Raw genomic sequence first — 144,179 nt, forward strand, 5'->3', positions numbered from 1 at the left:
TTGGTGGAGGGGTGTTCTGGCCATCTTTGGAGGAGGTCCTCAGCTGGTGGTACTTGGGGATTCCCACCAGCCACAGCAAGGGTCAGCAAGTACTTCAGCACTGTAGAAATAAAACCAGAAATAAATTTCTTTTTCTTTTGAACACAATACAAAGATATCTGCTATATACATTTCCCAAGGCAATAAATTCCTTTTTTACCTTTGTTGTCTGGAGATTAATTTTTCTATCAAGTTGGTCACAGTTTTCCCGTCTTCTGCAAATTCTTCTGTTGTTGTCCATTGGTTCCTCCTGCCATGGTCCAGCATTTCTTCCTCTCTCTTCCCTGCCTCCCAATGTATAACAATCTTCCTCCCTTCTGTCCTGAATCAATCTACCCTCTTTTTCCTCTCCCCACTCCTGCACATCATTTTTTCCTCTCTCCTCCACTTTCATATGCAACATGTCTTCCTCTCTCTCTCTGTCCAGCATCTCTCTTTCTCTCATTCCCTCCCTTGCTGCAAAGAGAGCTGGGAAAGAGAGAGAGGGATCCAGAGTGCATCTCTCTCATCCCTTCTACTGCCACATCCAACATTTTTCCTTCTCTCATCCCCCGGACCATGTGCAGCATCTTTTGTCCCTGCCCAACAGCCCCATGCCCAACATTTCTCCTTCTATCACCCCTCTCCAGCACCATGCCACATCTCTCCCTCCATTCCCTCAAACCCCGTGCTGCTCCTTCTGACCCTGGGCAAGTCACTTAATCCTCTACTGCCCCAGGTACATTAGATAGACTGTGAGTCCACTGGGACAGATAGGGAAAATGCTTGAGTATCTGATTTGTAACCCGTTCTGAGCTCCTTTGTGAGGATGAGCTGAAAAAAATAAAGGGGGGTAGAGCTTTGACACGGTGTCCTGTGCCACAGTGAAAAGGTTCACACACTACCTGTACAATGGTAGGATGGTAGTGCTTATGGTCTCTTTCCTGCCCCCAGGTGGCACAACAGCCACATGGATGTAGTGAGATCTTCTCTCCCTCCCAGCTGGAAATAAAACCTGCACAGCAGGCTGCCAGGGCCTCAGAGGACCCTCCTCTCAGAAAAAGTTCCCCTAATAATAAAAATAAAACCCAAACAAACCAAGGTACCCAAACATCTTCCCTACCAATCTTTCTCGACTGATATTTAGAACAAAACTCAAATGCCTTAGGTTCCTTCCCATCTAACTGCCCCTCCTGAACTCACCCAAACTCCCCCCCCCTCAGATAATGCCAGAAGGCAATACAGGCTTAGCATCCTTCCAGCATTGTTTAATGCTAGATATATATTTTAATAAATGAATGCTCATTAAATAAGACACTTTGGATTTGAATCAGACAATCATAGCTGACTTTATAATCCCTCAAACAGAAGGAATATATATGAGTATCTGAAAAAGCTAGAACACCCAAATGGGGTACGTAAGTAATACAGCTTTTTTCTAGTCCATAACACCTTTCTAAGCAGAACACACCTGATTTGTTTATATTAGAGAATGACACGGGGACAAATTTTTCCCCGTCCCTGCGAGTTTTTTTTTCATCTCCCTGCCCCATCCTGTCCTCATCTGTACAAGCCACAAACACTTTAAAATCATAAGTGTCCGATGCTTGTGCGGTTAAGGCAGAGCTTGTAGGAATGGGGCAGGAACATGGACTGTGACAAAACTCACGGGGACGGGACGGGGGAAATTGAGTTCCTGCAGAGACGGGGGACAAATTTGTCTCCGTGACATACTCTAGTTTATATTAGTACACCAGAATTGGTTTACACAAATTTCAATTCCAATGAAAAAAGAAAGAAAAAAAAAAAAAATCTACTTGGACTAGAGGCTTGATTTTCATGTGAAGTGAAGACAGTCCCATTCACTGTTCAGAATACACATTAAAAAACAAAAAAAACCCCACAGTCATTCTACAGTACAATCAAAATACTAGGGCGAGTGGTGGTTTTCTGTTGAGCACTGTTGACGTTTCAGTTCATCTGTTCATCATACAGATTCTTTGATGACCATAGCTAACCGTTGCAAACCCTATTACATAAAAATAGAACCAAAAAGAAAGTCATTAGGGAGAGCGACATTCAGCATTAAAGAACAGGCGTGAAAATTTCTCATCTAGTAACAACATTCCCTTCTTTACTCTTTTAGTGCTATCATCCAATCAAATTTAGGTAAAACACAGCAATGACATTGTTATGGTCACAGCGGCAGATCAGAGGTCAAATCTGTTTTAAAAACATTAGACCAATGATCTGTGCCATTAGAAAGCCGCCAATCATTGGATTGAAAGAGAAATAAAAGTGTTACACCGAAGACTGTTATATATTTTAAAGTGTTTTTTTTTGGTGGGCTTTTTCAATTACAGATTCTTTAGGGACAGCTGTTGGCAAATTCTATGGTCCACCTAAAGTTAGGCGCACCTGGCCAATGTAGATACCTAATTTAATTGATTAATAGGTTTAATCCGCACTTAACATCTCATAACTGGTGTTAATTGGATTTAATTGAAAGTTAAGACACCAAATTCGAAAAACACGATTCTATAAAAAGTACCTAGTCCATCTAAAAGTGGATGTGGTTAGGGGGTGGATCATGAGCTTGTTTTCAAGTTAGGCGCCTCTTTGGGAATTAGATGCCGGGATTTAGGCATAAACCCCCCCCCCCATTTTTAGGTGCACTTTACAGAATTGGGCCCTGGGTTGACACCGATCACTCTGATTTGATTATTCGATGGTGTACACTGGAGTAGAGAATGACCACGGGGACAAATCTGTCCCTGTCCCTGCAGGAACTCAATTTTCCTGTCCCGTCCCCGCAAGTTTTTGTCACAGTCCCTGTCCCATTCCTGCAAGCTCTGCCTTAACTACACAAGCCTCGGACACTTATGATTATAAAGTATTTGAGGCTTGTGCAGATGAGGACGGAGCTTAGGCATTGGTGGAATGAGGCATTATGACATCACAATCTGAGCTCTAGAATATTGCTACTTATGATTTTAAAGTGTTTGAGGCTTGTTCAGATCAGGACGGAGCTTAGGCATTGGTGGAATGAGGCATTATGACATCACAATCTGAGCTCTAGAATGTTGGCTACTTATGATTTTAAAGTGTTTGAGGCTTGTGCAGATCAGGACAGAGCTTGCAGGAATGGGGCAGGGACAGGAAAAGAACTCGCCTTGATGGGACAGGAAAATGAGTTCCTGCGGGAATGGGGAAAAATTTGTTTCCTTGTCATTCTCTACACTGGAGTTAAATAAGAGCGCAGCTACTGAGTTTATATCATTGATCACTTTAAAGCAGCTAATGGTTGGACAGACTGCCATTTAAGGCCGTCACACTGATGGTCTTCCCTTTATTTATTTAATGGGATGGGATTTACCAAAAGCAGTTTACAATACACGGAATAGTAATCAGGTACTTTTTAGTATTTTCCCTATCTGTCCCAGCAGGCTCACAACCAAACTTTGGTACCTGGGGCAATGGAGGGATTAAATGATTTGCCAAGAGTCAAAAGGGGCAGGCTGGGATCAAATGCAACCCCAGGGTGCTGAGATAGTAGTTCTAACCACCATTTGAAGCAGAAGCAGTGTGCCGCAGTGGTTAAAGCTACAGCGTCAGCACCCTGAGGTTGTGGGTTCAAACCCACGCTTGCTCCTTGTGACCCTGGGCAAGTCACTTAATCCCCCCATTGCTCCAGGTACATTAGATAGATTGTGAGCCCACCAGGACAGACAGGGAAAAATTCATGTAACCTGTTCTGTGCTCCCCTGGGAAAATGGTAAAGAAAATTGAATACATACATTGAAAGTTTATTGATTGTGGTGCCTTTTATGATACAGGATTCATTTTTTTGGATTGAATACAGGATTGGTACTTCCAATAACATCTCTCAAAGACAGCCCCAGTAGCCTGCCCTGGCCTGGTTGCATTCCTCAATATGCAATAACTTCCTTTATCATAACCACAGTTCAAATAGCAAAGGGAAAATTTGCCTACTTCACTTGTGATTACACAACCCTGGAATCCCTGGAGGCAAAGACTTAAGACTTCTTATCACACAGGAATGCAAGGATCTGAGCTAGGGCCATCCTCTTCCCTGAATTCCCCTGCCAGAACTCTTTGGGAGAATATGCAAGCTCAGGCTCCTCCTGGAGACCTCTTCTCTTGGGGCTTCTCTGACCCACTTTGTTCCAGGGCATTTAACTACTTCCTGGCCTGAGCCTCACCCCTCTGACATGGCAGATTAGTGCCACCTGCCATAAGGTGGCTAAACTGCAACCTCAGTGAGGCAGTGCTCCCAAGCACACCTGCTGCTAAACCACTCATGTTAGTGTATACCAGGGGTGCCCACACTTTTTGGGCTTGCGAGCTACTTTTAAAATGACCAAGTCAAAATGATCTACCAACAATAAAAATGCTAAACATATATATATTTATATATATATATATATATATATATACATATATATATATATATATATATATATATATATACATACACACACACACCGAGTGTACTTTGTATTTATGTTCAAATATTTTTTTATTATACAGCCCCCCTCCCCCGAAGGCCTGACCCCCCCTGAAGGTCTGCACATTCCCCCTCAAAGGTTGACTCCCCCCCTGAAAACCTGCACTACCCCTTGAAGGACTGCACTCCCCCCCCCCGAAGGCCTACCCTCCCCACATCCATTTACCTAATTCCAGCAGGGAGCAGTCTGCAGAGAGGATCACTGGTACTTTAGCGATCCTTGCAGGTTGCCATAGGCCTCAGGAGCTGTCTTCCCTCTGCCCCAAGCCTGTCTCTGACTTAGAGGAGGGGCAGGACCATGGCAGAGGGAAGACAGCTCCTGAGGCCTATGGCAACCTGTAAGAATTGCTAAAGTACCACCTGCCACCGGCCGTCTCCCATTCGTCCCCTTTGGAGATCCCAACAGGAATAAGGAAGTTAAATTAATAGAATACTTAGGCACAGAAAAACAAAGAAATACTTCCAAGAACTGCCCCATAAGAACTGCCTGTCACAATGCTCATTAGTGAAACTGAATAAAAGACAAGTACAATGGATTTAGAAGGGGGACGATCCGCCCGGGTGCACGGCTTGGAGGGGTGCACAGCCGGCCAGGTCCGGGTCATCCTGCCTTTCTTTTCCCCCGGTCCGCGCTCGGGGCTTGCGCCTGCCTGGTCCCGCGCCGACGCTCGAATGGTGCCGTCAACTCCCGCGAGTCTCGCGATAACCAACAGCACCATTTGGGCAGCGGGTGCGATCCCCGTGCGCAGACCGGTGGAAAGGAAGGGCAGGAGGACCCGGACGGCTTTGCATCCCTCCAAGCCGTGCACCCGGGGCGGGGGCGGACCGCCCCACCTCGGTACGCCACTGATTGGGAGGCCGATTTTGGGGTTTTTAAAATTGTATATCGGGCAGCATTAGGCCTCGCTCTTACCTCATTCATTACAGGCGCTTCTATTTCTTGTGATGCGCTGAGCTCCGTCCCCCACCGCCCTTCACCCCGCCCTTCCAGCACTCTGATTGGCCAGCGTTCTTTAAGAGGCGGGCCAGTCAGGAGGGGAAAAAAAGAGAAGGGAAGAAGGGAACCTGCTGTGCGATCGACTGGGGTCGCCTGAGCGAACGACCTGTCGATCGTGATCGACGCGTTGGGCACCCCTGGTGTATACTATTTTTGTTCCTATGGGAAGTTTTTGAATCTATATAACTTCACGTAGTATTCTGTCACATGTTCGTTCCTCCCTAATCTACGTAAATAGTGTCCTGACAACTGAATTTTGTACAACCTGCAAAGCACTTAATGTCAATGCAGGTAAGCCCAAAAGAACCAAACAACAGTAGTCAAAACACGACAAAACCACGGTTTGCAAAATGATCTTAAAAGTGCTGCCCCTCAAATACGGCCTAAGTTCACTCAAGAGGTGCAATTTAAAAAACATATTTTGTATCATTGCCTTTACACGGCTTCTAAATGTCAAACAAGAATCCATCAGGACACCCAAATATTTGCCCTCTACTGGGATCCTTATGGATGTATCTAGGAGCTGAACTGAATCTGAAATGTCACTCCCTTTTGTCCTTCGAAAGCACATAACTTTCGTTTTCTGAATGTTCAATTTTAATCGATCACCATCCATTGATTGTCATGATGTCATGACAACGGGGAGGCTATCATGCACACTTTGCGGACTCCTCCCACTGCACAGAGCAGAGCTACTATTGGCTCTTTTAAAAGATTCAGAGTTTGTTCAACCTGAGAACTGTGTAGAGAAAGCCAGAAAGCAGTTGGAGTGAGAAAGGGAAGGGAGCAGTTTGGAGGAGGGAGAAACAGCCTCTTTCTCTCTGCTTAATAGTTTTGTGGGAGCCAGCAGAACATTTTTCTAAGCAACTGGTTACCTCTAAACATATAACTCTGGGGACCAGTGTCCCAGAATCCTGAATATACTGGTAAAAGGGGAATTTCTAGTTGTCCTATTTGCTCTCTTTTTATCTGAAAGTGTTCTTCTGGCCTGCCTCCTGTGCACATAATCAGCCATAAGGTACCATAGGAGGCCAGGGTTTACATAATATTAATAAATGCTTATTTTCCCTTTAGGAAGTTCTCATGTAGGCTGATCACCTACTCAAAGCCTCTTAGTGCTAGATCTAAAACTGAAGGTGGACAAAAATTTTGTACAATCCCTCCAGTCAGCTTCAATCTCTTCTATAGTATAAGCAAATATGACGCAGATCAAATCTGAAAAACAAACTAATCCAACATCCAGTTATACAATATTGCTGGTTGCATATATCCACTATTGCTAAACCCCCTAAACACAGACACTCAAAATGCTGAACTTATGGCAGATGCAAGAGGGAAAAGGCCTCGGAAGCCATAGAACAAAGATTTGCACCGGAGATATGGAGGGGAGCTTAGATCACTCACTGTCTCCCTCCCCATGCTTCTATCATCAGCCAGAAAGCAATTTCGTTTTTACTCCAGTTCCTCTTTATATTTAGCAGATCAAATCTGTACATTTATGTGGCTCTGAAATTTGCAGATCTGATACTTAAGTTATTTTTAATACAGGAGCATGCTCATAACCCAAAATGCTCGTTTATCAAAGCGAGTTTCCCCATAGGTTCCCACCCTCCACTCCTCCCCCTCCGAGGCCAACAGCACTGCTCCCCCCCCCATGAGAACCGGCATTGCTCCCCCCGAAGGCCCCCCCGCAAGCCGGTACCCTCCCCCCCGTGATCCGGCACCCCCCCGCCGCGACCTGAGGTCCCCCCAACCCATCCGTCGAACGTGAACTCTCACGTCGAACATGAACTCTCAGGCCTTGAGCATGCGCACATGCTCAAGGCCCAGCACAGGAAGCAGATCTTCGGGCACCGGCACCAGCACAGGACATGCTAGTGCCGGTGCGGAGGCTACATCAAAGTAAGAAGAGGGTTCGGGTGGGTTGGGGGGACCTCAGGTCGCGACGTGGGGGGGTGCCCGATGGTGGCGGGGGGTGCCGGATGGCGGTGGGGGGTACCAGATCGCAGGGGGGAGGGTGCCGGTTCGCGGCAAAACACTCGCAAACCGGTGCACTCGTAAACCGAGGTACCACTGTATAGTTAATGCTTCAGATTTTAGGTTTAACTGATCAAACACTCAAGTGCAAAAAACTTACCTCCTCCCTTTTACTAAGCCATGGTAGAGATTTCTACTGTGGCCTGGAGCGCTAAATGCTCCAATACTCATAGAATTCTTGTAAGCGTCAGAGCAGCATCGGAGGATTTAGCGCCCTGGGCCAATAAAAGAGGGCCTTAAATAGGTATTTCTTGGATCAGTGGTTCCCAACCCTGTCCTAGAGGACCACCAGCCAGTCAGGTTTTCAGGATAGCCCTAATGAATATGCATGGAGCAGATTTGCATGCCTTTCACCTCCATTATATGCAAATCTCTCTCATGCATATTCATTAGGGTTATGCCAAAAACCTGACTGGCTGGTGGTCCTCCAGGACAGGGTTGGGAAACATTGTCTTGGATAACCACTTCCCCTAGTTCACTTTGGGCTATCACTAAGCAAACCAATCATGTACCGATCGGTTTGCGACCCAGACCTGATTCACTAACCTCGTGGCCGGTCCGATTCTGATCCACACATGCAAATGAGGGTAAACAGCATGCAAAGTAGGAAGAACGCGACTCACTAAACTTTTCCAGGAACACTGACTGGGAAGGCTGATCCAAAAAGAAGCGACTGGTGGGGACCAGTTGCTCAGGTCCTTTCCGACTGCCCTGCTCTTTGCTGCCATGCTTTCTGCCCCGACTTTCCAGCTCTGCTCAGCCCCGACTTGCCTGCCCTTCCCTGAAGTGCGAGCCCGTGGTTTTAACCCATGGGTTTAAAGCAGGTTAAAACTACGGGCTCGCGCAGTGTACAAAAAGTAAAAAAGCAGCTCTGTAAGCATGTGAGGCCATCTACAGACAAAGAAGATGGTCTGCGCATGTTTCAGGATCGCTCATTAGCGATCCATGTGGTCGGTGGGGGGTGTTCCTCCAATCACCCCCCATTTGCATGCTGGCCTTTAACGAATTCGTCGGCCTGCCTGCAATCGCCCATGGATCGGACACGAAAAGGAAGGTTAGTGAATCTAGGCCTTTCCCTTGTCTCCCTTGCCTCTTTCATGCTAATGATTCCTAAGTGACAAAAATGTACATATTTAATTCTATGGTAAAGGTAACTCAGCATTAGTACCTGTGGTATGAAAACACCAATAAACACTGTTTATTTTGTACCCTCAAAGAGCTCCTAATTAGCTGGAAAATACACACTCAAGGGGAACGTTATCAGACTGGGCTGCAATAAGTTGGGTTATTTTACCACTGATTGTTTGATCCATTATGTGAAACTACTCCAGAGTTAAATATGCATACAGGAAACCCTGCATTGAAGCTGATTTTACAATTCTACGCTATTCTTGTACATTTCTTCATATTATTAATGCTTCGTAAGCCAAATTCAGTGTATAATGTTATTGCTGGAAGCGTAAATAAAATTATTACAACATGAATTATAAATCAGACATAACGACAGGAAGGTGTTTAGTACTCACCTGATCAATTTGCTCTGGAGAGGGAACAGAGAAAGAGGCTCTTATGTAAGGGGAGGGTTCTGAACTTTCAATGTTAAATGCTTTTCCAGGGACAAATAGCACCTAAAGAGAAAGATGGCTTTCATGTTAGATCATGTTGTTGTTTTTTTTTTTTTATTGGCAGGAGAACAAGTAAAGCAAAGAGGCACCTTCAAGATTTAGAAGAAATAGATTCTACCAACAAAAGAGAGAATTTACTCAAAGAGTGGACACATTCCTGGACGTTTTGTCAACACAGGCAAGTCAAGGCAATCATTTCCAATGAAAAAAAATAACTTTTTTAGTGCCAGCAAACTGGCTACTCAGTGTTTCCTGATTTTCCCTGAATTACCACTCAGAGAGCTGTTGGGTAATGAGAAATAAGTTGGACTCAATGGCCTTAAGGTTCTCTTTCAACCTGCACCACTGTGGGGTAAATATTCAGCCCACAGTGGTCAGCAATTTTTAAGCCACTGCCGATTGTTGCGGGATGAATTAAGCCCAGATATTCAATGCCAGGCCAAAATTTAACTGGTCAGTATTCAGACTGGTGCCCAGTTAACTTGACAGATACTCAGAGTTAGGGTAGTCTTTTTGCTGTCTGACCTTTATCCTCTTACTTAACCTATTAGTGACCTTTATTCCTCTTACTTAACCCATTAGTGCCCTAGCAGTAACTGGACAGTCAGAGGCAATAATCAACGGTATTACCCACTTAAATGCTGCTGGATATATTGGCCTGCTCAGTGGAGTTTAACTGGGTAGAAACTTCTCCTGTCCGGTTAAACCCTTGTGAATAATTGAGGACATAAGCACTTTGTAATATCTGATTTTAAACATACCAGCACGGAAAACTGGCACTATAAATCTATTGCTGTATTAAAGTTCTTCCTTAAAGTGGAATTCATCAAGCAGCATTAGTGCATTAATGGAATTAGTGCGCACTACTGAGGAATTCTATAAACGGTTGCCTATATTAGGCACCGCTAGGCACCCTAATTGCAGCCACCTAGCGATGTCTAATTTCAGGATCTGACTTCAATTTTTATTTTTTAATTAGCTTAATTGGCATGGTAATTGACCATGCCAGTTTTCAGCCAATCAAAAATAAACATTAATCAATCCATTTAGGAGTTCGGGCACCATATCTTTAGGACATCTAGCGATGTCTAAGTTGAGGCAACCTTCTATGCCTAAGGATGCTTATGTTTAAAAGTAGGCGTGGTTATGGACGGAGAATAGGCATGGTTGACTTAGGCATCCAACATAGGTACCACCTAATGGAGCGGCGCTTATGTCTAGGATGCCTAGCTATGCCTATGTCCACTTAGGTGCTGCTAGGCATGATTCTATAAACGGAGCCATTTTTGGGATCGACAACCGTGTCAAGTGGCGCCTACAATATAGGCACCACTTGGCACCATTTATAGAATCTGGCCCTAAGGCCTTGAGGAACAAAGTCTATAAACGGCGCCATTAGTTAGGTGGCGGTAGATCCCCTACCACCACCTTACTTAGTTGTTTTAATTGAGTCAATCGGCACAGTACTTGACTGTGCTGATCAAAAAAACAATTACAAGGAAATAAAGAACAAATATTTTCTTATTTGTTCTCCCAATTGTGGACTATATATCAAGTTGAATTTTGTTTGTTCTAATTCAGTGGAATTGATTGATTGTACTATTTCTAATTTTCTTTTCAAAGTTAATTCTTTGTGTGTAACTAATTGATAATCAATAAAAAACAAAACAAAACAAAAAAACCCAATTACAAGGTCATTAAAAAAAGTGAAGGCGCCCTTAGGCGCCTCCAAAAATGGCACTTTTGTCCTGACTAAAGAGGTGCCTATGGCCACAGTAGGTGCGGTTAACACCGGAAGTGGCCTTAGGCATCCTCAGGCATTTCTTTAAACGTGATTCTTGTGGAAGGTAGGCACCAGAAATGTAGGGTTTTCTTCGCCTAAAGGTAGGTGCCTATATCGGAGCCTAACAGTACCTAATTGACAAAGAGGCGCCTAACTTGATAACATGCCTGCGATCCACTCCCTAACCATATCCACTTTTAGTGTAGGGCTTTGGGCTAAGCGCCTTTTTATAGAATCGATTTATTAAAATTAAGTGCCTAATTTTTAATTAAGTCCAATTAAAGCCAACTATGAGGTGTTGAGTGCCAATATTAGCACCGATGAAGCCTATTGATCGATTAAGATAGGTGCTGATGTTGGCACCTAACTTTAGGCGGACGTTATAGAATCAGGGCCTAAATTGCCAAGAAGCCCATTTTATACCTAGCATTTCGCTAGCATTAGCATTTCGCGCATGCTGATTTCATTAACATACATTACAGCTCTAATACTGTTTGATGAACTCCCTCCTCAGTGGCTAAAATGTTATGATATGTCAGACTTTACTATAGCCTTCGTTAGATCCAAAGGGGTTTACATCAAGCAATAAATACAATAATCAAATACACCAAAAGGAGAAGATTCTTCACTGCAGTAATCCATTCTATGATGCAACTGAGGTAAAATACTGCAAAATCAAACATCTTAAAATTCATTCCCAGATATATTGAAAGGTGGAGACACTGAGAAGAGCTCTGTATTAAGGCTTTTAGGTTCCCTGTGGTGCTTCTGTGCTATGGAGAAACAAAGCCAAAATCAGAGGTCCTCCTCAGGGGCCTTCAGTTCTTGGCTTTGCTCTGTGCTTGCTGAAGGATGACCTTACTGTGGGGATTAGAGAAGGAACAGCCTCTCTAGCTGAGGTGGAAACTACATGGAGTACCTGACTGCACTAGGCTGCTGGTGCCTGTGTAGGAAATTTAGCAAATGGGGCTTCTGATTTTCCCTGAGTCTCATGATTTGAGCTGTGCTGATGGAAAATTGCACCAGGAGATCCCAGGGTTGAGGGCTGGCTTTCTAAACATGGAGATACTTGTAGAACCAAGAGGGAGGTTGAACTCAACTGTCCTGATGACATCTGTGGAACTGGCATGGGGGTAATCTGGAATGATGAACCTAATCTTTCTGCATCTTGAATGGCTCCAACATCTTGGGTGTTACTGCCAAAACTCTTTATTGTGCCTATAGATTCCATCTGGACATTTGAATGAACTTTTGTTGTATTACATTTTTGCTTTTTGCCAAATGTAAGATTAGGTTCTAACCTGGATAATTGTCTTTCTGTTATTATTATTATTATTATTATGTTCTTGTATACCGCCATACCCAGTGAGTTCTAGGCGGTTCACATCAATTAATTAGGATCCGATCTGCACACGGATTTACAACATTTTGTCAGAATTACAAGCAACGAGGAAGGAAATGTTGGTACATTTTAGCAGAATTTTATCCGAGTTACAGGCAGCGACAGGTTGGATTGGCCGGGAAGAGGGAGGGAGAGAGAAGCACGGGGGGGGGGGGGAGGGCGGGAGTTGGCTTATTGCAGGGGAGTGAGGGTTAAGGGTCCTGTTCGCGGAATAGGTATGTTTTGAGGAGTTTTCTAAAGTTTGAGGTAGGTAGAGGCCTCGAGAATCTCCTCCAGAGGCCTCGAGAATCTCCTCCAGAGTCTGTACATATGGTGATCAATCTGTTCCCGCGAACTGGACTTGCAGAAGTGAGAACACTTATAGCTTTGAGCATCTCCCACATAGAGGCAGAGCACAGTGCCTCCACCAGTTACATTCCAAAGCAATTGAGCTCAACTGGAACTGAATACAAAGAAGGAGGGGCACAGGGAAATTCCCTGCATACAGTACACAATTCTGTTCTGCTCTGTAACTTAGAAAAGAAGAACTAGAACAAGAATGCATAGTAATTTAAAACAACTATAGAGAAACAACCCGCTGTGTGCAACTGATACTAACATTAAGGGAGCCAGAGGCTGAGGAATACACAAGATCTCTTTGTGATTAGAAGTATGACTGACAGGATAAGAAGTCCAAGCCTAGAATCTAGAAATATCTGAGGCAGAAAAGCAGGTAAAATAGAATATACTGAGGGTGGGCTGTACAGACTGTGGAGGAGATTAACAGAAAGATTATTCAGTTAAGAACTGGAAGCCTAGCTGTCAGCATTTTCTATTGGCCTAACCAATGTCAGCAAAGGCCTATGGGAAATTATATTAAACAGATCTGATCCGGGGCATGTCAGATCTGCACAGAATCCACATAAATTAAGAACCCAGCCAGACTGGATTGTTTATCAAGAAGTTATGCTACTTGAATGGGACAAAGAAGCCAGACAGACTAATTCCATCTATCATTCCTTTGTCACACCTTCCTTATCAATTAAGCTTACCATTGTTTCAAACAGTTAACAAATTATGAACAGAAAGATATTGGAAAATACAATAGATTCTATTTTAAGAATAAGATTCCATCCTATAAAAGCCTCTTCTCTTGACCCCCCCTCTCTGGATGCTCTGAACCCTCTTGTTTTCTTTTTCCAGTCCCCTTCTTTCTATCTTCAGCTTTCCACACATAAACACAAAAATTTTCCCTCTCTCTTTCTTGTTCTGGATTCTGGCTTATTTCCCTCTCTGGCTTCCTCCTCTCTTGCCGAATTCTCTCTTTGCCTCTCTTGCTGAATTCTCTCTTTGCTTCTTTCTCCCTTTCTGCCTATTCATACCAATATACCCATTATTCAGGCCTATGACACACACACATTTATGCAGATAAACCACAGTCTCTCTCTGTTCTAGAAAAGCCATATGTTTTCCTCCACACACACAGAAACAGCTCTCTTACAAAATATCTTTCTATACATTAGTAACCAAGCATTTATATTATATATCTTTCTTCTAAGTATTTCATCTCTGTTATATTAAGCCTATTTCTACACAATATATTTTATGAAATCACTCTTGGCTGTCATTGTCATTGATTTCACTTCCCACTGATCCTCTAAGGGTATTGGACCCAGGACCTCTGCTGTACTATTGGGCCATATCCTTACAAGAACCTAATCTTACATTCTGTTATATCCAGTCCAGTTTCTTCAACACTGGATCCTGCTTGTCTGAGCCTGTAGATTGATAAGCAGGCAGACGAACCTCCTGGTTGACATGTAATTCGGACATCACCTTCGGAAGGAAGGAGAGGACAGCATGAAGGGTGACACTCTTATCCGTAATTCTAAGGAAGGGCTCTCTACAGGAAAGAGCCTGCAGTTCCAAGATTTGCCTCAGATCCGAAACACCTCTGCATGGTTCGCTTGCAGAAGAAAAGCTGGAGGAGGCACTGTGCTCTGTCTCTATGTGGGAGATGCTCAAAGCTATGTGTTCTCACTTCTGCAAGTCCAGTTTGCGGGAACGGATTGATCATCATACGTACGGACTCCGGAGGAGATGTAACAGAATCTCTTTTATTGATGAAACCACAAATGTAATCAAATGAGCTACAGCTCAGAAGCTGCATGTAATTCTCTCTCCTTTATTATGTTATGCACTGTATTTAGGGAGGAGGACGTGATGGAGGGAAAAGGAAAGATCGGTAGGGGAGTTTTGGAGGGGGTTCTCTACCCTATAATTCCCTATTAAGGACCAGTTATCTTTTTGTAATCCACCCTCTTTAACTTTTTTGTAATCTGCCTTGAACCACAAGGTAATGGCGGAATAGAAATCCCTAATATAATGTAATATTTGGTTTGGGATGGGGTAAGTCCATAGGATGATTGGGTATAGTGGGAGGTCTCATTATTTATTTAAGTATTATATTACATTAGTGACTTTTATTCCGCCATTACCTTGCGGTTCAAGGCAGATTACATAAGAGGTTATCTGGACATTTCCAGAAGTGTTACAGAGTAGAGCTGGTTACTTCAGGGGATTGAAATGCTTCCTGCGGTGTTAGTTTGTCTTGATGGATTTCTTGAATAGCAGGGTTTTTATTTCTTTTCTATTTCTTTTTTGTTTTTGGGTTGAGGGTGGGATAAGGGAGGGGAAGGATTAATTTAGCTATATTAGTACCATATATACTTGAATATAAGTTGAGACCCCCATTTTCCCCCCCAAAATGAGGAAAAATGGTTGACTCGAATATAAGTTGGGTGGCTTAATATTCAAGTGCCCTGCCAGGCTCTGCACCCAGCCCCCTCCCTGCCAGGCACTGCACCTAGCCCCCTTCCCTCCCTCTCTCCCCTGTCAGGCACTGCACCCAGCCCCCCTCTCTCCCGGGCTCTGCACCCTGCACCCCTCCCTGCCCCATCCATCAGGCTTGGCTAATGCTGAAAGTGGCGTTAGGTTCCATAAAGCACTTCTGTAAGCGTAATTTATGTCAAAGGCAGGTGCCAGAAATGTAGGCCTTGAAAACCCTGACCTACATTTCTGGCACCCACCTTTCCCAAAAGGCACGATTTTATAAACGACACTATTACATGACTGACATATGGTCAGCGGCTGCATTTAAGGCAGACGGCACCGTTATAGAATCTGGGCCTTTGAGTCTCTTTTTAAATGTTTGAAAAGAGGGTTCTAAACGTAACTGAAGTGGTAAATTCCAAAGTGTGGGTCTGAAAACACCAAAACTGAATCACGAATGGTATCAAGAAAAATGTAATGAAAGGAGGGTACAACTTTATAATTTTGTTGCGTATAGCGCTATGTATGCCTTTCAGTGCTATATAAGTGATAAATATTAGTAGTAGTAGTAGAGCATAGTGTTCTGGGAGCAGCATATGGTTATATGAAATGGGAAAGATAAGTGGGCAAACTGGTGTAATGATTGGTGTGCACCGGTAATAATATTTTGAATGTAATCCTGCGAGTGATCGTGAGCCAATGTTTTTGTTTTTTTTTTTTTTTGCAGTAGTGTTAAATGGTCCCACATCTTGACTCCATGAATAATCTTGACAATGGTATTCTAGATAAGTTGCAAATGCTGTATATCCAAGTGAGTTACAGTAATCCAAATGTGTAAGAACCAGAGTGGACTAGAGTTTTTAGACAGCATAATTTCGAGGCAAAATACATTTCCACAAACTGAATTATTTTTCCTCACAAATGTACAAATTGAATTTTTTTTCCTGACAAATTAAGATATAATGTTACCTCTTTCTTGAAGGCCTTTTCCATGATCAGCTGATGTGTATCACTAATTCCATGAATTTTAATCCATAAAAACATTCCAGCATTAGGGCAGTGCCAGTCTGCCAAACCTAAGGGTCAGATAACAGGGAATAAGCAGCAGAAACCAAAGGACAGTATTTACTATTGATTTAGACAAAGGAAAGTAGAAAGATGACCCTGAGAAGTACATAGGTAGGGGCATTTTGAAAGAATGTCCAAGTCAGAATTAGAGACATCCTGCTCATAACATCCCTAAAATTCCCTTCATCTCATAGCCTTTTTCAAACTGGAAAAATGTCAAGATTTTCTGATTGAAAATATATGAGAAGGCTGTTCTTGAACTGAAAATATCCAAAATGAGCAGCCATTTTCCATACTGAAGCATCCAAAATATGACCCCCCCCAAAAAAAAAATAAAAGCAAGCACAAATATGTCTGACTCGCATCAGTTGTATAAAAATGGCCACATATTTACAGAAGGGCATATCACCAGCACTTGGGCACCCTTGTCAGCTCTATGGCTGACATAAGCACAAATAATCAGGTGCATTTATGCATACATACTTTCTTTTATAGAATACTAGTGTAAATGGTTAGGTGCCTGCCTTTCTTTAAATAACAGGCACCTATCAGCACTATTCCCTCTAAGCCAGTGGTCTCAAACTTGAGGCCCAGGGGCTACATGCAGCCTGTCAAGTACTATTTTGAGATCCTTGGTATGTTTATCATAATCACAAAAGTAAAATAAAACAGTTTCTTAATCATACTGTATGTCTCTTTAGCTATAAATTACAATATTATTATTAAGACTTAGCCAAAAGGAAAGATTTATAAACTATAAAGAGTTTTACCTCATGCAAAATTGCCATCCATAATAATAAAAGGCTAAGCGCGCATGCGCTTTTCAAAAATCGTGATTCCTGGTGGCGTGAGGTGTGCTTCTGTGTCACACCTCACGGCGCCTGCGCTAGCTGGAGGTGCGTGTTCCGGAGACTCCTCCCTCCCACTGCCGCTGCTCTTCAAAGCTGCCTGCTGAGGTTCGCCTTCTCGATGCAGATAAAAAAGGAAATCCAGGTAGGACGGAGGCTGCGATCGGCAGCGACTGCTGCTACTCCTCCAGCCGCCTAGCTCCTCTCCGCCGGACGGCAGCCCCCTCCACCCCGTCCTGATCACGAGGGAGACTGTGCAAGGGGAAGGGGAAAGGGAGGAAGTGTCTCTAGCACCCGTTAATGTAACGGGCTTAAAGAGCTAGTTTCTTTAATAAGACATTAACTATTTTTTCTGAAGCCCTCCAAATCCAAAATGTGGCCCTGCAAAGGGTTTGAGTTTGAGACCACTACTCTAAGCTGAGTGGGAGTCCTCCACCTAAAGCCCTGCCAGCGTGGGGCACTGTTTCTTTATCACATTTTTAATAGTGAGGGACAAGTAAGCTCTGCAGGACTCCAAGGAACCTGCCTGTTCCTAGGAACTGAAAACACAATATTGAAGCACCCCCCCCCCTCCATTGGCAGCAATGCAGTTGGAGGACTCCCTTTCAACTTAGATGGAATAGTGCCTATCAGGTGCCCTTTGGGTGCACTGATGAGCATTAGAGAGGTAATTCTATACCTTTCATTAGAATAATATTAGGCCAATAAAAGGAAAACTGTGAATATGTATATTATACATCTTTTTCATCTACACTGGATCAGAATACACTTTAGAACTTCTTGCATTTAGGCCCTGATTCTCGTAGGGACGCCAAAACTTAGGTGGTGGTAGGCGTCCTACGCAACCTAACTTAATTGGTTTAATAGGTGATAAACGACAATGTAATTGACTGTGTTGTTTAAAACCAATATAAAAAAATGCAGGCACTTGCAGAAAAGGCCACTGGTGTCCCATCCACAGAGGCACCTATCAGCACCTGTGGTCAAAGTTGGTGTGGCTTATGCCAGAAGTGACCTTAGGTGCCGATAGGAGCCCCTGTGGATGTGATTCTCATGTAAAATAGGTGCCAGAAATGTAGGCCAGTAAAACCGTGGTCTATATTTTCAGCATCTACTTTACACGTGGCCGCGATTCTGCAATCAGCGCCGGTACATGATTAACATGGTTCAGGAGGCGCCGGCCGATACTGGCGCCAGTTGTAGAATCCGGTCCCTACAGCCCATGTCTATTGATACTGATTCAAGGCGGGTTATGTGAAGAAAAAAATAAAATAATTTATATATGACACTTTAAACTGCCTAACCAACATTGATAAAATGCCAGCTATCACAAAAAGATAAGAGCCACTACTGGAGGAAACATATTTTGCCTCTAAAATAATAATAAAAAAAAAACCTGACCATAAATCCACTTCCTTAAATTTTAGTTCCTCAATTAAAATTTAGGCTTTGGCCATAAAAGGTTTTGATTCCAGCCATAACTAGTAAGCACCCTGTCACATCAGTTTAGTTGTCAGAAGAACTAAGGCCCTTTTTTAACTAAGATGCGCTAACCAATTAGCGCGCGCTAAACGCTAACACGTGCATATTAGTCTATGGATGCGTTAGCATTTAGTATGCGCTAATCAGTTAGTGCACCTTAGTAAAATTATTTTTGTCTAGAAAAGTATAACTTTTACACTTTATATTTGGGAGCATATTTCACAATTTAGGTACTATTCCCCTCAAAGAGCTCTTCTATGTTATTGCCAATCTCTGTTCCTTGGTGTTTTGGGGCTTTTTTTTTTTTTTTTTTTTTAATTGTATTTTAAAGTTGTTCAGTTACAAAAGATAGCAGTACAAGAGAAAAGAGACAACAAGCTGAAAACAACTCTCAACCATCAAGAACAAAATGATAAGAGTCTACCGCGTGGTTTCTTCGCGGAGACAACAAGAACCCAACAATGGCAACAATGACAAACCAGAGTCCATCCCCCCTCCCCAGCACTCCAGTGTCAAAAATTCAAAAGAGCACTTCGAGCTCCATGGGACGAGCTGTCCCACACCGGGAGCCCAAATAGCCCTGAATTTTCTCCAACGACCAGGGCCACACTGTAAATAGTTCATTTCTTCACATGGTAATGTTAGGCACCTCAGCCTGCCACCAAAGCAAAAGAATACATTTCCTGGCCAACAAGGAAGCTTTCTTCAATAACAAGGAATTACCCTTAGATAGTTCCTTGTTGTTGTTTTTTTAATCAAAATGTCATTTTCTGAATATACTGTGCAAGCTCATGAGTACACCATAAAGAACTTGCTCATGTACATGGGTCATTCCCCTAGATGGCCCTATGCATTGCAATTACAAGTTTAAATCTCCCTCTTAACTGAGAACTAGCAAAGCATCATTAGAACAGTGTAGTTCTGTTCCATCTTCTACACAGTAACATAGTAAATGACGGCAGATAAAGACTCGAATGGCCCATCCAGTCTGCCCAACCATACATGCTCCATAAATTAATCATTTAATTTAAATGGTCCTTAGACATTTCTGGGCCAGAAACCCAGAGCCCTGCTCGGCAGTGTGCTTAGGTTCTATTTACTGGAGTCTCTGTCAAAGCCCTCCCCAGCCCATCCTCAACTGAATGTCCATATATGGGACACAGACCATGCAAGCCTGCCCAGTACTGGCCTTAGTTCCTTCAATGTATACCCACTATTTTCTGATTAGAGATCCTCTGTGTTCATCCCATGCTTGTTTGAACTCTGTCACTGTTTTCTTCTCCACTACCTCCCTTGGAAGCGCATTCCACGCATCAACCACCCTCTTCGTAAAGAAGAATTTCCTAACATTACTCTTGAGTCTACCACAACTCAACCTCAAATTATGACCTCTGGTTTTACCATTTTCCTTTCTCTGGAATAGATTTCTGACAGCATGTGTTTGATTCGCAATGATTCAAAACAGCAAAATAAATTGACCCTATTTACTCCACAAAAAACCACAAACAGAAAAAACAAAAAACTTGTGGAGAATTGATGTCCAAGTTGATGGCTTTATTAAAACAAATAAGTAATCCACATAAATACATCTAGGGTCGGAACCTCTAGAAATATTTGGACCCAACACAGTCCGTGTTTTGACAAAATTGTCTTCTTCAGGGGTCCTTACTGGTCCTAAAAATGAACTTGTTGATAATACAATAGTTTCTGCGCGAGTCTGACACGCTCAAACCAGCAGAAAATCATGTTCCAAGCTTAACAGACTTAAAGTTTCCTTCTGGAAGATGGAGCTAGGGCCAATGTTGTTGCTACCCAATTCAGTTTGGTAACTGGAGAGACAGGAAGGACTAGCCCAGACTGAGTGACATGAGTTCTCCTGATTTAAGTGCTCTAGAAATGTGGCCACAATGCCTCAATTAATATTAATCTTAATAAGAAACCTAAAGAAAGCATAATACAAACAAACCATCCTGAAGATACATACTCAAGTATGCTCAAAAACACTAAGGCAGAAGCACTTACTGAGTAACTAATCTATAGTCGATTGCACAGGTTGCTTCCTGTATATATATAAGCATATAAATGCCATTTTTTTTCTCATAAAGGGGCTCTCATAGGTATAAAATGGGCTCTTTAGCGTTTAGCGCACACTAATTCCATTAGCGCATGCTAACCATTAGTACAAAGGCCTTTACTGGGACAACTGACCTGTTAGCCACTTTTCTGCTGAAGCGAGCATTGCATTGCGCTGTTTCCTGTAAAACTCAGCCACACTACAAATCAAAAAAAAGTCTGAATTAGAAAGCCATTACCCAAACAAGCTGTGAGATATAAGAGCAACTTGGTCTTTTTGCTAAGGCGTACTAATGGATTTAGTCTGTGTTAATTGCTAAGAAGCCATAGGTATGCACGCTAATTGTTAGTATGCACTAAATCCATTAGCACATGTTAATAAAAGGATACCCTTACACAATATACCTGAGGTTAGAGTCAGTAAATGAAGCCTACACATAGTGTCCTGTATCTCGATACCTAAGTGTAAATTCTGTAATAGCAGCCAACTGCAGGCATGCTCATTTACTCCAGCGAAAGGCTGGTGGAAATGCTTGCACCTACCCACTGGCATTTAGGTGCATAGGGAGGGGAAGAGTGGCCTAATGGTTATAGCTTCTGCCTCAGCACCCTGAGGTTGCGAGTTCAATCCCAGCCTGCTCGCTGTGATTCTGGGCAAGTCATTTTACCCTCCACTGCCCCAGGTACGGCAGTTATATTGTGAGCCTGCTCTGAAAGATTGGGAAAATACTTAAGAGTACCTGATTACTATTCAATGTATTGTAAACTGCTTTAAGTGGATCTCTTCATGAAAAGGTGGTTAATAAATCCAGCTAAAAAGAACACAAGAGTTAGGGCTAGATATGATAGAGACGTTTAAATACCTATGTAATGTAAATGTGCAAGAGTCAAGTGTCTTTCATTTGAAAGGAAGCTCTGAAATGAGGGGGCATAGGATGAAGTTAAGAGGTGACAGACTCCGGAGTAATCTAAGGAAATACTTTTTTACAGAAAAGGTGGTAGATGCATAGAACAGTCTCCCGGAAGAGGTGGTGGAGACAGTGACTGGGTCTGAATTCAAGAGGGCTTGGGATAGGCACTTGGGATCTCTCAGAGAAAGAAGAGGTAATGGTTTTTGTGGATGGGCAGATTGGATGGGCCATTTGGCCTTTATCTGCCATCATGTTTTTATGTTATAATACAAGTTGTAAGAGCCTTACTCCAAATGAGAGGGGTCAAAAAAATCTTAAAACTCCAAAATGAGACCTGCTCTCTTCTTCTTCAGGCACCTGTAGGGTTAAGGGCCAACTAGATTTATTACCAAAACTCACACTGAAATATTATATACAGGGTGTTAAATCAGTAAATGGGAACTCAGATAAAGAGTTTTTCTCGAGTTCACCAGGGTTCAATACCGCCAGTAGCACAAATGTGCCCAGCAGACGTTACCCACTCACCGCGGAAAACCAGCTTTTGAATTTATGCTGCATTGGGAGATGCCCCTGAGGTTGTCCCTGATAAGGTTACGAAACGGGGCTCAGTAGGGCACTCCGTATGAACAATAGCTGTCTACAGAACAAGATAAGTTCCTGCTTTTAGTAGCTTTTAATGCTTCATAAATTGATAAGGTTAAGCAAATGTATTACACAGACACCAGGGTTTTTGGGCTAACTAGTTAGGCATGGTAATAAACACAATTTAAAAGAAAAAAGAAAACACACAAAACTTTTGTATCACAAATTATATATTATAGATTTAGATTGGCCCACAGGGTGTTCAAAGTGATATGAGTGGGTAACGTTTTCTGGGCACATTTGTGCTACTGGCGGTATTGAACCCTGGTGAACTCGAGAAAAACTGTCCTGGTGAATTCTTTTCCTGTCCCTGCCCCATTCCTGCAAGCTCTGCCCTCATCTGCACAAGCCTCAAGCACTATAAAATCATAAGTGTTCGAGGCTTGTACAGTTAAGGCAGAGCTAATAAGAATGGGACGACAACGATAAAACTCACGGGGACAGGGATAGGAAAACTGAATTCCTGCGGGGACGGGGAAAAATTTGTAAGGAAGTTCTTCTTCACCAAGAGAGTGGTAGAAAACTGGAGCACTCTTCTGGAGGCTGTTATAGGGGAAAACATCCTCCAGGGATGCAAGACAAAGTTAGACAAGTTCCTGCTGAATAGGAACGTATGCTGATAGGGCTAGTTTCAGTTAGGGCACTGGTCTTTCACCAGAGGGCCGTCGCGTGAGCAGACTGCTGGGCACGATCAGGATAGGCCCAGTAGGCACGTGCCTAGGGCCCGAAATGGTATGGGGGGCCCGCTGAAGGAAGGCAAACAGACCACTCAAAAGTTTTTTCCAAACAGGGACCCCTCCAGCATTATTTTTTTTCAAAACGGGCCCCCCCCCCCCCCGGCATCGATCGGCAATGCGCCCCCTCGGGCAAGTCAGATCGGCAATGGTGATGATCGCACGGTGCGGGCGAGGCCTCTCCGTGCTCATTGCAGTTGTGGTGGCTGCAACTTGGTGAATGCTGATGGCTGCAAGACGGGCTGGGGGAGAGCTCCACACCTGGACAGGCTGTGGTGGTAGGTGGCGATATGTCTCAGGCAGCTGCTTGTAGGCAGCAGGGGTATCTGGCTGGCTCCTTCGCGTCTCCTGCTTCTTCCTGTCAGTCTTCTTCTTTTCACGCTCTCCACGTGCTCAGCGCTCCCTAACACCGGTCGCCAACTGCGCTTACGAGCAACGGCGCCGACGTCACTCCCGCAGCTCCTCTTTAACCCGGTTGGATGGGCGGAAGAAGCGGCAGAGGAGGCAAGCAAAGAAGAGCTGGGGGATGGGCTCCCATCTCAGAACAACAGAGGGTAGGCAGAAGGGCCGACTCGACCACTGGAGTCAGCGGCCAGACGGCTACCAAACAAACTGAGCCAGACCAAATCAAAAAAAAAAAAAAACAGAAGAAAAAAAATAACATAAAATAGTAAAAATAGAATAAAAGTAGGCTAAAAATAATAAGAGAAAGCAAAACAAAAATAACAAATGTTTTCTCGTTTTCTTTAACTGTGCACTTTTTACAGCCGGCATAGCAAGCTGGTATTTTAATTATGCACAGCATTTTTACACAGCTGGTTAAATATATGTCGTTTTGACTGTATTTTAAATATGCAGCTCTGACTTTTTTAAAATAGATTTTCACAGATCTGGTTTCCATACTATCATTAGATTATTGTCTCAAGCACTCAGTGCCCTTGGGTTTTTAATTATGCGCAGCACTCTTATGCAGTTGTTTAAATATATGTATGTTGGGGTTTTTTTATTTGCACAAAGCAGAGTTAGTTCAAACCCCCCTGTAATCCATATGGATAGCAAATTTATTTACGTTTTGTGCAACTTCATAAGACTTTCTCTGTGGCTTATTTGCAACCTCAATTCTTATTATATTTCACTGATGTTACCCACATTTTTAGGGTTCTTGTTCACACTGTATGACAGCTAGTTTTTGCTGCAATATTTATTATGTTTTCTAGCTGGTAGGTCAGGTCCTTTGGTTTTGCTTACTGCATACTTCGCAGGTGCTGTGTTGGCACATACTATCTGGTTCCTTATATATATTTTTTGCTTTTTTAACATCTGAGTGAGTAACAGTTCTGTGTCAATATATAGTATATAGTTTGCATATATTTTCAGCAGCTAATGTCCATACATATTTAAATCTTTATGTCTGTCCCCATACGCCTTTTGATGAAGACCACACACCATTTTAGTAGCCTTCCTCAGGATCGACTCCATCTTTTTTGTTCAGAGATGCTAGAGGCTTGCATTGAACTAAAACTGTTCACTGGCACTGGTATGGTAATCTTTCTTGTTTGATTTGAATTTTATAATAAAAGAAAAACAAGTGGAAATAAAGAAGTAAATTAGAAAACAGGTAAATAAATGGGGCAGGGCAGGGGTGGGCGGGGCAGGGCATGGCTAGGGGGCCCAGTGTACTTGTGTGCCTAGGGGCCCTTGAAGAATTAATCCTGCCCTGGGCATGATGGACCACTGGTCTGACCCAGCGGTGGCAATTCTTATGTTCTTATGTCTAGTTGTCTTTGGGCAGGAGAAATTTCCAGTCACACCTTCCCTGGCTGGTGCCATCTCCAAAACGACACCTTGTGCTACTGCCACTAGAATACATGTTTGAATCAGGTGGCTTGCAAGCAACATTATTTTTTACCAAAGTAGCCAGAAACTTGAGAGACTGTTGTACCACAGGTTGCTGACTCCCGTGATAAAGTTTAAAAAAAAAAAAGCTCACCTCCAAATGCACTTTGATAACTTCTGCTTCTGAGTTCTGAGCTCTGGGACAGCAGTTCTGTCCTGGCGCTGTGATGATAAGAACATAAGAATAGCCTTACTGGGTCAGACCAATGGTCCATCAAGCCCAGTAGCCCATTCTCACGGTGGCCAATCCAGGTCACTAGTACCTGGCCAAAACCCAAGGTGTAGTAACATTACATGCTACTATTACAGGGCAAGCAGTGGCTTCCCCATGTCTTTCTCAATAACAGAATATGGACTTTTCCTCCAGGAACTTGTCCAAACCTTTCTTAAAACCAGCTAAGAACATAAGAATAGCCTTACTGGTTCAGACCAATGGTCCATCAAGCCCAGTAGCCCGTTCTCACGGTGGCCAATCCAGGTCACTAGTACCTGGCCAAAACCCAAGGTGTAGTAACATTACATGCTACTATTACAGGGCAAGCAGTGGCTTCCCCATGTCTTTCTCAATAACAGAATATGGACTTTTCCTCCAGGAACTTGTCCAAACCTTTCTTAAAACCAGCTAAGAACATAAGAATTGCCGCTGCTGGGTCAGACCAGTGGTCCATCGTGCCCAGCAGTCCGCTCATGCGGTGGCCCTCTGGTCAAAGACCAGCACCCTAACCGAGACTAGCCCTACCAGCGCCCGTTCTTGTTCAGCAGGAACTTGTCTAACTTTGTCTTGAATCCCTGGAGGGTGTTTTTCCCTATAACAGTAGAAAGCATTCCAGCTTTCTATCCGCTCTTACCACATCCTCTGGCAATGCATTCCAGAGCTTAACTATTCTCTGAGTGAAAAAAATTTCCTCCTATTGGTTTTAAAAGTATTTCCCTGTAACTTGATCTAGTGTCCCCTAGTCTTTGTAATTTTTGATGGCGTGAAAAATCGATCCACCTGTACCCGTTCTACTCCATTAAGGATTTTGTAAACTTCAATCATATCTCCCCTCAGCCTTCTATTTTCCAAGCTGAAGAGCCCTAAACGTTTTAGTCTTTCCTCATATGAGAGGAGTTCTATCCCCTTTACCATCTTGGTCGCTCTTCTTTGAACCTTTTCTAGCGCAACTATATCTTTCTTGAGATAAGGAGACCAGATTGGAATGCAATACTCCAGGTGAGGTCGCACCATGGAGCGATACAGGGGCATTATGACATTTTTAGTTTTGATGTCACCTACTAGTGTGCTTTTTGGACTCCTGCTGTCTTCAGAAAACATGTGTTACTTGGAAGCAACATCGCTTTACCTGAGCTGTAGCACCATCCATGAATGCTTACCAACAACCTCTAATTAAACCTACATGCTAGGAAGGGGAGGTGCATGACATGGAGAGGGTGAGCATGTGCTGGGATGCTAATATAGGGGAAAATAGATAACTTATTTATTCATTCAATTTTCTATACTGTTTTCCTAGAGGAGCTCAGAATGCTTTACATGAATTTATTCAGGTACTCCAGCATTTTTCCATCTGTCCCGGTGGGCTCACAATCTATCTAATGTACCTGGGGCAATGGGGGGATTAAGTGACTTGCCCAGGATCACGAGGAGCAGCGTGGGTTTGAACCCACAACCTCAGGGTGCTGAAGCTGTAGCTTTAACCACTGCACCACGAAGCTGAAATGTTATTTCATGGCTGGATACTAATGGCCTGGTGAAATAGTGGGGCCTGCGACTATCTATGTTTCTGGCTAAGTAGGAGGGAATGGTGGCAGTTAAGAATCAGTAGTCAGTAGCCTTTTATACAGGCAGCAAACTTTTTTCTGGTATAACACATTAACACAAGCTCAGTACCTGTCTACGTGCTTCAGGAAACCTCTCTCTCCCCACTGATGAAGGAGCTCTGATAGCATTACCTGAAAGAAAGAAAATACGCAATTACAACCCAAACAGTGGGCAATTTTCAGAGTCATTTAGCTGATGCATAATGATTTACCCATGTTAACTGACATGTCTAAAGTTTTCCTCCTCCTCCAAGCTGAAAGAGGCATTTCTGGGATGTTTACATGGGGGGGGGGATGATGGAAACAGCCCTATTTACATGGAATTTTAAAGATATATATATGCTGTCCTACTTTTTCTTCTATGCCCATATATACTCTGCTTTTTAAAGAGTATGGATTCAATATTCAAAGTGCAAAGATTTCACGGGGGCTTAGTGGGTTGCATGATTTGGGCAAGACCCGGATGAGGCAAAAAGCTACACGTGTACTCCCAGCCTTAAAAAGCGAATGCATATCTATGGGTGAAAATACCGTGTCGGGTTTTACACCAGCACAGACAGTTTCTAAAAGTTGCTTGATTATAATCATGAGACATGCTTGTTTTCTGACCAAGTCTTGAACTTGCCTGTGAGAAAGTGCTAGTATGCATTGTTGAGGTCTGTATGTGTAGAACGATTCGGTCAATAAGAGGCTCGGGACCCGTTAAAAAGCCTATTCTCAACCTAGAAGAGAGAAATGTAAACTGCAGGCTGGACAAGTTTCACATGACTATAGCAGTCTTTTGGGGATCAGCACTAAAACCCAGTAAGCTGCTCGCTATATGCAAGACAGAGCCCTGTAACTCTGCAGTTCAAAGACATTTCTATTGCCATTCACACTGGGTACAGGAAAGTTTCTCTGCATAAACAAAAATATGGTAATACCCAAAAATTGTTTTATAGCGAAACTACATTTATTCTAGGGGCTACAGACTACTTCAAAGGGGTGTCCACCTTACAACGGGGTCCTTTTTATTAAGGCGTGCTAACTGATTTAGCGCACACTAAATGCTAAGTTGCCCATCCTATATAATAAAACCCTAAGCACGCATGCGCACTTAGGGTTTCGTGATCCCTGCTGCCGTGATTTCTGGTCAGTGGCCAAATTCTATTTTAGAACATGGCGGCAGGGAACACTCCAGCGACTCCCCTCCTCCCGCCCTCACTCACTAACCACTGCTGCTTGAGGAAGCGCAGGCAAGCTCCCTTCCCTGCCGGGATGAGCCGGGACCCCTGAGAGACATGCGCAGAGAGCCCGGGGCCAGTGTGGGACTAGCGATCACCCCCTGCCACCCCATGCTCTTACCTAACCCGCCCCGAGCTGAGCATGTCCGAAGTGCACAGCAGCGGCGCCAGCGTGAGCATCCTAAGGAGAAGATAGACCTCCAGATCCGAGCAGGACTTCCAGTCCCAGGTATGGCCCCCCATCCGCTCCGTGGCTGTTCCTCACTCACCAACCGCTGCCAACGCCGCTTCTCTTCAAAGGAGCCTGGTGAGGATCGCGGCTGGCTGTAGCAAACTTCGCAGGCCGCTCAGCACTTCGGTAGCATGTTTCCTCTGACGTACGCGATCGCGTCAGAGGGAATGTGCTATCGAGGTGCAGAGCGGCCTGCGAGGTTCGCTACAGCCAGCCGTGATCCTCACCAGGCCACTTTAAAGAAGAGGAGGGCAAACGGCCATGCTGGACAGGGGGAGCAGGTAAGGAGTGCTGCTGGACCGGGGGAGCAGGGAAGAGGGACAGGGGGAGCAATAAGGAGTGCTGCTGGACAGGGGGTGCAGGGAAGAGGTGCTGCTGGACAGGGGAAGCAGGGAAGAGGGACAGGGGGAGCAGGTAAGGAGTGCTGCTGGACCGGGGGAGTAGGGAAGAGGGACAGGGGGAGCAAGTAAGAAGTGCTGCTGGACCGGGGGAGCAGGGAAGAGGGACAGGGGGAGCAATAAGGAGGGCTGCTGGACAGGGGGTGCAGAGAAGAGGTGCTGCTGGACAGGGGGAGCAGGGAAGAGGGACAGGGGAGCAGGTAAGGAGTGCTGCTGGACAGGGGGAGCAGGGAAGAGGGACAGGGGGAGCAGGAAAGAGGTGCTCTGTGGGACAGGGGGAGCAGGGAAGAGGTGCTGCTGGACAGGGGGGGAGCAGTGAAGGGCTGTTGCTGGACAGGGGGAGCAGGCAAAGGGTGGTGGTGGACAGTGGAGGAAAGACAGACAGAAAGAAAGAAAGACAGACAGAAAGTGGCCAAGGAGAGAGAGAGAGAAAGAAAGAAAGATAGACACACACATCTATTCTAGCACCCATTAATGGGCTTAAAGACTAGTAGAATATAAATTGATTAGCGCACACTAAATTGGTTAGCATGCCTTAGTAAAAGGACCACAATGTTAGTTAAAAATCCAAAGCCAGAATGGTAGGCTTTAAAGTTCTCCTAATGAATGGTCAGATAGAGAAGAAGTCCCAGAGGGCACAACAGTGAAAAGGGGAAGAAGGCTTGGCACCCCAATAGAGGCTGCATGAAATTCCCAGCTAACAGAGCACCCTAAAGTATAGTAGCCAATGAACACGTAGAACAAATTATTTGGGGTTTATATCTATATTATTTTAATGTTGTACTTAGTCAGCCATTCTGCTCTAATCTTTGAGTTTTCCCAGGCTCCTTAGAAGTTTGTTCCATCTTTGTGAGCGTTCTGGTTACCTTCCCTAAAAAATGTTTGCTTGGTGTTTTTTTTAATTAGCATTGACAGGCATCCCTCAGGGATCACCACTCTCCCCCAATCCTGTTCAACATCCTCATATCATCACTTGGCATTGAATTAGAACAAGAAGGATTCCACAAGTTTATATATGCAGATGATATTACAGTATTAGTTCCTATTCTTTCTTACTGTTAATTGTATCAGAGATTGAAAAATACACTACATTGATAGTAGCATGGATGGTGAGATTTCAACTGAAATTGAATAAGGATAAAACAAAATTTACCCCTTTTACAAAAGTGCAGAACGGTTTTTAGCACAGGTCATAGTGGTAACTGCTCCTATGCTCATAGGAATTCTACGAGCATCAGAGCTGTCATCGCTGCTGCCGGTGCTAAAAATCGCGGTACGCTTTTGTAAAAGGGGAGTTATTTTGGTCGATGCTTCTGGCAATCAAAGTCAGCGGGGTTCATTAGTTATAAATAATCTCTCATACTTTAGAACCGTCTCTAAAAATTTTGGGTATTACGCGGTTAGATCATAAATTAACAATAGAATTGCATCGAAATCATCCTGTAAAGAGTTGTGTTTGGACAATGTGCTGATTTATTTATTTCTCTGAAAATGCCCCTAATAGTCAACTAAAATTAATGCTTCCTTCTTCTAAGAGTATTAGATTTAAGAAAGTTTTTTAAAATGACCTTTTCTTATTGCGCAGTCAAACTATGGAATCTTCTTCCTATACAAATATACTGTATAATTATATTCAATTTCGAAAAGCAATCAACACCATTTTATTTCAAAATATCTCCTGTCCACTTAATTTTACCTACAATACGACTATTATTTGGTGATAATGTACCTCCCCCCATTTTATGAAGCTGCATTAGGATTTTTTTATCAATGGCGAGGGTGGTAAAAGCTCTGACACTCATAAGATATTAGTTCAGAAATAAACCTTCCCTTTTATTAAACTGCGATAGTGGTTATTAGCGCAGGAAGCCGCGCTGAATGCTCCATGTTACTCCCGATGCTCAAAGGAACTCTATCCCCCCCTTTTACAAAGGTGCGCTAAACAGGCGCCAAATGCTAATGCGTGCATGTTATCCTATGGACGCGTTAGTGCTTAGTACACACTAAACATGCGCTAAAACACTTAGCGCACCTTTGTAAAAGGAGCCCTATGAGTGTCGGGAGAAGTGCGGAGCATTCAGTGCGGTTATTGCGGTTTAGTAAAAGGGTGGGGGAGGGAAGTAAAATCACACAGAAGTTAAAAAGTTTGCATTCCTAATTTAATGCAGAATTTTTTTATGTTCAAAAGTTTTTTTTTAAAATTAAGTTTTAGATAAGTACAATAACAAGAAAATGTTACAACAATTATGAATTCCATGCAGATTTTAATCTGGTCTTATTATACTGAGTACATAGGGAACACAATGAGCAAGAAGTTTTTAATTACACAAGTGAAGACATTTTTTTACAACAGAAAAGATAACTATATTGAATAGATATATTTTTAGATTATTGGTGCTATTGTAATTGTATTTTGCTTTGGGCTGAACTTATTTTAAAGGAAGGATATGACATGACAGGAAAATTAGACAACTTGGAACTTTTCAACTAAAGCAAGACTTTCTGTCAGAGCTGAAACATTATGAGCTGTTACATCTCTCACATCTTCTCTAGAGTTCAGCTTTGTAGATATTTCTATTTATCCCTCAGAATGACCGGTCCAAGATGTCTTGGATAACAAAAAAATAAAACAAAACAAAAAAGTTCCACGAGAACTTCAGAACACCTGTCTATTAGATAGTTATCATCATAGGAGCTAACTTTTCAAAATTATTGGGGTGCTAAACCCAATGGAAATTACCTCTTCCTGGACAGAGTTTGGAAAGAGCTTGCTCAGCATTGGGGGTGCTAAAGTACCCACAGAGCTGGCTCCTATGCTTATCATTATCAAATGCATGACATTGCTGAATGCTAAAATTTGTGCTCAGATTGTGTATGACTCTTGGTCATCTAAGGAGAACTCCTTAGAAAATCAAATATTGGCCAATTATTGCTAGTTAAGGGCCGGTGGATCAATTATGGGTACATGTCCATATTTCAGCAAACAACTTTGGGTGCCATATATAGAATCTTGGTGTTTATCTATAATAATAAAACGCTAAGCGCGCATGCGCACTCACGCCGCGTGTTCCGTTTTCCATGCGCTGTAGTCTCCCGCAGGCAGGAGTGCGCATGCGCGCTTAGGGTTCTGTTCCGTGCTGTTCTTCGGTCTGCCCTGCTCCTTGCCTTGCCTTAGTGTATTTTTAAGTTGAAAGACGTGGCAGCGGCTCCTCTCACGATCCCCACCTGTGTCGGAAGTCCGATGCAGTCGGGGATCTTGAGAGGAGCCACCGCTACATCTTTCAACTTAAAAATACACTAAGGCAAGGCGAGCAGGGAACAGGGAGTACTTCTGCCCTTACAAAGGTCCCACACACTACTCCAACAAGCGAAAAGTGAATCGCGGACCCAAACAGCTCTGGCAGCTGAACTGAATCGCGATCCCACACAGTACTTCCACCCTTACAAAGGTCCTTTTTGTGATGCCTCCCGGTTGACAACAAAAAAGGCGGAGCAAGGAGACCACGATCACTGTAAGTGAAAACCAAGCGCAAGTTCGGGGCATTAGCGAGCAGGGTTGCCATGGAAACCCAGCCGGCACAACAGAAATGATGCAGTCGCAAGGGTCAGTGAAAGGGGAGCAGGATCGACATGCACAGCCACTTGCAGCAGGGGCTTAGAGGGCAAGAGAGATGAAGTTGTACAGACTGAGGAAGGGAATGTTCAGAGAAATAATAACTGAGACTGAAGAAGGAATAAAAAAAAAAAAAAAAGGAAGAGACACCTACAGGGAAACACAGGATCAGGAGCATACAGAGAAAACAGGAGAGATCAGAAACATATAGAGAAAGGAAAGCAGAGACCCCTGCAAGAAGAGAAAAAGAGCAAAGAGACTGGGAATGAGAAAGAGAGCTGTTGCAGGGAGAAAAAGCGAGGCAGTAATGTTACAACTGGAGAGGGCAGAGTGAGGAAGAAAGCAGAGACAGCGCTGCACAGGGAAATGGAGGGGGACAGAGACAGACATATATTCTAGCACCCGTTAATGTAACGAGCTTAACGACTAGTGTATGTATATTACCACAAACACAGGAAAATGACTTTATAAAATGACCTCCTGTATAGCATTAATGCTAATGCATACATAGGTTTACATGAAGGAGGGAGGTAACAGTGATATACAAATGCACTTTAAAATGGTCTAAATCAGGGGTGCCCACACTTTTTTGGCTTGCGAGCTACTTTTAAAATGACCAAGTCAAAATGATCTACCAACAATAAAAATACTAAACATATACTGTGGTGCGCTAGCCGATTTAGCGTGCGCCCATTGTATTCTATGGACACGTTAGCATTTAGTGCACGCTAAATCAGCTAGCGCGCCTTAGTAAAAGACCCCCATATTTATTTATATATATATATCGAGTGCACCTCTTCTGTCCTCCAGACCTCGCTCCATTCTCCAACCAACATCTTTCTGTCCTTCCAGCTTTTCTTTCTCTCTCCTCCACCCCTATTGGCAACATGTCTCCCTCCTCTGTTCTGATCTTGCAACTCTTTGTTCTTCCTCAGGGTCTCTCCCCTTCTGTCTCTTCTGTCCCATAGTCCAACATCTGCTCCCTCTCTTCTGCCTCCCCTTTGTTTCAGGTTTCTCCCTCTCTAGCTTCCTTCTGCTAACATTTTGAGTCCTCCCACCTTTGGTCCAGGTCTTTGTGTCTCTCACTCTCTTTGTCTTCCCCCTCCCCAGGGCCTGGCATCTCTCTCTCCTCGGTTCAGAGTGTTTCAACCTCTCTAAGCCCTCTAGTAGTCCAGGTCTGCCTTATCTGCCTTGTCTTCCCACTCCCTTTTTGTTCAAGGCTGCTTTCCTGCCCCTCCTCAAGGTCCTTTTGTCTCTTCTCTCTCCCCCCCCCTCCCCAATCCAGCGTCTCTAAGGCAATCTCCCTCCTGCCAGAGCCCTCGCAATGGGCCCAATTTTACCCCGACGTGTGGGACCTTATCTCCGCTGCTTCCCTCAGACTGGATCATCGAGCTGCTTCCTTAGACTGGTTCCCTCACCTCCGTTCTTCCCTCTGGGCCTACCACAGTTAAAAGTTCATTACGGCAGCCTGCAGAGCGAGCGCAGCATGCTGCCATCAGCTTTTGTAGCACGTTCCCTCTGCCATGGTTCCGCACCTCCTCTGACGTTGGGGGCGGGACCGCGGCAGAGGGAACATACTACAGAGGCTGACGGCAATCTGCTACGTTCGCTCTGCAGGATGCCATAATTCCACTACTTTAAAGGTGAGACAGTGACCGGGGGAATGCTAGGGAGAACATTGGCTCTGCGAGCTACCGGCATTGCCTTTGCGATCGACCGGTAGATCGCGATCGACGTTTTGGGCACCCCTGATCTAAATAATCTGAATGCAGTCATACAAAAATAACGTGATCATCTTAAGCAGAAGGTGGTAGTCAGTGCTTTGTGCTTTTTCCTCAGAGGAAACTGGTATCCAATTGAGCTGAACACAAGTTATCTCTTTTCTGATTTTTGATCCCTCCCTCCAATCTATAGCGAAGATAATGTCACAAATCACTTTACACATGTAAAGCACATGGAAAATAGCTCTTATAAAACTGTACATATGTATATACACATACAAGTATGCATGTGGACAAGAGCTTTTGGCTTTGAAGTCATTTCTGCCCCGCTGTAACAGCAACAAGCTTCTCGATACAATAATTTTGGCTGTGATGGATTTCCTAGCATGACTAAAGTTATTGCTGAGTGACCCACCCCCTGCCGCACCCGTAGTAGCTATCTTCACCTGGAAACCCCACCATACCTCTTAGCAAAGTTGGCTCTGGCAGTTCTAGGGGACTGTCAGGGGGGTCCTTCAATGAGAAAAGAAATGCAGGCTGCTTTAGGAGGTGCCTGTGAGGGAGGACAGAACAGGCTTCCTGAAGAACTGTCCTCCCTCACTGACACCATCTGAAGCTACCCACATTGTTTTTTTCTCATTGAAGGATCCCTTAGAGCCGCCGGGGCCATGCAGGGCAGGCAGCCATTGTTAAGAGGTATGGTGGGGGTTGTGGATGGTTTAGCAATAATTTTGATTGCACTGGGAAATCCAGCATGACCAAAATTATTGCATCAAGGAGGTCGTTGCTGTTACAGGTTTTGCTTAGACTTGCACATAATGCATGTGTAGGCATTCCCAGAGGTGGGTGGATTTGGTGTGGAGTTGCAACATGCACACAACTGCCTCAAAGTAAGTGTAACTTTGTATGAGAGCAACTGTGCGCTATTGGGATTATGGTAGGAAGATTATCTTGGTTTTGAAAATCTTTGTGGGGGCCCTGTGGTAAAAAAAAAAAAAAAAAAATTGCTGCCAGAGAGGACAGTTTTCAAAGACATTTCTATACATACAGTAGAAGGAAGCATTCCTGAGTGTGGGTGGGACAAAGAGCACAATTATAGACATGTGTTTCCATTTCCAAAAGTGTGCGTGTAAATTTTTACAGACAAACAACGCACCAGAAACAGCAGGAACAGATTTCAGTACTCCTCCTAAGCTGCCCCAGAGTAAATGGTAAAAATGGAATTAGCAGAAAATGTGACCAGTACTGTGACTATCTTACCCGGAAGAGAGAACTTTAGACATTGAGTCTGTCCTGATAACTCGACCATCAACATCCATTGACAAGAAGCTTGGGGTCCAAGGCTTAAACAATAAAAACATTGAAGCATTTTGAAATTGTTAGTGGCAGAGTATCAGTGTCAGTGTTTCCATTCAAAGTCTAAGAATAAAAAGAGGAAAATTAAATTATGGTTTAGGAAACATAATATCTATACCAGACAAATGTAATTTCTAACTGGCTCCATCTGATATAGAGAGATATTTTGGCATCTCAAATGCGAAGCAACAGATTAAAAAGCTAGGTTTTTAAATGCATTCTACTTTAAATTTAATTTTTTTTCTTATCTTATTTTCCTTGCCAACGGTTTTTGACATGCAAGCTGGGCCACTGCTCTGAGGTTATGATTTAACTGTAAAATGTCTGCTGAAGAAATAAACCTGCCCACCAAGAAGATGGTTTTACAACGAGCTGCAAAAGTTGTGTCCACTTTTATCCACTTAGAGAAAAATTTAGTATATGGTGTCCAAAATTAGGTTCTGGGAAGATCCATGGTACGAAGTCTGACAATTAAGTTTGCGACCTCATCCTAGAAAAAGCGCTACATACCTCATTGCTGAATATCACTATGGTCACCTTCAACGTACTCCCCTTTGGAAGCTAAGCACCGATGCCAGCACCTAGTCTACCCTTCAAAGCAATTTTGCGGTGTCAGGTCAAAAGCGCGCCGGGACAAAGGCGCGCCCAGACAATTGAGCGCAGCGTGGAGGTGCGCGCCGCTCAAAATTACTGTTTTTAGGGCTCTGACGGGGGGGGCATGGGGGGGAACACCCCACTTTACTTAATGGACATCGCGCCGCGTTGTGGGGGGTTTGGGGGTTGTAACCCCCCACATTTTACTGAAAACTTCACTTTTTCCCTGTTTTTAGGGAAAAAGTTAAGTTTACAGTAAAATGTGGAGCGTTACAACCCCCCAAACTTCCCATAACGCCGGCGCGATGTCTATTAAGTAAAGTGGGGGGGGGGGTTCCCCAACAAAACCCCCCGTCGGAACCCCTAAAAACAGTACTTTTGAGTGGTGCGCGCCTCCGCGCTGCGCTCAATTGTCTGGGCGCGCCTTTGTCTTTCGCGCCGTTGTCTATGAACCCAATTTTGCTATAACATCACACATAAATTCTGGCCATGCTCCGTCCCACCCATGGTCACGCCCCCTTTTGAGTTACTCGCTGTAAAATTTAAGCGCGCATTTTATAGAAGAGAGTGCAGGGCAAATCCATGTGTAAACCCAAATGAGTGCCAATTAACACTAATTGCGATGGTTAATTGCTCATTAACTAATTTCATCTGCATGCAGATCTGTGAACTATGCTCAAATTTAGGCAATCTATAGAGAAACCGGGGTTGGAGATGTTCCTACCAGCAAGGTTAAGTTTAGGGAAGCAAGAATATGCAAAAGCTTTGATCTTTTAAAACAACACATTGTACATTACTCTACATGGAAAATACAAAACGCAAAGACAGTGGCTGCAAATTGCTAAAGGTACAGTACTTTTATCCCGAGACAGTTTCTCACAGGAAAGGATGCTTATTCCGTCCCTCTGAAGTACAACTAATCATTTCTACAGCGCTACGAGGCCTACACAGCTCTGTACACATTATTTGCAGGTACTCTCTATCTCTAATGGGCTGACAATCTATGTTTTTTTTGTACCTGGGGCAATGGAGAGTTTGGTGACTTGCCCAGGGTTTGCAAGGAGCTACAGTGGAAATTGAACCCAGTTCCCCAGGGTCACAGTTTGCTGCAGTAACCATTAGGCTATATGCAAGTATATAGAAAAATGTCCCCACTTATGCAATGTACATCAGCTAAATAACATGTCATCCTTGAAGTGGGACACTTCACCAAAAGAAGCGTCAGCTACAAGCAGACAGAAGCTTACCTTTTGAAACTGGAGAAAATAATAGGGATCATCTTCAATGATGAGCAAATCATAATCTCTTGCAATCTGAAAAGGAAGCCATAGCAAAATCCTGGCAATGTTAAGCGTATCTTGGAAAATTGGTTTTCATGATTTTCTCCTCTTTCTTGTTTGTACATAGGAGGAATACTTGTGACCTGTATTGGTCACTGTCGCAGACAAGATGTTGTGCACGAGGGACCCTAGTTGGACTCAGAATGACTTTTCTTATGTTTTTACACCTTTTCATAATTTAGAGCTATTAAGCTGTAATTAGAAAAAGGAATGTGGTTGAAATAGAGGGTCATATGGCCTATTTTATTACACAACAAAAGAAACAAGAAGACCTCAAAATCCACAGAAGAATCAATCCAACAAAAGAAAACAAAAACCTGTGGATGCTGATGTTCTGAAAATGATTTATTATATGTCCTTTCACAATAAAACCATAACATAAAAATACATATGAAAAAGTCCAACTGGACCCTACATGGTCTGTGTTTTGGCGAACACGTCTTCCTCAGGGGTCCAATTGATGTCAAATGCACAAATAGAGAAATGGACTAAAAACAGTGTATTTGTGTTTAAGCATGTGGTAGGAACTGACTGGAGACAAGCACAAATGGCACAAAAAAATTGCTATGGAAGGAAGACCACTTATAAAAGCTAAGTACCCTTAAGAATGAAAAATGCTATAAGGGATGTTAAATAAAAAGAGAATTATAATTAAAAGTTTTACATCAAATAAATTTTGTGAGCCACTCCAGTGAGGAGGTAGTACATAAAGCCTGGGGCAATGAAAACTTTTTGAGGCCAGGTGCTACTTCTGAGGAGCTGGGGATTATACACTATATGTGAGGTATTGGGAACTTATATTGATTGTGGTGTAAGTTTGAAGAGAATTTTGCCTTTAGTGCATGGCCATTAAAACAGATTAGCGTGCTAAGGGCTTATCTACTAAGCATGCACTAAGGTGCAATTCTATAAACGGCAATCCCAGTTTTAGTCAACGGTAGGTGTCCTACCGCTGTCTAACCAGCCAATTGGGTCACACTTTTTTTTTTTTTTTTTAAAACCTACCTGAGGCAGGCAGCCTACACTGTAGGTTTTTTTCGCAGGTCTAGGGAGACGCATAAGAACACCTAAGCTTGCCCAAGGCTGGGTATGGTTTCACCTAGAAGTGGTCTTGAGAGAGTTTAAATGGCTCTAGGCGTCTCCCTAGAGCCACAACATATGTCTGAAATGTAGGCCATTAAACTGCTGGCCTACATTTCAAATAGACATGTCCGCTGAGCTAATCACAGCACGGAAATCTGCCTGCTGTGATCAGCTGAGTGGCTGCAGCAGGGAACCCCTGAACCCCCCACTACAAGTTGGCTGGCAGGAGGAATACCCACTCCCTTCTGCTGCCACCCCCAAACCCCACTCAACACTGTCCATGGCAGAAGGGATGCCCAATTCCTCCTGCTGCCATCCCCGAACTCCACCCAACACTGTCTGCAGCAGGAGGGATGCCAAATTCCTCCTGCTGTCAACCCAAAACCCCCACCTGATACTGTCCGTGGCAGGAGGGATGCCCAATTTCTCTTGCTGCCACCCCCGAACCCCTATTCCAAGAAGGATGCCCAATTCCTCCTGCCACCAACCCCAAACCCCTGAACTGATCCCCCCCAACCGCAATAGGAAGGAGGGATGCCCACTCCTTCCTGCCAGCAGGCCCCCCAAATCCATGGCCCCCCAATCTACAACCACCTCAAACTTGAATCCCCCACCCCGGCACCCCAACCCCCCGACTAACTCCCCAAACCTTTTGTAGTACGGTGGGACAGAGGGATGCCTACCCTGCGACCGCCAGGCCCACCTCTTCACAATGGTGGGCCTTCCCCTTCCCAGTCCATCCTGGGATGCACTGGGGAGGAGCCTAAGGCCATAATTGGCCCAGGCGTCTAAGCCCCTTCGCATGTGCCCATCACTATCACTAGCGAAGGGCACATGCAAATTTAGTGAATCATTGCAGCTGTCAACCGACCTCATTTGCATGCCTGAATTTTTGAGAATATCTCGGGTTTTTTTTAGATTTGCTACCTTAAGAACAACTGAAGTGTAAGTTTGCTTATTTCTTTGTTTGAATTTTGATATTAAAGAAACTTGTTCAAGGAACCACGGAGTCCAGGCTGGTAATATTACTGGTTACAGATTTAATGAGTTTATCTATCTGGGATCTTAATTTTTTGGGGGGACTGTAATAATTTAAATTGAAAAAATAAAACTATATATGCTGTAGATTGTGCATAATTTAAAGCTCTTTAAACCATGCTGATTACTTTTATATTTTGGAGACATCTCTGGAAAGAAAATTATATAAAGTTACTTTAAAGATGTGGCACTGCCCACTTTGAATGATAATAGCTTATGAAGCCTTACCAGGCAGCTTTTAAGATGAGCTGTAAAAATCATTATTTGAGCCAGTGAAAAATGAACTTACTTGCTGAGCTGAAACAAAGTTTCTTAAAATTTTTAATGGAACTTTCTTCACTCTCAGACCACCTTTCCTAAGAACATAAGAACAGCCATACTGGGTGAAACCAATGGTCCATCTAGTCCAATCTCTTGTTTCCAACATTGGCCAATCCAGGTCACAGTACCTGGCAGAAACCCAAATAGTAGCAACATTCTGGGTTACCGATCCAGTGCAAGTAATGGCTTCCCCTATGTCTGTCTCAATAGCAGACTATGGACTTTTCCTCCAGGAATGTGTCCAAATCTTCCTTAACCTTTTCCTATCGTAATAAATTTTACACTACGCTGGTTTCAATCGTAATTATTTTAGCAAAGTTTTGTATTATTCACCGTTATCATTTACGGCTATTGTAAACATAATGTAAATAAGTCATAAGTCTGTAAATTCAAATATTTTGTGTTCCTGGCTCTTTATTAGTCCATACAGACTGTTTATCCACGATGGCAATGACATTTTTGGAATGTCCCGTCATCGGGGACACACGATAGGAAGAGGTTAAACTTAGCTACGCTTACCACTGTAATCATCTCCTTTGGCAACGAGTTCCAGAGCTAAACTATTCTTTGAATAAAAAAAAATATTTCCTCCTATTTGTTTTAAAAGTATTCCTATGTAATTTCATCATGTGTCCCCTAGTTTTTCTACTTTTGGAAAGAGTGAAAAATTGATACACTCCTACCCATTCTACACCACTCGAAATTTTGTAGATCTCAATCATATCCCCCTTAATCATCTCTTTTCCAGGCTGAAAAGCCCCATCCTCTTTAGGCTTTCCTCATACGAGAGGAGTTCATTCCCTTTATCATTTTGGTTGCTCTTCTTGGGACCTTTTTTAATTCCACTACACTTCCCCCTCAGTATTCGTGGGGGCTAGGGGCAGAGCCGGCCTGCGAATATTGAAAAAAACGTAAATAACTTTTAGGACTGACTCTGACCCACCCCCGCCTCCCTCCTGCCTCCCGGACCTCTCCACACCTTACCTGGTGGTCTAGCGGTGAAGTGGGGCAGGAGTGATCGTCCTACACTCCTGCCCTGTGCAGAGCTGTCAACAAAAATGGCTGCCGTGAGTTCCCGCTGTAGTCTCGTGAGTCCGTGGGAACTCACAGCAGTCATTTTTGTGGACAGCTATGCATGGGGCAGGAGCATAGGACGATCGCTCCTGTCCCACTTCACCGCTAGACCACCAGGTAAGGTGTGGGGAGGTCTGGGAGGCAGGAGGGAGACGGGGGTGGTTCCGGGTTTAGAAATTTGTGACTAACCAAAGTCACGAGTCCTAAACCCACGAATCGGGAGGAAGAAGTGTAAATCTTTTTGGAGACATAGCAACCAAAACTGTGTGCAATATTCAAGGTGAGGACACACCATGGAATGATACAGAGGCATAATTCTCAGTCTTATTTACCATCCATTTGCTAATAATTCCTAGCATCCTATTTGCTTTTTTTGGCACAGTGATACACTGGGCAGATGATTTCAGTGTAGTATTTATAATGATACCCAGATCTTTTTCTTGGGTGCCAACTCCTAAGGCAGATCCTAACATCTGGTAAGTATGATTTGGATTATTCTTCCCAATGTGCATCACTTTGCATTTGTCCACATTCTTCATCTTCCATTTGGATGCCCAGTCTTCCAATTTCCTAAGGTCTTCCAGCAATTTTTACAGTCGTAATGCGTCCCCACTTATGCAATGTACATCAGCTAAATAACATGTCATGCTTGAAGTGGGACACTTCACCAAAAGAAGTGTCAGCTACAAGCAGACAGAATAGTTTTGCGTCATCTGCAAATTTAATCACCTCACTTGTTCCAATTTATAAATATGTTACATAGCACCAGTCTCAATACAGAACCCATGCTGATTCTGTCCCATTAAACCATGTTTTTTTACTGTTCCATAATTTTATTTTTTATAATTGTTTCCACTATTTTGCTTGATACCGAGGTCAGGCTTACTAGTCTATAATTTCCCAGATCTCCCCTGGAACCCGTTTTAAAAATCGGCGAAACACTGGTCACCCTCCAATCTTTAAGTACTACGAACGATTTTTGCAAAAGGTTATAGATCACTAACAGCAAAATGTGCCCCATTTCCTGGAATTTTTTAAGAATAATTGTTGTGCTGTTCATTTCCTTCCTAAGGTTTCCTGTTTTCGTCTCTCTGTGTATCTTTGTCAGTTGGTTATATTAGCATCTTAATTTTATAACTGTAAACTGCTCTGATGCTCTAGCGGTTTGCCAAATAAAAAATTACTCCCTTAACACGCTACTAGTACTAATTATTTCTATAGTGCTACTAGATTTAAGCAGCACAGTAACTATTATTTGCCCGTTTGTGTGCCTACAACATAAAGCCCCCCTATGTAGAATTATCCCCATTATATACCTGTACACGAGCCATTTTTTAACTCACCATTCACATGTGGATTTCATTTCTGTAAATGCCAGAATTTCCATGTGGAATCTGCAAATAAGGTTTCTAAAATAAGTCCCGTAGCTAACCAGCAGGTGGCAACATAACACTGGCTGTCAGAACTGAAGATATTATATTCCTGCTGTTCTAGGGCAATTACGGTACATTACACTGCATAGGTTAAAAGTTAGTTTCAGTTGTTGATGTGATGATCTCAGAGCAAGGAACTGTTCCACTGTTCACCAGGGGTGAAAACAGTTGTAGAGATGTAACAGTGACTTGGTTAGTACATCTTAAGAAATAGGAGAAATAGAAATGTACAGTTTGTGTAGCCAAATGATTGGAGACGAAATATCTTTTATATGAGGAAAGGCTAAAGAGGTTAGGACTCTTTAGATTAGAAAAGAGACAAATAAGGGGAGATATGATAGAAGACTACAAAATCCTAAGTGGAATGGAAGGGCAACATGGTAACTTAGTAAATATTAGTAGAAAAAGGCCTGAACGGTCCACCCAGTTAATCCAACAAGATGGCTAGAGTTGAATCTGGCACGCTACCCAGGTTCCACTTCTTCACAATTAAATGCTGGTATATTTAATTTCTATCTCTCCATGCCAATTTTGGGGCACAGCCCATAGAAATTTGTCTGGCACTGGTTCTACTTCTCGACTACTAGAGTTACTGTCGAAGCCCACTCCAACCTTGATCTTGATTTGTTTTTTGCAATTTAAGGGACCCAGACCATAGAAATCAAAGCTCACTCCATTTATGAGGTCATTTAAATTTTGCTTTAATTGCATTTCATCCTTTTTGTATATAGCGATCCTCTGTGTTTATCCCACGCCTTCTTAAATTTCATCACCATTTCTGTTGTCACAATCTCCCACGAGAAGGCATTCTTGGCATCCAAGTTTACAAGTTTATTGACTTTCTTTACCACTTTCTCACTTAAAAAAGGAATATAAGTGGTATATAGTGCTCTGAACAACCCTTCTCCCTAGCCTTGCTCTTCAAAGGAACTGGCAAAAACAAACTCCTTTCAGAAGGAGACAACTCAAGGGTGTAATCAGGGTTTGCCAGGGTTTTAAATCCGGGGTAACTCCTCTAGATTCCTCACAGTAGGTAACATAGAATCTTGATACTTTTGGGGCTTCTGCCAAGTACTTATGACCTGGAAAGGTCACTATTAGAAAAAGGATACTGGGCTAGACTTTTAGGGGCAAATTCTGTAAAGGGCATCTGAAAGTTAGGCATTATTTAGACGTAAAGCAGGAAAATGTTGAGCATGATTCTATAATGCATAGACGTACTATTAGAGAATCACGCTCAGCGCCGCTCAGTGACTCTAGATCAGGGATCTCAAAGTCCCTCCTCGAGGGCCGCAATCCAGTCAGGGTTTCCGGATTTCCCCAATGAATATGCATGAGATCTATGTGCATGCATGGCTTTCAATGCATATTCATTGGGGAAATCCTGAAAACCCGACTGGATTGCGGCCCTCAAGGAGGGACTTTGAGATCCCTGCTCTAACATAAGCATTGCCTCTGCTGGGTCAGACCAGGGGTCCATCGTGCCCGGCAGTCCGCTCCCGCGGCGGTCCCCCAAGTCCATGACCTGAAAGTGTTCCCTACCTAACCTAAAATATCCATACCCTATTCGCTCAATGTCCTGTAAGGTAAACCTCTATCTGTACCCTGTTATCCCCTTCACTTCCAGGAAGTCATCCAGTCCCTTTTTGAACCCCAGAATTGTACTCTGTCTTATCACCTCTCCGGGAAGCGCGTTCCAGGTGTCCACCACCCTCTGAGTGAAGAAGAACTTCCTTGTATTCGTTATGAATCTGTCTCCTCTCAGTTTTTCTGAATGACCTCTTGTTTTAGTTGTCCCTGCTAGTCTAAAGAATCTGTCCCTCTCCACCTTCTCTATGCCTTCATGATTTTATAAGTCTCTATCATGTCCCCTCTCAGTCTCCTCTTCTCCAGGGTAAAGAGCCCCAGCCTGTCTAACAGTTCGGCATATGAAAGGTTCTCCATACCCTTTATCATCCTTGTTGCTCTCCTCTGGACCCTCTCGAGTATTGCCATGTCCTTCTTGAGGTATGGCGACCAGTATTGGACGCAGTATTCCAGATGTGGGCGCACTATTGCTCGATACAGTGGCAAGATAACTTCCTTTGTTCTGGTAGTGATACCTTTTTTGATAATGCCCAACATTCTGCTCGCTTTTTTTGAGGCCGCTGCACATTGCGCCGCCGGCTTCATTGTGTTATCCACCAATACCCCCAGATCTTTTTCTTGGCTGCCTTCCCCGAGTACCCTCCCTCCCATCTAGATGCATCTAAATAGTTAGAGGTCCTTTAGAGAATTGCCTTTTAGGTGTCACATAGATGTCTTCACAATGTCTATAACGTTATCGTGCCTCATTATTATGATGCCATTAGAATGGCAATTTTATGTTGTTTTTCATTAAAATTGTATGCCATGAAATGCTGGAACCACGATTATATTTTATTTATTTATCTTTTAATCCTTTTTTAAAAAAAATTATTTTGCTTCTATCATAGGGAGCAGAGTGGGATTTGAACCAACAACGTCGGGATGCTAAGCCTGTAGCTAATAATAATACTAATAAAAGTTTATTTATATCCTGCAGTACCTTGCAGTTCAAAGCAGTTTACATCAAGAGAAGCTGTCAAACACAGCGAAAATACATACATAAACACATGCTTGAAATACATCACTTTTTTCACTTTTGAGAGGCTTCACTTTTGGCAGCATTTCTCAGCGTATCCAACACACAGGCACTTGTTGTTATCTTCATTTTTTGCGGTATATTTTATACCTTATTTACCATGGACCCCTGACGAAGGCGTGTTGTCCTAAACACGGACCGTGTTGGGTCTCTTGGTTGGTAAAAAGGTTTTTATATTACTGCATTTTAACCTTGGTACAATAAATTTTTGCAGTTTTTGTTTGGTTTTCCTGTTTTGGTGGTTTTTCTGCAGATTTGGTTGGATTTCTTCTTTTTTTGTTGCTCTTTGAAATACATCACTAAGATAATTTAAACAAATTTATCATATATGTAAGTTTTCAGATATCTTCTAAGGGCTCCTTTTATCAAGCCGCGCTAGCGGGGTTAACGTGCGCGCTGGCCAAAAACTACCTGCTCAAGAGGAGAGGGTAGCGGCTATCGCGGCCGGCGGTTTAACACGCGCTATTACGTTCGTTAAACCACTAGCGCAGCTTGATAAAAGGAGTCCTAAATGTTTGATATGTAGAAGAATTTAGAAGCAATTCACTTATAGATTTATCCCAAATGCCAGCTGACAGGAATCTTTTATAAATATATCCTTTCAACCTAGGAAATGAGAATAAAGAAGCTCTACTGCGCCTCACACTAGGATATTAAACCGCATGTCAATTCCAAAACTAGGGGGTCCTTTTACTAAGGCATGCTAGTGCATCTTAGCGCGCGCTAAATGCTAACACGAGGATATAATGGAAGCATTGCCATGCGTTAGCATTTAGCATTCGCTAATATTTAGCATAGAAACATAGAAAGATGATGGCAGAAAAGGGCTACAGCTCATCAAGTCTGCCCACTCTACTGACCCACCCCATTACGTCTGAGTGCTGATGACTTAGTTCCTTAGCTTGACCCTCGTAGGGATCCCACGTGGATGTCCCATCTATTCTTAAAGTCGAGCACGCTGGTGGCCTTGATCACCTGCACCGGAAGTTTGTTCCAATGATCCACCACCCTTTCTGTGAAGAAGTACTTCCTGGTGTCACCACTAAATTTCCCTCCTCTGAGTTTAAGCGGGTGCCCCCTTGTGACCGAGGGTCCCTTGGGAACGAATATGTCGTTTTCCACCTCGACATGACCCGTGACGTATTTAAATGTCTCAATCATGTCACCCCTTTCCCTGCGCTCCTCTAGAGTATAGAGCTGCAATTTGCCCAGTCTTTCTTCTTATGAGAGTCCCTTGAGTCCGGAGACCATTCTAGTGGCCATCCGCTGGACCGACTCGGCTCGAAGCACATCTTTACAGTAATGTGGCCTCCAGAATTGCACACAGTATTCCAGATGAGGTCTCACCATGGTTCTGTAAAGTGGCATTATGACTTCAGGTTTGCGGCTGACGAAGCTTCTCTTGATACATCCCATCATTTGCCTCGCCTTGGATGAGGCCTTCTCTACTTGTTTGGCCTAGCGCGCCTTAGTAAAAGAGCCCCTAGGTTTTTTGTCTTTATTTGGTCGCTAGTTAGGTGTCACTTAGGCTTGCTATCGGCGTCCGCATATAGGTGAACAGGGCTTTATTTTTTTGGGTATAGAGTACTCCAGGTTGATATTAAGATCAAAAGATAAACATATCCAGATTGATATTAAGGTCATAATATGAGTATGTTTAATAATGCATCACTTAAACAAAGCACATGAAAAAATATATATATTGCATACTAAACCTTCTATTTTGTGGGGAAAGAGGACTCCTCTTTGCTAATAATAGAAAGAGATATATAATAATGCATAGTAACATAACATAATAGATGATGGCACATAAAGACCCAAATGGTCCATCTAGTCTGCCCAATCTAGATGGACCAATCTAGTCTGATGCAATCTAAAAATTTGGTGTTGTTTTTTCTTAGCTATTTCTGGGCAAGAATCCAAAGCTCTGCCCAGTACTATTCTTAGGTTCCAACTACTGAAGTCTCCATCATAGCTCACTTCAGTCCATTCTCACCCTCCCAGCCATTGAAGCCCTCCCCATACTCAAGCAAAGCACATGAAAAAAATATATATATATATTGCATAGTAAACCTCATTTCCAAAAGGTTAAAAACATAATTTATTTATTTAATTTTTCTATACCATTCTTCCAGGGGAGCTCAAAACGGTTTACATGAATTTATTCAGGTACTCAAGCATTTTTCCCTGTCTGTCCCGGTACAATCTATCTAATGTACCTGGGGCAATGGGAAGATTAAGTGACTTGCCCAGGGTCACAAGTAGCAGCGTAGGTTTGAACCCACAGCCTCAGGGTGTAGCTTTAATCACTGCATCACACACACCCCTCACTACTCACCTAGATGCACCAAAAAAACAGAAGGTTTAGTTTGCAACATATATATGTTTTTCATGTGCTTTGCTTAAGTAATGCATTATTAAACATATTTTGACCTTAATATCAACCTGGAAAAATCTCTGAATTTCTAAACCATCTGAACAGCCACTTTAACATAAAATTCACCATGGAGACAGAGACCTTTCTGGATGTAATGATCAGAAAGCAGTCAGATGGAAGCCTGGGACACACGGTATATAGCAAACCCACCCATACTAACTGTTATCTACATGCAGAGTCCCATCACCACCCTCCACAAAAAGAGGGGTTCTACGCACACTAGTGAACAGAGCACTAAGGCCCTCTTTTACTAAGGTGTGCTAACCAATTAGCGCGCGCTAATCGAATTAGCACATGCTAAACGCTAACGCATGCATGTCAATCTATGGACGTGTTAGAATTTAGCACGCGCTAATCGGTTAGCGCACTTTTGTAAAAGAGGGGGTAAGAGTTTGTGACACAGGCAACCTTCAGAAAGAAAAGGACACCTTCCAGGACACATTTCTTGCTAATGGCTACAGCAGAAAGGCAATCTTTTTAGCCCTAAGACTTATGAACAGCCTGACCCAGAAAATCAGCAACATTCATCGACTATTAGAGGACAATTCTGCGATAGAACAGAAAATGGTAGTGCTTCCCTTTGTCCAAGAAGTAAAAGATCGCATCGGGAAACCACTAAAGAAAAAAAAAATCATAACAGTCTACAGTGCAGAGAAATTTGCATCTACACTCAAATATGTGAAAAACCGGTTGCCTCTGTGCCAAACCCCTGGGATGAACGAAATCCCATGCAGCTGCGGCCAATCCTATATTGCTGAAACTGGACTATAGAGGAAAGGCTGAAAGAGCACAGAAAACAGAAAAATCAGCTATAGACCTCCAAGGCAGAGAAACTGGTCACACGATTAGATTTGAGAACACAAAAGTCTTGAAGAAAGAAAATCGCTTGTGACCGAGAAGAATCAAAGAGGCAATAGAGATAGCAAGACACCCCAATAACTTCAATGGAGATAAAGGGCTCTCCATAAACAAAGCATGGTAATCGCTCATTCAAAAGAAATTCAGCACAAAAAGGACTGGGGTCGAGGACAAATCCTTCTCCCTCCATCTACAAGTTTCCACCCCCTTTTTTATGACAGAATTAAAAAAAAGTGTGACCACTGACTTCCCCACCAGAATTTAAAATTGGGTCCAACAGACATTCCCGCCAAAAAGAGGAAACAGGATACTGAAGCAAAAATCAGTGCAACTGTGTAAGAAAAACTACAGCAAGATACAGATCTTAGTTCTTTTGATTTTCAGAAATTACAGATTAGCACATGAAGTTTATGAAAGAAGTTATTTTCTAAACGTGTATCTATGAGTGAAAAAGTTAATGAGAAAATTAAAAAGCATGAAAGTTTGTCAGTGGCAAGGAAAGATTCTGTTTCTACGAGTGAGGCCTGTCTTAATGTAAAACCTGTGTCAAGAAACCTCAAACTGTTACCACTAGTGAAGAGAGAAACATTTCCTTTCCCTATGAGCAAGAAACAAGAGAGGCAGTTCTTCTATGTGACAAAGAGGCAGCTCTTTTTAGATTTAGTCAATTTTCTGCTCATATCAATTTTCCAGGCTTCATAGTACATTTCACCATTATCTGTAACATTAGGCAAAATGTCTCATTAAACCAATTGCATACCAATTGCATTTGTCCATTAGATGAATTGTCCTGTTGGACAGATTATCTAGTAGCTGAAATGTACCATTGGACAAATTGCCATTAGACCAATTGTCTATTAGATGAATTGTGATTAGATAAATTGTACTAAACCCAAATAATCCCCAGTACTGAAACGACTACATTGATTGCCCATCGAACACTGTATTGAGTATAAAGTCCTGACAGTTATACATCACATACTCAACGGAGAGGTACCACTGTATTTGATTCAGGCCTTGAAAAAAATACGAGTGTGCCAAATCGCAAACTGTGTGCACAAACAGCAATGAGACTATCCCTTAAATGTGTTCAAGATGTGCATTATAAAAAGACCTGGATGTCAGCAAACTTGATAGCCGGCCCAAGATTATGGAACGCAATGATTGGATCATTAAGATTACGCTCCGATTTTGGATCATTTAAAAAAAAAAAACCCCAAAACTGTTGAAAACTCACCTATCTGTAAAAGCCTTCTGTAAGTAAGGAGATGTTGGTAGTTCTTTCGCAAAGACTAATTTAAAAAGAAGCTTTGATGTATCATTTTAAGATGATTTTTTATATGATGAATTCTGTATTTTTGGTATGGTATTCATTTTATGTATGTCTATTTGTAATCTGCCTAGTTGATAGGCAGAATAGAAATTTTTAAAATAAATAAATAACTAATAAATAAATTTGTGTGAGAATAAAAAGAATAAGGATCGAATGAAACAGAAAACATAAAGAACTCTTAATTCATCATATATGACACTGAAAGCACATTATGCTTTCATAACATTTATTTTCTGGAAGCCTACAAAGTACTATAACCAATTTTTAAAGTAATCAACATAAATTAGGGAGATATGATTGAAGTCTACAAAATCCTGAGTGGAGTAGAATGGGTACAAGTGGTTCTATTTTTTCACTCCGTCAAAAATTACGAAGACTAGGGGGACACTCGATGAAGTTACAGGGAAAAATCAATAGGGGGAAATATTTTTTCACTTAGAGAATAGTTAAGCTCTGGAACGCGTTGCCAGAGGTTGTGGTAAAGGCAGATAGTGTAGCAGGATTTAAGAAAGGTTTGGACAAATTCCTGGAGGAAAAGCCCATAGTCTGTTATTAAGACATGGGGGAAACCTCTGCTTGCCCTGGATTGGTAGCATGGAATGTTGCTACTCTTTGGGTTTTGGCCAGGTATTGGTGATCTGGATTGGCCACCGTGAGTACGGGCCGCTGGGCTTGATGGACCATTGGTCTGACCCAGTAAGGCTATTCTTATGTTCTTATGACCTTCTGGAACCAGTGAATCAACATATTCAAAAGCAGCTGCGATCTGTTTCACATACCTGGTATATTTCCTGTTTCCGTTCTGTGGTTAAGGAGGTCCCAGTGGGATTGCTGCCATTTGGAATCGTGTAAAGGAGTTTGGGGAATGAGCTGTTGGGTTTTGTTGCAGCTCCTGTTCTCCACCCGGACAGAACTTCTTTCAGGGCTGGCGGAATAATGCCCTGTCCGTCGCTGGGTACATTAATAAGGTTACAGCCCAAAGGTAGCAGCTACCAATAAAAGAGAAAAATAAAATAGAACAAGAACTCACTTAGGGACTCTTTTACTAAGCTGTGTTAGGTGCTAACTCAGTCAAACGCAGCAAAATTGGCCTAATGCAGGATGCGCTAAAGCATTCTGCATTAGTTTTGCCAACTAAGCATGCTAAAGCACACAATATTTATTTGAGGGTTCTTTTTTTTTTGACAGGGCGTATCTGGGGTGGAGAATGGGCCTGGATGCAGTAATCTGCTAACCCGCCCGCTGACATCACCGCAATGTTAACTGGCTGGTGTGACCATAAAGTGGGAGTCCTTAGTCCTCCTAAACAGGAGATGGTAAGAACTCCCGTGGTCATTTTTTTTTTTTTTTTAACAGCTATGCGCTAATGCTGACAAAAGGCCGGATTTATGGCCACACTAGAGGCGGCCCCTGCAGGGGATGCGGGACTCAACCGAGTGGGGCATCCCGCACCCTCCCGATGGCAACGCGTGGAGAGTGGATCCAGGAGCGGGAGGGGTGGCCGAGGGGGAGGACCCCCTCTCCGAGCTACCGCTTCTTCCTCGAGTGCCCCTCCCTGAGGGCTGATTGACTGTGTTTGTTTTGTTCCAGTTTCTTATGTACTTTTCATGCCTGTGTGGGGGGTTTCTTGACTCCTTCCTTGGGGATGGGTACCTGGGTTTTGAGTGTTGGATGGGAGCTTTGTGGGGGAAGCCCATGGACTGGATTGGGGCTATGGTGGGAAGGGGGGACGTTGAAGGGTTGTTCTTGTGACATGTAGGGGAGCATTGCAGTGTGGGGTGGGGGTGGGGGGGAGTGCGAATTGTGGTGTGGGGGGCATGTGGGGTTGGTGGATTGGTTCATGGGGATTGGTGTGGGTACTGTTCTTGGTTTAGCATGTGGGAAAGACCTGCATAAAAATGCACTAAACCAGGGGTGTCCAACCTTTTGTTTTCCCTGGGCCGCATTGGCCAAAAAATGTTTTTCTGGGGCCGCACAAACGCTGCAGCAAGACAGAGGAGGGAGCCGGCAAGATGGTAAACACCCAGGGGCAACAGAGGAAAACACTGCATCGCCCTCAACCAGGGCTGCACAAAATACTTCACGGGGCCGCAGGTTGGACACCCCTGCACTAAACCCATTTCTTAGTACACCTTAGTAAAAGGGCCAGATTGTGATTCTTTGGGTTTGCACGTGATTGAGTATAGCACGAATCAGCAAATATTGCCATTATGAAAGGCTAAGGTATACAATACAATATTTTATATACCACAATTTTCTGCAAGGAATCTGTATGGTTTACAATAAGATTTAGAGTAAACTCTTAAGTTACATCGGGGGTCCTTTTACTAAGGTACGGTAGCTGATTTAGCGCGAGCCAAAAATTAGCGTGTGCTAATCGCTAACGCGTCCATTCTATCCTATGGATGCGTTAAATCGGCTACTGCACCTTAGTAAAAGGACTACATTGTTAGGAGGAGCATTGGTTTAGGAGGAAGGGTAAGGGAATGACTATAGTGAAAAGAGGTATATCTTTACTTTCTTCTGGAATTCAAGATAGTTGATGGGTTGTCTTAGGTGTATTGGCAGTTTGTTCCAAACCAATAAATTAAGCACACGCTCATGATTACTGTGCACTAAATGCTACACAACCCACTGCATACTGCTTTATTTGGAATCTGCGGACCAGAGCCCTGTGTGCACAAATCTCTGCTCATCTCCCTCCTCTTCCTTCCTTGAAACAGGAAGTTACATCATGGGGGAAGAGGAGGATGGAGACAAGTAGATCTGGCAGCAGCGTACACAGAGCTCTGGCCTTGCATGTGATTTAATTTTCTTTATAGCCTCTGGAGTCAGGGAGACAGTGGCAGGAAAAGAAAGTGACAATTACCTTTCTTATTTGTTCTTCCTGCCGCAGACTTGGGCAGGGAGGGGAAGTTAGTGCTTGGGGCTGGGAGCCTTTCCATGCCTCTTATATGGAGTGCCTATGCTAGCAGGCCAAAATTAAATATATAATCAATGGAATGGATAGTGCCACTAAGTATACATATCAGGCTAAGAACCAAACCAATGCTCAGCTTTAAACAGCGGTTGCCCCAGTTGAAAATCAGGCCCTAGTGCTTTGAAATGTCCTTATACATTTGAAGAGTTTGGAGAACTAAATCATAGTTCATCAGTTATGCAGATGACATACCTGCAAACTACCCTTATGGGGGCAAATTTCAAAGTAAACATGACTTTACCTGTAGAACTCCCCCCCCCCACCATGCAAGGAAAAGGAGTACAGTCTATGTGGGAATTTCAATAACAAGTATGCTGATGTCCATTAGTTGGCCTGTTGGAAGGCAAGAGATGTGAAAGGGTTGTGGAAAGGGGAACAGCGCTTTTTGAAACTTTGGGATCCATATCTTCGCATTTTGTACCCCAAAGGGCGTAATCTTCTCCTGAATGAGCTGTGAGGGTCATGGAGTGTGAATCTGTATAAATGATGGTGCGTTTGGTGGGGGTGGGGGTTGGGATTGGGATGGGGTTGGCTAGGTGGGGGTTATTGGGAATTGGTTGGGTCGCTTGCTGGTTGTGTTCCTTTGGGTGATATTTTATGGGATTGGCTGCAGGATGGGATGTTTTGTTTTTCTTTAACAGATGGAGGGGGAGGGGGAAGGTAGGTGTGTGTGTGTGTGTGGGGGGGGATGTTCACTCTGGTTTGTGTGATCTCATTGCTATTGTAGTTGGAAGGGTTATTGCTTGTGGCAGATATTTGAACCTGTTCTGGAAGTTGGGTCCGGGGATTACAAGAATCCAGATTCCTGGGTTCTTCTCTCATTGCTGTCTAGAGTGGACATGTGGGTCCCTGGTTTACCAACTGTGCATTGTATGGGAGGGGGGTGAGGTGGGAGGAGGGGGAATTTTGGATGGTTGTGTGGGGTAACTGTTGATTGTATTTTGGTATTCTGTGTGGCATACAGTTTCAATCAAATGTTTCAACACTAAAAAGAAATTCCATGGAAAATTTCCTTTGCAAAATAGCTTGCAGACCTGTCGGCACTTTAAAATTGCCTCTCTCTATATTATACACAGTTCTATTTTTATTTTACCCATTAGATTGTACTTACTGCTGCCAATGTTCCAGAGTATGTGGGTGCATCTAGAAGGATGCTGTCTCCGGGGTTAATAAGCATGTCAAACACCTGCAAGGTCAAAGACCAGATTTTATTTTTCCCTCTGCATTTTCCACTTAAGAATGGATTGAAACGTGTTCCCGTGTAATCCAAAGTATTGTTTTGCCCCTTAAAAAACAAAGTGACTAATAAAGCATTAGAGAAATGAGATGGCCTCCAGTCTGTAAAGGAACAGCATATATAATGTATGCATGCGTCAAAAGTTTTTCTCCCATTCAGTGCTTGGAGAAAGTGCTTTGAAGAGCTGGTGTGTGGGTTTCAATAAGGACATGGGAAAAGATAAAACCTAATAACTGAGGAGTAAACTCCATACTTTTCAACAATAACAATTAAATAACGAGTTTACTGTTATTTTGAAGTTAGCGACCTTTCAAAAAACACATTCATTTATCAAGATGGGCCTCAAAGCTCCATAGGGAGAGTGTGGCGCAGTCGTTAAAGCTACAGCCTCAGCACCCTGGGGTTGTGGGTTCAAACCCACACTGCTCCTTGTGACCTTGGGCAAGTTACTTAATCCCCCCATTGTCCCAGGTACATTAGATAGATTGTGAGCCCACCGGAACAGACAGGGAAAAATGCTTGAGTACCTGAATAAATCCATGTAAACCGTTCTGAGCTCTTTTGAGAGAACGGTATAGAAAACTGTGTAAATAAAGAAATAAATATGTTCCAAAGGTAGAATACCCAAAAGGCAATTTTCAAAAGCCATTTAATTAAGTAAAGAAGCTACCTTTCGAAAACATGTGCATTTTTATCTGTGGGTAAAGCAGCGGACCTTAGAAGTGGAGCTGTGTCAGGAGAGGCAACAGCACATGGAGCTTTGCGTTTTCAAATGATGCATACTATTTCGCATTAAAAACAAAAATTGTCCACAGGATATGCAGGTACAAATTTCTATGGGCATATTGATTTAGAAGTGCTCTTAAAAATGTAATGTCAAGGATCCATCAACTTTACACCACCTGCGCATTTTTGAAAACTGTCCCCTATAAAAAAATATCACCATTGTGTCGTATTGCCATACTTAGCTAATGAATGGAGGTCAGAATTCCAAGGTCCTTTATCAAATTAAATAGCCGGGAATTACACCCAAATGGGCACTCATCTTGGAGTGCCCATTATAGAATAGCATAGAGTGTTGATTTTTTTTTCAGCACTTATTTTTGAGCACCATTTACTGAATCTTGCCAACAGTATGTAAATGCAAAGGGGGGGGAGACAGAACATGGGAGGGGGCACTGTTGCTGCTGCCACTTATTAAATACTGGAAGTTACACATGCCCTTGCCACATTTAGGTACTCACAGTTATGTCAGGTAACTGTGGGTACCTGGATTTTAGGTGTTTGGCCACACTGTTTTGGCCACAGTGACCTGGATTGGCCACTGTGAGAAAGGGCTACTGGGCTTGATGGAACATTGGTCTGATTCAGTAAGGTTATTCTTATGGTTCTCTACGGCCAAGGAAATTCAAGATCCAAAAGTCAGCAGGAATGGTCATGACCACAGTGTTTTGGCATCAGGAAGGTGTTGTAATGACTATCTTCCAAGGGCCCTTTACAGGGTAGCCTAGTGTTCTATAATGAAATCCGAGCAACCTGATGCTGTTACTTAAAGGGAGGTGCCCGCACACCGAACGTCCCCCTAAATACTATGATGACACTCGTGTGATCATTTCTTCATTTATATTGTGGGTGTCAGGTCAAAAGCGCGCCAGGACAAAGGCGCGCCCAGACAATTGAGCGCAGCGCGGAGGCGCGCGCCGCTCTAAATTACTGTTTTTAGGGATCCGATGGGGGGGCGTGGGGGGAACCCCCCACTTTACTTAATAGACATCGCGCCGCGTTGTGGGGGCATTGTGGGGGGTGTGGGGGGTTGTAACCCCCCACATTTTACTGAAAACTTAACTTTTTCCCTGTTTTTAGGGAAAAAGTTTAGTTTACAGTAAAATGTGGAGGGTTACAACCCCCCAAACCCCCCATAACGCCAGCGCGATGTCTATTAAGTAAACTGGGGGGGGGTTCCCCAACAAAAACCCCCGTCGGAGCCCCTAAAAACTGTAATTTTGTGCAGCGCGCGCCTCTGCGCTGCGCTCAATTGTCGGCGCGCGCTTTTGTCTTTCGCGCCGTTGTCTATGAACCATATTGTGTCAGTAGTAAATAGCTCTAAATGGGACCTACCGTAAATAATGAACCCTGCCTTGACCTACCTTACTTAGTCCCTCTTGACTTCCAGTAGTGACACATAGTGCCATTTTCCCTTCCTCTGGACTGTAGCCGGCAGTAGGAGGATTATGAAGACTTTTTTGTAGGTCAATTAACCAAGTTACTAATTCTGGAATTCTGAAAGGACAATAATATAAAATGTATTACAGGTACATCATTGGACACTGGGATGGCTGGATTGGTTTGACTTTAAGAATATTTTAAATGAGTGTCGTAACAGTCAAACTGGGTTTAAGATATACCGTACATATATATTGTTTATGTACACTAACCATATTTATCTAATAGTAAGGATACATTAATTCTGATTTGCTAATTTTCTTTTCTTGAGTCCCTCCAGACCAGTCCAGACCTTTAGGCTTGTGCTTTCTTGCCAGCAAGTGGAGAGTGAGAATTACTGAACTGCGATGTCATCACTTAACCCTATGTAACCCCCTAGCCAATCAGTATTTTATCATAACAAGGCAGATGTGCAAAGCCAGTTAAAAGGAGAAAGCTCCCTCAGGAGCTAACTAACCACTCAACAGAGACCCTTATCAAGAATCAAGCCCTCCAGAGTCTAAAGTCCAGACTAAAGATCAAAGAAGAATAGCAAACTAGCCAAATCAAAAACTTTATACTTCAGGAGGTAGAAAACTGATGCTAAGAACTATGGGTGGATTATGGTCTGGAGGAACTCAAGGAAAGAAAATTAGCAGGTAAGAACTAATTTACCCTTTCTTCTTGTCTTGCCAGACCAGTCCAGGCACTTGTACTAGAGAATGACACGGGGAAAAAATTTGTCCCTGTCACTGCCCTGTCCCCGCAACCACCTCCCTGTCACCGCCCCATCCCCATAACCACTGTCCCCGCCCCATCCCCGCGACCACTGTCACTGCCCCATCATCGTGACCACTGTCACTGCCCCATCCCCGCGAATACTGTCCCTGTAGCATCCATACAAGCCTCAGTATTGCAATATTTAGCTTAGTCCTTCCTTATAAATCAAAGTTCTGGCTGCTGAACTAGAGAAAGAGATGTTCAGCTGGCAGGGCTTTGTTTATAAATTTTTATCAACACAACTAATATACTACTTTATCCTAAAGCAAAAAAAAAAAAGAAATAGAAATTTTTTTTTCTACCTTTGTTGTCTGGTTTCTGCTTTCCTCATCTTCTCATTCAATTCCTTCCATCCATTGTCTGTCTTCTCTCTGCATCTTCCATTTGCTCTGTTACTGTGCCTTTCCCTTCACCTCCTATCCCCAATTGGTCTGGCACCCATCTTCTTCCCTCTGCTCCCCCCCATAGTCTGGCATCTCTGTCTTCTTCCCTTCCAGCGTCTTCTCCCCACTCTGTTCCCCATTTCCCTTCAGCGTCTTCTCCCCACTCTCTGTTCCCCATTTCCCTTTAGCGTCTTCTCCCCACTCTGTCTTCCACATTTCCCTTCAGCGTCTGTTCTTCTCCATCCCCCTTCAGCATCCCTTGCATGGTCCGACCATCTCCCTCCCTCCCTCTTAACTTCGTGGTGTGTTACAATGTAATTTGTGCAAGCCGCTAGAGCCTGCGAGCTCGGTCCCCCATCCCATCCCCACAAACCATCTCGCTTCTGTGTTCCTATTTTCCCCATTTCTAATATCTCCCCTATGTATCTTGCATTGCCCCCCTGTGTCCATATACCATCCCCATGTATGTCCCCTTTATGTCGCTGTCCCTATGCTCCCATGCACATAATTCCCTCATGTATCTCCCCTTTATGTCTCTGTCTCTATGCCCCCATGCACATAATTTCCCCTCTGTTTCTGCTACCTTCCTGTGTCCAGATTTCCCCTCTCTTCCTCTTCCACACCAATGTGTCTCTTCTCTGCAACCCCATCTAGCTTCTTTCTCTCTATCTTCTCCACCCCCCCTGCTTCCAGCATCTGGCTCACCTGCCTGTCCTCTCCTTTCTTTCCTGCTATGGGTTTCTTTCTCTCCCTCTTCATCCCCTTGTCCCAGCATTTCTTTACCTTTCACTCCCTCCTTGCTAGTATGAGCCAGGAACACGCATGACCATGGATCGCATGGTCCAGCAGCCCCCTCCTGCCCGATCGCAGCGTTCCGCCATCTCCCTCCCTCCACCTCACCTTAGGTGCTGACTTTAATTCATCTTCTCCAAGCCGCACGCTTTCAATAAACCACACATGCGTGGCTTCTTGAATTGTTGAATTTTCTTCCCTGACACAACCGGAAACAGGAAGTTTCAAGTTTATTCAAGTTTATTTAAAATATTTGATATAATCGCAAAATCCAAATCCAATGCGATTTACATTTAGTTAAAAATTAGGTTAAAATAAAAATCAATCATAAAACATGACAATTAGTATTAATTATAATAAAATAATACGTTTGAGAAAAGGAGGCGAAAAAAAATGGCTTAAATACAATTCAAAAACAAATAAAAAGGGATAGGTAATGAAACAAGAGGTTGCATCAGAAGATTCAACAACTCAAGCAGCCACGCGCACAGCTTATTGAAAGCATGCGGCTGGGAGTAGAAGAATTAAAGTCTGCACCTAAGGTGAGGTGGAGGGAGGGAGATGGCAGAATGCGGGATGCGACGTTCAGGTGGGAATGTTGGACCGCGCAATCCGTGATTGCTTCACTGCAGAGACAAGACCATTCATGGGGCGGTGAATGGCCTTGTCCCCGTCCCCGCAGTGACCACTATTTTTTCTCTCCCCATTTCGGTGGGTTACCTGCGGCTACCCGCGGGTAACAATCACCATGTCATTCTCTAGTATGTACCAAAACTGGACTTACTGAGGATAGGACACTGAAATTCTTGCTGCTAATAGCTTGTTACCAAGGGCCACACCTGAAAAGCCAAACACCTTTATCCACTTGCTTGTGTTCACCCCTTCAAAGAATTCTATTTAATATATTAGTTAGACTTACCCTCTCTTTTCTAAATATAGTTGTCTTCCCATTAAGCCATGTTTATCAACTTGCTAGGTTAGGATCAGGCTGTGGGAGAAGTGGCAACTTAGTCACTTAAGTGGCGATATTCAATCCACTAACCGGCTAAGTAACTGCTGTGAGAGACTGGGTTAACTGGTTTAATTGGAAAAAATTCATTGAAATTAATGTGGTCTTAATGGCACATCAAAAGAAAGAAAATTCCATAAAGAGAAGTTGTGCATGCTACATATCTGCCCAGCAATAGCTCTTCTAGAAAGTAAGGAATACAGGCCTTGCAAAACTGAGATATTATATGCAAGCTTAATAGTGGTATGAAGCATCAGAAAAGCTTGAGGGGGGAGAGGGAATCAAGATGGCGTCGGAGTGAGTCGAGCTATCAAGTGGCTCCTGCTCTGCTCGGCATTTTCTTTAAATTTTAAACTTTTCTTATAGAATTTACCTGCTATGCCTAAGCGCAGGGGTAAGCAGAGGAGTGTGCTTCCTGCCTCCTCTTCCACTTCACTGACTCAGCAAGCGGCAATAACATCCTATGTTGTCCCAGTTGGAGAGGGCGCATCCGCTGACCGAGGAGGGCAGACCTCGGTCCTGGAAGGCGATGTTTCGCTTAGCCCCTTTGGGCCTGGAGTCCCGGGATGATGTCGGGGACGCCCTCAGACGCACAGGAAGCGCCGGAATTGATGTCTCTGGCGGCGATGCAGGTCTCACCCCTGACCCCGGATGGAAACCACAGCTTGCTGACTTCTTTACAGTCAGCATCGGAAACCGGAAGACCTGAAAGTCAGTGGGAAGCGGGGAAGGTGGAGCTGGATCCTATGGTGGAGTCCCCCGGAATAGCTCCCCCCGCTCCCCTGATTAAACCAGCGGTGATTGACATGGGGCGCTATGGAGGCATTATGGAGCGCTATGGATACTTTACATAAGGTATGCTCCCAAATTGTACTTTCCACACAAAATACTAATAGTAAATTTAAAACTTTTGAAGAGAAACATAGTAAAATAGTAACATAGTAACATAGTAGATGACGGCAGATAAAGACCCGAATGGTCCATCCAGTCTGCCCAACCTGATTCAATTTAAATTTTTTTTTTAATTTAATTTAATTTTTTTTTCTTCTTATCTATTTCTGGGCGAGAATCCAAAGCTTTACCCGGTACTATGCTTGGGTTCCAACTGCCGAAATCTCTGTTAAGACTTAGCTATTTCTGGGCGAGAATCCAAAGCTTTACCCGGTACTATGCTTGGGTTCCAACTGCCGAAATCTCTGTTAAGACTTACTCCAGCCCATCTACACCCTCCCAGCCATTGAAGCCCTCCCCTGCCCATCCTCCACCAAACGGCCATACACAGACACAGACCGTACAAGTCTGCCCAGTAACTGGCCTAGTTCAATATTTAATATTATTTTCTGATTCTAAATCTTCTGTGTTCATCCCACGCTTCTTTGAACTCAGTCACAGTTTTACTCTCCACCACCTCTCTCGGGAGCGCATTCCAGGCATCCACCACCCTCTCCGTAAAGTAGAATTTCCTAACATTGCCCCTGAATCTACCACCCCTCAACCTCAAATTATGTCCTCTGGTTTTACCATTTTCCTTTCTCTGGAAAAGATTTTGTTCTACATTAATACCCTTTAAGTATTTGAACGTCTGAATCATATCTCCCCTGTCTCTCCTTTCCTCCAGGGTATACATATTCAGGGCTTCCAGTCTCTCCTCATACGTCTTCTGGCGCAAGCCTCCTATCATTTTCGTCGCCCTCCTCTGGACCGCCTCAAGTCTTCTTATGTCTTTCGCCAGATACGGTCTCCAAAACTGAACACAATACTCCAAGTGGGGCCTCACCAATGACCTGTACAGGGGCATCAACACCTTCTTCCTTCTACTGACTACGCCTCTCTTTATACAGCCCAGAATCCTTCTGGCAGCAGCCACTGCCTTGTCACACTGTTTTTTTCGCCTTTAGATCTTCGGACACTATCACCCCAAGGTCCCTCTCCCCGTCCGTGCATATCAGCTTCTCTCCTCCCAGCATATACGGTTCCTTCCTATTATTAATCCCCAAATGCATTACTCTGCATTTCTTTGCATTGAATTTTAGTTGCCAGGCATTAGACCATTCCTCTAACTTTTGCAGATCCTTTTTCATATTTTCCACTCCCTCTTCGGTGTCTACTCTGTTACAAATCTTGGTATCATCTGCAAAAAGGCACACTTTTCCTTCTAAGTTTTACTAGCTAGGAAAATTGAAAATTTGGAAAATGCTAATAGGAACTTGAATTTGAGACTTTTAAACTTTCCTGTCTCCAAGTTTCAATCTCCTAGGGATCTATTTCATTCCTTTTTGAACACTGTTTTGAAATTTCCTGAAAATAATATGCCACCATTACAAAAGATATATTACTTAAATTTACCAAAGGAGGATAAAGATAAAGGGAACGCCATACCGGGAGAATTGGATCTCACTGGTATGCTGGAGACATCGTAAGAAGATTCATTGACTAGAGCTACTTTATTGGTAACTTTTGTCTTTCTTCAAGATAAAGAAGCAATTCTTCGTCTATTCTATAGGACTGAAAAGGTGGAATTTCATGGATTCAAAATTTCTATATTTCCTGATGTATCTAAGTGGACACAAGCCAGACGTAAGAAGTTCTTGGCTTGTCGTCAGTCTGTTTTGAGTTTAGGGGCAACTTTTCAATTACGTTTCCCCTGTAAATGTTGCATCACTTATCAGAGTAATAGATATATTTTTTATGAACCCGATCAACTGCAGTTTTTTCTTGAAGGTAAAGTAACCACAAGAATTCCAGATACCTCCATGGAATCAACCCAGCAGGCCATTAGTTAAATAACTCCAACTGCACTCTGTTATTTGTATTGTATTAATTTAGTTTATATTCCTGAAACCAACTACCCTTGGAAGTGATTGATTCCTTCTCCTCTCAGACTGTGGACTTTACTCATAGTTACTATGTGGTATTATTTTATAATTAATATTTGTTTTTCTTATTGGATTGTTATGTTTCCTTCAAGTACTGATTGACATGTTAGATTGTAAAAGTATAAATAAAAAATAATTAAAAAAAAAAAAAAAAGAAAAGCTTGAGGGCACAGCCTAGGCGTGGACCTGATCTGTTCATGTGATATGCACATAGAAGAAGTTGCTTTTTCTATTGAGCCTCAATGCCCTAGCAATATCTGCTATGGTGAAAACATCAGGTTCTGCCAGAGGTTGTGGTAAGAGCGAATAGCATAGCTGGTTTTAAGAAAGGTTTGGACAATTTCCTGGAGGAAAAGTCCATAGTCTGTTATTAAGAAAGACACTGCTTGCCCTGGATCGGTGGCATGGAATGTTGCTACTCCCTGGGTTTTTGCCAGGTACTAGTGAACTGGATTGGCCACCGTGAGAATGGGTTACTGGGCTTGATGGACCATTGGTCTGACCCAGTAAGGCTATTTTTATGTTCTTATGTTCTCTACGGCCAAGGAAATTCAAGATCCAAAAGTCAGCAGGCATAGGCGTGACATCATCGCATCAACTTCCGGGTGTCTTCCGGCCGGGGTACTACATTTAGTGTGCCGGCTGGAAAAGTTTGCGGGACACTTCACTACAGAGTCAAGATTTGCCTTGTGTGTTCCAGTACACAGTGGCATAATAAGGGTGAGCAGTGCCCAGGGCGGTGGCGCCCTTCCCCCCCCCGTCGTATGCACGCCCCCTTCCCCGTACCTTTTTAACTTCTCCAGCATGAGCAGCATGCTCACGTCAGTGTTCGGTCACCCTTTGACATCACTTCCTAGCTGCGGGTCATGGAAGTGACATCAGAGAAAATGCCGATGCTGATGTGGGCAGCAACCTCACGCTGGGGAAGTAAAAAAAGTATGGGGGAGGCAAGGGGTGCACACACGCGGCAAGGAGAAGAAGAGGGGATTCACACCCTTAGGAAGACCGCGCCTGGGGTGGACCACCATCTCCCCCCTCTTACTATGCCACCGTTTGTACAGCATTGCATGCATTGATTAGTTCTACAGAAATGATGTGGTATGGTAGACACTTCCTTTCTTAAAAACGCTGACAGTTACTATACCCTCTTGAGGCGGAGTACTGAAGAGCTTTCTTCATCAAATCTTCTCCAATTGTAATGGTAGTTCCATCTCCAATTCCGATGCTTGCTGTCTTGAATGGAAATGTGTTTGGATTTGGTGCGCCTCCCGCCATGGAGATTAGGGATTTTGGTGACCTCAAGGTCAGCTCAGCTACAATGGAAAGGAAGAACTAGTTGATTTGTTTTCTCTGCAACTTGTACTGCATGTTTCACAAAGTAACATCAACAGATAAAGCACGGCATTCAAAAGCTACAACCGCAAAAATGAACCACGGGATTCTGAAACATATTGCCTCCTTAATGTGTAATTTTGGTGGTTCAGATGCTATAATAACTTTTCTGTGCTAAATAACGAAGTAGCTCCAGGACATGAGTGCCAAACACCTGACAGGGAAGGGATTTGGATTTATCTCATGCCCTTCTACATTCAGGCATTTCCCTATTCCTGGAGGGTTTCATACCTCAGGCAATGGGCAAGCCATTTATTCCTGCAAGATCACAAGCAGCCACAGTGGAATTTGAACCAGTCTTGGCTGCTCTAACTAAGAATGAGAAGAACTGTTCTGAGCTACGCTAAAGAAAAACTAACGAGATAAATGGGTTCAGCTTGTGAGTCCAGGAACAATGGTGGAGAGGCTTGAAAAAAGAAACAATGGTTTGCTTGAGGATGGGAAGGGGAAGAGTGATGAGGTTGATGGAGAATAGAGACTAACGGGAACTTGCTGGCAGGAGAGAGAGAGAGAGACAGTGAAGGGGACTAGCTGGTAGGGACAGGAAAAAAGACAACGAAAGACTATGCTTGGTAAAGGTACAAGACAAAGACAGCTGGGGATGAAATGGGGTCCTTGAACATTTTTGGAGGGTGTGAGGGAGTCTGCAAAATGTCGCCAATCCCCCTGCTGGATATTCACAATGTCAGAACCACCTTAAGTTCCATAGTCCTTCCCAAAGGGGAAGTGACATGGGAAGGGAGGGAGCCAGAAAAGCAGCTACTAGAAAGCATAAAAGGCAGGGCCAGAGTTGGTTTAGGGAGAGCCCAGTGTGCCTTAACTACTTGCCTCTAGCTACTCTGCTTGGCTGAGTTAAGCCAAACCTTTTCTATTGAATATTTCGGAGCCTCTTGAGGTCTAGCTAGGGCCAGACTTTGCAACTCGGAAAGAAAGAGAGAGAGAGAGAAAAAAAGAAAAAGAAAGAGAAAGAGAGTAAAAGAAAGAGAGAGTAAAAGAAAGAGAAAGAGAGAGAGAGAAGAAAGAAAGAGAAAGAAAGAGAGAGAGAGAGAGAGAGAGAAAGACAGTCCCTTCCCGATATAAGCAATACATACGCTGAGATAAGTTTTAAACTTTTCTAGTATTAAATAAGTTAAAGCATTAAATATTTATTTGCAATGAGCACAGAGCACAAAAGAGCACTAAAATAGAATTATGCAGGTCTTATGAGGAGGCCAGTGCCAACAAGTTGAATTTTAGCCATTGATAACACTTGGCTATCAGCTGGCACTTCTGAAGACCTTGCAATTAACTAATATGAATACTAATAATACAGTTTAAAACTGTGGAATACATATATGAGATGACAGTGTTTGAATGATTTTGGCAATTTGAGAAAACTATTTCTTATATATATAATGGCTTAAGCCATTATAGCACTCAGCATGCATTATTACTGTGGCACCCAAACTGAAGCACCAAGTTATAGGATGCTCCAATGGATCCAAAGGTCATGAAAACCCCCACATACTTACTCAGTTCTCTAATCTTGGAAACCTTTCTCGCTGCACTTACTGCAGTGATGAATCGAGAGTAATTCATCTCTAAATAAAAAAACAACAACCATAAAAACACATTAACCCCTTAATTCTATTTAAAAAATCCGCTGAAAATTGTGCTTGCAAATTTGGGCGTTTACCCAATTTGCACAAGCTATTTAACTTACAAGCTAACTGGTATCAATAATTGGCATTTCAAAAAGCAATTATTGACACTAATTAGAATTAGGGGTCCTTTTATTAAAGTGCGCTAACCGATTTGGTGCGCACTAAAGATTAGCATGCGCTAAATGCCAAGGCATCCATTATATTCTATGGGCGCCTTAGCATGTGCTAAATCAGTTAGCGTGCCTTAATAAAAGGACCCCTTAATTACAAGTTATGTGTGTAACTTTAGGCACTGAACCTGTACCTAAATTTTGAAATGGGTGGGTCATGAGCAGACTAGGGGTATTCCTTGACATTATGCACTTAGTTATAGAATAAGCAGCATTTGCACCATGTTTTCATTGGTACAAACAGTTGTGCCTAAGATAGGTGCAGTTCCCAGGCATAAACACTATTCTATAAACCACGCCTAACTTTCATTGACGCATATAGAATAGCGATTTTTTTGGGGGGGGGACAATTTGTTACACGCCATATATAGAATTTATCCCAAAATATATCAAATGATTAAAAAATTATTGGTTTCCCTGTGGGGCAATTTAGCACTGAAATATCCTCCCTCCCCCGCAACCGATTCTATAGCACCCTAGCTCAGATGTTAACATTCTACATTAAAACTAACCATTTCTTTAGCGCTACTAGACATACGCAGCGCTGACCATCAAAACATAGAAGAGAGACAGTCCCTGCTCAAAAGAGCTTATAATGTAGTCAAGATAGACAAAATGGATAGGAAGGCACATCTATATATAGTGCTCAGTTGGGGGCATTACAGAGGGAATGATAAGACAGCTATTGGTATTAATTGAACGGGCATCAAGATAAAGATACTTCAGAGATCTTAACATTTTTGATACAATGTTAACATCTGCATAATTATTTACACTAGAATACAGAGGATATGACTATGAGCCCGTGATGTGACAGAGTCCTGATGATGTTTCCAAAGTGAATTAATACCACAGTGACCTTGTCCAAAAACAACAGGAATAGGTTCCTTGAAAGCAGTAGTGTCAAGGAAACCTATCCTGAAAAGCAGCAAAACTGAGTGAGTTAGGACACCAAAAGGAACAATTGTACAAATCAATGAGGCCAACACTCAAGACACATGAAAGGTTGCTGCTACACTGGGGCATGGGCTTATCACTTTGCAGGACGGTCCTCGACACATTGGTATGGAAAATGCAAATTAGCCTGCTCTTATAGATGATGTCACACATGCACCTGGGACAGAGAGCTTATCAGTCTCCAAGAGGATCCTGCAAAATTGCCAAGTTCCTTAGTCCTGATGCACTATGGGATCTGCAGCACTGATTTCAATGAGTAGAACCAGGAACTCCAAATTCCACAATGCTTAAGAATGCAAATTCAAACTCAAAACTGCCAAAACGTCTCCCTCTAGTGGCTAGGTATCTTGGGAACTCTGGTCCATTATGGAAAACAGCAGTTTGCTCCTGCAGATGGCACACCAAGCAACAGAAATCAAGACCCCTAAATCCTCCAAACGTTCCCAAGACATACCATGAAACTACCAAAACTCTAGCCCAATACTCTCGAACAAAAACATCAACAAAAGACAACAAAAACAACCTCCCCCCCAAACCCTACAGCAATCTGCAACCCATAAAGCAAGAATCAGAACCGAAAAAGAATAGAAAAACCTTCACCCCTATCCCATGCATGTACATCAATGCAAGATCGGTGGTGAATAAATTATTCCTTCTAAATGATCTAATCACAACCAATGATCTGGCTCTATTCTTCATCGTGGAAACATGGCTAAAAGAACCTGATGGCTCAGAACTCCCACACCGCTGCCCACAAGGGTACAACATACTTCAATTCCCCAGAAAGCATAAGCGAGGTGGCGACCTAGCAATAATATATAAAAACTCATACACCATCACCAAATTAGACTTGGCTACCCACCCAGATCTGGAATATATTGTTTGCAAACTTGAAGACAATCCCAACTCCATGCTCAGCAACATTGGAATTCTTCTGATCTATAGACCCCCCAACTCTCAATCAAGCTCCATCCTCAAAATGACAGAACTAATAACTAACCTGGCATGCCAATATACCAAACTGCTTATACTCAGAGATATCAACTTCCCTCTTGAATCCACTGAAAACAAAGATGTCCATACACTCAAAACGCTATTTAAAGACTGCAAAATCACCGTCATGCCCTCGGGTCCCACACACGAAAAAGGACGCACCCTAGACATATTTGCAACCACTCCCACTAATCTCACTACTGGCATCAAATGGACCCCAGTACCATGGACCGACCACTACCTCCTAAACTTTCACCTAAACCTCTCAACAGAGAGCTGGAGTGACAAAACCACAAAGGAAGAGAAATTAGTGCGAGGAAGGACACAACCAAACCTCTTCTGGAACACAGTAACGAACTCCCTAATCTCCCCTTCTAACTGCACCACATCTACGCTAGGAAGCTGGAATCGTACCATAACCAACACCTCACCCTCCTCCACCCCGGTAAAACAAATCATTATCAAACATCCCCCTGAAGAGGGAGTGGCTTAAGGAAGATGGCCGCGGGTAGCTGGAGTTAAGACGCCACGGAAGTTCCCGGGCTGCTTTTACCTTTGGTATGGTGAAACGAAAATCCAAACTTCGGGTTTTCCCCAATGAATCCTTGCCAGCAGCATCGGGCCCGATGGATGCTTTTCTTCAGCGAGGGACGCTAACACAGCCGGAGGCTTTCTCGGCTGGGAGAGACACGCCGGCTGAAGCGTTGCAGCTCTCCCTCGAGGCAACATCAATAACCCCGGAAGAGCGAAGTCCTCCGAGTCGCCTGGGGGCGTTTGACCAGTCGATGGAAGAGCGAAGTCCTCCGAGTTGTTCGGGGGCGTTTAACCAGTCGATGGTGGAGAGAATGTCCCCAGGTGTTCCCTCTCCTGACCTGCTGAGATCGGGAGTCGGCCCAGCAGGAGGAGTGGTGAAGCCAAATCAACTATCAGAGCATTCGGAGGAGTTGGAACAGAAATTGCCTCAGGATTTCCTGACACTGACTTCATCGCCTGCTGAAGTTCCAGGTACTTTTTCATCAGAGGATCTGGGTGCTGAACTGATACCAATGCAGAGGCCCAAGGTTTTCAATATGGAGACAATTTGGGAAGCAATATCTAGTTTGCAAATCTCTTTGGGAACCCAAATGCAGCAACTTACTACACGTTATACCTCTGTTGTGTCTGAAAATTTGGAAATGAAAAATAGGATATCCAGCGTTGAAAATAAAGTGGATGGACATGAAACTAGAATAAAAACAGTGGAGTCCCAGGCTTCGGTCTGGGTAAGAGATAGTGGAAACCTTAATTTTAAGGTGGAAATGTTGGAAAATATGACTAAAAGAAGTAATCTTCGGATTATCAACTTTCCAAAATTACCACTTATTTCAGCGCAGGATACATTTAAAAAGTATTTGAAAGAAGTTTTGAAAGTTCCCGAAACCTCCTATCCGCCTCTCACTAAAATATATTATTTACCAACCAGAGTATCTGCTCAAAAACCAAACCAGCAGAATTTGTCTGCTGATAGTTTGGATTTGACAAATTTCCTTGAGAGGTCAGGTGAAGAGATACCGACAACTGCTACGCTACTTGTAAAATTTGCTATCGATGCTGACAGGGAATGGATGCTTAAATTGTTTTTTAAGTTTAAAGATGCACCATTTATGACTAAAATAGTGAGAATGTATCCAGACGTGTCACGAATGACCCAAAAGAGAAGAAAACAATTTCTTATTTTGAGACCTAGGGTTCTGCAGTTAGGTGCGACTTTTGTACTCAGATTCCCCTGTAAATGTGTAATGACCTATCAAGGGAAAAGATTTATTTTCTTTGAACCTTAGCAGTTGACAAAATTTATTTCTGCTAAAGAGCAAATTTAGAATTCTTGAGAGAATTTCAGTCTCAATTTAGCTCAATTATAAGGTTTTTGTTCTCCCTTGCTACCATCTTTTATTTTCTTTGTATTATTTGATAAAGGTTTCAGCTATTGTATAGCTTTCTCCCCACTTAATTGAGGTCTAATGATACAAGCCAGTAAAAAATTTATATTTGGGTCTAATGTTTTGCCTTATGAGAAAAGAAAAAAATTTTTGCTTTGTTTTTTGTATTTCTAATGTATATTTTCTCTATTGATTATTGTCTCATTTTAAAGTTTGAACTGGTGTTGTATTATTTTCTTTGTTTTGACTAATACTATGTCAATACTATAAAATGAAAATAAAGAATTTAAATCAAACAACCCCCTGGTTCACCAAATCACTGAGAACTGACAAACAACTATGCAGACGGCTGGAAAGGAAATGGAGAAAGAGCGGAATTAGGTACTAAAACGTTAGACACAAAAAAATCTATTCCTTCTGGTGCGACAGCTTACTACCCCTCCGAATCAAGACTCCACGGACACCTCAACAAAATCATAGCACAAGAACTAGCAGACTTCTTTCTAAATAAAATCAAGACAGTTCAATCCGAAGTAGCCAAAGCGACCATCACGGATCCTCATGCTCTTGATACTCCTAGGCACCCCAGAAAACCCACGAAAGCAGACCAAATCTGGACCTCATTCTCCAACCTGACCATCTCTGAAACATGCCGCAGTCCCCTAGACAACTGCCCCTCCTACCTCCTCGCAACCGCACCCGAACAAATAATCACTTGGATCACCAATCTTCTCAATACTTTTCTAAACTAAGGTCAATTACCGGAAACAATGGGAAAAATAGCTCTCACTCCCATACCAAAAACCCCAAAGGCAGATCTCTCCATGGCCTCCAACTACATTCCTATTCTAACAAAAATCATCGAGACCCATGTAAGTAAACAACTTGCAACTTACATTGAACAACATTCATGTCTCCATCAGTCACAATTTGGATTCCGACAACAACACAGCACAGAGCTTCTCATCATCACTCTAATCACAAAAAACAAACAACTACTCAGTACGGGATGTCAGGCAATACTCCTGCAATTTGGCATTTCAGCTGCCTTTGACTCCATAGATCTTCACCTCCTGCTGACAAAAGTGTCTGAAATCGGTATAACTGGAACAGTGCTAAAATGATTCTCCGACTTCCTTCAAAACAGAGAATACATCGTCAAAAAGAACAGAGAGATCTCTAACCCCTGGAAGGCCTTCTGTGGGGTGCCACAAGGCTCTCCACTCTCCCCCATCCTGTTTAATCTTTTCATGAATTCTCTCGGAAACATCATATTTGATGATGAAAGCATAATGTCCTACGAAGATGACATTCTACTCCTCATTCCAACAACCAATAGGATGTTACCAACAAAGTCTCAACCAACAGTGAAAGAATCCAAAACTGGGCAACAGTCAACAAGCTAAAGCTAAACCCAGCTAAAACCAAAGCCCAACAGACAGCACCGACAAGCATCTTCAATCGGGCAACACCCTTGCTATCGATAAAATCTGCATTCTTGACTCCACACTAACCATGGCAGCTCAAATCTCCAATATTCGGAAAAAAAAAAAAAAAAACCTCTTCACCATGAGGCAACTAAGACTCATCAGACCATACTTCCATCAGCATCACTTCGCTCTGATTGTACAGTCGATGATTCTACCACAGCTGGACTACTGTAACTCTGCCTACATGGGAATTAACTCCACACTGGTCCATAAAATGCAACTCATTCAAAACACAGCTGTAAGACTCATTTTCAACCTGAAAAAATATGACTTGGTCTCAGCCTTCATCAAGCAATTACACTGGTTATCCATCCCTTCACGAATAAAATTTAAAACATCATGCATCATTTACCAAATCCTTCATGGAAACTTAGCGGCTCCTGTCATCCAACTCTTCTCAAAGGCATGGTCTACTTCTCAAAGTACCCTCAACAGGATACTACTAAATCTCCCTTCAACAAAGAACCTCCAATATAAACGTGTTTTCCACTCCATGCTAACCTTCCTAGGAGTGAAAACCTGGAATGACCTCACTGAAATGACCAGAATGGAACCCAGTTACACCACATTCTGGAAAAAAACTGAAAAACGTCCTGTTTGATATCTGAACTCTCAGATTTTCCTCTTCCCACATTCCTGCCTAAGTATCCCCCCTCCCTCTCCCCCTCTCCCTTCCCCTCTCTTCTCTATGAAAGTCGCCTTGAGCCTGCATAGGTATGCACGATTCAGAAACAGAAGATTAAATTAGATTAGAATTGACATCAAGTCTTCTATATAGGGCACTCAGGTTGCAAGATTAAGGACATAAAGGCGAACATGCCTTCATTTGCATGATGAAGGTGGTGTTCTTGCTTTCACCCTCTGCCCCAGGCCTTCATTCTGTGCTACCCAATGATGTCACCAGGGGAGAGGGAGAATGGAGCCAGTAATGTCCTAGATGACTATTCCCAGCAGGGACAAAAGAAACAGGAAGACCCTGGAGTGGAATGAAAGCGACAAGATCACTGCCACGGGACAATCACAAACTAAGCAGGTTAGCGAGAAATTAATCTTCTTGCATGTTTCCATTTAAATCCAAATATTTTACAACTTTTCAACACTTATTATTTTCAGATATTATTATTGGCCTTACAGCTTCCTCCTTCTTCTATGGGTCTCCAGTTTAATCAGAACAATGAGCCTTCATTCATAAACACATGAGGATAGTTTCCCTATTTTATAACAGATATCCCCTTCCCTCCTCAATCCCGCCAACCTAACATGCCAAGTGATGAGTCTTCACCAGCTGCACTAGGACTACTTATAGCTGGGCAGACTCCCACTTCATCCCCACAAACCTGTCCCTACTCTTCTCCTCTCTTTCTTTCTCTCTCCCCCAACCCACCACAGCCAGTTTCCATCTCACTCTTCCCCTTTCCAACCACTACCCAGCTCACTCTCTATTCCCCCTTATATGTCCAACCCAACCATTATTTTTTCCCAAGCCTTCTCTCCATCCCTTTGTTCCTCGTCTACTGCTGCTTCATGGCTACTCTTGGTTCCACATTCTCTGCTGTTCTCACCATTCCTACTTCAGGTCCACGCTACTAATATGAGGGGCTTTCTATAATTTATTTACCTCAGTAGGAAAGAAAAATTTTCTTTATGGAAGAACATGTAAGAGATCTAACAGAACACGAAATAGTATTTAAGGATGATGATGCGGAGGAACTGAAAGAAATTGACAAGTTAAAAAGTGATAAATCACCTGGACCAGATGGTATACATCTCAGGATACTTAAGGAACTCAAGATGATCTGCTGTTAGTGATCTGTAACCTGTCGCTAAAATCAACTGTAGCACTTGAAGATTGGAGGGTGGCCAATGTTACACCGATTTTTTAAAAGGGTGCTAGGGGAGATCCGGGAAATTTAAGACCAATAAACCTGACTTTAGTACCAGTCAAAATGGTGGAAACAATTATAAAAAAATAAAATTGTGGAACACGTAGACAAACATGATTTAATGAGACAGAGTCAGCATGGGTTCAGCCGAGGGAGATCTTACCTCACCAATTTGCTTGACTTCTTTGAAGGTGTGAATACATGTGGATAAAGGCGAGCCGGTTGATATAATGTATCTAGATTTTCAGAAAGCTTTTGACAAAGTTCCTCATGAGAGGCTCCTGAGAAAATTAAAGAGTCATGGGATAAGATGCAAAGTTCAGTTGTGGATTAGGAATTGGTTATCGGATAGAAAACAGAGGGTAGGGTTAAATAGTAATTTTTCTCAATGGAGGAGAGTAAACAGTGGAGTGCTGCAGGGACAAGTGCTGGGACAAGTGCTATTTAACTTATTTATAAATGATCTGGAAATTGGAACGACAAGTGAGGTTATTAAATTTGCAAATGACACTAAATTGTTCAAAGTTGTTAAAATGCATGTGGATTGTGAAACATTGCAGGCAGACCTTAGGAAATTGGAAGACTGGGCATCCAACTGGCAGATGAAATTGAATGTGGACAAATGGAAAGTCATGCAAATTGGGAAGAATAACCCAAATCACAGTTACCAGATGCTAGGGTCCGCCTTGAGGGTTGGTATACAAGAAAGGGATCCGAGTGTCATTGTAAACAATAGAATGAAACCTTCTGCCTAATGTGCGGCGGTGGCCAAAAAAGCAATCAAGTTCAGTATTCTCCCCAGAAATTTTTTCCAGCCGGGTGGCATGAAAAAGTAGCTGGGTGGGGTAGGCGAGACAGGGAAATTTGATGGTGGGAAAATTAAGGGCTCCTTTTACAAAGATGCGTTAGCACCTTAATGCGCGGAATAGCGTGCGCTAAATTGCCGCGCATGTAGCCCCTACCGCCTCCTCTTAAGCAGGCGGTAGTTTTTCAGCTAGCATAGGCTAATCCGGTGTGTGCGCTAAAAACACTAGCGCACCTATGTAAAAGGAGCCCTAAACTATTTTTATTAATTATTATTTTCCAATGTTCATTATTGCTTCCTTTTTTTAAGGTTTGACACTTGTGCCAGAATATTTTTACTAAATTTAAGAAGTATCCAATTCTAGAAGTGAATAATTAGATATTTGCCCTCTTTCAAATGGTATAGAGCAATGGTCTCAAACTCAAACCCTTAGTGGGGCCACATTTTGGATTTGTAGGTACTTGGAGGGCCACAGAAAAAATAGTTAATGTCTTATTAAAGAAATTACAACTTTGCATGAGGTAAAACTCTTTATAGTTTATAAATCTTTCCTTTAACAATTAAAGGAAAGATTTATAAACTATAAAGAGTTTTACCTTATGCAAAATTGTCATTAATTATTTTTTCTGCAGCCCTCACATTTAAAGTTTAATATCTTTCCTTTCTCAAAACTGACACATTTCAATCACTATATTGAAAATAAAATCATTTTCCCTACATTTGTTGTCTGGTGACTTTATTTTTCTGAAAACAATGAACAGACTGCAGATAATGTACAAGATGCAGGCGTTGTTTATTAGTAAATGCAGTAACATATACAACCTTATAGCCAACCAAGGCACCCGACACGGTCCGTGTTTCGGATAACACGCCTTCCTCAGGGGTCCATGGTGGTTAAGGTATAAAGCAAACTGCATAAAAGATAACAAACACACGCCAATCACGATCAAATGGGGTCAAGCAAGTCTTACACAATGCCATTTGATCGTGATTGGCGTGTGTTTGTTATCTTTTATGCAGTTTGCTTTATACCTTAACCACCATGGACCCCTGAGGAAGGCGTGTTATCCGAAACACAGACTGGGTCGGGTCCCTTGGTTGGCTATAAGGTTGTATATGTTACTGCATTTACTAATAAACAACGCCTGCATCTTGTACATTATCTGCAGTCTGTTCGTTGTTTTCTGGTTGCTGTTGTTTATGGCAGACTACGTTGGACTTTCTTTCTCCCTTTTGTGCATCGACTTTATTTTTCTGTGCATTTAACTATGTTTCCAGGGTCTTCTTGTCCTTTGACTGTTTTTCTCTCCGTCTTCACTTTCTGCCTTGCATCCATCTTTGGCATTAACTTAATATTCAATTTTTCTGCTTTCTTTTCAAAATCTATGTTTCCATGTCTTCCCTTCCCTTCTATCTCTCTCTTCTTCTGTCCCTATTTCCATGGTCTGGCATCTGTCTCCTTCCCTCCCTCAACTTTTTATTTCTTTCACCCTGCCCCCTTCTTTCTTTCTCTTTCTATCCATGCCCCCATTCTTTCTATATGTCTGTCTTTCTTTCTCTCTCCGTTTAGTAATAATCCATGAGTTACACAACAAGGGTGCACCTAGGAAAAGGCAGCATCTTAAACACTGCAGTGAGCACTAGAACACCAACACATGCATTGTAAAACTAAACAAGCCCGATCCTGCACAGTCATTGCTAACAGAAAGCCATGTCCTTTTCATACACACAGAACAGAGATACACCCTCGCCTAATATGGAATAATCACAAACTAAAAATAGAAATATGTAGACAAAAGTTAAACTGAAACGCCAATAAACCAGACTCTGCATACAATGCAACACCACAGAAACAGTGACACGTACCCTAATACTGTGCAAAATATAAAGACAGTAGATGTAAATTTGAAAAAACTGCTACATAACAATCACCACCTTACAAATTAACAAATATAAATAAAACAGGGAAGAGAGAAATAAGAAAATACCATTTTATTGGACTAATCCATTTTTCAATTAGTAGTAATTAGCTTTCAGAGGCCAAATCTTTCTTCAAGACAGTACAGTATACTGCTGTTATGGTATCCTGTTCTGACCTGAGGAAAGGGGTTTAGTCCCCAAAAAACTGCCTTATTTCCATTTTCTATTGATAAACTTTAATCAATACAGTTACAATACTACTTGATTCTACGGAAAATTTTTTTCCCTCCTTTTGTCGTTTCTGCTTTAATCATCTTCTCTTCACTCTCTTCTTTCTATTCAGCGTTTGTCCTCGCTCCCTTCCATGCAACATCTGTCCTCTCTCTTTGCCCCTTCTACCCAGCCTCTGCCCTCTCTCTCCTCCTTGCATCCACTGTCCACCCTCTCTGCCCTTTCCATCCAGTGTCCTCCCTCTCTCTGTTCCATATGGCATCTTCCCTCTTTCTATGTCCCTTCAATAAACTGTATATCCTTTGCCCTTTCTCTCCTTTGTACTCTGTGACCTTTGTACTTTGTGCCTTTGTACTCCTGTGCCCTTTCTCTCCATTTCAGCTTCACCCCCTCTCCATTTTTTTTGTTTCCACCACTTCCCCTATGCTCTGGCATCTCTATCCCCTTCTCTCCCCCCATATCCTGGCATCTCTCTCCTCTCCTTCCATCTCCCCCTTCCACTCCCATTATCTGGCATCTCTTCTCCTTCCTTTCACCTGGTCTAGCATCTGTCTCCTTCCCCTCCCCCCATATGCCCTGACATCGCTCCCCCCTCCATGGTCTGGTAGCTCCTTTCCTTTCCCTCCCTCCTATGGTCTTGGCATTTCTTTCCTCTCCTCTCCCTTCCCTGGTCTTCCTTCTCCCCTCTCTCTCCCCAATTGTGTGCAGCAGCAGCACTTCTCTTCCTCTCCCCCCTCCCCAATTGGATGTTGCAGCAGCATTTCTCTTCCCATCCCTCCCCTCATGCCCTGGAATCTCTCTCCTCTCCTATGTCTCCCTCTGCTTCCTTGCTCTGGCACCTTTCTTTCCTTTCCCTCTGGTCTGGCATTTGTCTCCTTAGTTTCCCTTCCCTCCCCTCCCCCATGCCCTGGCATCTCACTCCTCTCCCCTACCCCCTCCATTATCTTGCATCTCCACTCCTTCCTTTCTCTCCCTCCTTCCTTCCTTTCCCCTGGTCTGGCATCTGTCTCCTTCTCCCCACCCATAGTCTGGTATCTCCTTTCTTTTCCCTCCCTCCTATGGTCTTGGCATCTCTTTCCTCTCCTCTCCTTTCCCTGGTCTTCCTCCCCCTCCTCCCCCCATTGGGTGCAGCAGCAGCAGCATTTCTCTCCCCCCTAATTGGGTGCAGCAGTAACAGCATTTCTCTCCCCCCATCACTTCTCCCCCCCCCGAGGCGGTCGGCAGGAGTTAGCTACAGGCCAAGGCAGGAGTTAGGTCAGCGACGGAGGTAAGCTTACAACTTGGAGCTCTTCCTTGCTTCGGGCCTTCCTCGCTGCTGGGTCCTGCCTTCATGGAAACAGAAAGTAGGCAGGACCCGGCAGCGAGGAAGACCCGAAGCAAGCAAGAACACCAAGTTGTAAGCTTTCCTCCCTGCCCTATCTCCCGCCTTAGCCTATAGTGAATCTATTTCTCGGACCTACTTCATTTCTCTTAGGTACCTTCTCCCTCTGTTAGCCAGCAGCTGTTACTGAAGCACGCAGCTGCGAGCTTCCGCCTCTCCTCTTTCCGATTGGTTTCGCTTTGTGCAGGAGCGTCTTGTGCGATAAGCTGCAGAACAAACGTAAACACGACGTCGGGGTTCTTCCTGTTAGTGAACTGGGTCATAATGAGCCTGCAGCCCCTGCCTCCAACTGCGACTGTAAAAATCGACCAGCAGTAGGAAAATTGTTTAAAAAAGTAAAGCTGAAAACCCTTTTTCTGGCGCTAAAAAAAAAAAAAGTCAGGCGGAGGCGAATTTGCAGCCAAGATGACAGCCGGGTGCTCACCTAATCTAGCCGGGCGGGGCGCCCGGCTGAAAGGCGCTAGGGAGAACACTGAAGTTGCTAGGAATTATTTAAAAAGGGATGATTAACAAGACTAAAGATATTATAATGCCTCTGTATCGTTCTATGGTATGACCTCACCTGGAGTATTATGTACAATTCTGGTCTCCTTATCACAAGAAAGATATAGCAGCACTAGAAAAGGTTCAAAAAAGAGCAACCAAGATGATAAAGGGGATGGAACTCCTCTCGTATGAGGAAAGACTAAAACGGTTAGGGCTCTTCAGCTTGGAAAAGAGATGGCTGAGTGGAGATATGATTGAAGTCTACAAAATCCTGAGTGGAGTAGAATGGGTACAAGTGGATCGATTTTTCACTCTGTCAAAAATTACAAAGACTAGGGGACACTTGATGAAATTGCAGGGAAATACTTTTAAAACCAATATGAGGTAATATTTTTTCACTCGGAGAATAGTTAAGCTCTAGAACACGTTGCCAGAGGTTGTGGTAAAACCAGATAGCGTAGCTGGTTTTAAGAAAGGTTTGGCCAAATTCTTGGAGGAAAAGTCCATAGTCTGTTATTAAGACATGAGGGAAGCCTCTGCTTGCCCTGGATCGGTAGCATGGAATGTTGCTACTCTTTGGGTTTTGGCCAGGTACTAGTGATCTGGATTGGCCACTCTGAGAATGGTTTCTGGGCTTGATGGACCATTGGGCTGACCCAGTAAGGCTATTCTTATGTTCTTATGTTTTAATATAATCCCGTAATAGCTCCATACACTTCAACCACTTTTCCTGCATTGACCTTAACCCCTTTGAAAATAATTCTTCTGTTTGACCTTCAAATAGGACGTCACAGCTTCCTGATATCTTCATCACTTGAAAACCACTGTCTATGGAGAGATTTCTTCAAAACTCAGAACAGGAAATAATCTGAAGGAGCCAGGTCAGGACTGTAGGGTAGAGAGTTGCGCGGGGACAGAAATCCCACCCATCCCCACCAATATCCCACCCATCCCTACCCGGAATCCCTCTGTCCCCACCCGTTCCCATGAGGAATCCCCTTCATCCCCACCCGTCCCCGCGAGGAATCCCCTCTGTCCCCGCCCGTCCCTATAAACTTCAGAAATAGTTATTTCATTTAATTATGCTACTGAATTAAAAGCTCTGGTAGAGACCCATTTACAAATAAGCAAAGAGACTTTATTAATTTGGAAATATTAATTGGGAAGAATACATACTTTGTAAACAGGTTTCTACCAGAGCCTCTAATGTAAATATAAAATATAAATACTCAGCTGATGAGAACCCCCAAGCTGTCAGCTGAGGACTTCCTTTGCAGTTGGCCGGGGGTCCCTTTTGCCAAGCTTGGCAGGCAGCAGTAGCATCCTTGAGTCATAGATGCTGGCACCTCAGTGGCTCATGGATGCTACCAGTGACTGCTGTGCTTGGTGGAGGGGAGTTCTGGCCATCTGTAGAGGTCCTCTGCTTAAGCCTTCCCTCCGACGTCAGCGCTGACATCGGGGAAGACTTCCAGTCGGCTGTGTGCGCAGCAGAGCAGGTAGGAAAAAGAAGACGAGCCTCGAGGCTCGAGTTGCATCGAACCCCACAGGATCCCCGTGACCCTAGGGGGCGTCCCCATGGGATCCCCATGACCCTAGGGGGCACCCCCCATGGGATCCCCGTGACCTGAAGGGGGAACCCACGGGTCCTGCAGGATTCCCGTCGTCCCCGTTCCCATGCAGCTCTCTACTATAGGGTGCATGGTTCAGCTGCTGAAACCTACATTCTAAGATGACAGCCTGCGATTGTCGTGATATGTGCACTGGTGCATTGTGATGAAAAAAAATCATGCCTGATATTAGTTTTCCTCATCTTTTCTCCTTAATTGATTCCTGCAAAGTGATCATTGTGTTGGCATAACTCTCCCCGGTTATGGTTGTCTTGTGTGGCATGAATTCTAGAAGCAAAGTCCTTCATCATCCCAGAAGACAACTGCCATGATTTTGCCTGCAGATTTTTCTATCTTGAACTAATTTGGGATGGGGGATGACTTGTGGTTCCACTGCATTGACTCCATTTTGGACTAAGTGTCTCTGTGATAGGCCCAAGTTTTATCTCCAGTCACCAAACAATGAAAAAAATTCACTTGGTCTTCATGGAACATCTCCAAGTTCTCCTAACAGCACTGGAGCCTCGTAGCTTTCTGACATGGCATCGGCATTCTTGGAACCCAACTTGCACTAACCTTAAACATGCCCAACTTTTCCTGAATTATTTCCCAAGCTACCTGCTGAGAAGTCTATTTCTTCAGCTATTCAGAAAACCTTAATTCGTCTGTCTGCCAAAATTAAATCCTCAACTTTCATGCACATTTCAGTGGAAGTTGCTGACACCGGCTGTCCATTACAAGGGTCATCTTCAATGGACTTGTTACCCCACTTAAAACTGCTTACATTTTACTTTGTAAGATGATGGGGCAGACTCATCATAAACTGCACTCATGCATTCGTGGATCTCATTTGACTTTTTCCACTCTTTTGTGAGAAATGTTATCACTGAATGGTGCTCCAAATCTAGCAGTTTCGTACTTGATTTGCACGAGGACTCTCTTGACATCCTGTCTCTTGGAATGTTAGACTCACACTGAGCCACAACTGTGCATGAATAATCTTGAGACTTGTCACAACATGCACAGACTGTCTCTTGCATGTTTAATACACAGCACTGCGTACATCTGGTAGTGCTACAGAAATGATAAGTAGTAGTAGTAGTGAACCGCTATAACACTCAAGTCACTTAGCACTTCATTGCCCCATGTAAACCTCTTTGATTGTGTAAACCATGCAGAAAAAGCAGCACAGTAGAATTCCAATTAACTGGTACTCAAACAGCCAGCACTTTCACCCAAGTGGCAAACAAAATCACCAGAAAAACCCCCCACAATCATCACTGAAGCAGCAGCAGCAGTGGTCCTGAACCGTGAATCTCCCCCTCCCTACAGCCCCAAAGCAGCAGCAGCGGTCCTGAGCTGTGAAAACCCCCTCCCTTCCTGCAGCCCTGAAGCACCAGCAGTGGCAGCAGTCCTGAGCTGAGAACCCCCCTCTGTCCCTCCCTTACCCAAAACAGCAGCAGCCAGTCAGCACTGAAAACAGGCTGCTCATGGCCAGCCCAGGCAGGGCCTTTCCTCTGATGTGTCACTTCTGACTCTGCAGAGGAAAAGCCCTGCCGGAGCTGGTTGCAAACAGCCTGTTTTCAGTGCTGCCTCTGCTGACCGGCTGCCACTGCTGCTTCAGTGAGGGGGGTCCAGGAAACCAGACTCTGGTCCAGAAGTGTGTTTCGGGAGGGTGGGGGAGGGTCCAGCAGGTCCATCATTGTGCAGGGGAGGGGAGATGAATGGATGCTGGACCCATAAGTGGGGAGAGGAGGGTGGGAAAGTGACCCAGAAAGAAGGGAAGGACAGATGTTGGACCTACAAGTGGGGGGTGGGGATGATAGAGTGAGGTGGGATGGGAGACAAAACTATTTTTACAGTAACTCTCAAGCAAACCAGAAACTACTGTTATCTGCCTTATCCTGCATCCACCAATCCCCTTGGGTGCAGGGTAACAGAGAGTTTACTGTATATCAAGTCTACAACCTTTCTCTTCCTCTCCCCACCATTCCCCAAATACAGTAAATGATGCATGAATAAAGAACAAGTTGTACAAACAGCAAGGCAAATACTTTGCTGTTTTAAAGGCACACTGGAAAATGCTTTCTAAGCAACATCTGAATGGACATCTGAAAATGTCTGTGTGTGTGTCAGGGGTGGGGGGAGGTGTTTCTTTATGGAGCAATTTCATTGGCTGACATCCCCCTCCCCCCTCTGAAGTATAGTCCAGTGCAGTGGAAAAACTTCCGAGGTATCCAGTTACAGGAGGGAGACAACGTGGTCATTCCTAGTTTTAAACCCACACCTTTTAAGCAATCTTAAATTGTGAGCTCACTAGGGGCAGAGAAAGTAGCTACACATAATGTGAACAGCGCGGCATGTGTCTAGAAGCACTATAGAAAGGATTAGTAGTAGTCTTTGATTCTACATTGAAATTGGAGCTGTAGGTTCCATAAAGCATAGGATGAGGTTGGTAGAAATCCAGGACCAGTCTACAATCTCCCTCTTGGAACTGGGTTGCCTGCAAATTCTGGCAGGGGATTTCAAAGCACAGCAGAGCAGCACACATAAGTTGATTTAGAAGCAAATGCAAGAACACCGGTACAATTAAAAAGAACAATGAGCAGTGTCACATATTGCGTCCCCACCCCCCCTAGTATTAAAAGCCATATTTAAGAATCTTCAAGCTCCCGTTTCATACGCCTAGGGTTAATTAAGAGTCCTCATCATTCACACACACCGAGCAAGGAACTGACACCTAACATACCTGCAAGCACTAAAGCCCCGTCCCGAGCACCACGAGGCCAAGTGACAGGCAGCTCGCGGCAACAATGGTCCTGCCCTCCCTCGCCTACAGCAGGAAAGGCTGGAACAATCGATCACTGAGTATAAGATCAAGCCCTTCTAATGGACTCGAAGTCTGACCCTGCACAGACGTTTTCACGCAGAAGGGGCCATGCAATTGCCTTGCCGGGCTGTGTTCAATAAAATAAGATCCACAGAACTACTTTTTAAAATTATTTTGAGCAATCGCAGTGCTATCTGGATACCTCCTCTGGAGGATCCATGGGATCCGTGCACTACAGCAGAGACAGCAATGATAAAACTGTATCTTGCTGGGGGTTTCGGGCAGAGAACTGAGGCAAGGATTAGAGAACAGGTTCTAGATCTGGTTGTCAATCTAGTTTTAGTTGGGGAAAAAATGTTCCGGTATAGGGTTACGATATTTGTGAAGACAAAAAAGAAAAGAAGACAACTGACTCCGCCCATACTTCATCCATTCCCTTGGACCCCTTCCCATCCTCTGTACCCTTTTTGTGCTTCCCTCTTTCTCTCCCTCCAACCATCCTCCCCCATGGGTGATTCTATCTCTCTTTCCAATCCTGCGCTCCTGTGGGTGATTCTTTCTTTCTCTCTCCATCCAATCCTCCCCCCTCCCCCGGTGGGTGCCACCTCACTCCTGACCTCCTTTCCTGCTATTTCTGTCTCTCCAGTGGCGTACCTAGGGTATGTGGCACCCGGGGCCCATCATTTTTTGACACCCCCCCATGTAAAAAAATATTTTTTGTAGTAACCATGAAAAATATATGGTCATAATAGAAATAGGCACTGAAAATTTTCTTTTATTGAACCTCATATATGTAACCATTATTCCAAACATAACATAAATTATATCTGAATTGTCATGACATCAGAAGTACATATGGAGTAGTTGCAGGTGATGCTTGGGACAGTTCTGACTGTGTTAGTTCGGTTTTATGTGTTTTTTGAATAGAAGGTGTTTTATTTCTTTTTTGAAGGTTTTGTAGTTTGTGGTCGAGGTCAATAGGTTGTAGAGTTGGGGGTCAAGCGTTAGGAGGTTGTCGAACAGTTTTTTTTTCTTTTGACGATTTTGGTTGGAGGGTGTGTGAATGGTGCGTGAGTTCTCCTATGTCTGGTTGAGGTGGATTTAATTATTTAGCTGAAGAAATTAGTAAAACCCCCCCCCCCCCATTCCACACACATTAATTCTCTTCCATTTTTGTTCCCATTCTAGAAAAACACTGATAAGTTCCCAGGAAAAAAAAATACATTAAAATAAGAAGTGAAAACAAAAGCCCCTACAGATGAGAACATAACATAAGAATAGCCTAACTTGGTCAGACCAATGGTGCATCATGCCCAGTAGCCCATTCTCATGGTAACCAATCCAGGTCACTAGTACCTGGTCAAAACCCAAAGAGTAGCAACATTCCATGCTACCGATCCAGGGCAACCAGACACTTCCCCCATGTCTTAATAACAGACTATGGACTTTTCCTCCAGGAATTTGTCCAAACCTTTCTTAAAATCAGCAACGCTATCTGCTTTTACCATAACTTCTGGCCACTTCATTTTTAAGCTTAGATCTTTCCTTCCAAACAGAGACCTTGCTAGATGTCAAATACAGAAAGAACAAGGTAACTTCACAAGGACTTAGCTGTGCAGGAAATGTGAATCTCCTCATACACCCACCATATAGTGCAAAAATGTGCAAAAGTCTGTTTTTTTCTTTCGATCACTACATAGCCTAATGCCACACAAGCAGCACTGTTACAAACATATTCTGAAGGTCAATGCTAAGGTTAACAAAGTTTCCTTCCTTGGACCACAAGGAGATACTGACAAACCACTAGAAGAGATCCCAAAACAACTACCCAGGCACAACACCCAAAGACCCACTCAGTGTGTGAACCAGTTGAGTGGAGTAGACTAACTGGGGGGTGGAAATGGGCCTGGAGTTTGCTCAGTAGAATTTCCCAGACCACCTCTTCCTCTCAACACATTGACACGCTGCCACCACCACCACCATTAGGAATGGGTAGGCCAGCAATGCTTATAAACTTTATAAAACACATTATTATATTTTCTTATAAAGCAAATATTTTAACTGAACTCTGACATCCTCAGCCTTGCCATTCACAAAAATAGAAGGAAGAAAAGTTCCCGTTTCCTGCTGTCTCATGTCCCCGGCCTATACAATATTTTTCTTCTGCAGACCCTTCAAAAGTCTGACCAAATCCTCGTTTCACTTGCTTAAAGTACTGAGGATGCCATCTCTCCCCAATCCCAGGTCCTAAAGTCTAAGACAGTAGCGCAAACTAGTGCTGCCCGATTCAAGAAAAAGAAAAAAATTTTTTTGATTCGATTCAGCCTATTGAATTGGTTTTTCAATTCAACTTTCCTGCCCAATTGGGTGGTTTTTTTTTTTTTTTTTCCCAAACATCCTGATGGGTTTATTTTATAGCTTTTTCACCCCCCTTCGGCTTCTAATAACCACACTGGCGCTGTGGTGTAAATAAAATAAAGAAACAAAAAGGACTTTTCCTCTCTCTGTTAAATCCTAGCTCACGTTTGCGGTCTAACACCAGCTCTGGCAGGATACACATTTCAAATCTGACATATTGTAATCACAAAACAGAAAATAAAATTAGTTTTTCTACCTTTTGTTGTCTGGTTATTTTTCAAATCTTGTCGGTCCAAGGCTCTGGTTGTCTTCTGATAACTTGCTTGCCAGGGTCTCCTTCTTCCTTCTTTCTGCTTGCTAACCATCCATCTGCCATCTCTGTCCTCCCCGTTTCCCTTCCCTCCCCAGGAGGTCTGGCATCTTTCCTTTTTTCGTCTCCCTCCACAGATCCATCTTTTCTTAACTACCCTTTCATCCAGCATCTCTCCCTCCTTCCCCACCACCCCAGGGTCCACCATCTCTCCCTTTCTTTTCCCAACTACCCTCCTATCCAGTATCTCTATCCCCCCTCCACACCATCCCTTGTCCAACTTTTCTCCCTTTCTGTTCCTTCCCTCTCTAAAAACCATGGTCCATCATCTCTCTTCCTCTTCTTTATTTTCAGACCCATTATTTCTTCCCACCCAAAGTCCGGCATTTGCGCGTCTCTTTGAACCCCCCCATTCCCTCCGTGTATTTCTACACCAGGGACCCCTCCCTGAAGGCCTGTCCCCCCTTAAAGGTCTGCATCCCACCCCTGAAGGCCTGCACCCCCCGAAGGCCTGCACCCCCCCGAAGGCCTGCACCCCCCTTGAAGGCCTGCCCCCCCTTAAAGGCCTGCCTGCCTGCCTGTCCCCCTCCCCTTGAAGGCCTGCCTGCCTGATCCCCTTGAAGACCTATCCCTCCCTTGAAGGCCTGTGCCCCCTCTTGAAGGCCTGCACCCCCCAAAGGCCTGCCTGTCCCCCCCTTGAAGGCCTGTCCCTCCCTTGAAAGCCTGCCTGCCTGTCTCACCCCCCTTGATGGCCTGTCCCTCCCTTGAAAGCCTGCCTGCCTGTCCCCCCCTTGCAGGCCTGTCTCCCCCCTTGAAGGCCTGCCTGTCCCCCCCCCTTGAAGGCCTGCCTGCTTGTCAACCCCCTTGAAGGCCTGCCTCCCTGTCACCCCCCTCCCCCTTGAAGGCCTGCCTGCCTGCCTGCCCGCTCCACCCTGAAGGCCTGATGCCCTGACCCACCCTGAAGGACCGCCAGCCCTGAAGCCCTTTAAATCTCTAAGGGCTTCAGGGCCATTACTGCACTGCAGCTGCTAGCGCAGCTTTGTAAAACAGGCCCTTAGTTTGTGGTCCTGTGTTTGCATAGGGGTTATTACCTGTGTTCTGCATGTGTGACCAAGGCCAGGTGTTCTGGTAGGAATGAATGTTGAGAAGTATACAGTGTGCTTTGTGTAGTTTAATTTTGTGGTTAACCATTATGTGTTGATAATAAGATTATATGGTGTGTATATTTGAAAAATGAATGGAAAAAAATGGTATTACAATTAATACTATCATTATTATGGGGGTGGGTCAGGGGTAGAGCTTAGGTAGAGTCTGGGCGGAGCTTTTGAGCCCCCAAACAAAAAAGCATTCCACTGCCTATGTCTCCAACCCTTCTCCATGCTGTTTCTCCAGCCCCCTCCCTTCTTTCATGCTGTTTCTCCAGCCGAGCGCAAGGAGCTGCTCAAGAGGTACAGTCTGTTACAAATGCTGAACCTCTGCAAGCCACTGCATCAGACTATAAAGTGCCAAACAAGTGCACAAAGTGTGGCAACGACCAACATCTCTGGGTCCTGCACCCAGACAGTACAGATTCAAACCCCAAGTCAAGTCATGGCGAGGAGATAGAGGATGGGATAACTGCAACATTCCAAGTCACTCCTAAATGCACAATGGCGTGTGGAGAAGACCAAGAAGGAAGATCCTGCACTAAGATATGCCTATCCCGAGTGTACCCTAAAAGGCAGCCTGAGAAGGCAGCCCATATGTATGTTGTCATAGATGAACAAATTAACATCTGTGAGGCCAGAGTTCTTTGACCTATTCAGTATCCACAGAAACTACTCCTAATACTGCCTCAAGACTTGTGCAGGAGTCAAACAGGTTACCTTAACCCTTTCAGGACCATAAGGATCGTAGGCCAATTTTTGTGGTTTTGATGACATTTTTATGGTAAAAAGGGCTTGCAGATGCCAAAAAATTGATTTTTTTTTGTGAAATATCATTATTTTTTTAAAAAAAAATCAAACTTCTGGCTTATGGACAGTGTGGCAAGTGAATCTTCTCGTCAATCTGGCAACGACGCTAATGAATGAATGTTGGAACCAGTTTGTTTACATAAAGGCAGTATCATATGGAATCCGTACATATCAAATTTAGAACTGTAGACTATCCCAATCAAAATTTATAGGATTTTAAAGTTATGGGACAAATATGTCCCTTGGTCCTGAAAGGGTTAACAGTAGCAATTGGCTATGTGATAGAGGCAAAGGATGGCAGCAGCAAGTCACATCTACCTATGCTAGTTGAATGCAAACAGATAGCAGACAACAGGAATTAAATTCCCATGCTGGATGCTTCTTAGTATCACCCTCACCTGAAACCTATTACCAACCTACTCATCCTGCTGGATTCAAGTTCAAGTTCAAGTTCACTTTATTTTTGATGGATCGCCTATTTAAAACATTCTAAGTGATGTACACTTAAAAACAGATTATAAAAGAACATTCAGTCATATTAGTAAAACATTATAAAAGTAAAAACCAAAAAAACACATATTTGTTAATTAATTAAATTAAATAATACATTAAAAACAAACATGAAAAAGGGAGGAAAGGGGGGAAAAGTTACATATTTTCAATTGGTGAAAAAAACATATATTGAGAAAAAAACATAAAGTAGGGATGTAAAATAAAAAAAAGGAAAATTATTCATTATTCATAAAAGCCTGGCTGTTAAGGGATGTAAAATAAAAAGCAGAAAAGTTATTCATTAAAAGCGTCATTAAATAAAAAAGTTTTTAAGAGTTTTTTAAGAGATAATATCTCTCTCCTTTCTAATAAAAAGAGGCAGAGTGTTCCAGAGTTGGGGGGCTAAAACAGAGAACATATCATTTCTCCTTGTTCCCACAATTTTGAGTGAAGGGACCAAAAGTAACTCTTGTTGAGATGAGCGAAGTGTTCTATTAGAATGATAGGGGATAATCATTCTAGAAATGAATTGAGGGGTGTTATATATTAGAACCTTAAAGACTAAAAATGCTATTTTAAAAGTTATGCGATGATTAATTGGTAACCAGTGTGATTTAATAAGAAGGGGTGTTACATGGTCATATTTTTTTGCTTTATGTATAAGTTTTATGGCCGTATTTTGGATTATTTGGAGTCTTTTCTTTTCTTTTTGGGAAATATTGTATAGCAAAGAGTTACAATAATCTATTTTGGAAATAATCATGGAATGGACAAGGATATTAACAGATTTTGGTTCTAAGAAGGATTCCAACACCGAGATCCTGCTCTTGGGCAGAAATGCACCGGAACTATTATGTATCCATGAGTCGCACAAAGGCCCATGTTGACACCCCTTATGCGCAATGACTCAATCTGTGTTGGACAACAGTGGGCACTGTCTACCTCAACAGAATCAGAAAGCTAAGCATCAGTGCAGTCACTACCAGCTAAACTGACTCGGCATCATCTAGAAGCCTAGACACTAGACTGCCAAGGAAAGTGATGTCACATCGCTTTGACAGAACCAGCGCTGTGACAGTGAAGACCTTCATTCGATCAGGTACTGAAGTACCTCCACATCGGGACGAGTACACGAGGAAGGACATTGTGGACCATTGTCCACTCCAGAGACATAACATAGCATTATACTTAAACACTGCATTACCAAAAAGTTCTATGCGGTTTTCAAAAGATTATAAACATTAAACATAATCGTATATTTGAATGAGTCAGCTAGTCAGGTATTTGGAGAAAAGATAGGTTTTTAGCTGTTTTCTAAAATGTCTGTAAGAAACAGCCGTGAGCAGCAATGATCAAAATTCTTTTTCATGAGAAGCTGCCTGAGATGCTAAAGAGTGATTTAGGAATTTCTTGCTTTTACAACCTTTTACAGAAGGGAAATTGAACAGAGTTTTTCTACTGCATTTGTGCGTAGCTATGGAAAAACTATTAGCCAGATAAGTAGGGGCTGCACCATATAAAACCTTCTCTTTCTTCTCTTTTGTGTTACCTGTCTGTGTTGTTAGTCTCTAATTTCAGCTCCTACGATACTGTAAGAGAGAAGCCATCTCTACAGCAGAGAGATGTAAGTCTCTCTTATCTTACCCTTTTCCTCCACTGCCAACTCCAGACCCCATCCCTTCTATCTTGCTGCATCATATGCTTTTGAACAGATTGCCAGAGTCAATACGTCAAGCTCTGTCTCTAGCAGTATTCAAATTCAAGCTAAAAGCCCACTTTTTCGAGGCTGCTTTCAACTCCTAACTCCCACTCACCATAAGATACCTATGTCTATCCTATCATTCTCTCTGCAAGAAACTCTCCAACAACTATATGTCCTCTCTGTCCAAATTAGATTGTAAGCTCTTTTGAGATGGGACTATCTATTACATGTTGAATGTACAATGCTGCATACGCATCTCAGCACTACAGAAATGATAAATAGTAGTAGTAGATACAAGACAACATATTGCAACCTTCATTGGGGACATGCCTGTCAATGGTCTCAGAGATGTCTCCAGAGATTCTTCTCAGTCTGTGATCCGGCCAAGCCATCTTGATGATGAACCTAGTCTCATGAGTACCGGCAAGGAACAGCAAGGACCCTCTGCAGATACACAACTAACTTCATGTTCCAATACCACATGAAGAGGTGTGACTGCCGAGGATGGCCATCTGCCCTTGAAGATCAAAAGACTCAAAGACTTTCTTTCTCTCTATGTCTTCTAGTGTTGTTTGTCCCTTGTTTCGGGCCCTGCGAGATTGCAAGAGAGAAATCATCTACCAGCCAGAGACATCAAGAGAAGCCGGAAGCCTCCTGACCTTCAAGTTCCAGTTATTTATGCACTTTGAACAGACTTTGCATCTTGCCAACAACCTCTTACAAACGGGCCAGCTGCCCACCCAAATGGATCACATTGTTCTCACACCCTTCCCAAAAAGTCAAGGGGCTTACCTATCCTCACCCTCCAACTTCAGACCCATAGCTGGAATACCTTTACTCACCAAACTTCTTGAAACACTGGTTTGTATGAAACTTACAGCCTACCTAGACAAATTCTCCTGCCTACATACCTCTCTTTATGGTTTCAGGCACCAACACAGCACAAAATTACTATTACTCACTCTAACCACCAAAATCAGCAAGGGGCACTAATCAATCCTCATCCAGTTCGACATATCAGCTGCATTTGACTCTGTTGATCATGAGCTCCTACTGAACAAACTCAGTGAGCTAGGTCTAACTGGAGCTGCCTTAAACTGGTTCAAGAAATTTCTGACAAACAGAGAATACTGTGTATGGAAAGATGGCACCTTCTTCCAAAGCTGAAAAGCAGTCTGTGGAGTACCTCAGGGGTCCCCACTCTCACCGGCGCTCTTCAACATTTTTATGAGCACCCTGGGCAACCTCACCTTCAGCGATGGCAAATGTCTGCTATCCTAAGCAAATGACATAGTCCTGTTAATCCCACTTTATACCGACACTAATGAGGCTTCCAATAAAGTTTCCAAAGGCAATGAAAAAATCTACTCCTGGGCACTCTCCAACAAACTAAAACTAAACACCACCAAAACCAAGCTTCTTTGGTTCCACAATGCCACACAGCACCCATAGCCCTAACCCTACCCTCTGGTGCAACATGAAATGTGGAGAAGACTTCCAAGGTGCTTGGAATCCTGCTTGACTCCACACTTTCCTACGATTCCCAAATAGCCAACCTCTGGAAAAAAGCTTTCCATAGTCTACAGCAACTGAGACTGATCAAACCTTACTTCTATAGCCACCACTTCGCAATTCTGGTTCAAATGCTAGTCCTAGCACAACTCGACTATTGCAATTCTATCTATGCAGGCATAACCTCCTCCCAAACATACAAACTCCAGTTGATTCAGAACACTGCAATCAGGCTGATATTCGGCTTAAAAAAATATGACCCTGTCTCTGCATACTACTACACGCTTCACTGGCTACCTATAAATGCCCAAATCTTGTTTAAACTCTCCTGAATTGTACATCATGCATTAAACACCAACTCACCGGAGCAGGTAACCCACTCCCTTTTCACCTCAACCAAGATCAACAACACCCATCTGATCATCCCCTCATCCAAGGGAGTGAAATACAAGCAAACATTCAACACCCTTTTCATGTACGTCACTTCGATAACCTAGAACGCCCTTCCAACATCCATAAGAACAGAACTGAACTATCTCACCTTCAGGAAAAGACTGAAAACGTACCTATTTGATAAATTTCTTTCAGCTCAGTAACTGCCCTCTCTCCATGACAACGTAACAGTCCACCTCAACATGATGTAACTACTTCCCCTCTTGTAACAATGTAACCTTCCTCTATAATGTGTTGTAAGTTTTTCCCCTATTGTTAACAGTATAACCTTTCTCTATGACATGATGAAACCATTTCCAAATGATGCTGCATGGGTCTCTTATCTTATAAATAGTCTTGAACCTGCACTGGATAAGTGCGATTAAGAAATATTGATTAGATTAGATTAAGTGTTAATAATGGTAATAGGGGTATCTACTGATACTAGGCAGGGAGTTTCCTGCCCCAACCCCGGCAGCTTCATACTAGTTTATAGTTTTGCTTTAAGATGTGTTAATTTTATTCATAGAACTGTCATGCTACAGCCATTTCCTGCCATAGTGTGTGAGCAAAGCATTGTGTGAAATGTAGTCTCAACATACTGCTGCCACTCCTGCTTACCTGTATAAGTTTTGTTTCTAGTGGTCTTTCTCCTAAGACCTCCTCCTTTTCCTCTCACCTAAACCTGAACCCTTTGTCTTACTGCAGTACTGAGTTTGCAAGGTGGGAGACTTAGGAGCAACATCAGGACATACCCTTCTCCTCTGCTTCCAAATTCAGACTCCTTCCCTGCTATCTTGCTGCACCTTATGCCTGGAACAGACTGCCTGAGTCAGCGCGACAAGCTCTGTCTCTAGCAGTCTTTAAATCTAGGCTAAAAGTCCTTTTTTTTTTTTGAGGCTGCTTTTAACTCCTAACTCCCACTCAGTTGTAAAGTACCCATGTCTGTTGTATCATTCTCGCGGTGAAAAATTCCCTAATTCCTATTTGTTTTAAGTAGATTGTAAGCGCTATTGTCTCTTACATGTTTAATGTATAGCAATGCGTACATCTGGCAGCACTCTAGAAATGATAAGTATGATAAGTAGTACTAGTAGTGTAGTAGGAAGGGTGGTGGATGCCTGGAATGTCCTCCTCTGTTGGGGGGGGGGGAGGTGAGAAATGTGAAGACAAACCCAGTGACATAATTCAAGAAGGCTCGGGATAAACACAGAGGGACACTTATAAGAAAAGCATGGAATCCAATTGAAATAAAACTTAAATGACTTCATAGCTGGAGGGAGCTGACAGCAGCTTCAGAGGGTTTCGAAGTAAGACTGTGCTGGGCAGACCTCTATCATCTGGCTCTCACACATGGCAAAGATGGATCAGAATCAAGACTAGGGTGGATTTTGACGGCAACTCCAGTAGTTGGGAAACAGACTATGGTTGGGCGGACTTCTATGGTCTGTGCCTTAAAATGGGCGGGGAGAGACAGCGATGAATGAAGTGGAACCTCTGCAGAGCGCCAAATTCAACCCCTGCCACCTTCTTGGGCAGACTGGATGGACCTTTAAAAATAGTAGGGACAAAACGCCACGATATTTTCTCAGTAGTAGCTCCTCTCACTTGGAATACTCTTCCTCTATATATCAGAAATAATAAAAATTTAAATCAATTTAAAACTAATTTAAAATCATTTCTTTTTAAAATCTCTTTTGACCTCTAAATTCACTTCATTGCTAATTTCTATTTTAGAACTTTCAATCCCTTCCTAAATGTTTCCTCCCTCCCCTCTCAGACCACTCTCTCTCCCTTTAGGGAAACAATATTTTTGTAACTTTTAGTCCTCATGTTCATTCCTTATGTGTCATAGTATGGTTATATTGTTTTGTGTGTCCAATTCCCTTTCTGTTAAAGTAGCATTAATATTGTTAATCTTACCCCTTTAATGTTTAATAATATATAATTTTAACAATGTTTGTTATACTTTGTTAATCGCTTAGTTTGTAATAAGCGATACATCAAATAAATTAAAACTTGAAACTTGAACCTTGCAGGTCTTTTTATCTGCCGATATTTTACTGTGTCTGCCCGTGAGCTGGGTCTGACCGGAACTGCTTTAAATTGGTTCAAGGGAGTGCATTTTGGTCATGCGCAAAACTCCTTTTTTTACTTTGTGCTCCTTCAAAATTGTGCCCTGAAGCCAAACTGTATGTGCAAAGCCTGGGGCACTTCATTGCACTGGCCCATAAAAACATAAGAATAGCCTTACTGGGTCAGACCAATGGCCCATCAAGCCCAGCAGCCCATTCTCACGGCGGCCAATCCAGGTCACTAGTATCTGGCCAAAACCCAAGGAGCAGCAACACTCCATGCTACTGATCCAGGGCAAGCAGTGGCTTCCCCCATGTCTTTTTCAATAACAGACTATGGACTTTTCCTCCAGGAACTTGTCCAAACCTTTCTTAAAACCAGCTAAGCCATCCGCTCTCACCACAACCTCTGGCAATGCATTCCAGAGCTTAACCACACTCTGAGTGAAAAAAAAATCTCCTCCCTTTGGTTTCAAAAGTACTTCCCTGCAACCCCATCCAGCGTCCTCTCAGTCCCCTGCAACCCTTGACGGAGTGAAAAATTGATCCAACTGCACCCGCTCCACTCCACACAGGACCCTGCGGACCCCAACCACATCTCCCCCCCAGGCACCTCCCCTCCAAGCTGCGGAACCCCAACCACACGACAAGTCTCTCCCCACACGAGAGGAGCCCCCATCCCTTCCACTATCCTGACCGCTCCTCTCTAAACCTTCTCCAGTGCCACCACATCCCCCCCCCCAAGACAAGGAGACCAGAACCGAACGCAACACTCAAGGTGAGGTCGCACCATCAGCATCATCTGCATAGTATTTCCAGTAATGCAGGCAGTTATATAGTAAAATTACCCACAGTAGAGCCATATTCTATATATGGCACGTAAAAAATTTGGCTCCAACTAGAATGGTGCTTAGCACAATTCTACAAGGTGGGTGTACCTTTTACAGAATCATTAGTATAGCGAGGGTGTGTGGTGACTGGGGTGGTGGCTCCCCCGCCCTCTTCTCCGACCCCTGCTCCTTCCTAACCCCCCCTGCTGGGTGCGCACCCTTTTCCCTGTACCTCTTTAATTTTCCCAGCATGAACAGCGTTATGAACTTGCCGCCGCTCTCCCTCTGATGTAACTTCCTAGGCGCAGGACCTGGAAGGGACGTCCGAGAGAGCCGACGCCAATGCGGTCAGCGAAGATTGTGATGCTGCTCACACCGGGAAAATTAAAGAGAAGGGAGGCACACTTTTACGGCGGGGGGAGGGGAGGGGGGTCGAGGAGGATGGGTGCTGGCATCTTCACGAAGACACCACCTGGGGTGGGCCGTGCTCCCCCCGCCCCCTTACCACACAACTGTATAGAATCGCGTTTATCGCCTGTGCGCAACATATAACTTAGATGCAGTGGCCAGTAGGGTTGACCGCAGCCTAATTGGGCTCTTTTTACAATCCACCGCACTAATCACTGGGGCTATGCTTCTGACTTTATAGAGCTTTTTAAAAAATGCGAACAATGAAAAAGCAACGAATAACAATTTTTCCCGATGTCTCTAGAGTCTAGACATACTCAATTTTAAAGGAAACAATTCCTCCAGCTAAAGCCCAAGGTTTTGGCAGTTGGAGCTACTTTCTTTTTAAAATTCCCATGTAAATGCCTTATCTCGTATGGAAGTGACAAATACGTGTTTTTTTTGATCCAGTCCAGAAGATTTTATTAAGGAAAAACCTTTGCTGAAAGTTTAATTTCTAATTTGCTATTTTTCAGTTTAGGAGGATGTTGTATGATATAGAAAGTAAGCCACAATTATGCCTGTCAGTGATGGTAGAATATAAATAGAAAGATCTGATTTCCTATTTAAGAAGCTGGCGGCCATCATAATGTGGACTAGATCATGATTGATTCATTTCCTGATATATGTTTCAGTGTATTTTATATACAGATGCTTTGTGGATATTCATGAATACAGTATTTGTTATTATTGTAATGAATAACCAAAATAAAGAATTTTTTTTTTTTTTTTAAATGCAAACAGTGCAGAACAAAAGAACCCAGCACTGCACCTGATAACCTGGAGCACCTCTTTACTCACCACCTTGGAAGCTGGGTGCTTTCCCCACTGCTTGTACTTCTATCAACTTCAATCACATTAGTTCAAATATCCTTATGTCCTCTTATCGGTCAGAAAATCTCTTCCAGGATGAAAATTCCTCAGATTAAAAGTTCTGGGAGGAAAACCACACAGCAAGCACTGCAGTAGGAACTGGGTTTTTTTCAAGGACAAATAGGAAATCTGCAGCTGCTTTACCCTGGCCACAACTTTTCAAAGCTTACCCTCCCCCCTCCTTTTATCAAGCTGAGCTAGAGGTTTTTAGCGAGTGCTGGCAAGGTAAGTGCTCCGACGCTCACATACATATCCAGGGTGGGAGGGAGGGAGGAGGGGTTTGCACTGGAATTGATTCGGGATTTTTTTTGAGGTAGTTTCTTGTGGGTATTTATTTTCTTGATTACTAGGTGTGAGGGGGGGGGGAAATAATTGCTTATTAATATCTGTAAGTTTATTGTGCTTTTCTTGTAATATTATATGTACATGAATTATTTTTGCATGCATAATTTTGTAGTTTGAAAATTTAGGGCTCCTTTTACGAAGGTGCGTTAGGGCCTTAACGCGTGGAATGGCGTGCGCTAAATTGCCACGTGTGCTAGCCGCTACCGCCTCCTCTTGAGCCAGGCGGTAGTTTTTTGGCTAATCCGATGCGTGAGTTAAAAACGCTTGTGCATCTTCATAAAAGGAGCCCTTAATAAAGATTTTTTTTTTTTAAAAAAAAGGAATTCTATGAACATCAGAGCATTTACTGCGCCAGCTCGCGATAAAAACCTCTAGAGCAACTTGATAAAAGGGGCCCTTAGCTTGCTATAATGCAGATCATTAGTAGGTGTCGAGCTGTTATGGACGTTTTTCAGGCTTATATCTGCACTGACAACTAAAATTGGATGAAGCAGGGATCAATAATATATCAGGCTAATCCACTGAAATATAAATGAAATGAGTCCTAAGAAATGCAATGACATGTTACGATGGATGTGGTTCCTCAGAACCTCAAACCTGTCCTTTAAATTGATAACGGAAGCTGCTGTGGCTGCTACACGAACGCCATATTAATCTTCCAGGCTACTGAAACTCATTAAGTTTTGGGATTTATTTGTGCCATCAGGAGTCATTGGGCCTGATTCATCAAAGGATTCAGCACCGAGTGGGAGAAAAATATTTGATAAATATAGCCAATTATCTTTTGCGGTAACTTATAGATGTAAAACGCACACAGCAGAACTGAAATGCATGTCAGCTCTGTTTCTTCATTTATTACATTTATTACTGCATGTAATGTTTCCGTGCTCTCAGGACAGGGATTAGTATGGATCGGCTGCAGGGAAGGTCAGATTGCAATTTGCAGGGCAATGGAGTGATCCTACATCGGTTGGCCCAGTGGTGGCATTAGCTGTTCATCTGGTTATTTTTAGCCCAAATCATTTGCAGTTCTGTACTTCAGCAATGAGGTCAAAAAAGTCACACTTGATGTAATAAGCTACCTAAAGTCATTCCCTGCTGCAGCAAAACCTCCTTTCTCTTCCCTATGTAAAGATGAAAGCAGTCATGCTGGATTATTTTCAGACAGAGGCTATGTTTTTGCTTCATTGACTTATTGCTGGGCATTGCTTTCAATCTGAAGGTCAAGAGAAGAATTTTCAGCCACTTTTGTGGGAAAAGGTAGGTCCTGATGAGAATGACGTTACACCTCAAAGGAAACCAAACACATCCTTAAGCCCCCTTCTTTCTCCAGCCTCAGGGGTTTAGCTGTCGGTGGGAAACCCACTTCTCAGAGGAAATAAATGCACAAATATATCTCTTGTTCTTTTACTAGAATCTCATCTGAATTCAGTCTTCCCTACACACTTTGCTTCCTCATTTTATAAAGTCTTTTTACATCAGTCAAAAATACATGAAGGACACGATACTACTCGAAAGAGTCCAGAGAAGAGCGACTAAGATGGTTAGGGGGCTGGAGGAGTTGCCGTACAGCGAAAGATTAGAGAAACTGGGCCTCTTCTCCCTTGAACAGAGGAGATTGAGAGGGGACATGATCGAAACATTCAAGGTACTGAAGGGACTAGACTTAGTAGATAAGGACAGATTGTTCACCCTCTCCAAGGTAGGGAGAACGAGGGGGCACTCTCTAAAATTGAAAGGGGATAGATTCCATACAAACATAAGAAAGTTCTTCTTCACCCAGAGAGTGGTAGAAAACTGGAACACTCTTCCGGAGTCTGTCATAGGGGAAAACACCCTCCAGAGATTCAAGACAAAGTTAGACAAGTTCCTGGTGAACCAGAACGTACGCAGGTAAGGCTAGTTTCAGATAGGGCCCGGATGGAATCCACCCTACGGTATTGAAAGAACTAAAGTAGGAAATAGCGGAATTACTACAGCAGATTTGTAATCTATCCCTGAAAACAGGCGTGATCCCGGAGGATTGGAAGATAGCTAATGTTACACCCATCTTTAAGAAAGGATCAAGAGGTGACCCGGGGAACTACGGACCAGTAAGTTTGACTTCGGTTCCGGGGAAGATGGCGGAAGCGCTGATAAAGGACAGCATCAATGAGCATCTAGAAAGTAACAAACTGATGAAAACAAGCCAACATGGCTTCTGCAAGAGAAGATCATGCCTAACGAACTTATTGCACTTCTTTGAAGGAATAAACAAACGGATGGACAAAGAGGACCCCATAGACATCGTATACTTAGATTTCAAAAAAGCATTTGACAAGGTACCCCACGAATGCCTACTATGGAAACTGAAGAACCATGGGGTGGAAGGAGACGTACATAGATGGATCAAAAATTGGTTGGCGGGTAGAAAGCAAAGGGTAGGAGTGAAGGGCCACTACTCGGACTGAAGAATGGTCATGAGTGGTGTTCCGCAGGGGTCAGTACTCGGACCGCTGCTGTTCAATGTATTTATAAATAATCTAGAAACAGGGACGAAGTCCGAAGTAATAAAATTTGCAGACGACACCAAACTATTTAGTGGAGTTAGGAATATAGAGGACTGCGAAGACTTACAAAGGGACCTGAACAAACTAGGAGAGTGGGCGACAAGATGGCAAATGAAGTTTAATGTAGAGAAATGTAAAGTCTTGCATATAGGAAGCAGAAACCCGAAATACAGCTATACGATGGGAGGGCTGGTAATGGGTGAAAGTACCCAAGAAAAGGACTTGGGGGTAATAGTGGACAAGACAATGAAGCCGTCGGCACAGTGCGCAGCGGCCTCTAAGAAGGCGAATAGAATGCTAGGTACTATTAAGAAAGGTATTACAACCAGAATGAAAGAAGTTATCCTGCCGTTGTATTGGGCGATGGTACGGCCGCATCTGGAGTACTACGTCCAGTATTGGTTGCCGTACCTTAAGAAGGCTATGGCGATACTCGAGAGGGTTCAGAAAAGAGCGACACGTTTGATAAAAGGCATGGAAAACCTTTCATATGCTGAAAGATTAGAGAAACTAGGGCTCTTTTCCCTAGAAAAGAGGAGACTTAGAGGGGACATGATAGAGACTTAAAAGATCATGAAGGGCATAAAGAAAGTGGAGAGGGACAGATTCTTCAAACTTTCGATAAATATAAGAACGAGAGGGCATTCAGAAAAATTAAGAGGGGACAGATTCAGAACCAATGCTAGGAAGGGTGGTGGACACCTGGAATGCGCTTCCAGAGGGTGTAATAGGACAGTGTACGGTATTGGGGTTCAAGAAGGGATTATATAACTTCCTGAAGGAAAAGGGGATAGAAGGATATAGATAGAAGATTACTATACAGGTCCTGGACCTGATGGGCTGCTTATGTTCTTATGCTCTTTGATCTAAGGGCCGCCGCATGAGCGGACTGCTGGGCACGATGGGCCACTGGTCTGACCCAGCAGCGGCAATTCTTGCGTTCTTATGTCTCTTTTTTAGTTATCCTTCTCTTTCCGCCTCGATTACTCAGTCACTGTTTATTTGTTTTTTTTATGCAGCATTGAGCACATTGGACTCTAATTAACCCTCCTTTTTACTAAGCTGTGGTAAAGGTTTCTGCTGTGGCCTGGATTCATGGTTATATTAAAATTTGATTTAATCGCTTATCTAATTTCTAAGCGAGTTGATCTATATATATAAAATCGGAGGTATGTATGTGTGTGTGTATGTGCCGCGATCACGCAAAAACGGCTTGACCGATTTGAACGAAACTTGCTATGCTGATCCCTCACTACCCGGGGTGATATGTTCTGGGGGTCTCGCGGCCCACCTGCACACGTGGGAAGGGTGGGTTCACCCAATAATGTATATGTTCTTGCTCCTGGAGGTGAAACTAAAAATGTTGTTTATAATCAAGTTTTGCGTTAGTTGTATTGTCTTCATTTTGTCAAATATTTCACATTATAATTTGAATATTGTACTTTTTATAAAGTAAAAAAATATTTTCATTCACCACTATAAAGTATCTTTATTTGAATCCATTTACAGTGTTATTGCTATAATTAAATACCCGTGCAACGCCGGGCCATCAGCTAGTAATATATATATATATATATAAAAAAAGAGAGCATGAACTTAATAAAAATGCCATTAACAATGCCATTAATACTTACAAAAAGAAAACAATGCTCCAACGATGCTCTGATGCTCTTAGAATTCCTATGAGTTTCAGAGCAGCATCGGAGCATTTAGTACTCCAGGTTGTGGTAAAGCTAGAGAATGACACGGAGACAAAATTTTCCCCGTCCCTGCAGGAACTCATTTTCCTGTCCCTGCAAGTTCTTTTCTTGTCCCTGCCTCATTCCTGCAAGTTCTGTCCTCATCTGCATAAGCCTCAAACACTTTAAAATCATAAGTGTTTGAGGTTTGTGTGGTTAAGACAGAGCTTACAGGAATGGGGCGGGGACACGCGGGGAAGGGACGGGGTGTCATTCTCTAGTAAAAACCTCTACCATGGCTTAGTAAAATGGGGGGGAAGGAGGGAAGGTTTGGGTAAATTGTTAACATATGGATCTTCCAATAATGACCTTTCCAGTGCAATAGGTGAGAGATTCTAGACATGTGAGTTATCTCCCAATGACCATGTGCCATTTGCAGAAGGAATCCACTCCAGATTTTTTTCTGTGACTCTTCTGTACTTGAATGGGAACTCTAGCACCACTGTAGTTTTTTCTTTCTGCACGTGTGCCTGAAGGAGTGTTTCTGTTCTGCTCTCCCTTTTTTCTTATTTTATCCAGTGTTTTTATCCCCTTTTCAGGATTTATTTGAGCTCAGAGTGATTCTTAAGCTCTGTCTGCATTGAGAACATACAGACTTCAGTCTGCAACTGACAGGCCTATCCGAGTGGGTATCTGTTAGCCAGCTTGCATTGGTTTCTTAAGAGCTCGGGGCCGTCCCCTTGTTTTTCCTCTTACTGCTGAACAGAGGTTTGAGTGCAGGCTGTTAGGCATACCTAGGAGACTCAGTGGTGTCTCGCAGGGTGCTGGCTGCATTTTTTCACCTCCGCCTCTTCCTGAGCACGTATGTTGGTCCGCAAGGGTGGAGGTACAGTCAGACACCATGTCTGACTGGCAGCTAGAAGAACAGTGTCGAAGAGGCATTCCCAGCATGAGACAGTGATTCTTTCATTCAAGCTAATTTTAGAAAGCTGAGGCAGGCTGCAGCACATTTCCAGCAGAGGCTGTCACAGCCTGTGAGGTGGATCGGGTGTGTGTGTCTGAATTTGGCAGTTTTTGAGGTTTCCGCATACCCCGCCAGTGTTCCCCAACCTGAAAAATCCTAAAATTGCCATTTTTATGTTTTGCTATATATGAAAAATATTGCAATTTTGATGAAAATTTCTTGACAGCGGCCATCATGAATGTTTAGAGATTTTTTTTTTTCCAAAAGTTCCATGCACTTCCAGAACTGCAATTTTTGCTACAAAACTTATTAGGATAGAGTTCTTGGGCTTTCATATTGTGAATTATTGCCTGGATTGTGCAAATTAGGCCTCAGAATCATCCTTGTGCCACATGGTGCAACTTGGGGAGGTGGCAGCACAAAGCGTAACCTCACCCCTGACTATGCAGATGACAAAAGAGTTGGTTAGTCTGGTTGGGGGCCTTCTATTTCTTGGGGGCTCAGCAGGTCTGAAGGTTCTGCGCGGACAGATGTGGACTTTCCGCAGCCCAAGAAACACAAGGTAAAGTCATCTAAGGATGACTCTGAACCCCAGGGTCTGGAGGCTTCACGGATTCATGAAATATCTGTCAAATGTGTTTCAGAACAGCCATTCTTCGCCTACGCATTCCCACTCTGCCTCGGACTTGTCCTTTGCCGACGCTGCTTCTTTGGGCACTGCCTGATCAGTCAGATGCTGTTAATGGGCAGACTGACCATGATCTGGGGATACTTATGATGATGATCAGATTGCTGACCTCTTATTTTCAGGTACTGCACTTCCCATGCCTGGGGATTCAGGGCTGTATGATGGATCATGAGATGCCTTAGAGGCTTTAGAATTAGGGGACGATCTCACAGTTCTGTATTTAAGTCTGTGGGCTTTGCCAATCTTGGTCGCTCTTCTTTGAACCTTTTCTAACGCCACTATATCTTTCTTGAGATAAGGAGACCAGAATTGAATGCAATACTCCAGATAAGGTCGTATCAAGGAGCGATAAAGGGGCATTTTGACATTCTTAGTCTTGTTAATCATCCCTTTTTAAAATAATTCCTAGCATCCTGTTTGCTTTTTTGGCTCTAGATTCAACAGTGGGCCGGTGATTCAATAATAGAATACCTACCAAAGGTGGTGGTTATCGCATTTATTTTAAGCCTCTTCTATAAAGAAAATTAGGTACCTATTTTTCCTTATATAATACTAGTGCAAATGGCTGAAAACATGCTTTCATTTAAGACATGAACATCAGCCCTATAGCTGCACTGAGTTGTGTGCTAGAACAGTGTTTCCCAAGTTAGTCCTGGAGTATCCCCTTGCCAGTCAAGTTTTCATAAAATACACAATGAGTATGCATGATATTGATTTGCATACACCGCCTCAATTATAGTCAAATTTCTTTCATGCATATTTAATGTAAATATTCCAAAAACCTGACTGGCAAGGGGGGTACTCTGGAATCGACTTGGGAAACATTGTTCTAGAACAGGGGTAGGCAATTCCAGTCCTCGAGAGACACAGGCTGGTCAGGTTTTCAGGATATCCACAATAAATATGCATGAGATAGATTTGCATCTCAAGGAGGCAGTGCATGCAAATCCATCTCATATATATTCATTGTGGATATCCTGAAAACCTGACCTTCCTGTGGCTCTCGAGAACACAGAAACTGAAACATTCTATAATTTACATAGGACATTTAAGGTTTCGCATCTTTTTCATCTCTTTGCAAACTTACACATGGGGCTCCACAAGGTTCTGTTCTTCCCCTTTATTATTTAACCTTGTTCTAAGCTCACTCACTTTATGAATCCAGGAACTCCAGATCAAAAGCTATTTTAATGCTGATAACATTTTACTGGTTTTCCATAAAATTTGACCAATCTTAATTTAGGTTCACTTCAACAATGTCTTGATATGATTGATGAATGGACATTTCAGAATAAATTGGTTCTGAACCCACAGACGACTACAGGGATGTGGATTACAGGATCTTCCTATTCTCCATTTATTGCACCTACCGTATGTTCCCAGCCTATTTAATTACCGAATACTATGAGATATCTTGGAGTACAAATAGATCCTGCATTAACTTTCCATCCTCAGATAACTTTGGTAATCAGATGTTTTTATTCTCCTCATAACTTAAGATCCATCAGGCCTTATATCGATAAATCTTGTTGTGAGTCTCTATGTGTTGGTCACTTCTAAATTAGTTTACTGTAATATTGTCTATATCGGAATTCCAGCAGTAGTAATTAAAAAATTACAAAGTGTGCAAAATTCTGCCATTAGACTTTATACTAATGCGCATAGATACGATCATATTACTCCTCTATTCAAAGAATATCATAGGCTTCCAATTAAATTTAGATTGATCCATAAGGCTTTAACTTTAGCATTTAAGGCTATACTAGTCCCCCTTCCGATTCGCGGTTTCCCCAATCGCGAATTCAGTTATTCACAATTTTTTTATTGCCTTGATTTTAAATTGAGAAACGTTGCCCCGGACATCCCCCAGACCTTACCTGGTGGTCTAGCGGCAACATGGGGCAGGAGCGATCTTCCTACGCTCCTGCCCCGTGCAGAGCCGTGCTCCCGTGCTGTGAGTTCCCGTGGTTTCACGAGACTACAACAGGCGTTTCCGTTGTAGTCTTGTGAGACCACGGAAACTCAACAGTAGAGAATGACACGGTGACAAAATTCATCACCATTCCCATTCCCGCGGATAACCGCGGGAAATAATCCCATTTCATTTTTTTGTGTCTATTTCAGCCTCAGTCCTTCTTCAAAGCAAAGCCTGCAGGTCAGTGGTTGTGGCCATTCATACTCTGATTCTTATGTGAGCCAAGGATAATGAAGCCATTGTGACATCACTGATGTGATTGGCTCTTAGGCACTGGTGGAATGAGGCATTATGACATCACAATATCTGCTCTGGATACCAGAGACTGTCATTCTGTAGTGTCTGTTTCAACCTCAGTCCTTCTACACCAGCATTATTCAAAGCAAAGCTTGAGGGTCAGTGGTTGTGGCCATTCATACTCTGATTCTTCCCTCTCTCCTTAAAGAATGACATGAAGATGGTTTACCGCGGTTATCCGCGGGGACGGGAACAGTGATGAATTTTGTCACCGTGTCATTCTCTAACTCACAGCACAGGTGCAGAGCACGGCTCTGCCCGGGGCACGAGCATAGGTAGATTGCTCCTTCTCTTTGCCTCTCCTTCTGCAGCCCCTCTCCCCCACCAGCAGCAGTAATAGGAGGCTCCGGGCCACAGGTGGAGGACATGCACGGACGTTGACATGATAATGTGATGTCATCGCATCAATGTCTGTTCATTTTTGGATGACATCAAGCCACAGCTCCAAGATTAGTGTGCCAACAGCTTAAGTTTGCAACCCACTGATGTAAGCCTTTATAACCCTGACCTATATTACAGGCACCTAAGTTTTAGTTAGGCGTGATTCGGTAATGGGTGCCTAAGTGTGATTGACATGCAATAGGAACCTAACTTTAGCTGCTTGTCTTTTTTAGGCACTAATTAAGGAGAGCCCGAGAGCTCGTCTCGATGGGCGGCTGTAACGCGGGGATGGGGGCCCGCGCTGCCTCCCATCGAGACGAGCGCTCCGCGCGAGGGGGGGGGGGAGAGGTGTAGGGGAGCAGGAGGCAGCAGTGGATAGGCAGGTTTAAATTTCCTGCTGCGGGGCTGCCTCCTGATTGGTTGGGGAGCGCCGGGAGAGGCGATAAAGCCGGGACCTCGGAGGACCCGGTCTCTTCCTGGGTCCTCCGAGGCGGCTTTTTCCTTGGTTTCCGGCTTCTGTGCGGTGAGAGCATGGCTGGTGCAGATGGCGCGGCAGAGATCTCCCTACTCGCCGGCGACTCCCTCAGTGATGAGGAACAGGTGGGAGTCGGCGGTGGTGGGGAGAGGGGGAGACCGACGCGCCGTTCCAAAACGGCTGCTCTTTCGGCCCTCGTGGTCACGGGGGCGGGCCTGGGCGAGGTAGGAGGTAGGGCTGCGCGACCTGGTGCGGGGCCTACTGTGCCCATGCCTGAGCGGGGGAGGGGGAGGTCAGCAGCCAGGAGACCACGTGGCCGCGGTGTAGAAAAATCAGCGGGGAGGCCTTCCAGTCTGCCGGTTTTGGCTGGCAGACTGCATACGCATCAAATCCCTCACACATCGGTCCTGGGGCCTTCGGTAGGTAGAGAACGGGAGGTGACTAGTGATGCGGGAGGCAGTCAGTATGGCATGCAAACCCCTTTTGCTTCTGCCCCGGGACCTTCGGCTGGGAGTGAGAGGGAGCTGGCCAGTGTTGTGGGAGGCAATGGGACTGGTGGGGTGGGCGCTGCGAGTGACCGGCTCATGGGTTCATTCGGTGCTGGGCCTTCCTGGGGTTTGAATCCCTGGGGGTCTGGGTGGGGGATTCCCCCGTGGATGATGGGCGGCCCCCCAGCTGGCTCGTCTTTGCCCTGGGGTTCGGTGCCGGGAGTGGGTAGGCACCCTAGGCAGAGTCAGGGGTGGGCTGATGGACTCTGGAGTCATGAGGGTCTTGGGGTCCGGGAGAGTGGGGGAGTTTCGGTTGCTGCTCCTCTGTCTGGTTTTTCTTTACAGGTCCCGATTGCTAGCGTGGACAGTCATTCTTCGCAGAGACTGGAGTGTGCGAGAGCGGTGCCCGGCGAGTCTCCTGGAGTGATGGCACAGCATGGATCGGGAGTGGCTGTTGCTGGTGATGCTCGGGAGCCATCGGCTGAGCGGGCGGTAGCTACGGACGGCGCCGTGGATCCTCTGGCTGGAGTGCGGGACCCACCACTTCATGGTAATACGGCGCCTGTGGCTGCTGCTGGGGGTAAGAGGGTTAAATCGAAACGTAAGAGGCGGGGTAGGCGCGGGCGTATATCCTCGTCGTCGTCATCCTCTTCGTCTTCGTCTTCTACTTCTAGTTCTTCTACGTCCTCACATGCATGCCCGGTGGGGGGGGAGACGGGTGGCGGTGAGGCGGGGCCGTCCGGGTCTCAGACGAGAGGTGCTCCGGCGTTAGTGGCATTGTCAGAGCTCTGGGAGAGGGTTCCAAAAAGGTTGCGTCACAGGATTAGGAAGCGCGCTTGCGTAGATATATTCCGCTTGATGGAGGGCAGGTCGCGCCGTAGGAGTAAAAAGAAAGATAAGAAGGAGGGTGGGTTGTCCAAAGCGGGGCCGGTGTCGAGGAATGTTGTTAATTGGATTAGATCCTTCTTGCGCTTGGCAAGTGTTTGGGGTAGGGCGCGGCCGCAGGATTACGGGATTTTATTATCTTACGCTGACTCGGTGTTGGATGCCTACCAACGTTTCGGAGGCTGGTCGTGGCTCAATTACGACGAGGCCTTCCGAGACAAAATGGAAGAGAACGGGTTCATGTCCTGGGGCACGCAGGATGTTAACTTGTGGTTAACCCACATGGCGTGCCGGAACAGTTCCGCGGTTCAGGGTCCCGTCCGATCCCCCGCGGGAGGGGGTAGTGGCCGGTCCTTTCGGCCCACAGTTGGAGGGTTTGCAGGAGGGGGCACAGGAGTGTGTTGGCGTTTCAACCAGGCTACTTGCGCCTTCACGGATTGTAGATTCAGGCATGCCTGTTCAATCTGTAATCAAGCGCATTCCGCCCTCAAATGCCCCAAAAAAGGAGGTGGAGCTTCGGCAGGACCAAGTAAATCGTAGGGTGCTGAGCGGGTTGCCCACGCAAGTGCGGGTGGCGGCTCTTCGCCCTTGGTTACAGCGTTACGGGGATCGCGGGGCTGCTGATCTCCTCGAAAAGGGGTTTACGGAGGGTTTCCCTATTCCTTTTCGGGGTGAATTGAGGGAATGTCGGGTGCAAAATGCGTCTTCGGTGCGACACTTAAGGGAGGTGGTGCAGGCAAAATTGGACGGGGAAATCGCATTGGGAAGGATTGCTGGGCCGTTTCGGGTTCGCCCCTTTCCTTCTATGATTGTCTCACCCTTAGCAGTGATTCCCAAGAAGGAGCCTGGGAAGTTTCGACTTATTCACAACTTGTCTCGCCCAGTTGGCGCATCGGTTAATGAGGGTATCCCGGCGGATTTGTGCTCGGTGCGATACGCTTCTTTTGATTCTGCGGTGCGACTGGTGTTGCGCGCAGGTAGGGGGGCATTGCTGGCGAAGGTTGACATAGAGGCAGCTTTTCGCCTCTTGCCGGTCCATCCTGCTTCGTACCCGTTGTTGGGCTTCCGCTTTGAGGGGTTTTACTATTTTGATCGTTGCTTGCCTATGGGTTGCTCCATTTCGTGCGCATACTTCGAGCTTTTCAGTTCTTTTCTCCACTGGGTTACGGTTTCACGGGCCCGCCTGGACTCAGTGGTACATTATTTAGATGATTTCCTGTTCGTGGGTTCTCCGGCCTCCGATGATTGTGCTCATTTGAAGCGTGTTTTTGAGCTTATGGCAGCGGAGTTCGGAGTTCCCTTGGCTGTGGACAAATCAGAGGGGCCAGTGCAGATACTTACCTTCCTGGGCATTGAAATTGATACGGAGGCTATGGTTACTCGGCTTCCTGAGGGTAAAATCGGTCAGCTGCTAGCGTTGATTCACCTAGTTCTCCAATCGCGTTCAGTGACCCTGAAGCATGTGCAGTCTCTGTTGGGGTCCCTCAATTTCGCTTGCCGGGTGCTTCCCATGGGTAGAGCATTTCTGCGACGATTGGCGGTGGCGACTTCGGGTGTTCGAGACAAAAGGCATTTTATCAGGTTGTCTGCAGGAGTGCGCGCTGATTTGAGTATGTGGGATACATTTTTGCGTGGGTTCAATGGCACGCTTCGTATTCAGGCTTTAGAGGTGGCTAATTTCGATTTCGAGCTGTTTTCTGATGCTGCTGGAGGTCTTGGATTTGGATTGTATTGTCAGGGCGAGTGGTGTGCGGCGCGTTGGCCGGAAAGTTGGAAAGTTCAGGGTGTTACGCGTAACATTACGCTGTTGGAACTGTTTCCTTTAGTGGTGGCGTGTGAACTTTGGCCTGCACGGTTACGAGACAGGCGGATAGTTTTTTGGTGTGACAATCAGGGTGTCGTAGAGGTGGTGAACAAGCTGAGTGCGCGTTGTTTGGAGGTCAATGTGTTGGTTCGGGAATTGGTGTTGCGGTGCCTGCAATTAAATCTTTTTATTCGTGCGCGTCATGTCCCGGGGTCACGGAATTCTATAGCTGATGCATTGTCTCGCTTTCGTTTTTCACAGTTTCGACTCCTTGCTCCGGAAGCGCGTCTGGAAGGTACACCGATGCCAGAAGGTTTATGGGACCTGGTCAAGAAGAAGTCTGGGAGATGCTTCGCATGTCAGTAGCTGCGTCGACGTGGAATCATTACTGTGCCGGCTTTCGCCTGGTGGCCGCCTTTTTGGAGTCGAGAGGATGGGTCTCGGGTTCCGTGACGGAGGCGTTATTGGTGGACTATGTGTTGCACGCCTTCCGATCCGGTGATTCCCGGGGTTCGGTTTCAGGGCGCCTTGCGGGCTTTGCCTTTTTCTGTAAAGCCTTTGGTTGGGATTGCCCTATGTCGGGGTTCTTAGTGCGTCGCATGCTGGCCGCCATGGGGCGCTTGGTACCGCGTACTCCGGATAGCCGTTTGCCAATCACACACGACTTGCTGGTCCGTCTCCTGGCAGCACTGCCTGCGATAACACGTTCCCCCTTTGAGGGGCGGCTTTTTCAGGCGGCTTTCTCGGTGGCTTTTTTCGGAGCGCTACGGGTGGGAGAGTTGCTGGGGACTCAGTCTGTCGGTGGCGCTGTGCAGGGGTTACTGCGTAGGCATGTTAGTTTTTCTGGTCCCACATTGAGGGTCTTTCTGGCGCGCTCCAAAACGGATCAAACGGGTAGAGGCCATTCTCTGGTGCTGCATCCTATCCCGGGCAGTTCGTCCTGTCCGGTTACTTTGATGCGTAACTTCCTTCAGGTAAGGGTTCAGGGGGGAACTCCCTTATTCTTACATGAGGATGGCTCTTCACTCACGCGCTATCAGTTTTTGGCAGTTCTACGATTAGCCCTTGGTAGCTGTGGTGAACGGCCTTCTCGTTATGGGACTCACTCCTTCCGTATTGGGGCTGCGACCAGTGCCCATGCTGCGGGATTATCTGCGGATGGTATACGACGCCTAGGGCGTTGGTCTTCTGGGGCTTACAGAGGCTACATACGGCCTGGGGGCCTTGGGAGGCCGGAAGAGGTCTAGGTTCCTTTGGGCTGGGGGGGAGTGCTTTGGGATTAGTGCATGGGCATGGGCACCTTATTTCACTAACAGTTCCTGAGATTGTCGGGACTGGAGTTCATTGTATTCTTTGTTTTTGCAGCCGCTGTATCCCGGGCCTGTTCTGTGTGGATCGTAGGCCACTCCTTTATACATCGGGCGGGGGAGCGGGCACTTATCCGCCCAGGTGGCCGTCACTTGGGATTGGAGCACCGGGGAGTCCGTGTTTCCTGGTGGGGGCAACGGGGGATGCGCTGGCATCAGCTTCTTCCCCTGATGGCTCGCCAGCGTTCTAATCCCCGTAGGCCGGATCTCCTGTTGGTGCATCTAGGCGGCAACGATGTGGACGTCATGACAGTCAAACAGCTCATTGACCGTATAAAGGATGACCTTCGCTGTGTGCTGGACTGGTTTCCCCATTTGCGGCTGGTATGGTCGGATATCATTCCACGCCTGCGCAGATTAGAGTCGCGCAGATGGACTCGAGGGTTAATTAAAATTAATAGACAGGTGGCTAAATGGGTAGTGGGTATGGGGGGTTTGCAGATCCAACATTCTTGGGTGGATTTAACTTGTGAGGGTTTGTATGCACGGGATCGGGTTCATTTGTCGGCGGTGGGGTGTGACTTGCTGCTGGATGACTTTGCCACCTGTTGCGAGTCTCACCTTGTTGCCACGGATGTGTAGTCGCAGCTCCTGTTTTGGGTGGAGGCCTGTTTTGCAGGCCTTGTGGCGGTTATCCCGAGCTACGGTATGGTACAGCTCATCAGGAGATGAGCGGGGGGGGGGGGGCCGGCAGGGAGCCGTGCCCGGGTTCTGGTACTACGGTTAAAGGGGCATGTTGGGACATGCCACCCCCCAGACCCTTGCTGGCATGGCAGGATCGGGGGCCGAATATTATGGGTATTGGATAAGGTGTAGCTCGGGAAACTGTTTTTGTTATGTAAATGTTAAATTAATGGTTTTTTAATAAACAGAGCTGCGGCTGTTTATCCATATACTTGAGTTGTGTGGTTATTGGCAGGGGAGTGTAAGTGTGGGTGGGGCGGGGGAGAGAGAGCGGGCCAATACATATCCCGCTGTTAAGGAGAGCCCGAGAGCTCGTCTCGATGGGCGGCTGTAACGCGGGGATGGGGGCCCGCGCTGCCTCCCATCGAGACGAGCGCTCCGCGCGAGGGGGGGGGGAGAGGTGTAGGGGAGCAGGAGGCAGCAGTGGATAGGCAGGTTTAAATTTCCTGCTGCGGGGCTGCCTCCTGATTGGTTGGGGAGCGCCGGGAGAGGCGATAAAGCCGGGACCTCGGAGGACCCGGTCTCTTCCTGGGTCCTCCGAGGCGGCTTTTTTCCTGCCCACCCTCCCGCCCTCTTTTGTTTGGATTAGTAGGTGGCAGAGTTTCGGTCAGCGGTTATCCCGAGCTACGGTATGGTACAGCTCATCAGGAGATGAGCGGGGGGGGGGCTGGCAGGGAGCCGTGCCCGGGTTCTGGTACTACGGTTAAAGGGGCATGTTGGGACATGCCACCCCCCAGACCCTTGCTGGCATGGCAGGATCGGGGGCCGAATATTATGGGTATTGGATAAGGTGTAGCTCGGGAAACTGTTTTTGTTATGTAAATGTTAAATTAATGGTTTTTTAATAAACAGAGCTGCGGCTGTTTATCCATATACTTGAGTTGTGTGGTTATTGGCAGGGGAGTGTAAGTGTGGGTGGGGCGGGGGAGAGAGAGCGGGCCAATACATATCCCGCTGTTAAGGAGAGCCCGAGAGCTCGTCTCGATGGGCGGCTGTAACGCGGGGATGGGGGCCCGCGCTGCCTCCCATCGAGACGAGCGCTCCGCGCGAGGGGGGGGGGAGAGGTGTAGGGGAGCAGGAGGCAGCAGTGGATAGGCAGGTTTAAATTTCCTGCTGCGGGGCTGCCTCCTGATTGGTTGGGGAGCGCCGGGAGAGGCGATAAAGCCGGGACCTCGGAGGACCCGGTCTCTTCCTGGGTCCTCCGAGGCGGCTTTTTCCTGCCCACCCTCCCGCCCTCTTTTGTTTGGATTAGTAGGTGGCAGAGTTTCGGTCAGCGGTTATCCCGAGCTACGGTATGGTACAGCTCATCAGGAGATGAGCGGGGGGGGGGCTGGCAGGGAGCCGTGCCCGGGTTCTGGTACTACGGTTAAAGGGGCATGTTGGGACATGCCACCCCCCAGACCCTTGCTGGCATGGCAGGATCGGGGGCCGAATATTATGGGTATTGGATAAGGTGTAGCTCGGGAAACTGTTTTTGTTATGTAAATGTTAAATTAATGGTTTTTTAATAAACAGAGCTGCGGCTGTTTATCCATATACTTGAGTTGTGTGGTTATTGGCAGGGGAGTGTAAGTGTGGGTGGGGCGGGGGAGAGAGAGCGGGCCAATACATATCCCGCTGTTAAGGAGAGCCCGAGAGCTCGTCTCGATGGGCGGCTGTAACGCGGGGATGGGGGCCCGCGCTGCCTCCCATCGAGACGAGCGCTCCGCGCGAGGGGGGGGGGAGAGGTGTAGGGGAGCAGGAGGCAGCAGTGGATAGGCAGGTTTAAATTTCCTGCTGCGGGGCTGCCTCCTGATTGGTTGGGGAGCGCCGGGAGAGGCGATAAAGCCGGGACCTCGGAGGACCCGGTCTCTTCCTGGGTCCTCCGAGGCGGCTTTTTCCTGCCCACCCTCCCGCCCTCTTTTGTTTGGATTAGTAGGTGGCAGAGTTTCGGTCAGCGGTTATCCCGAGCTACGGTATGGTACAGCTCATCAGGAGATGAGCGGGGGGGGGGCTGGCAGGGAGCCGTGCCCGGGTTCTGGTACTACGGTTAAAGGGGCATGTTGGGACATGCCACCCCCCAGACCCTTGCTGGCATGGCAGGATCGGGGGCCGAATATTATGGGTATTGGATAAGGTGTAGCTCGGGAAACTGTTTTTGTTATGTAAATGTTAAATTAATGGTTTTTTAATAAACAGAGCTGCGGCTGTTTATCCATATACTTGAGTTGTGTGGTTATTGGCAGGGGAGTGTAAGTGTGGGTGGGGCGGGGGAGAGAGAGCGGGCCAATACATATCCCGCTGTTACTGAATCTGTATCATCAGAAATTAAGCAAAGACCATGCTTTATAGCCTTCAACCCAATTAACCAGAAAAACAACATACCTAGAATTGCTGTGTAAACGTTTGTGTGTTTCCCGTGTCCCTAAAATACTCATACCTCGGCTATGATAAAGGGCTCGTCTATATGATAAAGGCTGTGAAATCAGTATAGCATCTCATAATAAATTGTGAGTGAGCCCGTAAGGTGTTACAATTTCCTTAGTCGATCCCAGAAGAGAAATATAAATATAATAACTTTTTTAAAGGCAAGCCAGTCCATTTTTTTTCTTGAGATTCCTGTCTCATAGAAACAGAGAAACATGACAGCAGGTAAAGGCCGAAGGGCCCATCCAGTCTCTGTTATATGTTTCTCCAGTGCAAAAGGCAGTGCATACACTAGTGTGCTACCTGAGTTTTAAAAAGCCATATAAAATTCTTTACAGTTTCAAAGGGACACTTATGAAAAAGCCAAGTCAGGATTTCATTACTTCCATTAACAGTGAAACTAGAGAGACTGTACAGCTCCATGAAACAATCTATTTATAACAAAAATACTGTAATACAATATGGCATGCTTTACATGCTATCTGTAAAACAAATGCATTCAAAATGCCTCGCAACTACATAAAATATTCATGGTAGATACCATAAATATGAAATACTAACACTGTATATTCTCTCATGGTTCAAGCACTCACTGAAATAAAATGAGATTTAAAGAGAAGAGAGTAAAGGAGTGAGAAAGAGTTTATATGGTAAAATGAACTTTATGGAATAAAACAGGGGAAACAAGTCCACAAACTGAAATACACAAAGTAAAGAGTGGAATTGTACTAATAAAGACTGGTGAACACAAAATATAACGCAGATGTCCTTTCATTCATCCAATAATTCAAATGACTTTATTCATCCAATAAACTCAATGACTCGACATGTACATGTTTCGGCCTAAACAGGCCTGCTTCAGGAGTCTTGAGAGTCTTCTAAACAATGACAAATGATGTTGCAGATAAAGTGTGAGTTCACAAATCAATGTTGCGGTATGGAATTTACTGCAAAGAGAGCTTGAAGCCATCAAAGTCCTAGGCGTTCTGAAGTCAAAAAAAGTCGACGCCTAGGACTTTGTTGGCTTCAAGCTCTCTTTGCAGTAAATTCCATACCATCGATGGCCAGGCACACTCAGCTTCCTAGGAAGCAGTTCCTAAAGCTTAAGGCAACATTTTCCCTTAGATTTCTGTAAGTGGGAGTATGTGGTGCAGTGGCTGGAGCTACAGCCTTGGTGCCCTGAGGTTGTGGGTTCAAATCCCACACTGCTCCTTGTCACCCTGGGCAAATCACTTAATCCCCATTGCCCCAGGTACATTAGGTAGAGTGGGAGCCCACCAGGAGAATTAGAGAAAAATGCTTGAGTACCCAAAAAATTTGTAATCCACATAGAATTGTAGGATATGTGAAATATAATTAGAAACATAGAAACATAGAAATTGACGGCAGAAAAGGGCCATAGCCCATCGAGTCTGCCCATACCAGTGACCCACTCCCTGATTCTTACTCTCCTAGAGATCCCACATGAATATCCCATTTCCTCTTGAAATCTAACACGCTGCTGGCCTCAATCACCCGCTGAGGCAGCTCGTTCCAATGATCGACCACCCTTTTGGTGAAGAAGTACTTCCTAGCATCACCCTGAAATTTCCCTCCTCTGATTTTCAGCGAGTGTCCTCTGGTTACCGAGGGCCCCGTAAGACTGAAGATATCATCTTTCACCACTATACGCCCAGTAATATACTTGAAGGTTTCAATCATGTCTCCTCTCTGTCTTCGCTCCTCCAATGAGTACATCCGCAGTTTTTTTAACCTTTCTTCATACGTGAGATCCCTGAGCCCCAAAACCATCTTAGTAGCCATTCGTTGAACCGACTCAATTGTCAACACATCTTTTCGGTAGTGTGGTCTCCAGAATTGAACACAATACTCGAGATGAGGTCTCACCATGGATCTGTACAGTGGCATGTTATAAGTACCTGGTCAGTTATGGGAACAATAGATACATTTTTCAGGACCCTTCTCATTTAGAATCTTTTTTGCTGGATAAAACTGTTCTTTAAGATACTAATTCTTAATTTTACTTTCTGTTGGTAGAGTTGTAAGAGTAAATTCTAATCAGCCATTGCTTGTTAGTAGTATTCCGTATGCATTTGAAATGGTGAATTCCACAAGGTGGACTATATGTTGAAATTTTCTTTTCAAATTTAGGTGGATTAACTGTGTATATTACTTTCATTTTCCTTATTTGCTTTGCTTGTAAGTAATAATAAATACGATAATAAAAAGAAGTACCAAACTGATTTAGTAGATCATCAGGCTGCTCAGTGGTACAAATTGATTTCTGGATTTTTGAATAAAAAGCCAAAAAAATAGTCTTAGAGACATCTGGAACAGTATATTTCTGTGTCTCGTTGGCCATGAATTTGGACCTGGAGATTGAAATGTACAGCGTCAGCATCTATGAGACAAAACATGGTTATTTTTGTTACATAGGATTTTCTGGACCCCAGTTCGATTAAATAAAATAGATAGTTCTAAGTCTAATAGATGCTGGCATTGTCATACTGGTATAGGGACTTTGGATCATCTGTTGTATTAATATATTGGAAGTCAATTTGGGGACAAATAAATTTAGTACTAGATTCAAATGTTCCAATGTCATATGAGGCTATAATTTGTGGAACAATTTTACAATTTTTGAACCCCACTCTAGATAAATATAAGAGTCGTCTATTTATGATCCTAACAGGTATAGCCATTCAATTGATTACAAGTAATTGGAAAAACCATGATAGAATTAATTATACATTTTGGTGGGTGAATGTGTGTACTACATACAGATACGAACGAATTAACGCAGAATGTAGGGGTTTTAGTGAGTTATTTAATAAAATTTGGAGCCCATTGACTAAATTTGTAAAAACATAATAATGTATTTTCATCATATCTTTTCTTTTCTTTGGTTTATTTATCTTTACACATCCAGGGGGATGGGGGGTTGGAGGGAGCGGAATAAATATTGATAGTGATATTTGGGTAACTTTATTCTTTATTTGTATTGTATATTAGGATATATTATGATATTATTATATGCAGGAAAATGAAATTATTGAATGATATTTATGTTACCTGTATAGATAATAGTGTAATATCTTTTGTATGACACTGTTTTTGATTAAAAATCAATACAAAATTAAAAAAAGAAGTACAGATGCCATAAAGTTTATTTATTTGTTCAATTTTCTATACCGTTTTCCCCAGGGAGCTCAGAACGGTTTACATGAATTAATTCAGGTACTCAAGCATTTTACCCTGCCTGTCCTGGTGGTCTCACAATCTATCTAATGTACCTGGGGCAATGGAGGGTGGGAGGAATTAAGTGACTTGCCCAGGGTCACAAGGAGCAGGGTGCTCAGGCTGTAGCTTTAACCACTGTGCCATACACTACCCTAGTGTATCTATGTACTTGTTAATTTGCAACTGTATTTATTTATCAGGCCTTTTACAGGTCTTGCATTTTAGCCAAGAATAGTTTAGGAACACGTCTCACTTGTATTATTTAAATATTCTAAAGGTTCACTAGATGGCAGTATTGCTACATTCCCCCAATACTACAGTTGTAGGATTACAGCAAAGCAGCGTTACCACACTGTGAAGGACATAAACCAACTTGAACAAATGTTTATGCATCTATTCATTTCTTTATTCGCTAGCAGTTGCCGTTCATGCTTATTTGCAATGCTACTAGATTAAAGTCTCTTTGGTGATTGTTTCATCCAGACTAAAATAGCTCAGTACATGAATCATTTGCAATATCCTAAAAATATTTTTTTTTTTCCAAGAAAGACACATTCCTGAATCATGGCAAGGGTGCACATAATTTGCAATATTCTGTAAACTGTGCGGCTAAGTGGCACCTATATTGCTTCTATGATCCCCCCCCCCTTAGATTTACATATTATGAGCCAAATGCTATTTGAGGCCTAAAATATGGGCGTTGATCAGAACAGCGCTTAGGGCATTTCTATAAAAGGCTCCTGCAATATAAAGAATCACATTTAGAAGCCTTATGTGGCACAACATTTAGGTACATTCATTTTGGCCAAGGAAAACCAGGCCTAAATACTTGCTCCTAAGCTGTGCATGAACCAGGCGCATTCTTGTAAGCGTGTGCCTTCCTTTTAGGAACACCTTCAATCTGCCCATGTTCCATCCCTGGCCATGCCCCCTTTTGAGATTCACGCACTAGAAGTAACATGCACCATTTTATAGATTGTGCTTACAAAGTTGTGCAGGGTGAGGCACGGCAGAACCTTTCCCTGGCAATTTTCTACCATTACAAGTATAATTTCCCCTCTTTCCCCTCCACTTTTCTAGTTCAGTCTACCTCTCTCTTTCTTCCCTCTTTCAAACCAGCCATGTCTGCCTTTCTCTCTTCCTCTTCTAGTTCAGCTATCTCCATCTCTCTCTCTTCTGCCCTTCTGGTAAGCCATCTCTTTCTCTCTCTCTCCCCCCCTCCCCCATCCCTTCCAGTCCAACCATCTCAAGTTCTCTATTTTCAGGCCTAGTCCAGCACTTTCATCTCTCTCTCCCCCCCTTCTGGCCTTGCATCTAATTCTCTTTCCTTCCTCTATTCGCCTCTCCCCCAGTCCCTCAAACCTCCCTTTGAAGTGCCTGACTCCTTCCTTCCAGGTCAGCATTAGGAAGTACAGCAGAGACACACCTCATGTTTGAGAAGGGCCACAGCATCGCAACACTGTTCTTCCTAATGCTGACTCTTGAGGATGGAGCTAGGAATTCAAAGGGAGTTTTGAGGGGAGGGGCTTAAACCGGCAGTGGGTGGTGGCAACAGAGAGAAATGCAAGATCACATGATGAGAGGCATGCAGGGCAAGACAAAACTAAACTACAACACTTCTGTCCTCATTACTAAAATTGGGGACAGATGGTTGCCAAACAAGGGAGAATCGGGTACAGGGTCTGAAACCAGAAACAATCCCTGAAAATCAGAGACATCTGGTAGCCCTAAATATGTGATAACTTATTGTGCACTAAGAAATTAGTTATTGGAAATTTCATAGAATGATGAAAACATTTTTATATAATAGATGATAAAGTTAGTACTTTTAGTTAAAGAATTGAAAGGACATCTTTTTATCAAAGGAACTACATTTTCCCTTAGAATTATTATGTCTTCTTTTTGATGTAAATCGCCTTGAACTAAATGGTATTAGAATGATTCAGAAATCTTGTATTAGATTAGATTTAATACAGCAATTTTTGGAGGTTATTTAAGTATATTTTATTGCAGGTCTTGCGCTAACGTTGCCATTAGTACATGGTACCTGCATAGAGTTAATGTGGGCGCCCTTACCATCCCCTATCTACCGTGTTTCCCCGAAAATAAGCCCTAGCATGATTTTCAGGGTAGGACTTAAAATAAGCCCTACTCGTCGGCAGCAACATTTCCCCTCCGCTCACCCCCACCACTCCCCGCTGACCCTTCCATCTCTCCCTCCCATCCGAACCACGACCGCGAGACCGAAATACCCCGGTAACAAACGGCAGTGTCGGCAGCACAGGCTGCATCACAGCCTTCTTATGCCTGGGCGATCTGTGTGCCACGTTGCTGATGACATCATCAGTGATGCAGCAGAGGAACGCCCGGGCATGAGAAGGCCATGATGCAGCCTGTGCTGTCGAAGCTGCCATTTGTTACCAGGTATTTTGGTTTTGCGGTCTGGGTTCGGATGGGAGGGAGAAATGAAAGAGTCTGCAGGAGGGGTGGGGGGTGTGGCGGCGGGGGGAATGGGAGGGATAGAAAGATGCTGCACAGGGGGATGGGAGGAAGGGAGGGATAGAAGCTTCAAGGGTTGGGAGGGACAGAAGCTGCAAGTGCTCTGCTGTACAGGGGGATGGGAGGGAGGGCGGGATAGAAAGATACTGCACAAGAGGATGGGTGAGAGGGAGGAAAGAGGTGGCACATGTAGGGGAGAGAAAGGAAAGAGGAAGAATTAGGGTGAAGGAGAGGACGGGAGACATGATCATTGTACATTAAAAAAAATAAGACTTACCCCGAAAATAAGACCTGGTGCCTTTTGGGGCCCAAAATTAATATGACAGTGCCTTATTTTCAGGGAAACATGGTAAAAGGCACTATTTTTTTTAATTGGCTTAATTGGAACAGTAATTGAAAGCACCATTAAAAAATGATTAAAAACAATTAAAAAAAAATGAATTATCGGATAGGCACCTAACTTGGTAGACGCTATGTAGACATCTAGACTAAGGTGCTTACATAAGAACATAAGATTTGCTGCCACTGGTTCAGACCAGTGGTCCATCGTGTCCAGCAGTCCGTTCACACGGCGGTCCTTAGGTCAAAGACCAGTGCCCTAATTGAGTCTAGCCTTACCTGCATATGTTCTGTTCTAGCAGGAACTTATCCAACCTTTCTTGAATCCATGAAGGGTGCTTTCCCCTATAACAGCCTCTGGAAGAATTCCCTTACGTTTGTATGGAATTTATTCCTTTTAACTTTAGAGAGTGCCGTCTTGTTCTCTTCACCTTGGAGAGGGTGAACAATCTCTATTTCTCTACTAAGTCAATTCCCTTCAATATTTTGAATGTTTCGATCATGCCCCCTCTTAGTTTCCTCTTTTCAAGGGAGAAGAGGCCCAATTTCTCTATTCTCTCGCTGTACGGCAACTCCTCTAGCCCCTTAATCATTTTAGTCACTCTTCTCTGGACCCTTTCAAGTAGTACTATGTCCTTTTTCATATATGGTGACCAGTGTTGGATGCAGTATTCCAAGTGGGGGCGTACCATGGCAGGTATAATGGCATGATAACCTTTTCAGATCTGTGTGTGATCCCCTTCTTAATCATTCCTAGCATTCTGTTTACCCTTTTCGTTGCTGCCGCGCATTGTGCGGATGGTTTCATTGACTTGTCTACAAGTACTCCCAAATCTCTTTCCTGGGGGCTCTCTCCGAATATAGCACCAGACATCCTGTATTCGTGCAGGATGTCCAGTGCTTACTCGTGACTACCCAAAAAGTGGGCATGACAAGGGGTTGGAGTTTGGACATGGATTGCCTTCGGTGCTGGTAAATTAGGCTAACATAAGAACATAAGAAGTTGCCTCCACCGGGTCAGACCAGAGGTCCATCGCGCCCAGCGGTCCGCACCCGCGGCAGCCCATCAGGTCCATGACCTGTCAAGTGGTTCCTGCCTCATCCTAAAAAACCTATCATTACTTCTATCCGTATCCCTCAATCCCCTTATCCTTCAGGAATTTATCCAAACCTTCTTTGAATCCCTGTAGTGTCTTCTGCCCAATCTACGTTGAGTTAGGTGTCGCTAGGCGCGATTCTACAAATGGCACCTAAATTTGATTACAAAACAACAGGCAGAGAAATATGTATTTATGAATATAATAATAATAATAACTTTATTCTTCTATACCGCCACAATCTTGCAACTTCTAGGCGGTTTACAATAAAGAGAGCTGAACATTCAGCGAAACACAATATGCAGATATACATATGAACTACAGATAGCATAGACTAAGAAATCAAGAGTATAGAAATACAATTTGCTTAGCAAGAGTATAAGATGTACATTTTGGTAGGTAGTGTCCGAGCGGACCTGCTTGGAATAAGCCGCATGTTTTAGAAAATAACAACGAAAAATAACGATATTATAAAGATAATAGATTATGTGTATCACAGTTTCGTGAGATTCAGGTGGATTGAGGAGGGAGGGGATAAAGGTAGTGGGTGGAGGGAAGAGGTAAGGGGGGGGGGTAAAAGGCAGGGGTAGGGGTAGTAGGGACCGTTTTGGGGGAGAGAGAGGGGAAAGCGGGTCAATTGTTTAGGTATTTCAGGAACAGGTATGTTTTTAGGCACTTCCTAAATTCCCCGTAGGTAGTGGGCGAAAGCAGTTGATCTAGGTCTTTAACCCATAGGGCTGCTTGGTGAGAGAGAAGGTGTTCGTGATGTTTCTTTAGTTTGCAACCTCTAACCGGAGGAGAAATGAATTTTGAGTGTGAGTTTCTCTTGTGTTTGTTGTTGGAAAATGAGAAAAGGTCTGTTATGTATTTGGGGGCAAGTCCATAGAGTACTTTGAAGCAGATGCAGGCAAATTTAAACCTTACTCGTGCTTCCGTTGGCAGCCAGTGCAACTGCCGATAGTAAGGTGTCACGTGGTCGTATTTCTTCAGCCCGAAGATAAGCCTGACCGCAGCGTTTTGCATTATTTGAAGTCATCTCATATTCTTTTGGGAGATTGCTAGATAGGCGATGTTGTAGTAGTCGAGTTGACTCAGTACGAGGGATTGCACTAGGATTCTGAAGGTAGATATATCGAAGTATGATTTAATGGATCTGAGTTTCCAGAGTGTAAGAAAACCCTTTCTGAATAGGGAGTCCACTCGTTCCTTCAATATACTCAAGGGAATAATCCCCGTGGGTCAATCTCAAATATAAGCACCCACATGAAAAGCTCCAAGGTATAAAATTGGTTGGAGAGACTTCAGTACTGGAGGACTGCTCTAGATATCAAAGGCAGTTTAGCCCAAGACGGTATCTCAAAATATGGCATTGATGAAGCTCGTGTCTAAATGAGTCCGCTCTGTACATCATAATGTCTCTTGAGATTTAATGCAAACCAAATATCAAAATCACAGTGAATGTGTTCAAATATATGTTAGGTGCTCCTTTTGAGATAGGTCCACTCAATCAGTAATACACAAACGGTCCATGTGCTGACCCTGCATAAAAAATCATATACGGTGACTACAAATTTTCAAAAAAATCACAATCAATGAATAACATACACCAAAAAAGCAGTCACTATATCATTCCTCTTTGATTCAGATAAGTTTCACTTTTTTGTTGTATGTTTTTCATTGATTGTGAGTTTTGTGGAAATTTGTGGTCACCTTATATGATTTTTTTAAGCAGAGTTGGCACATGGACTAACAAAGCAGCTGCAGCCCACAAGCTGGACAGAGTTTTTCAGTTTTTATTTTGCTAAGCTGGAAAAGACCGAACTGTTTTAATAGTAAATTAGTGCCTTGGATTGTCTGGTATTGTTAGCCATCAGATGGTTGAAGTGAGACCTGTGTTAATAGTATTTTACTTTTGGTGCATGAGACTGTATGAAAAGAAATAAACCTCTTTTTGTGTTCCGAAAATGATTATGGCTCAGATGCTGTTTGCATAGAGAATACTGCTGCTTCGCTATTGGCACTCTGTGGAGCTGGACCGTGTGCATATGATGAGGGGACGGCCTTTGCCAGGCTGGCGGGCTCGGACTCCGTCACAACATGCATGAAGCAGATTTGCATGCCTGTCCCCCAGGACAGGTATAAGAACCAGTGAGCTAGAACAGAGATCACTGTCCAACAGGCAACATATATACAGTATAGATAAAATCATTCAGTAGAGTCTCAAAAATAATAATAATAATATAACAGTTTATATACGCAAGACCGTGAAGTTCTATGCGGTTTACAATAATTAAAAGATGCTACAGATTGAGTGGATTTAACAATGTTCTGCCGGTTAACATTGATTGAAAGATGTTACAAATTGAGTGGACTGAACGAAGTTAAAAGCTAGTGATTAATAGCTCTAGGGATCAGTTATTGTGGAATGAGATTGTGCAGGTTAGTTGCCTAAGTACTTTAGGAACAGATATTTTTTTAGGCGTTTCCTAAATTCCCCATAAGTAGTAGACGTAAGCAATTGTTCTAGATCTTTACCCCATAATGCTGCCTGATGTGAGAGGAGATGCTGATGATGTCTTTTAAATTTACATCCTTTAACCGGAGGGGAAACAAAATTCAAGTGTGAGCTTCTCTCTTATCTTATGAGACTTCTCTCTTATCTTATGAGACTTATCTTATGAGACTTCTCTCTTATCTTATGAGACTTATCTTATCTTATGAGACTTCTTTCTTATCTTATGAGACTTATCTTATGAGACTTCTTTCTTATCTTATGAGACTTATCTTATCTTATGAGACTTCTTTCTTATCTTATGAGACTTCTCTCTTATCTTATTAGACTTATCTTATGAGACTTCTCTCTTATCTTATGAGACTTATCTTATGAGACTTCTTTCTTATCTTATGAGACTTATCTTATGAGACTTCTCTCTTATCTTATGAGACTTATCTTATGAGACTTCTTTCTTATCTTATGAGACTTATCTTATGAGACTTCTCTCTTATCTTATGAGACTTATCTTATCTTATGAGACTTCTTTCTTATCTTATGAGACTTATCTTATGAGACTTCTTTCTTATCTTATGAGACTTATCTTATCTTATGAGACTTCTTTCTTATCTTATGAGACTTCTCTCTTATCTTATGAGACTTATCTTATGAGACTTCTCTCTTATCTTATGAGACTTATCTTATCTTATGAGACTTCTTTCTTATCTTATGAGACTTATCTTATGAGAATTCTTTCTTATCTTATGAGACTTCTTTCTTATCTTATGAGACTTCTCTCTTATCTTATGAGACTTATCCTATGAGACTTCTTTCTTATCTTATGAGACTTATCTTATCTTATGAGACTTCTTTCTTATCTTATGAGACTTCTCTCTTATCTTATGAGACTTATCTTATGAGACTTCTCTCTTATCTTATGAGACTTATCTTATCTTATGAGACTTCTTTCTTATCTTATGAGACTTATCTTATCTTTTGTTGGGCAACTGAAAAGTTGGTTAATACAGAAAACTTGAATGATACACAAATGACAGGCATACCCCCTCTTGTACTAAGGTGCGCTAACCAATTAGCGCTTGCTAATCGATTTAGCACGCGCTAAACGCTAACATGTGCATGTTTGTCTACGGACATGTTAGCGTTTAGTGTGCGCTAATTCGATTAGCATGCGCTAATTGGTTAGCGCACCTTAGTAAAAGAGGGCCATAGAGTATGTGTGTTTCAAATATTGTTTCTTAATATCATTCAGCAACCAACTAACAGTATTGTACATGTACTTGTAGTGAGTGCAAACCAAAAGAGAAGAGAAGAAACAAAAAGGCAATTTATTAAACAAGGCCGGATTCTACAACAGCCACCGAAAGTTAGGTGGCCCTGCCACCACTTAATTTAAGTGGTTTAATTGGGTTTAAGTGGTGTGATAATTGGTCACACCATTAAAACCCAATTAAACCCTCATAAAAAAAAACAGCCACCACTACGCAGTCTCCAGACCAGCCCCTAGGTCCCTGGCGACTAGTGGCGCATAGTGATGCCGAAGCCCAGAAGTGAGTATGGTTAGGGGTGGCGCTGGACTTTAGCGTCACTATGCGCTGCTAGCTACGATTCAGGAAGGACCCTGACCTATATTTCTGGCTCCTAGGGTCCTTGGGAGCTGCAATTCTGGCAGCGGCGCTCATAAGTGATTGACACGCGGCAGGCACCCATTGTGTAGGCACCTGCCACGGCAGGTGGCACTTACAGAATCAAGGCCACAGTATCCAACGTGGCCGCATTTAGCCTTGAAGGCTTCATCAAAGGCAGAAAGCTAGAGGTAATAAACACAGGTAATACCAAAGGTACTAAATGCAGATAAATTGCCACCAACTGAAGAAACAGCTCCTCTTGACCTCAAAGTGAATATACGCTGATAGGGCTAGTCTCAGTTAGGGCGCTGGTCTTTGACCAGAGGGCCAGTGTGAGCGGACTGCTGGGCACGATGGACCACTGGCCTGACCCAGCAGCGGCAATTCTCATGTTCTTATGTTCTTACGCTTGTATTATACAGAAATATTGTACACAGTACTGCACTATTCCCCCCTTTTACTAAACTGCGATAGGGTTATTAGCGCAGGGAGCTCCGTGCAGCTCCCACCACTCATAGGGACTCTATGAGTGTCGGGAGCAGCGTGGCTCACTGCGCTAATAACCGCTATCGCGGTTTAGTATAAGGGGGAGGTGTTATATTGTCAAGCACAGCAGTATAGTTATTGGAAGAACATATTTTAATTAGAACAAATTAGAAACAAAAGTGCTTTAAAAAAAAATTGTGATTAAGGTTTGTTTTCCTGTTTTAATTTTCTTCCGTGTGGTGAGGACACGCCAGCATCTCCCTCTTGTTGTTCCGTGTAAGTCAGGGCTGCCTTGACAACCTTGACCTCTTCAAAATGGCCGCTTTTCATAGTCCATGTGGAGGCTTAGTGCAGTTGCCTTCATCATCTTCATTCTCGCTTGCATTCACGATGGCAATCGCATGGCTGTCGGTTCTTGCTCATCTCTCTCCGCATCCATTACTTTGAGCCATCCTCATTAGCATTCTCACAGCTTGATACTTCTTGTAACAATGGCAGGAGATCGTCATCATCATCTTCCGTATCCACTTTCTGTTCAGTTTCATGTCCCTGTCCATTTTTAGCTTCAGACTGTAACTGTCTCCGTGATCTTGCTAGGGTTTGTGGTTCAGTTTCATCCTATGATTCAATGATCTAGTAAATAACATCTTTAATACTCACTTTCTTTAACATTTAGAACATTCCTGCACAAACGAGCATTGATAAAAGCTTACACTAATATATATTTTTTTTAAACGGTGCATTGTTAATAAGGAATGTTTTCCTAGGCAGGTTTAGCACTTACAAAAACTTTTCTACTGATGGAACAAGTTCACTGACCCCCCCTGCCCCCCAGCTATGGAAAAATGTCTGTATCCATCCAGGCATTCTTCTGATTCTTACAGAAAAGTGAAAATGCAGTAGGAGCCAGGTTTTTAAAAGCCATTTGGATTTTTCAACTTTTCTTTTTTTTTTTTTTTAAATTCTTTATTGATTTTCCAAATTTCAATAGTGCAATATACAGATATATAACATATAATCTATATAATAAAACGCTAAGCGCGCATGCACACTCTTACCCTGTGCTTCCCTGGTCCCTGATCTGTCGGGCTGTGGCCGGCAAGAGTGCGCATGCGCACTTACTATATCACACAGGCGGCGGAGGGAGTGAACGCGGAGTCCTGTCGTCGCCATCCTGAGCCTCAACCGTCAGTCTCTTCCTTCCTGCCCGCCTCTGGCCTCTGCCCCTCACCATGGCAACTCGGCTTCACTCTGTTGCAGACCCCTGAAGTTTACGATATCCAGGAAAACGGCACTACTGGCCGAAGTTTATTTTTAAGTTTAAAGGTGCAGCAGCGGCTCTTCTCACGAGCCGCACCTGCGTCAGAGAAGGCTTCCGACGCAGGCGGAACTTAGACAGGTAGTGCCGTTTTCCTGCTTTGCCCACTCTTCTCTTTTCCGTTCAGACTCTGGAAGAGCTCCTCCGAGGCAATTAGCCATCTATCTGGGATGTCCACAGAGAAACAAACATAGCAAGCCCAGTTAAACGTTTGCCAAATTATCTCTGCTCCAGCAACAGCGGAAGGTGAGTTTTTCATAATTGTGCGACCGCGGGAAGGGAAGGGGGTGCCAAGGGATAGCAGGCCAGAATGCGGGAAGGGAAAGGGGGGTAGGGGAAAGGACGTGCTGTGGCTGCTGCACAGGGGGGGGTGAAATAAATGCTGCTGATGCATAAGGGGCAGGGAGAGAGACAAATACAAAGAAAGACAGACAGACAGCGGGAGGGAGAAAAAAAGGAAGAAGGACACAGGGGCAGGGAGAGAAACAGAAAGACAGACAGACAAAGGGGGCCAGGGAGAGAGTCAGACAGAAAGAAAGACAGACAGCGGGAGGGAGAGAGACAGAAAGAAAGACAGACATATTCTAGCATCCGTTAATGTAACGGGCTAAAAGACTAGTAAGTCAATAAAATCACATTCAAATTACAAATATCCATAACCAACCATTTCCTCCCACCCACCCACCCAATGATTATTCAATAAAACACAGAAACATAGATTTTCCCAATAATCTTACCCTTTTCAAATTAATAATACACTCCCATCCTCCCACCCACCCCAAGTGTAAATACTCAAAGGTCAAATTAGGACAGAAATAGCCTCCCCTCCCACCCTTCCCTAGATGTGTACGAAAATAAATAAACAAAATAAACAAACAAAAACTGACTCGTAATCAAAGACTTACTATAGTGAAGTAATATAAGATGTCAACGGGCCCCAAACCAATTTAACTAAATTACTGTGCCCCAAACTATCGCCATTCATTTTTTCATATCTATAGCTGGAGCACAGATTTGCCCACCAAAAAGGAAAATTTTTCAGCTTTTCAATAAATGTTTACCAGTTGCATTACTACAGGCTAAAAGAGCAAATTTTTCTTTACTTAATTATAACTATGTGCTGAAGCTTCGAGACACGAAGCAAGAGCTTTTGCTGGCAACATTTTAAAATTTAACCCAGTTTCATCACAATTATATACAGTATGGGGGCTGATTCTGTGGACACCATCTCTGTGTCAATCACTGACAGGCACTGCTTCCAGAATCGTGGCTTGAAGGGACCCTAGGTGCTGGAAATGTGGGTCAAGGGTTCACAGGGTCATAGAAACATAGAAAATGACGGCAGAAAAGGGCCTCGGCCCATCAAGTCTGCCCACTCTAATAACCCACCTCCCTAACTTCGCCCCCCAAGAGATCCCACATGCCTATCCCATTTTTTCTTAAAATCTGGCACGCTGCTGGCCTCAATCACCTGCAGTGGAAGTTCATTCCAATGATCAACCAACCTTTCGTTGAAGAAATACTTCCTGGTATCACCATGAAATTTCCCACCCCTGATTTTCAGCGGATGCCCTCTTGTGGCCGTGGGTCCTTTAAGAAAGAAGATATTATCTTCCACCTCGATACGGCCCGTGATATATTTAAACATCTCAATCATGTCTCCTGTCTCTCTACGTTCCTCAAGTGAGTATAGCTGCAATTTACTCAGCCTTTCCTCGTATGGGAGATCCTTGAGTCCCGAGACCATCCTGGTGGCCATTCGTTGAACCGACTCTACTCGCATCACATCTTTTTGGTAATGTGGCCTCCAGAATTGCACACAGTATTCCAGATGAGGTCTCACCATGGATCTGTACAATGGCATTATGACTTCAGGCTTCCGGCTGACGAAACTTCTGCGGATACAACCCAACATTTGTCTAGCCTTGGAAGGAGCTTTCTCCACTTGATTGGCAGCTTTCGTATCTTCACTTATGATCACTCCTAGATCACGTTCTGCTGTAGTCCTAGCTAAGGTCTCCCCATTTAGGGTGTAAGTTCTGCCAGCGCTGCACAGTGATGCTGATGTTCAGCACCACCCCTAACCACACCCTCTTCTGGGCTTTGGCACCACGATGCGCTGCTAGCCACCAAGAAGATATGTACAGGTTGGGGAGGCTGCATAGCGGCAGCTATTTTTCTGTTAATCACCTTTTATTGGTTTTAAACAACACTGTCAGTTACCATATCTTTTATCACCAATTAAAGCAATTAATTCTCTCTTTTTCAAAACCATGATACTGTTGGCTGGCGCGTTGAATGCTTTGTGCTGATCCCGACACTCAGAGTTCCTATGAGTGTCGGGAGCAGCACAGAGCATTCAGTGTGCCGGCCTGCACTAAAAAAATACTATTGCGGTTTTGTAGGGGGGTGTAAGTTAGATGGCAGGAGGACGCCTACAGCTGCTTAACTTTCAGCAGCACAATGAGAATCTGGCCCATTGATACTCCTTATTAAATATGACAATGAAATTTTGTTTTAAGTCCAATAAAGTCCTCCGAATCTGCTGACAGTTTTTCTCCAGAGCTGTCTTATTCCATATCTTTTTTTTTTTCTTCTTCCCAGTGACCAGGCCAACCCACAGAAGCAGTGAAATCAGGCTCATCTTCATCAAATTCTCTTTGTAAAACGGAGCTTTCTCTTGCAAAATAGGGCCTGATATTGGCATGCCCTTATTTCTTTGCTATGTGACCCATAGGAACAAAGCTTTTCTTACTTTCTTTTATTTACATTTTTTCCATAGTTTTCCAATGTGTAATCCATAAGTAGAGGCGGCAGGGAAAACTGCTTCGTTGGGGGGAGGGGTGCAGGAGCTCCGCCCTAGCCTCAGCGGAATCCTGTGGCACGGCCCATCACCAGCTCCCAACTCCATCTCCTACCTGGGCAGCGTCAATGAGCTGGCGGCCTGCCCCTGGAAGTTGAATGAAGGGTTCTAGGGCAGGCCTGCTTGTTGACGGTGCACAACGGCTACCCTGAAGATTTAAAGAGCAACATCAGGAAACGGATGGGAGGGCAGGCACTTACGAGCAACCACCAAATTTTGGGGGGGGGCCATGGACCCTGTGGCCTCCCCCATTCTGACGCCTATGAGTAGAAGAACACTTGGAACCTCATTTCTCCAGCTCACCTTATTGCCTTTCCTAGTCAATATTAGTTACTCTCCCCACTCCAAGTTCAATTTGTCTATGCTTTTGAAAGTTTCAGGTTTCTGCTCTATAGGTAGTAAACTTGATTTCCCTTTTGACTTGCCATTGCAAAGAGTGCAGGGTCACGAGTACAGCTGACTCAGTTTTGAGTGAAAAGTGGAAACTGATTTTAAAAAATAAGAATAATAAAAGTGGAAAAGAAGACAGTAAAAAGAGTGTAAAAACTTAGGCCCTCTTTTACAAAGGCGCGCTAAGCGTTTTAGCATGGATTTAGCGCGTGTTAAATCAACGCGTGCGCTAACTGCTAATGTATCCATAGGATAACATGCGCGCTAAAAAGCTTAGCGCACCTTTGTAAAAGAGGGCCTTAATGTGCCCAAGAATCTTACCTAGCAATGCTGCTTTTTGACTGAATGCGACATCAGAAAAGAGACAAAAAAAAGAAGCCACGCATATCTGAATGACAACGCCATGATGTCAGCGGAGGTTCATCAGATAAGCTTAATGGTTGCATAAGCAAAAGTCAGATTAGCGGGACTCTACTGTATTTTGTTTGCCTATATTCTCTTTCCCCCCCCTTCTTTCACCTTCCCTTTCCCCTTTCTGCTTCCCTCTTCTCTAGCATCACCCCCAACACTTAACACTAGACAGCTATCATCTTCAGGTAGTCTTCCAACACCTTCTTAACCCTCCGTGCTGAATCTCAGTGTTAAAATGGGGTCCTATTGGATAATGGTTTGGGAAGCACTGGTCTTGTCAGTTGTGGGCTACATAATGGTCCAGTCTACTGTATGAGGATATGACTAACTTCTAGAAATGTTCTGGTCACAGCCCAGCAAGTAAGTGATTCATAGATAGGGTTACCAGATTTTCCGTCTGGAAAATATGGACCCCTAGACTAGAGAATGACACGGTGACAAAATTCATCACCTTTCCCGTCCCTGCGGATAACCGCGGGAAATAATCCCATGTCATTTTCTAGTGTCTGTTTCAACCTCAGTCCTTCTACACCAGCATTCTTCAAAGCAAAGCTTGCGGGTCAGTGGTTGTGGCCATTCATACTCTGATTCTTCCCTCTCTCTTTAAAGAATGACATGAAGATGATTTTCCGCGGTTATCAGCGGGGACGGGAACGGTGATGAATTTTGTCACCGTGTCATTCTCTACCCTAGACCCGCCCCCAGTCCCACCCATCCCTGCCTCATCATGCCCCGGTTCCACCCTGTCACGCTCCCAATCCGGCCCCAATTGCCGCCTCCAATCCCGCCCCCTACTGCCTTCTCTCATCGGGCAGGATATCCAAGCATGTGCGGATGCGACACAATTATATCACGTGCGTGACATCATCGCATCATATCCACGCATGCACGGATCCCCCTCCTACACGAAGGAAAGTGCCGGGTTTTGAAAAGCCATCCGGACCCCTGGACATGTCCTCCTTTTGAGGACATGTTTTTCTCCAGACATGTCCTCCTTTTGAGGACATGTCTGGAGAAATCCGGATGTCTGGTAACCCTGTTCATAGAACTGATTTGCAATTATGTGTGTGAGTTTTTTTTTTTTAGTTGAAAAATTTTTATTGAATAATTTCTGTAACATACATACAATAACAAGTAATCTCACGCTAATCAGCACATGGCAATGTGGCTGCACTAACAGATTCATACTGCCACGACCACTCTGCACTCCCAGACATGCCTCCTCAGAGAAAAATGGAGAAACTTTTTTTTGCGCATGCTTTTACACGTTGGGCTTTTACCACAGAATGCCTCAGCGCATCACCCGGTAAACCCTATTAAGTTGCGGTAAGCACAAACTATTGCTTAGTGTAGCTTAGTAAAATGAGCCCTTTATATATTAAGCATTTTTGTGACCTAGGAAGTTTTGTATATTTCAGATGTCCAACTGTAAACTGGAGGGTGGAGTAGCTCATGGTTAGTGCCGTGGCCTAAGAACCTGGGGAGCTGGGCTTGATTTCCGCTGCAGCTCCCTGTGACTCTGGGCACCAAATAAGTATCTGAATATAATATATAAACTGCTTTTGATTGTAACCATAAAAAAGGCCATATATCAAGTCATTTTCCCTAGAATGTTAGATGGGTGGGATATAAATTTCTCAAATTAACAACTAAATAAAATTTCCCACTAGCCTCTGTGCTTCCAGTCCTGCCTTACCCTGCTGTGAGATGTAGAACCAGAAAGGTGTCATATGCCTCTGAATTGTTAGGACTGCATTTTAACGGGGCTGACAGCTGTCATTCAATAAGGGAGAAGCCAGAATGCACAGATGATGAAAAGGGCTTTTGTTACATTTTCCAACCCACTAGCCTTTGACGACAAGAGTTCATATTACTTTCTGCCTTCTGTGGATAAAGGAATTTATTTTTGAAAGGCAGAAATAGCTTTTTTTCTTTTTTTTTGAAACACCCAGTATCTTCTTATACTGCCTTTTCTCTCCATTGTTCTGTAGTACTTTAAACATATTTATAACATAAGGTTTAGTTTAGTTTAGTATATATATATATATATATATATACACACACACACACACATATATTGTATACATATATATATATATATATATATATACTAGTTTTTAAGCACGTTACATTAACGGGTGCTAGAATAGATGTGTGTCTGTCTTTCTTTCTTTCTCTCTCTCCCCTAGGCCGCTGTCTGTCTTTCTATTTTTATTTGTTTCTCTTTCCTTGGACGCTGTCTGTTTTTCCGTGGCCCCGTTCTGTCTCCCTGACTGTTTTTCTGTGGCCCCCTTCTGTCTTCCCCCCCGAGTAAAACTGTCTGCCCCCCAGCACACCCCTCCCTCCAAAGCAACCCTCTTTCCCTCTCCCTGACTGTTTTTCCATGGCCCCTTCTGTCTTCCCCCCCCCGAGTAAAGCTGTCTGCCCCCCAGCACACCTCTCCAACAAAAGCAGCCCCCTTTCACCTGCAGCACCGGCATGACACCCTCCAGCCATTCCTCTCAGCTATCTGGAGTGAGTGCTTGGAGCGCGAGAGGGAGCGGGGCCTGGGCGTGTTGGGTACGGAGGGGGAGGCACCGACTGCCCAGCTGCAGCTTCTTCGGCGTCGGTGAAGGTTCCAGCCACCTCCCGGAACATGTTTAGGTCGCCAGCCCTGTGCGAGGGCCGGTGTTTTGGGGACAGTCTTCAGCGGCTTGGAGCCCTCCTCCCGGCAGCCGCCGCCAGCGCCACGAGAAGGAGTGGGGCCTGGGCATGTTGGGCGCGGCGGGGAAGGCCCCGACTGCTCCAGTTTCAGCTTCTTCGGCGTCGGTGAAGGTTCCAGCCACCGCTCGGAGCATGTTTAGGTCGCCAGCCCTGTGTGAGGGCCGGTGTTTTGGGGACAGTCTTCAGCAGCTTGGAGTCCTCCTCCCGGCAGCCGCTTCCAGTGCCGTGAGAGGGAGCGGGGCCTGGGCGGTTGGGCGCTGCGGGGGAGGCCCCGACTGCCCCAGCTGCAGCTTCTTCGGCGTCGGTGAGGAAGGAGAGGTTGGAGAGGGATTGGACTGGTGAGGAGCTTCGGGGGGCTGCTGCTGTTCTTTCACTGTGTCGGGCCCTTGCTTTTCCGAGTTGCAATGTGTGACGTAGTAAGCGCGCATGCGCACTCTTGCCGGCACAGTGCGACAGAACAGGGATCAGGGAAGCACGCGGTAAGTGTGCGCATGCGCGCTTAGCGTTTTATTATTATAGATATAGATTATTATTATATATATATATACATACACAGTATATGTGTATGTGTGTGTGTGTGTGTGTATATATATATATATATATATATATATATATATAAGAGATGGTGATTAAAAAGATTGTGAAAGTGTGACAAGGTATAGGCGGTTCGGATATTGATGTGGCTATGATGGTCTCATGGTAACCCTTGCCTACCCTGTGGCATTTTGGTTATTTATTTATTTTATTCCATTTGTGCGTCGAACATACCTATACAAGCTCTAGGCGACATTACAGAGGAAGGGGTTAGAAGAGGGTAGGGAGGACTATGGAGGGCAGGAAGGAATGGGGAGGAGAGAAGTATGTAGAATATTTCATAGAAATTCCTAACATTACAGATAGGAGCATCATCTATGTAAATGATATCTAAATGAATTAAAGTAATTTGTAAAAAGGAATAGAAGGGAGGAAAAGTTAAACAATAGAATTCAGGGAAATTCAATAAATAAAATAAAACAAAAGGGGTAAAAACAATGGAATAAAATTATAAATAATTCATAAACTGGGAATAAAAAATGAAATAAGTCTGACAGAAGTCCAGTTTCCTGAAGCAGCTCTTTTGCCGCAGCATATTTTAAATAATCCCAACGGCAAAAGTGCAGACGGGAAAGATATCAGTTTAGGCTTTCCAGCTGCTGCAGCCCCGACTCATCGCTTCCAGGCAGAAGATGCACAGAGATAGAACAATCCAGCGCCAGGCCACACTGCTCTCGGTGGGCCGCAGATGCTCATGGGCAGCTCCTGAAGAATACAGCACTCTGCCTCCATCGGCGAACAACCGGGAGGAGGAGTCCATGATACAGCCCCACTCCACGGATCTGGAGACACCACCAGCTCCTCCACAATGAGAGAGCACACTCCACTCCATCCTAGGCAACAACCAGCAGCGATCAACCATGTCGCCTCCAGCAACGATCTCCCTGCAGCGATCTCCAGTCACCACACGCAGGTAGGAAGGGCCTCTGCTGAAAATGAACTGTTCCAGGCCTTTAGACGGTTATGCTGTGATTCTATAACTGTTAAACTCCTCCTATCCAAGATGTTTTCTGACTCACCCGAATGAAAATTAAAAGAAAAAAGTACAGAACCCTGTAAAACTATGAATAAGGTAGATGAAAGGAATAAAATAAAGTAGAAACCAACAAAATACAGTCAAACCTCGGTTTGCGAGTAACGCGGTTTGCGAGTGTTTTGCAAGACGAGCAAAACACTCCAGCAAACTGTGACTCGTAAGCCGAGCGTTGCCTCGGTAAATGAGCACTTACGCGGCACCCGTGAGCCTCTGCTGGTTGGTGTCTACTCTTACTTTCTCTGTCTGCAGCAACTCCAGCCCGAGGTCACGCTATCAGGGCACAGAAGGCAAAGTCTGCATACGCGGAGACACCGGCACCACATCTGCTGCTACTGACTCAAACATTGCTGGAGTCTGGGAATACCAGGGCGGTCGCGGGGATGCCCATCCTCCCGCCAATCGCACGTACGCCTATTTGGCTGCCTCCCACCCAACTGCGGGGCATCGGCAACCGAAACCAAGCTCGGGGCCGCTGCGGTTTCATCATAAAAAGGGCAATCCTCAACTCAACTTACTTTCCCGAACTCAGGCAGGCGTTGGGTTGCTAAAAAGGTGACTGCTAACTAGAAAGGACCCCACTGGAGGACCTAAGGATATTAGAGGCGGAGACGCTGGCAGCCGGCTAGTCGGTGACGCTTCACGGAGGATTTAGCAGGTGACAGTGATGCTCCCGATGCTGGAAGAGCTGGAAGTGAAGGAGATGAGCCGGGCGATGAGGGAGGTACAGTAGTCGGTCTCATTTGTTCTGGCTCCATTTGGCTTGGCTAAGGAATTGGATTTAATTTCCTCTGAAGCTGCTTGTGACTCTGGGCAAAGTCACTTAACCTTCCCTCTTCTGCGTCTACTTACTTACAAGTTTTGGGGATATGGAACAAATCGTCCAAGCTTCCATTGTTTTCTATCAGGAAATGTGCTTTGATATACGAGTACTTTGGATTACGAGCATGCTTCTGGAACGAATTATGCTCACAAACCAAGGTACCACTGTAAAACTACATATAACTAAAAACTTAAAAATATAAGAGAGAGACACTGAAGCCCAGGTCTTACTCGGGCAACATTCTAGAATTATGCATTATGGGTTTGAGCACATCATATTAAAAAAAAAAATGATAATAATTTCACGATGTTATTTTGAATGAGGAGTAGACTTGTGTTTTTTTTTGTGGAATGCATTTTCATTAGAGAGAGTCTGAGAACCTGACCCATTTGAGACCCTTGAGGACCGGAGGGGAAGGCCAGTGTTCTACGGAATCATTGGACTCATGTGGACCTTTTTTCTACACCGATACCAACCTCCAATGAGTTTTATGGGCTAACACTTAAAAGTGTATATATATATGTAAAAAAAGTCGGGTATTTTAAAGTGTAACCGAAGGCACCGCCATAGAGCATTTATTAGTGCAAGTAAGTACTAAAAGTATTTATCATAATTTAAATTTAAAGATTGTCTTGTTTTATTTGTAGTTATTGCTGGTGCTTTTCCTGATGAAGCTCCTCTAAAAATAATATGAGCGAAACGGAGATCTTCTGTCGTCGTGAAGCTAAGTACTATAACTATATTCTTAAATGAGAGAGTACTGTTTAATAAATGAAGACCAGTATATAATTTAAAATAAGACCTGCAAAGTATTTAAAATATTTAAAATATTAAAGAAGTTAAAGTGTTTTGATAAAGATTGAAGAAAAGGAGAATATACAGGACCAATGATAGCTCACCCTGTGGTTATTAGCTTGAAAAATACATCAGGCTTATAGCTGTGAGCGCTTGAGATCCTTCGTATTTCTCCATTATATCCATTTGGATACACCAACTTGTGCTTTAGCCAAGTGTTTACGAGTTTAGTGTGATTCACAAGAGTTTAAAGGATTATTACTAACACTGGAGTGGGCAACAAGTGTCTTCTTTCCTTACAAACACACATTTTATTTTTAAAGTAACTAAGGCACTATTAGTTGATTCAGTATCTTTCCCCCCCCCCCCCCACACTTATTATTAGAGGCACTGTATTTGGGCACATTTATTGCACAGTACAATCCAAAGTTAAAATAGTTTGATATTTCTCCTTCCCAAAACAATCTGTGCTAAAAACTCAAATTGTAGGAACATCAGCAGCAACAACGACGAAAGAAAAAAAACAGACAGCTTTGACAGGTCAGGTCAACAATTGTAACCTTTGATTGCGTGAAAAGCAGGGACACTTTTCAAAAGAGGGAAGCAAAGGGCTCAGATCACATTCTGGGAATGAACAAAAGGAGCGTGGTCTGCGGCAGTTGAAGTACAGAGTGGGGAGCAAAAGCCATGGGAGAGACGAGTTCAATTGAACCTGCTCTGGAGTGGAGTACTTCTTAAAAGGGCAGGCGGAGAGAAAGTGAAAAAGCTATCAAAATAAAATAGGAGAAAGAAATAAGATGCTCCCGACTGTGCTTCCTTTATGAAAAGACAGCAACTCAGGGTTTTTTTTGTGACTCAGAAAAAAAAAAAAAAATCCTTTTCCTTACCTTTGAATGCTCACTGAAAGCACAGATAATCTTTATGTATGATTTTTATATGATATTCAGTGAATTAGGTTTTAAAGGTAAATTTACTCTTGTTCTAAGCTCCTGTTACTCTCCCCCTGTTTAACTAAGGGCTCCTTTTGTCAAGGTGCGCTAGCGGAGTTACCGTGTCGGACATTTCATCACGCGCTAACCCCCGCGGCAAGCCCCCAAACTAACGCCTTGTCAATGGAGGCGTTAGCGACTAGCGCGGCAGGCGGTTTAACGCGCGGTATTCCGCGCGTTAAACCCCTACCGCTGCTTGATAAAAGGAGCCCTAAGGCGCGCTATGCATTTTAGTGCATACTAAATATACGCGCGTGCTAACACGTCCATAGACTAACATGCACACGGTGGTGTTTAATGTGTGCTTTAGCGCATGCTAATATTTAGTGCGCCCTAAAACGTTTAGCACACCTTTGTAAAAGGAGCCCTAAGTTATTCTTAGCAGTGAGTAACAAGGTTGCGTCTTGTCAGGAGCAATGGAAGGGGCTTAAAGCAAATTCACATTGTGCAGCATTCAGATTTTTTTTTTTTTTTTTTTTTTGTATTTTGCCTGACATTTCTGCAACTATTTGCTTCCAGTTCCTAGTCTTTTTTTCCCCTTCTGTTGTCTAGTCAGGACTGGTGCAACCTGGGGTGTGTGGCTTGCCTGCAGGCAAGAACAAAGTAATGTACATTGGGGAGAATAACCCAAATTATAGCTATAGTATAGTACATGATGCTAGACTTCACATTATGAGTCACCACTGAGGAAAAGAATTTAGGTGTCATTGTGGAAAATATATTAAAAACCTGCTTCTTAGGGCTTCTTTTACGAAGCTGCATTAGGGCATTAATGCGTGGAATAGCGCACGCTACATTGCCGCATGCTAGATGCTAACGCCAGCATTGAGTTGGCGTTAGTTCTAGCCGTGTAGTGCGTGGTGTAGCATGCGGTAATATCCTGCGTGTGCTAAAAACGCTAGCGCACCTTAGTAAAAGGATCCCTTAGTGTGTAGTGGTAGCCAAAAAGGCAAACAGAATATTAGGAATTATTAGGAAAGGAATGGAGGATAAATCAAAGAATTTCATAATACCTCTGTATTGCTTCACCTTGAGAATTGTGTGCAATTTTGGGTGCTGCATCTCAAAAAAGATATAGTGGAACTGGAAAAGGTTCAGAGATGGGCAATACTGTTCCCTCTAAGCTGAGCAGGAGTCTAACTGCATTGTTGTCAGTGTGTGTTTCAATATTGTGTTTTCAATTGCTTGGGACAGACAGATTTCCCTGGAATCTTGCAGAGCTTGACTGTTCCTCATTATTGATAATGTGCCAGTGCAACAGCACCTCCCACTGGCAGGAATGTAGGAGGAAGACTCCTGCTCATCTTAGAGGGAACAGTGAATTAAACAACCAAAATCTTCTGTGCAAAAATTTTGAAAATTCTGCATACAATATTTTAAAAATCTGTAAAATTCTGCATGGTCTGCAAACAACCCCCCATCATAAGGCCTGACTCCTTCTCCAGGCCTGAAGTCTCCCACCCTCACTTTTCCCTCCTCAGGCTCCATTCTCCCCAGCTCTCTCTCTCTCTCTCCAACCACTGTTTTCACCTCACCTCTCCAACTTTCCTTGCTTCCCAATTTCTATCCCTCTAACTCCCTGTATGATGACCCCTAATTCTCTTTTGTCCCAGACTCCCCCCCCCCACATTTTCTTCCCTTCTCTTCCTCCCACACACATACCATCACTCCTCCAACTTTCTCCTCCCCCCCAATTCCCACATGCACAAGCCCCCACCTCTCTTTCCTTCCCTATGAACATACTCCATCTCATCTTCTTTCTATCCCCTCCCTTAAGGGAAACTAGAAATCAGAATTGCTCAGCTCAGAAAAAGCTTAGCAGGATGACAACATGAACCTGTATATATTTTAGGATAATGAAGCATTAGACCCCCAAAATATAACAATTGAAAGTTCTGCGTACACAACAGAAGAATGTTTGAAAAACAAAGGACTTTAAAAAAAATTAAAGTTGACATACATGAACCCTGAAACAACTGCCTCTGGAGATTATAGTGACAGGCATGAGAGTGGATTAAAATTCCCTATGTCAAACAAAGTACTTTACCCTCTCTTCTATGAAACCGTGCTAGCGGTTTTTAGCGCAGAGAGCTGCGCTGAATGGCCTGCGGTGCTCCCGACGCTCATTTAGTTCCTATGAGTGTCAGGAGCAGCATAGGCCATTCAGCTTGGATCCCCGTGCTAGAAACTGCTAGCGCAGTTTCATAGAAGAAGGGGTTAGTCTCTCAACACTATAAAAAAAATTCACTTAGTCATTTAAATTCTAGGAACAGATCGGAAAAGGTTATCATGCCACTGTACCGGGCCATGGTGCGCCCTCACCTGGAGTACTGCGTCCAGGACTGGTTGCCGAACATGAAGAAGGACACGGTACTACTTGAAAGGGTCCAGAGAAGAGTGACTAAAAGGCTAAGGGGCTGGAGGAGTTGACGTACAGTGAGAGATTGGAGAAACTGGGCCTCTTCTCCCTTGAAAAGAGGAGACTGAGAGGAGACATGATCAAAACATTCAAAATACTGAAGGGAATACACTTAGTAGTAGAGAATGACACGGTGACAAAATTCATCACCGTTCCCGTCCCCGCGGATAACCGCGGGAAATAATCCCATGTCATTTTCTAGTGTCTATTTCAATCTCAGTCCTTCTACACCAGCATTCTTCAAAGCAAAGCTTGCGGGTCAGTGGTTATGGCCATTCATACTCTGATTCTTATGTGAAGCCATTGTGACATCACTGATGTGATTGGCTCTTAGGCACTGGTGGAATGAGGCATTATGACATCACAATATCTGCTCTGGATACCAGAGACTGTTCTGTAGTGTCTATTTCAACCTCGGTCCTTCTACACCAGCATTCTTCAAAGCAAAGCTTGTGGGTCAGTGGTTGTGGCCATTCATACTCTGATTCTTCCCTCTCTTCTTAAAGAATGACATGAAGATGGTTTCCCGCAGTTATCCGCGGGGACGGGAACGGTGATGAATTTTGTCACCGTGTCATTCTCTACTTAGTAGATAAAAACAGACTGTTCACACTCTCCAAGGTAGGGAGAACGAGAGGGCACTCTCTAAAGTTGAAAGGGGATAGATTCCGTACAAACGTAAGAAAGCTCTTCTTCACCCAGAGAGTGGTGGAGCGCTGGAATACTCTTCTGGAATCTGTTGTAAGGGAAAACACCCTCCAGGGTTTCAAGACTAAGCTGGACAAGTTCCTGCTAAACTGGGATGTACGCAGGTGAGGCTGGACTCATTTAGAGCACTGGTCTTCTGCGTGAGCAGACTGCTAGGCAGGATGGACCACTGGTCTGACCCAGCGGTGGTAATTCTTATGTTCTTATGTTGGGATACACAGCTATCAATTGCTAAAGGACAGGACATCTAGTATGGAGGGATCTAGTTGAGTTTGTGGGTTCTTGTGACCCTGGTCAAGTTACTTAACCCTCTATTGCCCGACAGGATGGATAGGGAAAATATTTTGAGTACCTGATCACTATTTGCTGTAAACCACTTAGATATACAGTCTAGAGAATGACACGGGGACACATTTGTCCCCGTCCCCACAGCAACTCAATTTCCCCCATCCCCGTGAGTTTTGTCGCTGTCCCTGCCCCATTCCTGTAAGCTCTACTTTAACCACACAAGCCTTGAATGCTTATCTTAAAGCGTTTGAGGCTAGTGCAGATGACGATGGAGCTTGCAGGAATGGGGCAGGGACAGGAAAAGAACTTGCAGGGACGGGAAAATGAGTTCCCGCAGGGACGGGAAAAAATATGTCCCTGTGTCATTCTCTAATACAGTATATAAAGAGGTATACAAATCACATTCACTTTGGCTATATGAAACAATTGTTTTTTAAATTTAATTCTAATAGTTGACTCTGAAACATATATCAAGTGGAAATAGAAAAGGATGTTTTGGAGAATTTAAATGTCATGAGCTCAATGATTGCTAGATGAAAGATGCTTTTGATGTCTATGAGCTATACTGAACATTGGAGAGAAAACTGGATAATGATGCACATCCTGCTGATGTCTGGAAAGCAGCTGCCTTGAAATGTAACACAAAGAGGCAGGAGTTGAAACTAAAGGGAAAAGGAATGGGGACTCGTATGCTGCCTTTTTGTGGTTTTGGCATTCAAAGCAGGTGGGCGCTGGAGGATTGAGTGACTTGCCCAGGGTCATAAGGAGCAGCACTGGAATTTGATCTCACAACTTCTGGGTGCAAAGACAGAAGCAATCTCTGGGTGCAGAGGCAGTGAGTGGGGGTGGGGGTGGTGATCTACTTAGACGTCTTGGTCACTATGATGTCTAGGTCTCAAGAATGTCTAACTTTATAGCCCAATTTCAATCAGAAAAACATCCGGGTTGAAAACGTCTAAATCCTGACCGTTTGGATGTGGGTGGAGCCAGCATAGTAATGAACTGACCACATAGACATCCTGACAGAGCAATGGGACTTCTGTGAACTTCACATACAGGATGCCAGCTGTATATCTCATCATAACCCCCTTATAATTTAGGGTGAGCCCCTAACCCCCCCAAAAAACCTCAACTTACTATACCCTCCTGTGTACCACTCCTATAGCTTATAGCTGCAGGTGGCACCTTTGTGGCAGTATAGTAGGGTTTGGGTGAGCTCACACGTTCTACCATACATATCGTGGTTAGAGTGACTTATGGGCCTGGGTCCTCTTCTCTATGGTTCATTAGCCTACCCTAGAATATGAAACAGGAGAGTCAAATCCACAAACAACAAGATCGCAAAGAGTAGAAATATCCTATACAGATTGGTGGACGAAATTGACTTGGCTTCAGCACTATTTCCTTCAGAAGACCAAAACTCCTGAGGCAGGCCATCTTGACCAAAACATGTACATGTCGAGTCATTGAGTTATCTTTGGATGACTAAAAGGACAAATTCAAAATATATTTCAGTCCACCAGTCTGTATAGGACATTTCCACTCTGCTTTGCGATCATTAGCCTACCCACCAGGCTACTTAGTTCAAATCTATTTTATTAAGCAACAGTAAATACAACAGCAATAACAACCATGGGATACATTTTCATCAAACACCCGCGGAGGACTGGACTCTTATGTCCTCCCCGGACCCACCATACCCCACCCCCTGACAAAGAAGCCCCTACCCCCCACCCACCCCTCCCCATCCCCCCACAGATATAGAAAAACTCGGCAGCAGGGAACAGCATTGACACCGTGAAGCACTGTTTCAGAGGTGGAGTCTATTCAAGACCCGACTACGACTCTGTGTGCAGCTATACTAGGCTTCCCCATACCAGATGCTGTTTTAGAGCCAGGTATATACCTTTTTGTTCTCATTTTTATGTGGTGGAAGGGGGGGGGTCAGTGAACACAGGGGGAGTGTTGGGGTAACAACTTGATGCATGCAGTGGTAATCTGGTCAGTTTGGGCAGCTTTGTGGCACTTAGACCCTTCTAAAACAGGTCTAGTTCCAAACGTAGGATGTCTTGCAAAATATTTGATTATCATTGCAAGATGTCCATGTGTAACCCGCCCTTGAACAAAACCCACCCAAAGCCCGCCCATAACATGCCTCCACCACATCCATCTCATGCTCTGGACATACAGAGGCTGGAACACTTCACTAGATGTACAGAAAGACGGTTTTGATTATTGGCACTTGGACGTCCTGGTGATTAGGATGCTTTATCTTTTTGATTATGAGCCTGATTGCATTTAAAATGTCTTCTTTGCTCCATGACAGTATTGGATTTGGGGACAACTGGACATAAAAATATTTTAAGTTCTTCCCTCTCTTTCCATTGCAAATGCAAGCAGTGTCTCATTTCCGGTTCACCACACAATTGTTTCCCACGTACTCACCTTTATAGGACCCCCAGGGACCCCTGAAGAAGACTTTTTGTCGAAACGCGGACCGTGTTGGGTCCTATATCCCTAGTGGACTAGGTCCTTTAAGGCTCTTATGTGGATGATTTACTTTTATGTGGATGGAATTATTTTATGTGGATGATTTTAGTGTACCTTTGGAACTTTGATACTTTCAAATAAAGTCCATTTGGGAACATCGTCACTCCACAGAGTTTTTTTTGGTTTTCTCTGGATTTTCTTCTTTGTGGATATTTTGGGGTCAATTCCTTTTCTTTTTTGCTTGTTGCTCTCTTAAAGGCAAACAACATTATCTGATCGTCAGCCTATGGTTGGATTAATAAAATTTTCCCATGTTTTAAAATAACTGATGCAATCTTCATAGCCATAGAGGAATGCTGTAAAACACACACCATAGAATCATTATTCTTCTCCTTGTTGGCGGAGCTCAGCAAAAAAAATCCCTATAATTATACAATGGCTGCTTGTATTCACTTTATTAACATTTAACAGATATCCCAACTGTTTCTGCTTAAGCTGTTTTTATTGCATATGATATTCAATTATAGAAGAGCAAATATGTTTATATCTTAGAAAGTGCAAATAAGTGAGATTCATGTTCTCTCAGGGTTACTGCAGCTGGCATCATCCTTGTAGGTTTCTGAGTCTCGCTGCATCTTGTCAGGTAGAAACTGACATTTCAGCCATCATGCTGTGGCTTTCTTCAGGGTATGCTGTGAGGTCTGCAGGTTGTCTTTGCAAATAGTGGGTCCACTGACTTGATTGGAAAAAGGAAAGTCCGTTGATCACAAATTTGAATTTTGGTGGGAAAATCATTTGGTCTCTCTCTTTTTTTTCTCAATAGAATGGAAAAGTCTCTGGTGAGTTTAAAGACATTCTCTCCGTGAAGCTGGGTTATATGTTCTCTCAGGGTTTCCACAGCTGACATCGTGCTTGTTGTAGGTTTCTGGGTCTCGTTGTATCTAATCAGGTAGAAACTGACATTTCAGCCATCATGCTATGGCTTTCTTCATGGTATGCTGTGAGGTCTGCAGTTTGCCTTTCAAAAATAGCTATATATAAATTAGCCAATGGGGGGGGGGGGGGGGGTGAAACTTAGCACTATAGCTGCCAAAGAGGAAAGAAATTGAGCTGGAACTTTCTGAGGTCTCTCCTGTTGTTCCTATGAGGGACTGCTGCAAAGTTTTCAGCCCAACCAACAAAGTTGGCGCAATCTCCATTGAGGGCTATACACGCGAGTCCAATAAATTTCCACTCTATTCGTTCCATCAGAAAAATTTGGAACGGAAAAAGTAGAAAATTGCTGGACTACATGTTGGAGACTGCCCCAACTGTGTTGGCTTGGCTGAGAACTTTTCAGTGGAATCTCATATAACACCATCATAACTCAGACCTGCATCCTGAAGAATCACAGTATATAGGGAACTTACATCTAAAGTTATTATATATGTAATCTGTTTGTTTGAAAGATATCTGATATTCGTAAAAATGACAACAGCAAACAAAGAAATCCAGCTATTCCACAGTAGAAAGGAGAAACCAAAAAACAAAAACAGTACGATGGAAAGAATGTTCTTGATGCAGCTATTAATTCAATCCAACATTTGAAGAATACATGCTCATCCACATAAAGAAACGATGGTGCGGACCCAACATGGTCAATGTTTTGGCTAAACATGCCTTCCTCAGGGGTCCTAAACTATGAGGGCGCAAGGTCAAAAGGCACAAATATGGATGAGAACAATGTCAATAAATCAAGTGGAGGTTTCCAGTGAGTACGCCGCATCTACCATCTTTATGTCCACCATGTGGGGCCTGTCACAGTCTTGTCAAAGAAGCTTGGATGGCTGCTCCTGTATTTCTGGAATTAGGTTGCTTCAGTCAACTGTCTTTGCTGGGAAACAACCATCCAATCTTCCTCGATGTGACTGTGACAGGCCCCAAATATGGCAGATGCATAGATGGTTTCTGTCCTGGCAAACAAGTGCAGCTGGCGCTGAAGATAAGGAGCAGCCAAGCTGGAAGGAAGACAGACAGGCACTTGCAGGGGACACTGATCCAGATTTGGCAGAGGGGGGCATGTCCAGCTGGACAGCCTTGAACAAATAAGGAAGAAAAGGGATAACATGAGACAAAGGGAGAAAAAGAGGGGGAGAGAAGCACGTTGGTACATGGGAGGGGCATGAATTTGGGACAAAGGTTGGAAAGCAGGGAGGGGGAGGGACACGAACTCAGGACACAGAAGGAAGGGAGGAGGTATGAACTTGAGGCACAAGCGAGGGGGATAGAAAGGGAGAATTGTTGGGGATGAGTGTGTAAATGAGAGGGAAAGATGGTGCACATGGGAAAAGGAACAAAGAGGAAAATTGTTGGACATAGAGAGAGGAGTGAGATAGAGATACATGGGGAAAAGAAAGATGAGAGGGAGAAATGTTGGCTATGGTAGTGGAGAGGGAACAGAGAGACAGATTGAAGGGGATGCAAGGGGAAGGAATGTTGGACATAGTGATGGAGGGAGAGGTGTGGCATGGTGCTGGAGAGGGGTGATAGAAGGAGAAATGTTGGGCATGGGGCTGGTGAGCAATAGTGAAAAATGCTGCACATGATTTGGGGGATGAGAGAGGGAAGAATGTTGGATATGGCAGTAGAGGGAGTGGGAGAGATGCACCGTGGATCTCTCTCTCTCTCTTTCCCCACTCCCTGTACATGGGATGAAGATGGGGACTGGATTCACAGGGACGGGGACTGTTTTTTTTTAAATTTCAGTTTTAATAGTTTGCTAGTCCACAAAATAATTCTTTTATTTCCGCTGGTCCAAAGGTGTAAAAAGGTTGAAGAGCACTGTATTAGAGGCCAGGTTCTTCTTTTACATTACATTACATTAGTGATTTCTATTCTGTCTTTACCTTGCGGTTCAAGGCGGATTACCTAAGAGTTTTTATGATAATAGGAAGAACATATTGTTAAGATATTAAGATGTACTTAGGAAAAGTTTGAGCATTTTCTAATTTGTTAAGGACTAGTTGGTAATTGCAGGAGGAGTTCCGAGCCTGTTTGGTTGTGTTATATTGTGAATTTATCTTTTGTGAATTGCTGCAGCATGCTTAATTGTATCATATGCATTCAAATGCAATATGTGGCCACGTATGCTGCATGAGCTAAACCTGTTCTCAATCCCTTCGTGCTTTGCTCGTGTGTTTAATCTCTCGGCATCCGTGCGGCTGAACTGGTGGTAGCGTTCTGCATCAGT

The 144,179-nt window shown here is 43.9% G+C and overlaps 1 protein-coding gene across 4 annotated transcripts; it reads right to left on the reverse strand.

Annotated features, from left to right (window-relative positions):
- Window positions 1-1,619: 1,619 nt before the first annotated feature.
- Window positions 1,620-81,467, reverse strand: AADAT (aminoadipate aminotransferase). Of its 4 annotated transcripts, none has more exons than XM_033942446.1 (14): window positions 81,275-81,467; window positions 64,552-64,620; window positions 62,793-62,961; window positions 55,754-55,886; window positions 53,481-53,555; window positions 50,169-50,378; window positions 37,058-37,123; window positions 35,121-35,203; window positions 27,299-27,395; window positions 26,744-26,805; window positions 20,808-20,872; window positions 16,171-16,277; window positions 9,107-9,208; window positions 1,620-2,047 (listed from the first exon to the last, which is right to left on the reverse strand). In XM_033942446.1, the coding sequence occupies exons 2-14, from the start codon at window positions 64,616-64,618 to the stop codon at window positions 2,006-2,008; spliced, it is 1,278 nt and encodes a 425-aa protein (XP_033798337.1). In that variant the 5' UTR covers window positions 64,619-64,620; window positions 81,275-81,467; the 3' UTR covers window positions 1,620-2,005. The 4 variants fall into 4 exon arrangements, with proteins under 4 accessions (XP_033798337.1, XP_033798365.1, XP_033798355.1 ...); XM_033942474.1 differs by lacking the exon at window positions 81,275-81,467 and adding an exon at window positions 81,209-81,226; XM_033942464.1 differs by lacking the exon at window positions 81,275-81,467 and adding an exon at window positions 80,936-80,963.
- Window positions 81,468-144,179: the final 62,712 nt, after the last annotated feature.

This window comes from Geotrypetes seraphini, chromosome 1, assembly GCF_902459505.1.
Source record: "Geotrypetes seraphini chromosome 1, aGeoSer1.1, whole genome shotgun sequence".
Classification (NCBI taxonomy): Eukaryota; Metazoa; Chordata; class Amphibia; order Gymnophiona; family Dermophiidae; genus Geotrypetes; species Geotrypetes seraphini.

Bases quoted from the DNA above. Each gene is read 5' to 3' on its own strand.
- AADAT (XM_033942446.1), bottom strand. From the start codon at position 64,618: ATGAATTACTCTCGATTCATCACTGCAGTAAGTGCAGCGAGAAAGGTT. The intron at 53,556-55,753 runs GTAGGTCAAGGC...TTGACCTTGCAG, and splicing joins GTCAAGAGGGACTAAGTAAG to GTGTTTGACATGCTTATTAA. The intron at 16,278-20,807 runs GTCAGTTGTCCC...TCTGACCCTTAG, and splicing joins AGCAGAAAAGTGGCTAACAG to GTTTGGCAGACTGGCACTGC.